Source organism: Bos taurus, chromosome Y (genome assembly GCF_002263795.3).
Source record: "Bos taurus isolate L1 Dominette 01449 registration number 42190680 breed Hereford chromosome Y, ARS-UCD2.0, whole genome shotgun sequence".
NCBI lineage: Eukaryota > Metazoa > Chordata > Mammalia > Artiodactyla > Bovidae > Bos > Bos taurus.
In genome coordinates, this window is record NC_082638.1 from 51,027,328 (window position 1) to 51,171,506 (window position 144,179).

At 42.3% G+C, this 144,179-nt stretch overlaps 1 protein-coding gene across 1 annotated transcript; it reads right to left on the minus strand.

Moving 5' to 3' along the window:
* Positions 1 to 11,756: 11,756 nt before the first annotated feature.
* Positions 11,757 to 67,037, minus strand: LOC132344706 (testis-specific Y-encoded protein 1-like). Its single transcript, XM_059884350.1, has 6 exons — positions 66,914 to 67,037; positions 13,346 to 13,740; positions 12,487 to 12,562; positions 12,190 to 12,303; positions 11,951 to 12,096; positions 11,757 to 11,834 (listed from the first exon to the last, which is right to left on the minus strand). Exons 1-6 carry the CDS (start codon positions 67,035 to 67,037, stop codon positions 11,757 to 11,759), a joined length of 933 nt encoding a protein of 310 aa, XP_059740333.1.
* Positions 67,038 to 144,179: the final 77,142 nt, after the last annotated feature.

A 144,179-nucleotide genomic window follows, 5' to 3' on the forward strand; every position in this document is an offset into this window, starting at 1 on the left:
AATAGCTTTTCAGAGTTATGTTCTCCTTTGATTACCTTCACAAGTTCATTGCAGCATCCAGTAGAAACAGCAGTTATGCAGGAGCTATGGATAAAAGTCCTCATGTATCAAAGTGACTTTCCACTTCTGAAACAAATAGCACAAATCCCAAAAAGCCTAAACTCAGTTATGGAATTATAGGAGAACATTCTTTAGCTTTGTCCCCTCCAGATATTTTTCAAACAGTGACTACTCAGCAAAGCACACCAGACAGTGTTCATACCTCATTAAGCCATGTTCAGAATGGAGAATCTTGTCCAACACATTTTCTAAAGGACAATGTCCATTGCAAACCTATAAGCCCTTTAGGGTCAAATGGACTGACAAAAATTGACTTTCCAAGTGTAGCAAGTCAAAACAAGATTGTTGATCCCACAGAAGGCAATCTGATTGTGTTACTCTGTGACTTCTACTATGGACAGCATATAGGAGATGGGGCAGCCAGAACCGAAAACTCACACAGCCTTTAAATGCCTCAGCTGCTTGAAAGTTCTAAAAAATGTCAAGTTTATGAATCACATGAAGCACCATTTGGGGCTTGAGAGGCAGAGAGGTGACAGCTGGAAATACCACACCACCTGCCAGCACTGCAACTGCCAGTTTCCTACTCCCTTCCAGCTGCAGTGTCACATTGAAAGTGTCCATACTTCCCAGGAGCCCTCTGCAGTCTGTAAAATCTGTGAATTGTCCTTTGAGACAGATCAGGTTCTCTAACAGCACATGAAAGATAATCATAAGCCTGGTGAAATGCCCTATGTATGCCAGGTTTGCAGTTACAGATCATCATTCTTTGCAGATGTGGATGCACATTTCAGAACTTACCATGGTAACATTAAGAGTTTACTTTGCCCCTTTTGTCTCCAAATGTTTAAAACTGCAACACCATACATATGTCATTATAGACAGCACTGGGAAAAGTTTTCATCAGTGTTCCAAATGTAGGCTACAGTTTTTAACTTTTAAAGAGAAAAGACAGCACAAGACCCAGTGTCATCAAATGTTTAAGAAGCCTAAGCATCTAGAAGGATTACCTCCTGAAACAAGAGTTTTTTTTCAGGTATCACTGGAACCCCTTCAACAGGATTGGTGGAAGTAGCATCCATTACTGTGAACACATCTGATTCTGAACCATCATCTCCCAAATCTAAAAGTAGGAGGCAAAAAAAAAAAAAAAACCGTTAATTCTACTTTCAGTAAGTCTGAAGCAAGTATTTCAGTCAAAGTTAAAAACCCCATTAAAAACAAAAAATTCAAATTTTAGAATTTTTCAATAATATCAAATATAGGGCAACCAATGTGTAATTTATGTGTTTTTGTTTTAAATACATGAAGTACAGCTTTGTTTAAATATTGAGATGTTATTTAAAAATATAGTACCTGTTTTTCATATAAGTGTTTTAACATGTAAAAATTGTGTGTGTGTGTGTGAGAGAGAGAGAGAAAGAGAGAGGTGGAGAAAGGAAAAGTAACAACGTATTTTGGTATTTCATGTTATTTGCAAGTTCGAAAGCTCTGCTGCTGCTGCTACTGCTGCTGCTAAGTTGCTTCAGACATGTTCGACTCTGTGCGACCCCATAGACAGCAGCCCACCAGGATACCCTGTCCCTGGGATTCTCCAGGCAAGAACACTGGAGTGGGTTGCCATTTCCTTCTCGAATGTATGAAAATGAAAAGTGAATGTGAAGTCACTCCGTCGTGCCCGACTCTTAGCAACCCCATGGACTTCAGCCCACCAGGCTCCTCCATCCATAGGATTTTTCCCACAAGAGTACTGGAGTGGGGTGCCATTGCCTTCTCCACTATACATATAATCTGTAGAGTGTTTAGCAATGAAATTTTCAACTCTTTTCATGCCTTGAAGATCTCAGTATTAACTATATAGCCAGATTGGAATGGCTTTGTTATGGTATGGTCCTGTGTGCTGCTGAACTCTGTGAAGTGCCTCTGTTGTGCTGTTCTAAGATAAAATGGTTCCGAAAGCCTGATGTGGAGAAGTTGATGGAGAAACTATGATGTGAGTTTGGACCAGATACGGGATTTAGTTAGTGGAGAGCTGTGGCTTCTTGTCCCAGTTGAGGAAGAGGCATGCATGCACTCCAGGCATGGAGCCAAGGCAGAAGGAACACTGTCTCAGAGTGTCTTAACCTAGCCCAGGGACATGTCAAGGAAGCCAACCACTAAAATGCCTGTTAGGTGAGAGGCACCTGCAAGGATCAAGCAGGACCTGTGTATCATTGACTGCAGTTGGAGAAGCAGAGACAGCTAATAGAATGAGGCCTGGTGCCTGTGGACCTCCTGTTGAGTGATCAAAAGGGGAATTTGATTCATTCCATCTCCTTTCCCATTTGGCTGGCCTTTAGTCAAAGTGAAGTAGCCCTATCGGTCTCCATCACAGTAGTAAAGCAACTTAAGATTCCCAAAGAAAAAAGGCTTGACATCCAGTTTGATTTGTACTGGACCCATAGTTTTAACTGAAAAGGATCAAACACAGGGAACCTTTTCAGTTTATGAATTGAGCTAAATTTAGTTCTCTTTCCCTTAAGCTACAAAGGAGTTGTCTGAGAAGAGTAAATGTAGTGGATACAAAGGGTCCAGGGTGATTAAACCCTCTATAGAACTTTTCCTTACCTTTTCCAGTTACATGTGTCTTACCCTAGTTTAACACGTGATGATTTCACTTTTGTATCTTATCTTGCCTTGGGCAGGAATGTATTAAAGTTAACAGCTAATTCTTTGTGTAATTTCCCATTTTATCAAACTAATACTGGGTTTCCATCTTACTTGACACAGTCTGATGTGCAGGAATTTTCTCATTTATTTCAGTAATTATCAGGTCATAGAGTTATCATCCTTCCTCTACTCTACCCAACTACCTAGTCTGTGATTATACTTGTGGAAACCTTTTTTCGTGTGATCTCCAAGGGCTCTTTCACAGACCTGTGGTGTACCCTCTAAGTACTGGTTCCTGTGTTTCAGCACACTTGGCTTCCTCTGTGGGTTCCTGGAGTTGAGTCTCCTCCTGGAGTTGAATGCCATACCTTCTCCACTTCTGGCACAGATATCTAGAATCTCTGTGCACCATTCAAGGAACCTGGAATCTTGGCTGTAGACCTATGTCAAGAGAAATCTCTCCATTTCCTCTTCCTTTCTCCTTCTCTTTGTCTCTCGCCACTCTTTCTGCCCGCCCCCCCCAATTCATTTAAATTGTCTAAACTTTCACAAAATGCTAGAAAGTGATAATCACCAAGGGGTTACCATCCCTCTCAGAACAAAAGAGGAAGGACTACAGATAACTAAGCTGTAGTGAGTCTCTTGTCTCCATTTTAGGTAATTTCCTGAGTGTAAATTCAAACACAAGTAAATTGTATTTATTTACTCAATGCTTGATTGATTGGTTTGCACTTTGAATATTTTACTAGGCCTTTCCAGTTAGTTCGCTTGGGCCAAAGCACTTTGCTAAGTGTCAGCTTCAACTGCTTTTAGTTGTATAACGAGTGTGTGTGTGTGTGTGTGTTTGTCTTCTGGTCTCAGGTGAAAACTCTATGTATAAATGTGCAGACTATTGCATTCTTATCTCCTTTATTCTATTTCTATAGTAAAAATATGAAATGTTTTATTTATATGTTTTTATTGTTGCTTAGGATTATCAATACTGTTACTGTTGTTTGCTCTGTAATATGCTCCTAAAGAGTACAACTTGTATTTATTGCCAAATGAAAAGTTTCCAGTGATATGGTCCCTGACTACTTCCTCTCTTCCATTCTCTGTCATTCTACTCTCCTATTTTCCCCACTGCTGCCCTGTTTTTGACAACACTGGCCTTGCTTTCCCTAAGCAAATTCAATTTCTTCCCAATCCAAAGTCTTTGCAAATGCATTGCTACATCCCTTGTTTGAGCTTCCCCAATGCTGTTCAAATCACACAATGAAATCCTCCTCACACCCCTCCTTTTCCTTCTCCTCCTTTAAGACACTTTAAGTCTCTACACTCGTCTTTCCTGTCCAGCCTAAACTTCCTAGATTTTCACACACACACACACACACACACACACACACACACATACACACACAAAACCTGAAAAGAGATAATAACATCAGGGCTTTGCTTCGTAAAATTAACTTGAGTAAGTTTCTGTGCCTGCCGAACAAAGATAGTTAATACTGAGGTGAGTTCTTTCAGGAGCTTTCTCTATTTTCCTATTGATATCTCTATATTTTTTTCAGGCAATGGCACTTTGTTTTTTTTTACAAATGTATTGAATATCTGTCAAGATGACTATTTTGTTATTGCCTTTGGTGAATTTCCTTGTCTACTTTGCTTGTTCTTTCAGGTAAAATTTATTGTTTTATTAATGTTGCCAAAACATTGTCAGTAAAATTACTATTTATAAAAATAAAATGTTTTTTAAAAACTTATTTCTGCTGTCCATCTTTTTACAAATAACATAGCATTTTTTTTGTTTGTTTCTTTTTTTTAAATAATCTTATTGTGGTGTCCAGAAATTCTAAACAGTGATGTGTAAATGGGTTTTCTGGTTCTTAGTACCATCAAAGGCAATGAGGATATGGCTTAATAAATTTCTGTTTCTGTTTTTAGATTTTAAAGAGAATTGTTTCATTGGATATTTACAACATCTGTTGAGACATTTACTTTTCTTTCTTTCTCCCTTACTTTCCTTTTCTTCCTTTCTTCCCATGACTGTCTTCCTCTTTCTTTCCTTCCCTTTCTTTTCCCAGGTTTTGGCTTGACTTGACCTTTCCTGAAACAAAAGTAATTCCACTCAGGGTTGAATATTACCATCTCAAAATCCCATTCCATGTGTCATTCATTTCTAGTATTGGAATTAACCTCCTCTTCCGTTATTAGATTGGCTACAGTATTATCAATGTTTCTGATTTTTTTTTTTTTTTCGAAGAAGCAGGTCTTGTTTTATTTTCCCAATAAGTTTTATTTTTGTTGTTTTTTATTTTTGTTTCAATTCATATATACCTTCTACTTTCTTTAGGATTTTTTCTTTATAATCATACATTTTAAAAGCTTTCTTTACAAATTTTATGGAAATATATTTGATTTACAATGTTGTGTTTCAGATGTATATCAGAGTGATTTAGTTATGCATATACATGTCTATTTTTTAGGTTATTTTTCATTTTAGGTTATTACATGAGACTATTTCTTTTCTTTCTTTTTTTTTTTTACTAGATGGTTTAGGGCTTGACCTATCTTTACTTAAATAACCTATTTTGTCTGAATTCCAAATGGTTTTATGTATACATTTTTTAAATTAAAATTTCATTCTCTATGATTTTTTGGCACGGTAATTCCAAAGATTTCACTTCTTGCAGGTGAATGTTTTAATTTATAGTTTATTGAGAATTAAGTTTTTCTTGGAGGTCTGAGGGTATGTGTGTATATACACTGGCATGTCTATATACACATCCTTTTCAGATTACTACATTTTTTAAAGATATATAAATATATTTTAAAAGATATTTTCTGTTTGTATGGTAAAAATGTATGAAATGTTTTAATTCTAGAAATTTGTTCCCCTAAGGAATATAGTATAAAAAGTAAAGGTATAGAACTATTCCTTTGAGAATAATCCCTACTAACAGAACCTGGAAATGTTAAACAAATGATTCATAACACTTCCTAAAGGTGGTAAGAAAAATGTTATTCAAGGTAAGAGTACTACAGCGGGGGTCTTACAATACGGGAGAGAGAGTGAGCTTAAGCCTGACTCCAGCAGGGACACAGCTGGGATTTACAGCTAAGGATCAGGGTGGGTCCATGTGATAGCAAAGAGAGACTGGGAGACTGAAAAGCAATGAACAACAACAGAGTGGGTGTCAGTGGATGGAAACTTATTAAGACGACCATAAGGGTGCCGGTGGATTCTGGCTCAACTGAGATGATCATTGCTGAGGCTAGGCAAGACTGATAAGATATTGAGGTGAGTGATAAAGAATTTGATCTGATCTGAGGGTGGTCAGATCAAGGGTGAAGTATGTTTTCTAAACTGAAGTAGCAGAATCTAGCTTAGATTGGACTAAATGGACAGGCGCCCCGGTATAAAGACATGAGCCAAAGTTGGCAGTGCATTAATGAACTACTGCTGCATAACAAATTATCCCAAAGCAACAGCTTAAAACAATATTATCTCATACTGCTGCTGAAAGTTGGGAATCCAGGAGTAATTCAGTTGAGGGTTCTGGCTCAGGGTTTCATGAGATTTTTGTCATCTGAAGCCTTGACATGGGCTGGTGGATTTCCTTCCAAGATGGCTTACTCACATAGCTGTTGAAACCAGTTTCCTTGCTGGCTGTTGGGAGAAAGCCTCAGTTCTTTCCCATGGGCCTCTCTACTGGGCTACCTGAGTGTTCTCAAGATACGACTAAGCTGGCTTCTAGAGTGAGTGATCCAAGAGGATGAGCAAGGAGGCTGCAGTGCCTTTTGTGACTTAAAGGGTCATAGTCAGACACTTCATTTTCATTTCTACAATATTCTAACATTAGAAATGAGCCACTAAGTCCAGCCTACATGTAAAGGGGAGTATAAGGACCACCCTTGAAGGAAAGGATTTGTGGACATACTTTAAAACCACATGGTACACCCATGGCCACAAATTGTTTACATACTTGTATGTCCAAAATGCATGTTCCTGCAAATGCTTTCAAATAATTTATCCATTATAGCATTAACTTGAAGTTCAGGACCTTGTCATCGAATTCAAGTCCAGATATGGACGAGGGTGCACTTGGTGCACTGAACACTCAAGTGTTCAGTCATTCAGTTGTGTCCTACTCTTTGCGACCCGATGGACTGCCACATGCCAGGGTTTCCTGTCCACCATCAACTCCAGAGGCATGCTCAAACTCAAGTCCATTGAGCTGGTGATGCCATCCAACCATCTCATCCTCTGCTGTCCCTTTCCCCGGCCTTCAATCTTTCCTGCATCAGGGTCTTTTCTAATGCGTCAGTTCTTGGAATCAGTTTGCCAAAGTATTGGAGCTGCAGCTTCAGCATCAGTCCTTCCAATGAATATTCAGGACTGCTTTACTTTAGGATTGACTAGTTTGATCTCCTTGCAGTCCAGGAGACTCTCAAGTCATCTCCAACACATCAGATCAAATTATACAAGTGTAGTTCCTCTAGACCTGATGATCTGTGAACAAAAGAGATGAGTTAATCTGCTCACTTTCACAGCCAACATACAGTGCTGGGTCAGGCATAGATAACCTTCATGGACACTCCTGTTCCAGAAAGAGGAGGGGAGATGGGAGTCAACAGTAGCAGTTCTGAAATCCCACGGGTTCTTGTTGGCAGTCCTTTGATTAGGATTTAAGGCCTGGAAACTTCCTAGGCTTCAGTCTCTGAATTTTTAATTCTGCCCTCTGACATGATTCCATTGCAGGAAAGGTGGGTAGTATATGGTTACAGTGAAACAGTCTCCCTAGCCTGCTTCCTGCTTGTCGAAGGTAGAAGTTCAGAGCTCTCTTATTTTGTACTATTGCTGGTCCTTTCAGTCCAAGCTGAACTTAAATATGTTATCTTAAAAACTTGGTGTGTCTCCTGATAATCTTACTGGTTTTCATGGTAAAGCACTCCACTCCAAAGCCACCATCACACATGTCTTCATAATAAGGCCTACTCTGTCTTGGCTTTCTGCTGAGATAGCTGAGGGATAACACCCTGAAACTTGGTACAAGTCTTATTGTGTGACTGAAATGTCTCTGAGTGACACCCCTGAACTCTTTGGAGGGCATTGGCCTGCCTAAATAATGCCATGAAGCATCCCCTTCCAGCTTTCTGAGGCTTAACAAAGAATTTTATACTCACACTCATCTTTAGACCACGTTTATTAAAAATAAATAAATAAATATGAATTGATGTATAGGTGTTATAAAATGTTATATTTAGACCACCTTATCTCAATGCCCTGGATAGAACCTTGCTTGAGAGCCATTAATTTTAGCATCCTCTGTCTTGTTAAAAGACTGGAAAATTTCCAATTCAGCAAGTTCTGTCTTATTTTTTAATAGTTTCTCTTAAATATATTTTTTTAATTTCCCTTTATATTTTACTATAGGCAGCAAGAAGAAACCAGGAAGCACTTTTGGCTGTTTGGCTGGAATTCTCCTTAGCTAGATATCTCAATTAATTAAGTACAGTTTCTCCTTCCTGGTACATTTCTACTTTTCATAAACTGCAGATATAGTGGACTTTTCTCTGCACATTCCCCAGGCTCTTTTTTCCTGCCTCTACTTTCTGCCAGACATCCTGGGTGCACCCCTGTGATCCCACTTAGAACGTGTTTGCTCAGTGAGATAACGGGGATCGAATCCCTGGCTTCAGTGCTTCTGCTGGCCAGAGCATATGTACCTTTCTCTAACACCTTCATGTTTTTGCTATCCAACTTCCATCACCTGGCTAGGTCAATTCCGGAAGCTCATACTCACAAGCACACTGGCAGGGACTTCTATGCCCATGTGTGCACACACATGTGCGTGTACACAGTAACATCCCTGAGAGGAAATGCACACGTGCAGAACTACAAGCTTTCTTCTCTAGGAATATGAATTTTGGTAAGTACCTTTGTGCTCACAAACAAAAAGTAACTTTCTTTTCCTGGTTGTTTCCTTTCGCTTGTTAATTAATCATGTCACCTTGCACTTCTAACTCTGTGCTGCTACTGCTGCTAAGTCACTTCAGTCAAGTCTGAGTCTGTGTGACCCCATAGACAGCAGCCCACCAGGCTCCCCCGTCCTGGGATTCTCCAGGCAAGAACACTGGAGTGGGTTGCCATCTCCTTCTCCAATGGATGAAAGTGAAAATTGAGAGGGAAGTCGCTTAGTCATGTCCGACTCTTCACGACCCCATGGACTGCAGCCTACCAGGGTCCTCTGTCCATGGGAATTGCCAGGCAAGAGTACTGGAGTAGGGTGCCATTGCCTTCTCCATCTAACTTTGTGACTTATCCTCAAAGGTTACAAAATCTTGGCATTTGCCTGTGACACGGACCGACCAGCAGAGCAGCAAGCAGGGTTGGAAGCACTTGCCATGAACAGCTGTATGACATGCGCCTGTGTTCTGCATTCTCCCATCACCTTGGACAGCTTCACAGTACCAGTCACATTGGCCTGATCCATGTGGGGACAGAAAACAAGGACCTTTGGGCTCAGCTGACTTGGAGAACCTCTCTCTCGGTGTGCACCTATCTAGGTCATTCCTTGTCAATGTTGTGCCCCTCTTGCTAGCCTACCACCCTTTATGGACAACAACATTCTGAGTGAGGCCTTCTGTTCTTCCTATCTGTGTAGCTTTATGTGTGCACCTGTCTACATGTGCCCCCAAGGGCTATCTCCATGTAGCAGGAAAAGGCCAAAGAGACGCCTGAGCCTCCAAGAGCCCCAAGAGACTGTGATAGGCCTGGGTCTTATCCAATGTTGTGAGAAAGGTGCACATGGATACAGGGTCTCTTCAGATACAAAGATTGGAACCTGAGGCCATAAAGGTAAGGTGGCATTCCTACACGTCCTCCCTTCTGTTTAACACTACCCATGCACATGGAGTCCCCAAAGAGATGATGCCCTGCAAAACCTTCCCTTTCTGGGCCCACAGCTCATGCCTCCCTTGGGCGGAAAGCAGCTTTTCTATCTCAAAGGCACCAAGACGGCTTGAACCACCAAGGCCTCAGTGATTTGCTAGATGTCAAGACTCTCTTCCAATTGCTCTCATTAGGCCCAGGTAGGACTCCCTACAGTCACACATCTCTGCTTGCCTACACAGCCCACATGCCAAGGAAGCCAGCCTCCATTTGGGCCCAGGAGCATCCAAGACGGTCACCTGGAACGCAGCTTCCCTCTGAGCATCACCTGGTTTCAGATCCCCTATGACAAAATCAGAGATTTTGCTTCAGCGAGACTGCTCGAATTCTCTCAGATGCAGACGGACACTTTTGCCCCTCAGGCCCCCAAAGCCAGTGGCAAGACCCCAGAGGAAAGAAGAACTTCACATCAGGACTTTCAGCACCCACCATGGCGTATCTTTGGCAGGACTGCTATTGCCTAGACCCTGGACCCTGAAAACCAGCAGGCCCCAAACTGCCCCCAGGGGCTTCCCTGTCTCCCACTCTCCTGAGGTCCTTTGAGACATGCAATTACTCCTTGCTCACTCCGTTCCCTCCCTCACAGGCTCATCCGGGCAGAGGGTCAAACACATACAACCACCTGTGCTTTCCTCGCCTTTCTGCACTGCCAGGGAGGCAGGCTGGAAGTGCCTGGAGGCATGCCACACTCACATCCTGTCTCTCCTAGGATGCCTGTGGTTTTGCAGGTACAGCTTACTTTAGCATGTCTCCCGTTTTGTGTCACAGTGTGTGCCACCCTCAGGGAGGGAGTGTGCTGGCTGATGGGCTGCTCCTGGGCAGCACTGGCCCAGGACCTTCCCAGTTCTCCTTCTCACATGTGTGGAACAAGTCTCCAGTGCAGCAGGCAATCTGTGCCTCTTTCTCCTTCACGTCTCTGCCCAACTCGGAAGGACCTTAGCCTCCTCACCATCGTGGGTCTTGCCACAGCCATGTCCACCATTTCAACAGGCCAGCTATGGCCCCCGAGACTCAGGGCTCCACAGGCAGTGGTTTAAAAGCCCCATCCTACCTGATTTTCCCTGAGTGAACCCTCAGACCATGAATCCCTTTTCCTGGTCCAAACACACACAACAACACAGTAGAAATGGTGAGCGTGTTTTGTGTTTTGTCTAATTGCAGATATCTGGAGCCATGGTCAGGAGTTATCACTGGCCATCCTTTCTTCATTCCCATCCTGGACAGGGTCAGTGCACAGATATGGCGACAAACTCCTTCAGACTGGGAACGCCTCGTGCCTCCTCTTCTGGTTACTCAGCACCTCCTCTCCTGTCGCCTTCATCTCTGCATCTGCCCTGGGCCGGATACACACAAACACACAGAAACACAGCCAACACAAGCACATGCGTGTATACACACATGCTTGGCATAGGGACACAAATGCAAACAGGGAACACAGGTATTTCAGGAGCTGAAGACGCCCATGTCCAGCAATGTTGGAGATGGTGTCAGTCGGCACCATGTCCTGCCTTTGGGGCTCCCTGTCCACCTCCTCCCCAGATTCATCCGGATTTTCCCAAGGCAGCCTGAAGCCACTTCGAGTGCAGCATGTGTGGTGGTGGTGGTGAGATCCGAGTGGTGAATGTGGAAATTCACCCAAGATCCCAAAGTCAGCACACAGGTGCACTGGGACCACCGAGAGGATGTACTTTCAATGATAGGTCATCGCAGGGTAAGGGGCGGGAGTGAAGGGCCCAGTTAATCTCAAACTCAGTGAGCAGCAGGAGGCTGGAGGATGGCAGGACCCAGGGACGGATGATTCTGACACAGACACTTAATTCACCCTACCTCTAGGACTCTAGTGGAATAGGGTATCACCTAGGTATCACCTAGGACTCTTGTGCTGCAACCATAGCTGACTTGAGGGAGACTTACTTCACTCACGGACACACTGAGTCCCCCATGCCCCCAGTCTCAGCAAGTCACCTGCTACATGCATAACCCAAATTCTGGCTCTGCAGCCAGCTTGCATGAACCTGAGCATCCCCATTTGGGAAAGGATAGTGTCCCAGCTACGATAAGGCTGTCTCTCAGGGCCTATCTCCTGACCACCTCACCACATGTGTTTCTGTCAGTTATCTCTGATGGAAGAATCATCCTCCCCGAGGTAGTACTTCAGGGGATCGTCCCACATGTCATTGCTGAAGATCTGCTGGCAACACGAGCAAGGTCAACCCAGGGCTGACCAGGCCCTGAACCCTCCCATGAGCAGCCAAGAACTCCAACATTAATCATCACCTGTGTGCAGGCCCAAAGCAACCCCACATCAGCAATCGTGTTCAATTCTGGGCCATTGTGGCCTGACAGCCAGTTGAGAAAATTAAGGCTCCTGGTGTCCAGACTGTGGCTGGGGGATGCCCATTCAAAGTCCCAGAACCAGGGGACTGGAGTGGAATGACATGCCCTGTTCCCTGCGGAAAGACGGGAGACTGGGGTGGACTCCACAGGTGGATCATCTACATGCTTGCACACCCACACTCATCACCCTGGGAGCCACATGTTACCAGTGATGTCACGGTAATACTCCTTAATGATCATGGTGTTCAAGAAGTAGGGGTTGTCCTGAAAGGAAAAGATCAGCTTGCAGCGGGACTGCAGATGGCTCCGCACCTGCACCTGCCAGGGTAGGGAGGAGGGAAAAGGTGCAAACTTCTAGGGGCCTCAGCTTGCCTCCCAGGCAGGCATTAACAGCTTCCACAACTCCTCTCCAAAGTCTCACAGCACAGGAACATGGCTAACAGGATCTTCCCACTCCCTGCCAGGTCCCATACCCATCCTTTCTCAGTCTTCCTCACTGATCTTCAAGTCAATCATGTAGCCGAGAAAGTCTTGATCTTGGTCGCTGATCATGACGGAAACTTGAGGGTGGCTCATAATCTGCTTTAGGTCAAGGAGCCATTCAGGGAGCTACATGCCAGGCCAAGAAGAGCCAGGAGCATCAGTCCTAGTCTGGGGTGGAACAAGGATATTGGAAAAGGCATCTGCAAGGAGCTGGGTACTGCATGTTACCTGGCCACCCCTGATGTCATCAGGCTTTGCCATACCATCAGACACGCTCATGGCTCTCGGCCCCTTGTGGTGGTGTGCATCTGAGGTGGTCTGCATTCTTCAAGCAAGGACTGGTTTCTGACCGCTACTGTTCTCCTCCAGACCTGTGTATGCTGGGTAGTGGCATGTCACTGCTTACATGGTCAGATTTGCAGTCCTGTGACAATCTGTGTTTGAAAGCAAAGGGGTTTTGTGTGTGTGTGTGTGTGTGTGTGTGTGTGTACGTGTGTGTGTGTTGTGTGTGTATGTGAATGACTCCCATGTCTTAGCTATATGCCAGGATCACCCGCATTTACAGCAATAACTGTGTGCAGATGCTGCTCTTGTGTACCATCTCTGGTCATTCCTGACTTGGAGGCCTCAGGTGCTGCTCCTCCTCAGATGCAGGCCTGAAGGAGACACTCAAAGGCATGGCTGCAACACGTACATCTGTAGCCCTGCCCAGGCCCTACTCTGCTGGGCCTTTGGAGCTTGCCAATTGCCCAGGACCACATTTTCTTCAGGGGCCTCCAGCGCCCTTCCTGTGCCCTCGCCCCCTCCCCCTCCTCCTGCTCCTGCCCCTTCTCCTCCTCCTCATGAGCAGTGGACCCAAAGGAGCAGCGGAAAGGATACAGTTTTGGCCCAGAAGCCAGGGATGCCCTGGATGATGGCACTCCCCCAAGCCAAGTGATGCTTCCTCCTCTGATGGTAGGCCCTGTGGTTTTGCTCACACTCAGAGCTCAGTTCCACCTGCAGGGCGGCCAGTGCCTTCAGGACATCTAGCGCCTGGTGCTCACTCGGACCTCCCGGCCTGTCCTGGCCCTGCTCCTCCACCGTCTTCTCCTCCAGCTCCTGGGAGGACCACTGTTTCTGCTCCTCATCTGCCACAACCTCCACCTCTTCCATGATGTCTTCTGCAAGCAGCCGGAACTCCCGCCGGATCCCTGCCACGTCTCCGTCCACCAGGGTCTCGCTGTCTTGCACTGCCTCCACCCTAAAGAGGATGGCCTCTTCACTTGGCGTGACAACTGGTGGTTGCAAGGTTCCAGCTGCGCACAGCATCAGGATGGCAGGTCACGGGATGAGGGGGGGGGGTTCTCGCTGAGTACTGGGGCTCACAGCTAAGGGTCCTGGGACGCTCCCGCCTTCCTTTGATCGCCTCTCATGCTCCTCTTGGCCCAAGCTGGGGCAGATGTGAAGGGACACGATATAACAGCACAGACAATGGTGCATAATGGTGACCAGGCTGCAGTGAACCTGTGGGACCCACTAGCTCTTTGGGGGCGGGGAGTGAGGGGGATGGTCAGGAGGTGGGGAGTGGTGTGTTGGGGGTGGCGTGAGGCCAAGGAAAGGGGTGCCGGACAGCCCAGGCCAGGGTGAACGGGCCCTGGGACATCAGCGGAAAACAGGCAGGAGCCTAGGCTGTGAGCCAAGCACAGGCTCCTTGCCCAAATCTAGACCAAGGGCGGAGAGGGTAGTGGGCGGCACCCTTATGGACATGCCCCTAGACTGGAGGGCATCTTCCGCGGTTCCTGTGTTCCAGTGTCCCGACGTGGCCAGATTCTGCACCAGGATTGTAGAGGGTTTTGCATGTGGCTGGGGTAGCCCCAGGCGCTGTCATTGACCTGGCCCTGGAAATTCCAACCACGGGTTCCTGCTCCACAATCCAAACAATACCCTCCTGTGTCCCCTGGGACCAGCAATAGCTGGGAGCTCTCCCTGACTATCCAAAGGATATGCAGGGGTGCCAAGTGGCTGGATACTTTTCTTCATGGGACAGAGAGCCTGTTGCTGTCCTGATACTAGGGGAGTAGGGAAAAACCCCAACATTTGCTACCGTTGATCTCCACTGTTCAGGGAGACCAGAGGTTTAGGGTGCAGAGCTCGCTCTTTGTCTCTCTATCTTTGCTTCCAGCATAGCACTGTTTTGGACAAACCTTCTGTGTGTGTACCAGGCACTGATGTCTGTGTGTCTCTGTCTCTCTAAGTAGTGCTGTTGCCGTCTGCCACTCTCTGGACAGCAGCTCTCAGAAAAGACGCTTATTCTTTGCAAGCCCTTCTGGTCCTGACTGAGTTGCAGCAATGGGAGATTAGACGGTTTTAGTCCATACGTTCGGAGAGTGCTTTCTCAACCTTGAGAACCAACAGTGGGCGGTCACTGCTGAACTGCAGAATTGGACGTGTGACCCTCCCTCCCTCGCTGGACAGATGTGAACACTGCACAGGCCTGAGGTGGCTTGGCCACACTTTGCACAGAGGGAGAAATGTGGCCCGCTCTGCTGGCATGAGGGAACTCCCTGAACCTTGTTCGAATGCCTGCCAGGGAGACTCTACAGACATTTCTCCATAAGTTCCATGACTCACCGGTGTCGGAGACATGCACGTCTGCCACTTACCCTATTGAGGCCCTTTCAAAGTGGTACTGTTCTCCATGTGAGAACACATCCCAGCCTGCCCTATCACACAAGCCTGTGGGGCCTGAAGCAGCAAGAGGACCAAGCTAAGCCAGCCATCCTATAGTCCTGATATATGATATATGCATTCTACAAAGAGGTTGAACATGGACAGGACCCACCTGATTCAGTGCAAGGACTGAGATGTGGGCTCAGGAGTGTTTGTTGGGGGCTTGAACAAAGGCAGGACCCAGCCTGGTTCATTGGAGCGACTGAGATGTGGCCTCAGGAGTGTCTGTCTGGATGAACAAGCGGTGGATCCAGCCGCGGTCAGTGCAGAGACCGAGATGTGGGCTCAGGAGTGTGTTTTGAGTGCTTGAACAAGGGCAGGACCTGGCCTGGTTCAGAGAAGGGACCCAGATATGGGATCAGGAGTATTTCCCACGGGTTTCAGCAAGTGCTGGACCCAGCCTAGTTCAGTGTAGTGAAGGAGATCAGCCTGAGAGTCAGATGAAGGCCAAGGAGTGTTTGTCAGGGTCTTGAACATGTGTAGGACCCAGCCTAGTTCAGTTCAGGGGCGAGAAATGGGGTCAGGAGTGTTTGTCTGGGCTTAAATATGGCCAGGATCTCAGCCGCTATCAGTGCAGGAACCAAGATGTGGTCTTAGGAGTGTTTGTCATGGTTGATATGGGAAGGAAACAGCCTGGTTTGTTGCAGGGACTGGGATGTTGGCACAACAGTATTTGTCATGGCTTCAACTTTGGAGGGACCCACCCTTGTTCAGGGCAGCGAGTGAGATGCAGGCTCAGTAGTGTTTCCTGGGGGATTGAACAAGGGGAGCACACACCTTAGATCAGGGACAGGGAGCGATTTGTGGGCTCAGGATTGCTTGCTGCGGGCTTAAATAAGACCAGAAACCAGCCTTTGAGTCAGATGCAGGCCCAGAACAGTTGGTCGGGGGCTTGAACATGTGTAGTTTCTGGCCTGGTTCAGTGCAGTTTCTGATGTGTGGGCTCAGGAGTGTTTGTCAGGGGTTTCAAAAAGGGCAGGACCCCGTCTGCTTCAGTGCAGGGACCAGGTAGTTGGCTCAGGAGCATTTGCAGGGGACTTCAGAAAGTGCTGAACCCAGCCTAGTTCACTGCAGGGAACAAGATATTGGCACAGGAGTGTTTGTCAGGGTCTTGAACAAGTGTGTGGATCACAATAAACTGTGGAAAATTCTGAAAGAGATGGGAATACCAGACCACCTGATCTGCCTCTTGAGAAATGTGTATGCAGGTGAGGAAGCAACAGTTAGAACTGCACATGGAACAACAGACTGGTTCCAAATAGGAAAAGGAATATGCGAAGGATGTATATCGTCACACTTTTATTTAACTTACATGCAGAGTACATCATGAGAAACCCTGGACTGGAAGAAACACAAGCTGGAATCAAGATTGCCAGGAGAAATATTAATAACCTCAGATATGCAGATGGCACCAGCCTTGTGGCAGAAAGTGAAGAGAAACTGAAAAGACTCTTGATGAAAGTAAAAGTGGAGAGTGAAAAAGTTGGCTTAAAGCTCAACATTCAGAAAACAAAGATCATGGCCTCCAGCCCCATCACTTCATGGAAAATAGATGAAGAAACAGTGGAAACAGAGGCAAACATTATTTTTCTTGGCTCCAAATCACTGCAGATGGTGACTGCAGCCACGATATTAAAAGACGCTTACTCCTTGGAAGGAAAGTTATGACCAACCTAAATAGCATATTCAAAAGCGGAGACATTATATTGCCAACAAAATTTCGTCTAGTCAAGGCTATGGTTTTTCCTGTAGTCATGTATGGATGTGAGAGTTGGACTGTGAAGAAGCCTGAGCGCCAAAAAATTGACGCTTTTGAACTGTGGTGTTGGAGAAGACTCTTGAGAGTCCCTTGGACTGCAAGGAGATCCAACCAGTCCATTCTGAAGGAAATCAGCCCTGGAATTTCTTTGGAAGAATGATGCTAAAGCTGAAATTCCAGTCCTTTGGCCACCTCATGCGAAGAGTTGACTCATTGGAAAAGACTCTGATGCTTGGAGGGATTGGGAGCAGGAGGAGAAGAGGACCACAGAGGATGAGATGGCTGGATGGCGTCACCGACTGGATGGACGTGAGTCTCAGTGAACTCCGGGTGTTGGTGTTCGACAGGGAGGCCTGGCATACTGAGATTCATGGGTTCGCAAAGAGCCGGACACGACTGAGCGACTGATCTAATCTGAACAAGTGTAGGACTCAGCCCAGTTCAGTGTAGAGAGCGAGATATGGGCTCAGAAGTGTTTGTTAGACCTTCAACGTGGGCAGGACCCACCTGCTTCAGTGTAGGGACCAAAATGTGGTTTCAGGAGCATTTATCAAAGTCCTGAACAAGGGCAGGAACCAGGCGGCTTCAAGGCAGGGCGTGAGATGCGGGTACAGGAGTGTTTCCAGAGGGATTGAAAAAGGGGAGGACACACCTTAGTTCAGGGGCAGGCAGTGAGTTGTCAGCTCAGGATGTTTTTCTGGGGGCTTGAACAAAGTAGAAACCATTCTAGTTCAGTGCAGGGATGGAGATGTTGGCTCAGGAGTGTTTGTCAGGGATTTGAATGAGGGCAGGGACCAGCGAACTCAGTGCAGTGAGTGAGATATGGGATCGTAGTGTTTCCTGGGGTATTGGTCAAGGGGAGGACACATCTTACTTCAGTGGCAGGGAGAGAGTTGTCAGCTCAGGATTGTTTGCCGGGGCTTGAACAAATGCTGGAACTATCCTGGTTCAGTGCAGGAACCAAGATGTTGGCTCAGGAGTGTTTGTCAGAGTCTTGAACAAGTGCAGGACACAGCCTAGTTCAGTGCAGGGACAGTGATGCAGGCTCAAGAGTGTTTGTCGGGGGTTTGAACAAGGGCTTGGCCCAGCCTATTTTAGTGCAGGGACTGAGATGTGGGCTTAGGAGTTTTTGTCGAGGGTTTTGACAAGGTCTGGACCCAGCCTGGTTCAGTGCAGTGCGTGAGATGAGGGCTCAGTAGTGTTTCTGGGGGTTTGAACAAGGGGAGGACTCACCTTCGTTCATGGGCAGGGAGCGAGTTGTTGGCTCAGGATTGTTTGTCGGGGCTTGAACAGAGGCAGAAACCATCCTGATTCAGTGCAGGGATGGAGATGTTGGCTCAGGAGTTTTTGTCGGGGATTTGAACATGGGCAGGACCCAGTGCATGGACCGCGATGCACGCTCAGGAGTGTTTGTTGGGGGTTTGAACAAGGTCAGGACCCAGCCTAGTTCAGTGCTGAGACCGAGATGTGGGCTCAGGAGTATGTGTTGGGGGATCGAACAATGGCAGGACCTAGACTCGTTCAGTCGGAGAAGTCAATGGCACCCCACTCCAGTACTCTTGCCTGGAAAATCCCATGGATGGAGGAGCCTGGTGGGCTACAGTCCACAGGGTCACTAAGAGTTGGACACGACTGACGGACTTCACTTTCATTTTTCACTCTCATGCATTGGAAAAGGAAATGGCAACCCACTCTAGTGTTCTTGTCTTGAGAATCCCAGGGATGGGGGAGCCTGGTGGGCTGCCATGTATGGGGTCGCACAGAGTCGGACACAACTGAAGAGACATAGCAGTGGTAGCAGCAGATTCGTTCAGTGCAGTGACCGAGATGTGGGCTCAGGAGTGTTTGTCAGGGTCTTGAACAAGTGTAGGACCCAGCCTAGTTCATTGTAGTGAGTGATATGTGGGCTCAGGAGTATTTGTTGTGGCTTGAACATGGGCAAGGACTCATCTGCTTCAGTTCAGGGACTGACATGTGGGTTCCAGAGTATTTGTCAGGGTTTTGAACAAGGGTAGGACCCAGGTGGCTTCAGTGCAGGGAGTGAGATGTGGGATCAGGGGTGGTTCCTGGGGGGCAGGGAGTTGAACAAGGGGAGGACACACCTTAGTTCAGGGGCAGGGAGCTAGGTGTCGGCTCAGGATTGTTTGCCGGGGGCTTGAACAAAGGCAGGAACCATCCTGGTTCAGTGCATGGACAGAGATGTTGGCTCTGGAATGTTTGTCGGGGGTTTGAACAAGGGAAGGACCCAGCCTAGTTCAGTGCAGGGACTGAGATGCAGGCTCAGGAGTGTTTGTCAGGGTCTTCAACAAGGGCAGGACCCAGACTGCTTTTGTGCAGGGACCGAGATGTGGGTTGAGGAGTATGTGTTGGGGGATCTAACAAGGGCATGACCTAGACTGGTTCAGGGCCGGGGATGTGATATGGATACAGGAGTGTTTGTTGGGGTCTTAAACAAGGGCAGGACCCAGCCTAGTTTAGTGCAGGGACTGAGATGTGCGCTCAGCAGTATGTGTTGGTGGATCTAACAAGGGCATGACCTAGACTGGTTCAGTGCATGAACCAAGATGTAGGTTCAGGAGTATTTGTCGGGGTCTTGAACAAGGGCAGGACCCTGGCGGGTTCAGGGCAGGGAGTGAGATGTGGGATCAGGAGTGTTTTCTGGGGGATTGAACAAGAGCAAGACAGACCTAATTTCAGGGGCAGGGAGCGAGTTGTGGGCTCACGGTTGTTTGCCGGAGGCTTGAACAAAGGCAGGACTCAGCCTGCTTCAGTGCGGGGACTGAGATGTGGGCTCAGGTGTATGTGTTGGGGGAATCTAACAAGGGCAAGACACAGACTGGATCATGTGCAGGGCAGGAGATTTGGGCGCAGCAGTGTTTGCCGGGGTCATGAACAAGTGTAGGACCGAGCCTAGTTCAGTGCAGTGACCAAGAGTTTGGCTCAGGAGCATTTGTCGGGGCTTGAACATGGGAAGGACCAGCCTGCTTCAGGGCAGAGCCCGAGATGTTGGTTCAGAGGTATGTGTCAGGGGACTAACTAGGGCAGAACCTAGACTGGTTCAGTGCAGTGACCGAGATGTGGACTCATGAGTATTTTCCAGGGGGTTGAGCAAGTGCTGGACCCAGCCTAGTTCAGTGCAGTGACCAAGATGTGGGCTCAGGAATGTTTCTCAGGGCTTGAACATGGGAAGGATACAGCCTGCTTTTGTGCAGGGACCAAGATGTGGGCTCAGGACTGCACTGGAAAAAAACATGATTCCATTACTAATGAGTGTAATGCCTATATATAACAATTAGGTGTAACTAGACCATTGTGCCATTTAGGAGCACCTCAAGATGCAAGGCAAATGCAAGGAAGTAGGAAAGGGGGAATTAACAGTACCACAATTATAATGGGGGTCTTTAATACCTGACTCACACCTATGGATACATCAACTGAAAAGAAAATTAGCAAAGAATCATGAGCTGTAAATGTACTTTTGTGTGTTATCTGTCTTTACACTTACTGTAGTGCCTCTAGTATGGCAGGAGGAGATACTATATAGTTGTCCATATTTCCTACTGTCAGGAAGTTACCTAGAACAATTGGTAGAGTTGGGAAATTGATAGAAAAGTCCTAATACAAAGATGTACCTTCTAAACTAGTGCTATCTTCCTTTTTCATAAGTGGAGAAGTACTCACCAAGAAAGTGAAATCCCAGATATCAGGTTATATGATCTCATAATGGGAATTTTCCGAAGATAGCAGTCTACATGCATATAAGTAAGTCCTGGCTCAAGCCCAGTTAATTATGCTAAATGTTAGAACATGTCTGATAGAACACATCTCCTACAAGTCTCACACACCCTTCCTAAATTAATATCTCTTGAATTTCTAAGCTATGACTCTCTACTTGGTATAGTATCATAGGCTGAGGCTTTAAGGTTGTAAAAGCTCATAGAGGACAGAGACCACATTAATTTATTATTACATTTGGAAATATCTCCGCAAGGCCTGCAGCCAGGTCTGGGGCAGCTGCCATCACCCTAAATGTCCAGAAGCTAGATCTGAAATCTGTCCTCGATTCTCCTCTCCAACTTCCTCCATCTTATCACCAACCTGTGGCGTTGTCTGTCCCTTGCCCTGGAAAGATACTTTGTTCTTACAGTCTTCATCATCTTCCTTGAGTGCCTACCCATTGCCTATATTTCATACTGTCTGCTGATTGAATGAACACAATTTATGAATGGAAAGCAGAGGCTGAAGACAGGCCTGCACAGAAGCTTCTGAAGTTACCTAGTGGGAATCTGCATTGACATGTGGCTACGTTGAGTGTTATTACTGACTTGAATCCTGTTTACTTGGTCATCTGGGAAATGCACATTTTCAGTCTGAAACTGGCACAAAAGGCTTTTTTTTTTTCTTATTTCATTTTTGTGTACACCTTCTCTATAGTGTCCTATATCTGGTACTGTTACCTCCAAATATTCCCAGTTGAATGTGCCTTGGGCCTGATATGCACATATTCCGTCTTTTAGGCTTGGCTAAGATGGGAGGTTCAGACGTCTTGTTGACACAATTTCTCAAATTGGTAGAGGACTTACAATCTACAATCTTTATCCATTACCAGGACATGTCCTTTGAAGGGCTGCAGGTATTAACAATGAACTTGCCTAGACCCATGCTTTTGTGGCCCTAATGGCCCTTCATAGAGCTGAGGACCATTTGATTATCCTTAGGCACTTCAGTTTGGACTGGATTTTATCCTTTTGTTTGTTTTTTTAAGCAGATATATACTTTGCAAGCTAGAATTGGTCTTGTGGGGTTCTCACAAATCCAGAGGACTGGCAGTAAGACTGGTGGCCATAGATGATAATTTTTGCCATGGAAAAGGTGACCTCATCATACCTGCAAACCCTCTGTGGGAAAGGCCCAGGTGGCTCCAACCATTTACGGGAGACCTTGTGATCCTGTAAGCTCCCCAATGGCTAGTGCAGCCTATTGTCTTGGTTAGGGGAGGTTAACGGAGGCATGATTACCATAATGTGCCTGCTTTGTGTCATCACTAAAGTAATAGGCAGAAATTGTTCTAGATAACATCCCTTTGCAATGACCATTCCTCAGGATTGGTGAGGTCCTATCATCAGGTTTCAGAAGGAAATCAGTGTGAAGGATTAAAGGATCATACTATATGTTTTTGACAAGGTCATGCTGACTTGCTGATGTGTGTACTTTCTTCTACAACTTTCTGTAAATTATGCCCCTTCCATTATTTCCTAGGGGATATTTACCCATATAATGGAAAGAATGGCCATCCTTGCTGAATCTCTGAAGAAACAGTTAAAAATCTTAGGGGGCATTAGGAATCTGTGAGGATTATCAATTGATGGGTAAGAGAGTTCTTTACCATTTTCATTTCACTGAGAACCTAAGTAAGTACGATGAGTATCATTAAGTCCAACTCTTCCTGATCCCATGGATTGCAGCATGACAGGCTTCCCTGTCAATCACCAACTCATAGAGCCTGCTCAAACCCATAACCACTGATTCCATGATGCCACCAAGCATTTCATCTTCTGTCGTCACCCTCTCCTCCAGCCTTCAATCTTTCTCAGCATCAGGTTCTTTCCCAATGAGTCAGCCTTTCATTTCAGGTGGCCAAAATATCCAGGATCCAGTTCCAGCATCAGCCCTTCCAATCAATATTCTGAACTGATTTCCTTTAGAATTGACTCCTTTCATTTCCTTGCAGTTCAAGGGACTCTCAAGTGTTTTCTCTAACACCACATATCAATAGCATCGATTCCTTGGAGGTCAAGATTCTTTAGGTCCAATTCTCATCTCTTTACATAGCCTTGACTAGACTGACCTTTGTCTGCTTTATAATGTGCTGTCTAGCCTGGTTGTAACTTTTCTTCTAAGGAGAAAGCATATTTTAATTTCCTGAACAGAGTCACCATCTTCAGTGATTTTGGAACCTGCTCCCCCCAAATAGTTTCTCACTGTTTCCGTTGGTTTCCCATCTTTATGCCAGAAAGTGATGGGACCAGATGCCATGAATCTCATTTTGAATGTTGAGTTTTAAGTCACCGGAATCACTCTCCTCTTTTACTTTCCTCAAGAGACTCCGTAGTTCTTTCCATGTTCTGCCACATGAATCGTGTCATCTGCATATCTGATGTTATTGATATTTCTCCCAGCAAAGTTGATTCCAAACCCTGTTGCATTCAGTCTGGCATTTTGTGTGATGAACTCTTCATGTAAGTTCAATAAAGAGGTTGACAGTACAGCCTTGAAATATTCCTTTCCCAACTCAGAACCTGTCTGTTGTTCCATTTCCTTTTCTGACTGTTGCTTCTTGAGCTGCATACAGATTTATCAGGAGGCATATAACATACTCTAGTAGTCCCATGTTTAGAAGAATTTAAAATGTTTTGTTGTGATCTACACAAACAAGTCTTTGACATAGTCAAAAAGGAGTAGATGTTTTTCTGGTGTTCTCTGGCTCTTTTGATAACCCAATGGGTGTTGGTAATTTGATCTCAGGTTCTTCTGACCTTTCTAAATCGAGCTTGAACATCTGGAAGCTCATGGTTCACATTCTGTTGAAGCCTGGCTTTGGGAATTTTGAGCAGTACTTTGCGAATGTGTGAGATGAGTGAAGTTAAGTAGTAGTTTGCACATTCGATGGATTGCCTTTTATTGCGGTTGGAATGAAAACTGAACTTTTCCAGTGGTCTGGCCACAGCTGTGTCTTCCAAATCTGCTGGCATATAGAGGGCAGCACACTCACAACATCATCTTTTAGAATGTGAAAGAGCTCAACTGAATTCCACCACCTCCACGAGCTTTGTTTGTAGTTATGCTTCTAAGGTCCAACTTGACTTTGCATTCCAGGACGTCTGGCTCTAGGTGAGTGATCACACCATTGTGCTTAACTGGATCATGCAGATCTTTTGTGCATATTTCATCTGTGTATTCTTCCCTCCTCTTCTTAATAGCTTCTGCTTCTGTTACATCCGTACCATTTCTGTCCTTTATTGTGCCCCTCTTTGCATGAAATTTGCCCTTGGTATCTCTGATTTTCTCGAAGAGATCTGTAGGATTTCCCATTCTATTTATTTCCTCTATGAACTGGTATTGATAACTGAGGAAGGTTTTATCTCTCCTTGCTGTTCTTTGGGACTCTGCATTCAAATGGGTATTGTTTTCATTTTCCCGTTTTTGTTCAGCGTCTTTGGTCTTTTCAGATCTTTGTAAGGCCTCATCACTTTGTCATTTTGCATTTCTTTTATATGGGAATGGTCTTTATCCCTGATTCCTGTACAATGTCACACCTCCACCCATAGGTCTTCAGGCACTCTATCTATCAGATAGAATCCCCTGAATCTATTTATCACTTCCACTGTATGATCATAAGCGTTTTGATTTTGCACCTGTAAAATATGCTAATCCCCTATTTCATGCAGAGAAATCTTCACCCAGACTTTTTTCAAAGAAATACAGAGAACTCTTTCTGTTATTCAGGAAATACATGAAATATAGCTGTACCTATTTGATGTTTTAGCTCAGATATAAATTTCTGATTCATTGAAAATTCTCTATTTCATGTGTACAGTTCAGTTCAGTTTAGTTCAGTCACTCAGTCGTGTCTGACTCTTTGCCACCCCATGAATTGCAGTATGCCAGGCCTCCCTATCCATCACCATCTCCCGGACTTCATTCTAACTCACTTCCATCGAGTCAGTGATGCCATCCAACCGTCTCATCCTCTGTCATCCCCTTTTCCTTCTATCCCCAATCTCTCCCATCATCAGAGTCTTTTCCAATGAGTCAACTCTTCGCATGAGGTGGCCAAAGTACTAGAGTTTCAGCTGTAGCATCGGTCCTTCCAAAGAAATCCCAGGGCTGATCTCCTTCCAAATGCACTGGTTGGATCCCCTTGCAGTCCAAGGGACTCTCAAGAGTCTTCTCCAACACCACAGATCAAAAGCATCAATTCTTCAGTGCTCAGCAATCTTCACAGTCCAACTCTCACATCCATATATGAAGACTGGAAAAACCATAGCCTTGACTAGACGAACCTTTCTTGGCAAAGTAATGTCTCTGCTTTTGAATATGCTATCTAGCTTGGTCATAACTTTTCTTCCAAGGGGTAAGCGTCTTTTAATTTCATGGCTGCAGTCATCATCTGCAGTGATTTTGCAGCCCCAAAAAATAAAGTCTGACACTGTTTCCACTGTTTCACCATCTATTTCCCATGAAGTGATGGGACCAGATGTCATGATCTTCGTTTTCTTAATGTTGAGTTTTAAGCCAACTTTTTCACTCTCCTCTTTCACTTTCTTTTAGAGGCTTTTTAGTTCCTCTTCTCTCCCATAAGGGTGGTGTCATCTGTATATCTGAGGTTATTGATATTTCTCCCAGCAATCTTGATTCCAGCTTGCACTTCTTCCAGCCCACTGTTTCACATGACGTACTCTGCATGTAATTTAAATAAGCAGGGTGACAATATATAGGCTTGCGGTCCTCCTTTCCTAATTGGAACCAGTCTGTTGTTCCATGTCCAGTTCTGTTTTTTCCTAACCTGCATATAGGTTTCATGTGTACAAATCTAGAAAAAGTTTCATATGTGAACAGTCGAGATTTCATATTTCATATGAGAACATTTCTCCCCAGATTGTTAAATGTGAAATACACAGAATTCCAAGTCTCATATCAGAAGACGTTCATTCAAGCTTTCTTGATGGAAATATACAGAATTTCAGAGCTCAAGCATGAAAATCTGTGGGAAAATTCTACATTTCTTGTAGGAGAATGAATGCACTTTTTTCAAATGTGAAATAGACAGTATTCAATATTTCATGAAGGAAAGACAGCACAAAGATTTTCAAATGAGAAATATGAAAAAAATCCATATCTCATGTGAGAAATCCTGTGACCATATTTTGATATGTGAAATAGACATTTTCATATTTCCTGTCAAAGAATCTGCATCCTGATTTTCATATCTCTAATGTGAAAAATTCCACATTTTATGCAGAAAATATTGTATGTATACTTTCATGTGAGATGTACAGAGAATTCCACATTTCAAGTTGGAAAAATTGTCCCCAGATTTGTATATGTGACTAATAGAGAATTTTATATTTCACATTCTGGAATATACATCTAGATTTTCAAATGTGAAACTGAGAATTTCATCTTTTATGAAGGACTATGTCATTTCAGATGTCTGTACTTGAAACAGATAATACCTTCATCAAGAGGTGCCTTAATTCCTATTATTCTTCTGTCATTTGGGTGTAGTCATCTGGATAACTAAGTTATCATATCGCCCACATAAATTTTGTGTCTAGCTTGAGATTCATCTAGGATTTTATTTTTTCATGATGTCCTCTGTACAGAAGTCAAATAACCTGGGCAACACTAGATAGCTTTGACTTATCCCTTTCCTGATTTTGAATCACTTCATCGTCCCGTGTCCAGGTCTAACTGTTGCAAATTTAATAGCGTACACATTTCCCAGGAGACAGGTAAGGAATTCTGATGTTCTTTTCTCTAAGAATTTTCCAAAATTACTTTTCTTTTTCAATGGTTTGTGTGTGATTCACAGTGTCCAAGTCATTAGCAGAAACAATTAAGCAGATATAGATGATTGTATAGTCTATACATCAATTTATGTGTACCTGTTATGACTGAATCACTAACTACACATTTCTGTGTTTTTTTGTTTGTTTATTTTTTGGTCATTGTTGTTATTGTTGTTTTCTCTCTTTATCAAGTAGTCAAGTACCAAGTAGTCAAGTCAAGTATGAACTTGCCAACTTATTCTACAGGAATTAAATTATGCCCATGGCAGTCTCTGACCCTTGAGACTCACTGAATGGAATTAAGCTTTGAGATTTGAAATCAGACATCGGTACTCTGGGAAAATGTCAGGAACATTCAAGATATAGCTAGATATATTCAAGTGCTGACTTTTTGAGCCCAGTTATGCTATTATATTTTATGTGGAATGTTCTGCATTTCTTCATGCTGATGACAATTTATCATTAAGAGAAATTTTCTAGGGGGAAAACAACAACAACAACAAATGTGCTTGATAGCATGTTGGAAGTCAAAGTAATACCAGTTACGTGTGTACGTAAGCAACGTCCCGTCAAACAGAGTAATTCATGTCCACTAATGTTTCATGTTTTGCTGTCAAGGAAAAAGAATAATAGAGCTTTCCAGGAAACACTGAGAAGTTCAAAGAAGGCAGAAATGTAGAAGGATATGAAATGCACCTCTCTCAATGTATAGATCAGAAGTAACACTTCTACATGGTCAATAGTTTTCCCAGAGCATCAGATAAATACTAGCAGAAGACCCTAGTCCCCAGAGTGTTCCATATGGGTTTCAGATATACCTGGGTGGGAAGGAATTAAGATGGGAAAAGAAGTATAAGAGGAAGCAAAACAAAACCTGAGCCTTGTGGTGGGAGATGGAGAAGCAGGGAAGAGATTTCCAGAATGAGGCAAGCCCCTTCAGTAAAGGGTAAATTGCTTTGGACTGAAAGGAAGCAAGGTAAGACAGCTGATGAAATATTATTTATATAGAGCAAAAGTTACACAGATAATGTGTGTCGTGGCTCTATATGGCCCAAACTGCAATGCAGCTCAACCAGTGTGCATGGGGTCTGGAAGCTGGACACAGGATTTAGAGTGCCATCCTGGGAGAGGACTGTTGTTGGCTATGTGGAGATGGCCTGAAGGAGAAAGGGTGACAGAGAATGAGATGGCTGGATTGCATCACCAATGCAATGGACACGAACTTGGGCAAACTTCAGGAAATGGTGAGGGACAGGGAGGTCTGGCACACTGTGGTCCATGGGGTTGCAGATACAACTGGGCAAATGAACAACAACAATTTCTTGAGATAAAGCTGTTCCAGGGGGAGTAGAAGAGGAAAACATTTGTGAGAACAATGGAAGCGCCAAGTTCTCCCCTAGAGACGGAGGAAGTGGGAAGAGTCTGGCCACCTGGATTAGTGCTCTCCTGAAAGGTGTGCCTTCTGGCCACCTTGTAGAGTCCACTTCTCACACAGCCCTGATCTGTAGGTCAGCAGGCACCAGCATGTGTCCTGAGGGCCTGACCTCCTACTGGGTACCAGGTTCTCGGTTGGTGTGAGATGCCCAGCCCTATTGGTGGACGCTCAGGCTGACCACATGTCATTCCACAGCCACAAGCCCAAGGGAGCTTCCTCCTTGACCACAGCAATGGACCTGAACTGGACTCAGCCGTGGGGTTGTCTATGGAAGGAAAGGTGGGAAAGGTCATGTCTGTCTTTCTTTTGTTTGTTTGTTTGTTTCTATTGTTGGCCAGGCAGTGCAGCTTGCAGGATCTTAGTTCCCCAACTATGTATAGAATCCATGCCCTCAGCAGTGAAAGTGCAGAGTCCTAACCACTCCAGGACTACCAGAGAGTTCCTAGTAGGTCATTTCTTGAGCCTGGCAGATGGCCCAGAAGTCTGACGTTGGCTGCTGAGAGGCAGCCTTCTATGGGTCAGGCTTGGGTGAAGTCACAAAACATCCCTCTCTCCCTGATCTCTGGGAGCCCTGTGACCATGGCCCATATCATAGAAACTTCTGGAGGTAGAGAGAACTGAAGGATGACATACCCCCTCCCCACTCATATTCCCTTCCTGGCTACAGACCCAAAGGCCTTCCAATAAATTCATCTGCTCTCAACCCATCTACAGAAAGCATGCTGTCCTCCTTCCTGGAAACCTTCCCTGAAGAAAAGGTTGAAATCATGTCCTCTGCTTCTTCCTAACATAACATGTGAAGGCTTTTCTGTACATCCTGTGTTAAGCTTCTGCTAGACAGCTATGGGTTTTCTTCCTTTTTTTTTTTTTTTGTTAAAACACATACTCCCCTTCACAACCAGGATGGTTTGAGCACAGGCTTTGCTCTGTTCTCAAGGTTCTGTCCCTCACAGTCTAGGAGAGAAGTAAAGAAAGTTGGGGCCAGAACGAGAGTTGGGTGGGGACTTTTAGCAGCAGTCGTCTGCAAGAAGGGGTCCACAGGAGCAGGCTGTGTCCTGGAAAATCTGGGTGGGTGGTTATTTGTTGATGTTTAGAAGTCACCTGGGAGCTGAGTCATCACCGGCATACTCCCCACCTGTCCTTGAGGTGAGCCCTCTCCAGGGACTCCTGATCTAAAGAACGCATTAATGTACTAAGGTGGCCACAAGATATACGAGAGAACTAAACAACAGGAAATTGTTTTCTCCCAGTTCTGGAGGCTAGAAATCCAGGATCAAGGTGTTGACAGTGTGGTTTCTCGGGAGATCTCTTTCCCTGATGCACAAACAGCTGCATTCTCGTGTCCTCCTGTCCCTTTATGTCCATGCATCCTTGATGTCTTGTGTGTCCTAATTTCTTTTTTTTTTTTTTTTTCTGGCCATGCTGCTTCACTTCTGGGTCTTAGTTTCCAGTCCAGGGATTGAAATGGGGCCCTTGGCAGTGAAAATTCTGAGCCCTAACCACTGGCCTTGCAGGGAATTCTCTCTCTCTTTTTATGTAGAGAAACATCAGATTGGACTAGGGCTTACCCTAGTGACTTCATTGAGTTTAACTACCTTGTTAAGAATATAATCTACAAATATAGTCACATTCCAAAGTGTAGGGGGTTAGGACTTCTACAGATAATTTTTTAAATGAATTAATTTATTTGATGGCACCAATTGTTAGTTGTGGCATGTGGGGTCTTTGGACTTCCTGGCAGCACGTGGGATCTAGTTCCCTGACCAGGGACCGAAGCCCAGCCCCCTGCACTGGGAGTGGAGAGCTTTAGCCACTGGATCATTGGGAAAGTCCCCTCAACATATGGATTTTGTAGGACACAATGAAGCCCAAAACAGGGTTGATGGTAGGGTGATGTGCCTGGCTACACATTGTGGTGTAGCTTCACGTTGCACCCTACCTGCTCCTTAGAAATATCTGAGACGCTTAGTAACGTTGACTCCCTGGTCCCATTCCTGGAGATACTTATTCTGTGGGTATGGAGTAAGATCGGCAAAATCAACCAGAACTTTTCAAAATCAATCAGTACTTTTCAAAACTCTCTAGTACTCACTGTTTAATATGGACACCTTAAGCAGCCTGGGCAACACCTGGAGTTTGTGAGAAACTCAAGACTCTCAGGCCCCACTCACAACTGTTGGACGAGAATATGTTTTTACACAAGACACGTAGGGAAATCCATAGATTCACTGAGGGTTACAAAGCACAGCCCAGGAGATTTGCAAGTGTGGCCCAAACTGAGAAGTTTGGATCCAGATCTCTGAGCTTTGCTTATACCCTAACTTCCTTTAGTATGAAGGACATCCAGAACCCCCAGGACAGAGTGTGGAGGTCCTAGAATCTCTGAAGAGTGGTGGGGAGGATGAAGCTCCCTGCTCAAGCTACAACATCTGATTGGTTTATTGAATTACCAATAACACGCTTCTCCCAAGGCAGGTTCTCAGTGTGTCACATGAGGAAAAAATTAATTCCTGACCCTCAACCCTCAGGGTCTCCTGAAGGAGTAGATTCTTGGATATTTTAAGCATGTTTTTACTGTTGTTTGGGTTCCCCTTGTGCCTCAGCTGGTAAAGAATCTGCCTGCAATGTGGGAGACCTGGGTTTGATCCCTGGGTTGGGAAAATCCCCTGGAGACAGGAAAGGCTACCCAGTCCAGTATTCTAGCCTGGACGATTCCATGGACTGTATATAGTCCATGGGGTCAGGAAGGGTCAGACACGACTGAGGGACTTTCACTTTCACTGTTGTGGTTTAGTTGCTAAGTTGTGTCTGAGTCTTTTGTGACCCCATAGACTGTAGCCTGCCAGGCCCCTCTGTCCATGGTATTTCCCAGGCAAGAATACTGGACTGGGTTGCCATTTCTTCCTCCAGGAGATCTTTCCAACCCTTTCATTGAAACCAGGTCTCCTGCATTAACAGGTGGATTCTTAACTGCTGAACCACCAGAGATCAATCTTTCCCAAAGTATTGGATGATTTTACACCCTGGGACTCACGTCACATCAGAATCAAGTGAGGCAAACATTGAACTTTCAGATGCCCAGGCCCCCTCCTCAGGCAATTTTAGTTTCTTAGGTATGATATGCAGCCCTGGAATCTCTATGTTTAATAATGTCCCAGGTGATTCTGAGATTTGAACAATCTTTAGAAGCATATGAAAATGAAAGTGTTAGTCACCCAGTTGTGTTTGACTCTTTGCAAACCCATGGATAGTAGTTCCCCAGGCTCCTCTATCCATGGAATTCTCGAGGCAAGCATACTGAAGTGGATAGCCATTCCCTTCTCCAGGAGATCTTCCTGAACCAGGGATCAAACTCCGGTCTCCTCTACTGCAGGCAGACTTTTTACTGTCTGAGCCATTAGGGAAGCCTAGAAGCATAAATATGTAGTCAACATGTTCCTTCCTTTCCCCTAAGTTTTTGCAAACATTTTAAAATTGACATCCAAAATGTTTTTATTGTAAGTGTAAACACAGCAAAGGATGTACCTTTGGGCATACAATAAAAATAAACCCTTTAAGTAAATCAAACTAGGAATTCCCTGGCAAACCAGCATTTACTGCTCAGTGCTATCACTCTGGTGATTTGGGTTCAGTCCCCGGTCAGGAAACTAAGATCCTGCAGGAAGTCTCATGGTGTGTCCATAAATAAATAAAACTGTTAATATCATGCTTACAAATGCATCCAGAAGAATGTAAAGAGCATAGAGTTCAAAAATATATATATTTTTATTCATTTATTTGGCTGCCTCGAGTCTTAGTCATGGCATGCAGGATCCTTTGTCCTTTCTACTGCCCTCTGGCATGTGGGATCTTAACCACCATGTATTAAACGCACATTCCCTACATTGGAAGGCAGATTCTCAACCCATGGACCATGAGGGAAGTCCCTAGCCTTGGGTTTTGATACTCACCAACATTGCAGAAGGCCATGGCAAGGCAATCCAGCATTTTTGCCTGGAGAAGTCCATGGATAGAGGAGCCTGGCTGGCTACAGTCTATGGGGTCGCAAGAAGTCAGACACAACTGAGCAACTAGGCACAGCACTCACCATCAACCGTCTTAAAAGAGTCTAAAACGAGCTCTTTCTAATGGTCAGTTCTGTATTTTTTCCCCTGCTTCATTGAGATGTAATGGACACATATTGTGTAAATTTAAGGTGAACACATGTTGATTTGATAAGAACAGTGTTTTTGATGTTATATCTGGTTACAACACTTGAGATCACGTTCATCAGTGAACTTCATTTTTGTTCTAATTCAGTGACTCTGTTACCTTATAAGGAATGGAAATACACATATTTCTACTCTGAAACCCTCCCTCCTTCTATGTATCTGTGTGCACAGGGCTGTAAAGGCAGTGGGAAGGAAAGCTTGAGATATAATCTTGGTGGTGCAAAGGGGAAGGAGAGAGAAGACAGGGAGTGAGTGAGGAAGGCAGAAGGATGGGGACCAGGGTGTGACCTGACACCCCTGACCTGGTTTAAGAAAGCATGAGCCCCTGCCTAGAAAAAGCTCCTGGGGTTCAGCATGAAGATCCACAGTGAGGACCCCTGAAATCCAGCGGGTGCTGAGTCTTCAAGTGCAGATCATTTGGGAGTAAGCTTGCTTTCTGCTCTCCTCACCATGCCCACCTGCCCCCAACCCACCACCCTTGCTCCCAGAAGAGGACAGGGGTTTGCTGTTTGCAGCTGGAGAATTTTCTGGTATTGGAGGAGAACCCCTGCTTTTTTCCATTCCTGATATCAGCCCAAGCTCTGTTGGAATAGCTGTGTGGACCACTTTCCCCTGCCCTTAAGCTATTGAATCCTAAATAACTAAAGATGCAGATAAACTGGAGATAAGATGGTGGGCCTCTGGATGCCAGAGAGGGAAGTGGGGACTCTCACCACCCTGAGACCTGGAAAACAGCCCCTGGGTGGGGCCCTGCAGCTGCACCCACATTCTTTCCTCTCTTTAACAATTTGGTAGAAAGGTTTCTAGTTGAAAGATCCCATGGGGAAAAACTGGCTCAGAAACCTGATTGGAGCACCATTTGGATACTATGGATTGGATTAGAATGGGCTTTCAAAGGCTTGGAATCTCCTGATCCAGCCTCACTGAGAAAAGGCTTTTGGAGAGCCAGGTAGGAGTTTCACGGACACTGGACACAGGAAACGGTGCTGATATTTCCAGAGAAATCTTTCTGGGGCGTGGAGACAGAGATACTCCAGCTTCATCCTCCAGTGGGACTCAGAATAGGAAGTGTTTAGCTGCACTGAGTCAACTGGACTTCAGGAGCTGGTGAGCCATGGGGTTTGGAATGCTTCATTTTGTTCTCTACAGCCATGAGTGTGCAAAATCGCTCTGTAAAGGCCTAGAGAGTAAACGGGCATTAAGCGCCAATGCAGTCTCTGCCATTAGCAGAGTGAAATAGCCTCGGGTACCCACTCCAGTGTTCTTGCCGGGAGAATCCCAGGGACAGGGGAACCTGGTGGGCTGCTGTCTATGGGGCCACACAGAGTCGGACACGACTGAAGTGACTTAGCAGCAGCAGCAGCAGCAAATGATCACGGCTGTGTTCCAATAAAACTTTATTTGTGACACTGAAATTTAGATATCATATAATTTTCACATATTACAAAATATTCCTTTGTTTGCCCCCAAATTAAAAAAATGTAAAAATATTAAATAGATTTTTAAAAATTAAAAAAAAACCAAAAACCTAAAACCTAAAAATCATTCTTAGCTTGCTGGTTGGGAGAAAAAGCAAACAGGAAGGAAGCCAATTTGTAAATTCCTGTTTAAACCATTTGCCTATATAATGCAGCTAGCATCCCATTAGTGACTTGTGACATGAATTTAGTAGGCTGGATTCTGCTTATGAAAAACAGAAATTTCCATTAAATCTAAGATGACATCAGCTGTAAAATGCAGCATTATTCCTTTTTTTTTTTTTTTTTTTTGCCACACCCAGTGGCATGTGGGATCATAGGTCTCTGACAGGGATTGAAGCCATGACCCTGGCCTGGAAGTGAGGAGTCTTAAATACTGGATCATCCGGGAAGTCCCACAGAATTATTTTTCATACCACTATAAAATATACATGTATATACATATGTATGTGTGTGTGTTCAGTTGCTTCAGTAACGTTTGACTCCTTTCAACACTATGGACTTGGAGAAGGCAATGGTACCCCACTCCAGTACTCTTGCCTGGAAAATCTCATGGATGGAGGACCCTGGTGGGCTGCAGTCCATGGGGTCGCTGGGAGTCAGGCACGACTGAGCTACTTCACTTTCACTTTTCACTTTCCTGCATTGGAGAAGGAAATGGCAACCCACTCGTGTTCTTGCCTGGAGAATCCCAGGGACAGTGGAGCCTGGTGGGCTGCCATCTCTGGGGTCGCACAGAGTCGGACAGGACTGAAGCCACTTAGTAGCAGCAGCAGCAGCAGCAACGCTATGGACTGTAGTCCACCCGGCTCCTCTGTCTATAGGATTCTTCAGGCAGGAATACTGCAGTGGGTTGCCATGCCCTCCTCCAGGGGGTCGTCCTGACCCAGAGATGGAACCTGCATCTCTTACATCTTCTGCATTGTCAGGAGAGACCTTTACCACTAGGGCTATCGTTTATACACAACCAAACAAACTATAATATGCTGCTGATGAAATGTGATCTGGTATCAGAAATGGTCAAATGTAAACTGTAGAATGTCCCTTAATGTCAATGAAACGTGTTAACAGCATGGAAGCTATCAAAAAATGTATTATATGGAGAGAAATTGTGTTACAAACCTTTTATTTCAATGACCACTACTGCCCCTGTCAGCATCCAACTACATACTGGCTGACTTTCTCCCTTGCATGATACTTTTAATTCATTAAGATTTGGAATTCATTAAATGCTTGGAGAAATTGCTTGTCAGCTTCTTTGCTAAGATCAAGTGTAAGAACCTGGGGAGCCAGGAATTAGTGGGTCAAGCCTGTGGTACAGATAAAGATTGTATTCATAACAGCTACTGTTTATTTATGCAGCAGACATGTAGCACTGACAGACACCAGAACTTGTTCTAGAAACAACAATACAGCAACCCAATAGCTCTGGAGTTGAATATGGCATGTGAGTTGGGGGAGGCTGTGATTTCTGACATCAGGGTCAGGGAAGCCTGGCAGAGATTGTGGACTGAAGCAGGTCAGGAGTTGGGTGACAGTACTTGAGACAGTGTCCAAGGCAGGGGGAGTAGCAGAAGTCCTGAGAAGGCCCTGTCCTCTCTCCTTGGTACCCTTGGGAGATTGGGTCTGGGAACCCTGCACCCACAGATACCAAAATCCATGGATGCTCAAGTTCCTTATATAAAATGGTATAGTCTTTGCACGTAACTTAAGGGGATGCTCCCACATGCTTTAAATCATCTCCACATTCCTTGTAATACCTAATACAATGCCAATGCTGTGTAAATAGTTTCATTTACAATGTACATGCTATATATATATACACATATATGTATATGCATATACATATATGTGTATGTATGCATATGTATGTATTTTGTATGTATGTATGTGTGTGTGTGTATGTATATGTATATATAGTTGCCAGCATGAGGCAGGTTCAAGTTTTGCTATGAGAACTTTCTGGAATTTTTTTTTTACATTTTTGATCCATGTATAGAGTGTGGTGCCTTTTGGACTCAGAGAGTGGAGGGAGTGAGGGGCACCCCCAAGGGACAGCTGGGGGCTCTTTTGGACATTTTATGTTGGTCAGCATTTCTGAGTGAGATTAGAGATCTATAAGCAAAGTGGTGCCTACCAGCTCTCCTGTAGAGTTGAACAGGAGCACTGGGGCCACTATGGGGAGACAAGGGAAAAGTAGGGTCTGGAGAAGGAAGTTTAAAATGATCATGTCACTTAACTGAGTTTGAGATGTTTCCTTATGTCTAAGGGTGTTAATAGTTATCTCAATGTTTCAGCTGATGATTAAATCAGGTACTAATTTTGTCTTTTGGAAGAAATATAATCATCACCACTTATCTGCAGAGAATAAGTTCCAAGACCCCCAGTGGACATCTGTAACCACACATAGTATCAAACCCTATATACACAATGGTTTTTCTATACAAACATACCTGTGATGCAGTTTATTTTATAAAAGAACAGTAAGAGATTGGCAACTTCCTAATAATAACAGGAAAGTGAAAGTGAAGTTGCTCAGTCGTGTCCAACTCTTTGCGACCTGATGGACTGCAGCTTACTATGCTCCTCTGTGATGGGATTTCCCAGGCAAGAATTCTGGATTGGGTTGCCATTTCCTTCTCCAGGGATGGAACCCAGGTCTCCTGAATAGTAGCAGACACTTTACCATCTGAGCCACCAGGGAAGGTGTAATAATAACATAGAACAATTATAACAACATATTTTTATAACAGTTTTGTGAATGTAGTCTGTATGTAAAATATATTACTGAACTAATTTCATGATTTTTTTTTTCACCCTAACTATGCACTATGCTCTGTGGCCATACCTTTTGCAGTTTGCAGTTTGACAGCAAAACTAACCCAGATTTCTTTTCTCTGCTTCACATTCACCACAGATATTAGCAACCTCAACATACATTTTTTTTCTTTTTATATCAGATTGAGAACTTTGATCTTTTCACTTAAAGGTAGCACTTAAAGGATTCTCTCTGGCATATCTAAATAACCAACATCACTCCACTTTTGGTTTGGGGCCATTATTGAGTAAAATAAGGGTGACTTGGTCACAAGCTCTGTGACATCTCAACAGTCATTGTGGTAACCGAGTGACAAATGGGTGAGATGTGCAGGACTAAGTTCGATTCACATTTCTGGGCAGGAGGAAGCAGGATGGTGTGAGATTCCAATCCTACTCCTCAGAATGACATGCAATTTAAAACTTATGAGTTATGTATTTCTGGAGTTTTCCATTTAATATTTTCAGTGAACAACTGAGGGTTAACTGAAACCACAGAAAGTGACACCTGAGATCAGACGGGATGACCTTGTTCTGTGGTTGCCTTTAGGTGGAAAATACACTGGAAGGGGCCACTTGAAGCCAAAAGTGATTGTAAAATGGCCCATCTCTTCCTGTGTGAGGAAGCACAAGCACGACCACAACCCGAGACAAAGACCGCAGGGTCCAAACCCAGAGATGAGGATAATGATGATGCTGAGGTCATCTTTGTTGGAGTGCAGCATGTCAATGAGGATGCTGAAACTCTCTTTGTCAGAGTGATTTCAAGTTCAAAGCCAGTCATTTCTAACATTTTGAACAGAGTGACCAGGGATGCATCTTCAAGAAGAAAGAAGGGCCACGTGAGTCCAGATCCCTCCTGCACATTGCAACCTGCAAATCTCAGGACCCCAGCATCAGAACCAGTGGCTGTATCATTAGCTTCTCAGTCTGAATGGGGAGGAAAAAACAGTCCTGTTATTTTCGAGCCTTCATCTAAACCTGATTATAAAACGAGCTCTCTGGAAGCTGTGCTTCACAATTCAGAATTGCTCTCTCTGCGGCCTCATTGTCTATCTGGAGCTAGTCTCTCAATAGCAGGCAAGGATGAAAGTCCTCTTAATTCAAAGCAATGTCCCACTTCAGATGTAAAATGTAACAGTGGGAATCCCAAAAGACCCAAACTCAGCAATGGAATCCCAGGGGGACCTGCCTCCACCATGGCCCCTGTAGGTATTTCTCCTACAAAGGACACGATTATGACCTTGGAAGGTCTCCTGACCTCACTGAGCCATGTTCACTGCGGGGCATCATTTTCACAGACTCACACAAATGACCAGGCATGCTTCAGTCTTATGGATCCAGACAGAACATGTAGTTGGAGGGGCTGGAGAAAACGGACTTTTTGACTCTTGCAAGTCAGAGCAAGACTGTTGATCCCATGAAAGGAAATCTGATCATGTTACTTGATGACTTTTACTATGGACAGCATACAAGAGATGGGCAGTCAGAACAGAAGACTCACACAGTCTTTAAATGCCTCAGTTGCTTGAGAGTTCTAAAAAATGTCAAGTTTATGACCCATGTGAGGAACCATCTGGACCTGGAGAGGCAGAAGGGTGACAGCTGGGAAATCCACACTACCTGCCAGCACTGCCACCACCAGTTTCCCACCCTGTTCCAGTTGCAGTGTCACATTGAAAGTGTCCATGCTTCCCGGGAGCCCTCCACGGTCTGTTATATCTGTGAATTGTCCTTCAAAACAGATCAGGTTCTCTTATAGCACATGAAGGACAGTCACAAACCTGGCAAAATGCCCTATGTGTGCCGTGTTTGCAATTACAGACTGTCAGCCTTGGCCAATGTAGAGGTACGTTTTAGAATATGGCATGGAAACATGAACAATTTGCTTTGTCTGTTTTGCTTCGAAATTTTCAAACTGGTGACATCCTTCATAAATCACACTTGGAGGCACTGAAATAAGAGGGTCTTTCCATATTCCAAGTGCTGGCTACAGTGTTTGAAAATGAAGGAAAAGACAGAGCACCAAACAAAGAATCATCAGTCTTTCAAAAAGCCAGAGCAATTGTGAGGGTTGCCTCCTGAAACAGAGGTCATGATCCAAACTTCAGTTCAGCTGGGACTGAGAGAGACAGCATCCATCATTGTGAGGAACACTGACTCCCAAGTGTCACCCAGAAAAACTACAAAGAAGATTGACTACAAACACAAAATATTCCAGACGTGTTGCAGCAAGGGATCTGGCTAAAAATTAAGTTCTACCCACCTCCAGAAATTCAAAAAAGCCCTATTGAGGTTCAGCCAGCTGTACATAGAGACCCTGCCTGGCTTTTGTTGTTCAGTTTCTCAGTCGTGTCTGACTCCCTGTGACCCTATGAACTTCAGTATGCCAGGCTTCCCTGTCCATCACCATTTCCCCGAAGCTTGCTCAAACTCGTTCCGTTGGGTTGCTGATGCCATCCAACCATCGTGTCCTCTGTCACACCTTCTGCTCCTGCCTTCAATAGTTCCCAGTATCAGGTTTGTTTTTTTTTTTTTTTTTCCCAATGAGTTGACTCTTCCCATCAGGAGGCCAAAGTATTGGACTTTCAGCATCAGTTCTTCCACTGAATATTCAGGGTTGATTTCCCTTAGGATTGACTGGTTGGATCTCCTTCCAGTCCAAGGGACTCTCAAGAGTCTTGTCCAACATCACAGTTCAAAAGTGTCCAGTCTTTTGTGCTCAGGCTTCTTTATGGTCCAACTCTCACATCCATACATGACTACTGGAAGAACCATAGCCTTGACTCCACTGACCTTTGTTGGCAAAGTAATGTCTCTGCTTTTTAATATGCCATCTAGGATTGTCACAGCTTTTATTCCAAGGAGCAAGCATCTTTTAAATTCGTGGCTGCAGTCACCATCTGCAGTGATTTTGGAGCTCAAGAAAATAAAGTCTGTCACTGATTCTTTGTTTCCTCGTCTATTTGCCATGAAGTGATGAGACCTTTGACTGTGTGGACCACAACAAACTCTGGAAAATTCTTAAAGAGATGGGAATACCAGACCATCTGACATGCCTTTTGAGAAATCTGTATGCAGGTCAAGAAGCAACAGTTAGAACTGGACATGGAACAAGAGACTGGTTCTGAATAGGGAAAGGAGTATGTCAAGATTGTGTACTGTTGCCCTACTTATTTAACTTATATGCAGAGTACATCATTAAAAATGCTGGGCTGGATGAAGCACAATCTGGAATCAAGATTTCTAGGAGAAATAGCAACAATCTCAGACATGCAGATGCTGCCACACTAATAACAGAAAATGAAGATCCTCTTGATGACAGGGAAAGAGGAGAGTGAAAAGGCAGGCTTAAAACTCAATATTCAAAAAATGAACATTGTGACATCTGGTCCCATCACTTCATGGCAAACAAATGGAGAAAAAGTGAAAATAACAGCAGATCTTATTTTCTTGAACTCCAAAATCACTGTGGATGGTGAATGTAACCACAAAATTAAAAGTAGCTAGCTTCTTGGAAGAAAAGCTATGACAAACATAGATAGCATTAAAAAAAAAAGCAAAGGCATCACTCTGCTGACCAAAGTTGTTATAGTCAAAGCCACAGTGGCTCAGACAGTAAGGAATTCACTTGTAATGTGGGAGACCTGGGTTTGACCATGGGAAGGACATCTCTGTAGTCCAGTAGTAAGACTCAGTGCTCCCCAATTAGGGAGTCCAAATTCATTCCCTGGTCAGGGCATTAGATCCCACATACTGCTACTAAAAATACTGCATGTGAGAGTTAAAAATCCTGCCTCCCACATGCTACAGTGAAGACTGAAGAGTCCTTGTGCTGGAACTAAAACCAAGCACAGCCAAGTAAATGAATAAATATTTGAAAGAAAGAAAGAAAAAGATATGAGAATTCCCTGGTGGTTCAGTGGTTAGGACTTGATGCTTTCACTGCCAATGGCCAGGGTTCAACACCCTGGTTATGGAACTAAGATCCCACAGGTTCCATGGCATGGCCAAACAAAAACCTAGAAAGATAAATACGGAGGAAATAACTCCCAAAGTTTGAAAATGAAGCAATATAACTTCACCCAGGCTGAGGATAGATTAAGGATTGCCAGGAACCCAAAGTGTGAAAGTGGCACCTCTGTAATTCACTACTGCTTCTAAGTCACTTCAGTCGTGTTTGACTCTGTGCAACCCCATAGGTCGCACAGCCCACCAGGTTCCCCCATCCCTGGGAACACTGGAGTGGGTTGCCATTTCCTTCTCCAATGCATGAAAGAGAAAAGTGAAAGTGAAGTCGCTCAGTCATGTCAGATTCTTAGGGATCCCATGGACTGCAGCCTACCAGGCTCCTCTGTCCATGGGGTTTTCCAGGCAAGAGTACTGGAGTGGGGTGCCATTACCTTCTCCATCTGTAACTCACAAGCTTCTTTAATATTGTGGTTTAGGCTCCTCCTATTCCTGCTTCTGAACCTGAATAACTTACTGGTCCTGAGAGAAATTGTTATGGGAAAAATAAAATATTTAAGCTGAATGATATTGAAAACAGAAAAATTTTGAGATGGATATAAAGCAGTTTCATGTGTTAATGTGCATTACATTTGAAAAGAAGAAAGATTGGCAAAACAATGATCTAAGTCAGTGCTATTCCCAGAAGTTTCTGCAGCAATAGAAAACTTTTAAATAATTGTTACATGTATGCCCTAATAAGGACAACCAGCTTTTCACATATATAAATGTGTATGTTTCTCTTCTCTGAGGTTACCTGTTTATATCCTTTATCTGAATTTTCAGATGGAGTGTTCATCTGGTAGGATTTTTTTTTTTTTGGCTTTGCTGTGAGGATTAAGGGATTTAGATCTTCAACCAGGGATGGAATCTCTGCCCCCTGCAGTGGAAGCACAAAGCCCTAACAACCAGATCACTAGGGAATTCTCAATGAATATGTTTTCTATGTCCTTGTCTAATATGCCACTTTGGAGATGTTAAAATGTAGCTAGTGTGACTGAGGTATTAAATCTTTGTGTGTGTTCAGCAGCTTCAGTCCTGTCTGACTCTTTGTGACCTCATCAGTGCAGCCTGCCAGGCTCCTCTCTCCATGGGATTATCCAGGCAATAATATGGGCAGGGGTCGCCATTTCCCTTTCCAGGGGATCTTCCTGAACCTGGGTGTCTTTTACATCTCCTGCATTGGGAGGCAAGTTCTTTACCACTAGCACCACCTGGGAAACCTCTTAAATCTTTACTTTAATTAAATTAATTTAAAATGAAAAGATATGGCTAGAAGAACCAGATCTTCCTTATAAATGAGTTTCAATTAATTTGTATACTCAGGAACTTGTGTTTCTCTTAGATATTTTCCTCAAGATGAGAGTCCATGCCCCTCCCCAAGTGTAGGCTGGGTTTAGTGACTTGTTTCTAAAGAACAGAATATGTCAGAGGGAAGGAGATAACTTTATAGCAGAGGAACTAGTGGTAAGTCATATTGATAGTATGAATCCTTGATGGGAAGTGATAAGAAAGATATTTTGCCTTGGAGGTATAGTTCTAAAAATATATAAACCCCAGTGCAACCAGGAGAAACATATCAAACCCATATTGAGAGTCATTGTGCAAAATGCCTGTCCCTGAAGGACTCCTGAGAATTGTCAAAAGTCATGTAAAGCAAGGAAAGTTTAGGAAACTGCTATAGACCAGAGTAAACTAAGGGAGGTATCTGTAGCTTTTGGCTATATATCCTCATGCAGTTCAGTATCCTGTATGGGAATATGAAACTGGAAAAGAACATTTTTGGAAAAGCTGGTAAAATTTGCATAAAACCTGGAACTTAGTTAAAGGTACCCTACTGAAAGATGCTGGAATAATTGTGAGGCTTAATGGAGGTCATTTCACAGATATATATTTTAGACATTGCAAGTATTTTGTCTACATCACACCCTCTTCATTTTGACTTCACTGGAATGGAAATCTAAAGTATGGTACACTTAACTGAATTGAAATCTTCAAATACAAAGGATCAATAATATTTATATTGTGTGATCTGACCATATGCAATCATGAGAAATTGACAAAGAAACATCTTTTAAAATGCCATTCATTTGGAAAATATCACTAACTACATTAATCCATAATATATATCTCCATGGAATTTTCAGGCAAGACTACTGGAGCAGATTGCCATTATTTTCTCCAGGGGAATCTTCCTGACCCAGGATCGAACCCAGGCCTCTTGTGTCTCCAGCATTGGCTGGAAAGTTCTTTATCAGTTGAGGTACCAGGGAAGCCCATACAATATATAATCTTTGTCTTAAGAAGAGAATATTAGGATATACTTGAAGTGAATGATAATGAACAAACTATGCAGCAAAAATTGTGAGACACAGTTAAAGTTGTATGGAGAAACGATGGAAACAGTGACAGACTTTATTTTCCTGGGGTCCAAAATGATTGTGGGTGGTGACTGCAGCCACGGAATTAAAAGATATTTGCCCCTTGGAAGAAAAGCTATGACAAACCTGGACAGCATATTAAAACACAGAGACATTACTTTGCTGACAAAGTCCATCTGGTCACAGCTATGGTTTTTCCAGCAGTCATGTATGGATGTGACAGTTGGATCATAAAGAAGGCTGAGTGCCAAAGAATTGATGCTCTTGATCTGTGGTGTTGGCGAAGACTCTTGAGAGTCCCTTGGACAGCAAGATTCAGCAGTCAATCGTAAAGGAAATCAACTCTGAATATTCACTGGAAGGACTGATGCTGAAGCTGAAGATCCAATAGTTTGGCCACCTGATGTGAAAAGCCAACTCATTGGAAAAGACCTTGATGCTGGGAAAGACTGAGGGCAGGAAGAAGTGGGCAGCAAAGGATGAGATGGTTGGATAGTATCACCAACTAAATGGACATGAGTCTGAGCAAACTCCAGGAGATAGTGAAGGACAGCGAAGCCTGGTGTGCTGCGTGCAGTGCATGGGGTTGCAAAGAGTCCTACATGATTGACGGACTGAACAACAACGACAACAAATTAAAGTAAACTTATAGTATTACATATAAGAGAAATGAGAGTTACAAATAACTATCTCAAAAAGTTGTAAAGATGCGCAACAGAACAAACTTATAGCGATAAGAAGGAATGCAATTAATAAAGAATGAAATATGAATATAATAGAGAAGAAAATACTGTAACAAAACCAAGACTTTATTCCCCCATATGACTGCTAGGAGACTTCCAGCAGAACAGAGCATTTTAAAAAGACTCTGTAAAGGGCCCAAAAAGAACTATTTTAGGCTTTGCGAATACGATTTTTGACGATTGATCAAGTTTTCAGTCATAGACAATAACCAAAGGAACTGGCAAGTCCCTGTTTCAACTTTAAGGACACCAAAAATTGAACTTCACACAATTTTCACGTCAGAAAATAATATGCTTTTCGGTTTTCCTCAGCCATTAAAAAGTGTAGGCTCTAAAATTAAAAAAAAAAAAAAAAGAAAAAGAATTAAAGCTCATTCTCAGCTCACTAGGCTGCTGCTAAGTCGCTTCAGTCCCGTCTGACTCTGTGCGACCCCATAGACAGCAGCCCACTAGGCTCCTCTGTCCCTGGGATTCTCTAGGCAGGAATACTGGAGTGGGTTGCCCTTCCCTTCTCCAATGCATGAAAATGAAAAGTGAAAGTGAAATCGCTCAGTCGTGCCCGACTCGTAGCGACCGCATGCGCTGCAGCCTACCAGGCTCCTCCGTCCATGGGATTTTCCAGGCAAGAGTACTGGAGTGGGTTGCCGTTGTCTTCTCGGCTCAGCTCACTCTAGCTGTGCAAAATCGGGGGCAGGCTGCCCTGCATTGAGCAAAATGGAATTCCAAGAGAAGGGGCTTCAAGATCCAGGTGTACGGTCAAGTTTCTTAAGCAAGGGGCAAGTCACCCCTGAGGGCTGTGAGTGCTAGACACCATCATTGAACTCCCCTGGTAGACTCGGAGGTCGTTCTCAGCCCTGTGCCCTGGCGACTGTGCAATCTATTGTTTTTCTTTTTTCCCCTTTGGTGAGCTGCGCAATCTTGACAGACCCAAGACACTTCAGATTCAGGTTCAGCCTGACTACACCCCCAGCAGTTGCCTCCAGAGGGGGCCACCGCGCGCGCATGCGCGTAACTCGGCCTAGCGGCCAATCCGATTGCAGGCGTCAACACCTGGCAACCAATCGTCCTTGGCAGTGGACACGCCGGCAGTTGAAGCGGAGTCCCAGGCCTGAGGAGGCGTTGTTCCCTCGGGCCTGCCTCCTCAGACTTAACCCAGGGACTGTTTAGGTGCAGGTGAGCTGCCGGCAGTTCTGGCATCGCCGCCCACGGGGACCGGTAAGGACTGGGGCCTGGTGCGGCCAAAGCAGTGCCGGAGTGCCCAGGGAAAGGTTTCTCAGATCCCCAATCTGGCGGGGCCTTGCTCGGCGGGACGGCCTCTGAGGGCCCAGGAGGGAGTTTGAGGCCGGGCCTACAGGCCCCAGGCCCCTTTCGCCCTCTCCCCTCTCTAGTCTGGGTGTGAGCAGCTCTCCAGCAGCCTTCCTGTCCTAGGGGTGGGACGAGCCAGCTCGCGGAAAGGGCCTGTCATGCCCCCAGCCCCCCGCCCCTCCCAGGTCTCCTGTGGAACTTAATATATTTAAACACACACACATACACAAATCTTCACGCGGGTTTATGACTCGGGCCCAACCCGGTTCTGCAACCAGACACAGTCAGGCGGGCACAGCAAAAAAAAAAAAAAAAAATCAATCTAGTGGCCTCTCCACTGCCGCGGCGCTTTGGTCGTTTTCCTGTTTGCTCTGCCTCTCCTCGGACTCCAGGGCTGCCCCTGTCCCTGGGGGCCCCGAGATTCAGGCCTTTGGTTTGAAAAGGTGGCAGATGAGGTATTTGTTTGTCTGTTTGTTACTGAGAGAAGGGAGGTGGGAGGAAGAAGCTCAGGTAAGAGGAGTTCAATCACTTGCTCTGGTTGAGTGTGAGACACCTGGTCAGCATCTGTAGGATAGGACCAGGTAGGGCCTGGGGGATAGAATGTTTCAGGAAGACGTGACTCACCCTGACCTTTCCCTCTGCCCAACCCCAGGATGTGACCTTCTCTTGCCTGGGAAGGGCACTCAGGTTTTCAGTGTGCCCCTGAGGTAAGGTGACAGACATTTTTACAATAAGGAACAAAGTTGTGTCTTTCTTGCCTTCCGTTTTTCTCCTTTCATTCATGGGCTGACATGTTGCTGTGGAGAGAGAGTTCTCCTGGGGATTAGCTGACCCTGATTGCGGGTGGTGACTTCAGGGCAATCATGGTTTCAGGTCACTCTGAAGCTCTCTGAGTTGAAACATTAAAAGCAGGCAGGGAGGCTACTGGCTTGCTTTCTCCTGCATTCTTGAAAGAAAAAAAAAGTAAGAGCACCATGGGTTTTAAGCTGTGTAGAGCTGACTCCTACCACTTGGTGAGGCTAAAATGGGGCAATGCACATATCCTAAGGTTTTAGCTACAAAAGCAAAGTAATGAAGGTATGGGAATTCCCTTGTGGCCTGGAGATTAGGATTCTTGGCTTTCACTGCAGTGGTCTGGATTTAATTTCTGGTCAGGGAACTGGGACCCCACAAGCCAAGCAGCGTGGCCAAATGAATAAAGTGGTTCATTCAGAGAAAATGTGTTGTGATTTAACATGTTTACATGGGATTACTTGCTCATTTTTGCACCTGTAAGAGCTTTATTTCATTAAGTAATTGAACTCCACTGGATGGGGGTGGGGGAGCATCTGAGTTCATTTCATGCCAGTAAACAAGATGATAGGTAGCTTTATGCCCAGCAACTTGTGCCTACAGCTCTGTTGCATAGTTATCTATTGCTGGTACAGCTTTGAACTTGACAGCATGTTTGGTTTTGGTCACAACATGTGGCTTCATAGGATATTAGTTCCCCAACCAGGGATCGAACACAGGATCCTGGCAGTGAGAGAGCTGAGTCCTAATCAAACCACTGGACTGCCAGGCAACTCCTGTTTTTAGGTGTTTTGGTTTGTTTTGTGTTTTTTAAGTTTTACCATATTTATAGGAGAACTCTTCTGTGTGTAAGTATGATGTGAATGATATTATACCTCGAACTGTTTGTGTTGTACATATTATCTCAAAATTGAATAGTTTGAAAAAACTTACACTTGATATCTATTGGTCTAGAATCCAGTTGGGTAGTTTAGCCTCAGGGTCCCTCCTGAGGTGGTAGTCAAGCTTTTATCTGGTTTGGCAACCTCTGAAAACTTGGCTTATTGAATGTAAGTTCTCTCACTTGGCTGTACTCATGAGGCCTCAGTTCCTCCTTCTGTGGGCCTCTCCAAGGGGCTGCTCGTGTGGAGGCTGCTGTCTTTTCCCAGAATGAGTGACTCAGGAAAGAACTTGCACCCAGGATAAAGTGCGGTCTTTTTCAGACGTTACACATCTTCACTTCTGTATTTGCTTAGTCTCACAGGTCAACCCTGTGATAGTTTGAGAGAGAACTACATAGGGGTGGGAATATCAGGAGATGTGATTCACAGGGTCATCTTGAAGGCTGGCGACCATACCCATTAATCCACCATGACAGCCTTTCTGCATATGATCTCAGTCTTGTTACTGTGAGCAAATTATTTGGCTTGTGTTCACTTCTTGTGTGCTGCTGCTTCTGCTGCTAAGTCACTTCAGTCATGTCTGACTCTGTGCAATCCCATAGACAGCAGCCCACCAGGGTCCCCCAGCCCTGGGATTCTCCAGGCAAGAACACTGGAGTGGGTTGGCATTTCCTTCTCCAATTCCTGAGAGTGAAAAGTGAAAGTGAAGTCTCTTAGCCCTGTCTGACTCTTCGAAAACCCCAGGACTGTGGCCTACCAGGCTCCTCCGTCCATGGGATTTTCCAGGCAAGAGTACTGGTGTGGGTTGCCATTTTCTACTCAATTCTTGTTTATTCAGTGATATTCTAGCAAGTCTCTTCTTTGTCCTGGATTAAGTTTTCTGTTTCTCTGGACGGTTCCCATCAGCAAACAGACTGACTATAATGTCACCTCTCGTTAAAAATTTGTCTTTTGTGACACATCCTGCTTCTGCTTTTTTTTATTTTATGTTTTTTATTATGGACTTCTGCAGAGTTGTTTGTAGAATTTTTTATCTCCATTTCTCTCATTTTCCTTTAAATCCACTCTTGTCAAGGTCACCAGTGAATTCCAAATGTTTAACTCAGTGGTCAATTTTTATTTTTTTTTTATTTTTAAAAAATTTTATTATTATTATTATTATTTTAAATTTACAATATTGTATTGGTTTTGCCATATCAACATGAACCCACCATGGGTGTACACGTATTCCCCATCCTGAACCCTCCTCCCACCTCCCACCCCATACCATTCCTCTGGGTCATCCCAGTGCAGCAGCCCCAAGCCTCCTGTATCCTGCATTCAACCTGGACTGGCGATTCATTTCGAATATGATATTATACATGCTTTAATGCCATTCTCCCAAATCATTCTCCCCTCCCTCTCCCACAGAATCCAAAACACTACTCTATACATCTGTGTCTCTTTTGCTGTCTTGCATACAGTGTTGTTGTTACCATCATTCTAAATTCCATATATATGTGTTAGTATACTGTATTGGTGTTTTTCTTTTTGGCTTACTTCAGTCTTTATAATAGGCTCCAGTTTAATTCACCTCATTAGAACTGATTCAAATATATTCTTTTAAATGGCTGAGTAATACTCCATTGTTTATACATACCATAGCTTTCTGATCCATTCATCTGCTGATGGTCATCTAGGTTGCTTCCATGTCCTGGCTATTATAAACAGTGCTTTGATGAACATTGGGATACACATGTCTCTTTCAATTCTGGTTTCCTCAGTGTGTGTGCCCAGCAGTGGGATCACTGGGTTGTATGGCAGTTCTATTTCCAGGTTTTTTTTTTTTTTTTCTTATTTTTTTTTAAGGAATCTCCACACTGTTCTCCATAGTGGCTGTATTAATTTGCATTCCCATCAATAGTGTAGGAGGGTTCCCTTTTCTCCACACCCTCTCCAGCATGTATTGCTTGTAGACTTTTGAATTGCAGTCATTCTGACTGGCGTAACATGGTACCTCATTGTGGATTTTGATTTGCATTTGTCTGATAATGAGTGATTGTTGAGCATTTTTTCATGTGTTTGTTAGCCATCTGTATGTCTTCTTTGGAGAAATGTATATTTAGTTCTTTGGCCCATTTTTTGATTGGGTTATTTATTTTTCTGGAATTGAGCTGCAGGAGTTGCTTGTATATTTTTGAGATTAGCTGTTTTTCAGTTGCTACATTTGCTATTATTTTCTCCCATTCTGAAGCCTGTCTTTTCACCTTCCTAATAGTTCCTTTGTGGTGCAGAAGCTTTTACGTTTAATTAGGTCCCATTTGTTTATTTTTGCTGTTATTTCCAATACTCTGGGAGGTGGGTCATAGAGGATCCTGCTATGATGTATGTCGGAGAGTGTTTTGCCTATGTTCTCCTCTAGGAGTTTTATCATTTCTGGTCTTATGTTTAGATCTTTAATCCATTTTGAGTTTATTTTTGTGTATGGTGTTAAAAAGTGTTCTGCTACTGCTGCTAAGTCACTTCAGTCGTGTCCGACTCTGTGCGACCCCATAGACGACAGCCCACCAAGCTCCACAGGCCCTGGGATTCTCCAGGCAAGAACACTGGAGTTGGTTGCCATTTTCTTCTCCAGTGCATGAAAGTGAAAAGTGAAAGTGAAATCACTCAGTCATGGCTGACCCTTAGCGACCCCATGAACTGCAGCCTTCCAGGCTCCTCTGTCCATGGTATTTTCCAGGCAAGAGTACTGGAGTCAGGTGCCATTGCCTTCTCCAAAAAGTGTTCTGCTTTCATTCTTTTACAAGTGATTGACAAGTTTTCCAGCACCACTTGTTAAAGAGATCGTCTTTTCTCCATTGTATATTCTTGCCTCCTTTGTCAAAGATAAGGTGTCCATAGGTGTGTGGGTTTACCTCTGGGCTTTCTTGTTTTTTTTCCATTGATCTATATTTCTGTCTCTGTGCCAGTACCATATTGTCTTGATGATTGTGGCTTTGTAGTAGAGCCTGAGGTTGTTATTTTATTTAATTTATTGGCAGCCTTTATTAGAGCAGTTCATTTCCTCCTCCCTGAAAAAAAAATGTTTCATTTGGATTATAGAATGCTTGTCTTTCCTGCTTCTCTTCTATGTACAGTTCTTCCAGATACAATGTGTGACCTTTGTGTCTGGCTTTATTCAGATGCCATGTTTTCTTTTCAAATATTTATTTATCTAGCTATGTGGCATGTGGGATCTTAGTTCCTAGCCCAGGGATGGAACCTGTGCAGAGTCTTAAACACTGGATCTCCAGGAAAGTCCCCTAGTTTGTGTATTTTCAAGATTCATCCATATCTTGGCTGTATAGCAGCACATTTTTTTTTATGGCTGAATATGGTATATCAATATGGTATGTGGCTTACCTGTAGTCCATTGTGAGCATATACCACCATTTATTTATCCATTCATCAACTAATGGATAATATTTGGATGGTGTATTCTTTGTGGCTATTGTGAATAATGTTGCTGTGAACACTGTTTTTGCATGGACTCAACATTTTCATTTTTTATGGATATATACAAAAGAGTGAAATTTCTGGATCATATGGCTACTCTATATTAATTTTTGAGGTACTGACAAACCACTTTTCCAAAGTGATTGTACTATTTTACAGCAATTACATCAACAATATATGAAGATTCCTTTTCTCCACATCCTCTGCAGCACTTGTTATTATTCCTCTTTTTTATTACAGCCAACCTAATGGTAGGAGAAGGCAATGGCACCCCACTCCAGTACTCTTGCCTGGAAAATCCCATGGATGGAGTAGCCTGGTGGGCTACAGTCCATGGGGTCACTAAGAGTCAGACACGGCTGAGCGACTTCACTTTCACTTTTCACTTTCCTGCATCGGAGAAGGAAATGACAACCCACTCAAGTGTTCTTACCTGGAGAATCCCAGGGACAGGGGAGCCTGGTGGGCTGCCGTCTATGGGGTCGCACAGAGTCAGACAGGACTGAAGCGACTTAGCAGCAGCAGCAACCTAATAGGTGTGAAGTAGTATCTCACTGAGACTGATTTACATTTTGTTACGGGCTTCCTTGGTGGCTCAGAAGGTAAGATGTCTGCCTGCAATGCAGGAGACCTGGGTTCGATTCCTGGGTTGGGAAGATCCTCTGGAGAAGGAAATGACAATCCACTCCAGCATTCTTGCCTGGAAAATCCCATGGATGGAGGAGCGTTATAGGCTACCATCCATGGGGTCGCAAAGAGTCGGACATGACTGAGTGACTTCACTTTCTTTCACTTTCAATCATGTTAAGCAGTATTTTTTGTGATTGTTGGCCATTTGCATATCATATTTGGTGAAAAGTCCATTCAAATTATTTTCCTGGTTGTTAGATTCTTTTTTTTAATTGTTGTAAAAAAACCAAACATCTAACTTAAATTTTTACCAGTTTAACCATTTTTACGTGCTAAGTATTTCACACAATTTCATCAGCCTTTTTGGAGAAAGAAATGGCAGCCCACTCCAGTATTCTTGCCTGGAGAATCCCATCGACAAAGGAGCCTGGTGGGCTACAGTCCATGGGGACACAATGAGTCATACACGACTGAGCAACTCACACAAGTACACACACACACACACACACACACACACAGAGTCACAGTGTTGTTTTGTTTTTGTTGCTGTCATTTTTTTAGCTGTTCTATGCAGCTTAAATGACAGTTTCCTGGTTGAGAATCATACCCAGGCCCCTGATAGGAAAGTTTGGAGTCCTAACCTCTGAAATATCATGGAATTCCTTATCACATTGCTATGAAATAGATCTCTACACCTTTTCATCTTGCAAAATTGAAACTCTGTACCCATCACCTGTCCCATTAAACAACAACTCCTCTTTTCTTCCCTGTTTCCATGGACCCTGGACTCCATCATTCCACTTTGTTCCTTTCTATTGCTTGACTATATTAGATATTTCGTATAAGTGGAAACATACATTTTGTCTTTTTTAATGACTGGCTTATTTCCTTTGGCTTGATGTCTTAAGTGATCATGAAGTTGTAGCTTGGGGCAGAATTTCCTTTATATGGCTTAATAATGTTCCATTATATGTATGATCACATTTGATAGATGTTTAGATGCTTCCACCTCTTAGTTGTTGTGATTAGTGCTGCTTTGAGCATGGCTATGCAAATATCTCAAGACCTCATGTTAACTTCTTTTGAATTTATATTCAGAAGTGGAATTGATGAATCATGTGGTAGTTCTATTTTTAATTTTTTGAGGAGGCTTTAGACTGTTTTCTGTAGCAGTTGCACCATTTTAAAATCTATCCATAACACACAAGGTCCAGTTTCTGTACATACTTGCCAAGAGTTTTCCTTTCCTTTCCTTCCTTTTACCTTTCCTTTCCTTCATATGTAAACACACACACATGCACAAACAATTTTTTTCATATCCTTTCCCATTACTGTTTATCACAAATTATGAATATAGTTCCTTGTGCTACACAGTAGGATCTTTTTTTATCTATTCTATATATTAACATTATAGTTTGCATCTGCTAGTCACCAGCTCCCAATCTATGCCTCCCCCACCCTTCCTCTCTTGGTAATCACATAGTCTGCTCACTATGTCTCTGAGTCTGTTTCTGTTTCACAGATAAGTTCATTTGTGTTATAGTTTATAGTCCACATGTAAGTGATACCATATGATATTTGTCTTTCTCTTTCTGACATCCTAAGTATTATTTTTAATGCTAATGTAGAGTCAAGTGTTTACTTGACTTCATTTTCAGAACATTTGTTGCTACTGTATAGAAATGTGATTGACTTTTAAAATATTTATCTTATATTCTTCAAGCTTTTTATTAATTCTAATACCTGTGGTTTCTTTGGGATTTTCTATATATAAAAGTATGGTATCTCGAATATACTTTGACTTTTTCCTTTCCATTCTGAAGGCTGTTTTTTTGTTTGTTTTAAGCAACAACAACAATTCATTTTTCTTACCTGATTGCTCTGGTTATAGAACTGCCAGTATAATATTGAACCAAAGTGTGGAATAGACTTCCTTATGTTGTTCCCAATCTTATAGGGAAAGCTTTCAGTGTTTCATTATTAAGTATGATTTAGCTGTGGGTCGTTTATAGGTACCCTTTGAGAAAGTTCTCTTCTGTTCTTAGTTATTAAGTGGTTTACTTTAACCCCTATTATGAAAAGGTGCTAGATTCAGGGAAATGCTTTTTCTGCAGGCAGATGTGTTTTTTGTCCTTTATTGTGTTAAAATGGCATAATGTCGATTGACTTTCATATAATGAACCAACTTTGCATACCTCCATAAATCCCACATGATCATGGTATATAATCTTTTTTATATGTTGTTAGGTTTTGTTTGCAAGTATTTTGTTGAGGACTCTTGCATCTGTATTCATACAGAATATCCGTTGTGTGTGTGTGTGTGTGTGTGTGTGTTTGATGTCTCTGTCTGATATTGGTATTAGAGAAATACTGTCATGACTTTGCCTGATATGTGGGGAAGAGAAATGTGGAATGAAGGATGAAGCATTGTTGGATTTAAGTTTAGTCAGGATTAGAGGGAGAAATTTAGGATGTATAAGTGTGGCTTTGGGGGTGAGATTATCAAGAGAGTTCATTCTCAATTTTCTAGGCCTGTGTTAAGTGCTTGACATTGAATTATGCTGTTTGTTAACTGTGTATAGATACTTTATATTTGAATTTGCTACCTATTTTCTGTATTAACATTTATGAAATTAGTATGTGTGAATCAGTTGTAATGTGCATTTAAGATAACTTTTTTTCCAATTTTACTACAAAACAAGATGCCATTAAATAGCTGACGCTTTTTAAAAAGAGCTTAACCTTAAGTCTAAGAAATAAGCATGTTTGTCTTTAAGGTGCGGAAACACATTTAAAAGTTATAAATTTGCCCAAAAAGATGCAGCTGGTGTGTGATTAACTTAGAATTCCAGCTTAATCTTCTTTGACTCCAAAGTCCATGTTTCTAAACACTGTACAATAGTGCAGTTGTAAAAATACTCGTGCTTTACATGTGATTTCTCCTAATGATCAGTGGTGGTATTCTGTTTTTTCTTTTTCTTTCTTTTTTTTTTTTAATTAGAAGAGATTAAAATCAACATGGAACAAAGCTATTATTCTTGAGTCATGTAGACTTGTAGTCATAGGTTATTCATCTTTCATTTAGTCTCTTTGATGCTCAGTATCTTTATTTGTAAGATAAGGGTGTTTATAACTACCATAGAGTTTTGGAGATAACCAAATAGCACATTTTTCTGTACTTAACTAATATGTAGTATATTTATACCTAGGTGGCAGTTTATTTAAAGGAAGCACTGGGACTTGTGGTCACACCCTCCAAGAACAAAAAAGTATTTAAAATATGGAACCACCATGGATGTCATGTGAAGAAGAACAAGAGCCAGAACCACAGAAAAGTGAGGGAGAAACCAAACTAGTAAGTGATGAAGATGCTGAACTCATCTTGGTGGGAGTGGAACATGTACATGAGGATGATGATGTGATCTTTGTTGGGATGACCTCAAATTCAAAACCAGTCATTTCAAACGTACTGAACAGAGTTACCCCAGGTTCTTGTTCAAGGAGAAATAGGTATGGTCACTTCAGGAAAGATAATGCTCAGAAATTACAGCCTGTTAGTCATGTGACTCCTACATCAGAAGCAAAGACTGTCTTGCCACTTTCTGTCTCTGAATCAAGATCAACAGATAGTCCTATTATTATTGAGCCTTTGTCCAAAGTGGATTCTAAAAATATTTCACCACAAATAGTGCCTAATAGCTTTTCAGAGTTATGTTCTCCTTTGATTACCTTCACAAGTTCATTGCAGCATCCAGTAGAAACAGCAGTTTCTGCAGGAGATATGGATAAAAGTCCTCGTGTATCAAAGCGACTTTCCACTTCTGAAACAAATAGCACAAGTCCCAAAAGGCCTACACTCAGTGATGGAATTATAGGAGAACATTCTTTAGCTTTGTCCCTTTCAGGTACTTTTCATACAGTGACTACTCAGCAAAGCACACCAGACAGTGTTCATAACTCATTAAGCCATGTTCAGAGTGGAGAACCTTGTCCAACAGCTTTTCCAAAGGACAATGTTCATTGCAAGCCTGTAAGTCCTTTAGGGGGAAATGTATTGACAAAAACTGACTTTCCAAGTGTATCAAGTCAAAATAAGTTTGCTGATCCCACAGAAGGCAATCTGATTGTGTTACTTCGTGACTTCTACTATGGACAGCATATAGGAGATGGGCAGCCAGAACCGAAAACTCACACAGTCTTTAAATGCCACAGCTGCTTGAAGGTTCTAAAAAATGTTGAGTTTATGAATCACATGAAGCACCATTTGGAACTTGAGAGGCTGAGATGTGACAGCTGGAAATACCACACCACCTGCCAGCACTGCCACCGCCAGTTTCCTACGCCCTTCCAGCTGCAGTGTCACATTGAAAGTGTCCACACTTCCCAGGAGCCCTGCACAGTCTGTAAAATCTGTGAATTGTCCTTTGAGGCAGATCAGATTCTCTTACAGCACATGAAAGATAATCATAAGCCTGGTGAAATGCCCTATGTATGCCAGGTTTGCAGTTACAGATCATCATTCTTTGCAGATGTGGATGCACATTTCAGAGCATACCATGGTAACACTAAGAACTTACTTTGCCCCTTTTGTCTCCAAATTTTTAAAACTGAAGCACTATACATATGTCATTATAGACAGCACTGGGCAAAGCGTTTTCACCAGTGTTCCAAATGTCGGCTACAATTTTTAACTTGTAAAGAGAAAAGGGAGCACAAGACCCAGTGTCATCAAATGTTTAAGAAGCCTAAGCAGCTAGAAGGATTACCTCCTGAAAGAAAAGTTGTTATTCAGGTATCACTGGAACCCCTTCAACCAGGATTGGTGGAAGTAGCATCCATTACTGTGAACGCATCTGATTCTGAACGATCACCCCCCAAATCTAAAAGTAGGAGGTCAAAAAAACCCAGTTAATTCTACTTTAAGTAAGTCTGAAGCAAGTATTTCAAAGTTATAAACTCCATTAAAAACAAAAAAATCAACTATAGCATGATTCAATAATAAATACAGAGAAACCAATGTGTAATTTATGTGTTTTTGTTTTAAATACATGAAACATAGTTTCGTTTGAATATTGAGATGTTATTTAAAAATATATTACCTGTTTTTCATACAGTTGTCTTAGCACTAAAAAGTATGTGTGCGTGTGTGTGTGAGAGAGAGAGAACGAGAGAGGTGGCGAAAGGAAAAGTAACAGCCTATTTTGGTATTTCATGTTATTTGTAAGTTCGAAAGCTCTGCTATACATATAATCTGTAGAGTGTTTTAGCAACATAATTTTCAACTGTTTTCATGCCTTGACTATCTCAATATTAACTATATAGCCAGATTGGAATGGCTTTGTTATTGTATGTTCCCTTGTGCTGCTGAACTCTCCGAAGTGCCTCTGTTGTGCTGATCTACGATAACCTGGCTCCAAAAGCCTGGTGTGGAGAAGTTGATGGAGAAGCTATGATGTGAGTTGGGACCAGACATGGGATTTAGTCAGTGGAGAGCTGTGGCTTCTTGTCCCATTGGAGGAAGAGGTATGCATTCCCTCCAGGCATGGAGCCAAGGCAGAAGGAACACTGTCTCAGAGTATCTTTACCTAGCCCAGGGACATCTCAAGGAAGCCAACCATTTAAATGCCTGTGTTTGGTGAGAGGCCCCTGCAAGCATCAAGCAGGCCCTGTGTTATCATTGACTGCAGTTGGGGAAGCAGAAATAGTTAATAGAATGAGGCATGGTTCCTGTGGACCTCCTGTTGAGTGATCAAAAGGGGAATTTTGATTCATTCCATCCCCTTTCCCATTTGGGTAGCCTTTAGTCACAGTGAAGTAGCCATATCTGTCTCAGTCACAAAAGTAAAAGTACAAAAGTAAAGCAAGTTAAGATTCCCAAGTAAAAAAGCCTTGACATCCAGTTTGATTTGTACTGGACCCATAGTTTTAACTGAAAAGGATCAAACACAGGGAATCTGTTCAGTTTATGAATTGGGCTAAATTTAGTTCTCTTACCCTTAAGCTACAATGGAGTTGTCTGAGAATAGTAAATGTAGTGGATACGAAGGGTCCAGGGTGATTAAACCCTCTATAGAACTTTTCCTTACCTTTTCCAGTTACATGTATCTTACCCTAGTTGAACATGTGAAGATTTCAGTTTTGTATCTTATCTTGCCTTGAATATGAATGTATTGCAGTTAACAGCTAATTCTTTGTGTGGGTAATTTCCCATTTTATCAAACTAATACTGATTTTCAGTCTTACTTGGCACCGTCTAATGTGCAGGAATTGTCTCATTTATTTCAGTAATTATCAGGTCATAGAATAATTATCCTTCCTCTACTCTATCCAGCTATCTAGTCTGTGATTATACTTGTGGAAACCTTTTTTCTTGCAGTCTCCAAGAGCTCTTTCACAGACCTGCAGGGTACCCTCTAAATATTGGTTCCTGAACATCAGCACACTTGGCTTCCTCTGTGTGTTCCTGGAGTTGAGTCTCCTCCTGGAGTTGAATGCCATACTTTCTCCACTTCTGGCACAGTTACCTAGCAATCTCTGTGCACCATTCAAGGAACCTGGGATCCTGGCTGTATACCTATGCCAGGAGAAATCTCTCCATTTCCTCTTCCTTTCTCCTCCTCTTTGTCTCTCCCCACTATTTTTTCCCCTTCCACAATTTATTTAAATGCTCTAAGCTTTCACAAAACCCTGGGAAGTGGTAATCACCAAGGTATTAGCATCCATCTCAGAACGGAAGAGGAAGGAGTACAGATGACTAAGCTATAGTAAGCCTATTATCTCCATTTTAGATAATTTCTTGAGTGTAAATTCAAATACAAGTAGGTTGTATTTATTTATTCAATGCTTGATTGATTGGTTTGCACTTTGAATATATTACTAGGCCTTTCCAGTTAATTTTCTTGGGCCAAAGCACTTTGCAAAGTGTCAGCTTAAACCACTTTTAGTTGTATAAAATGTGTGTGTGTGTGTGTGTTCTGATCTTATGTGAGAAATCTATGTATAAATAAATGTACAGACTATTGCATTCTTATCTCCTTTATTCTATTTCTGTAGTAAAAATACGAAATGTTTTATTTATATGTTTTTATTGTTGCTTAGTATTTTGAACACAGTTACTGTTGTTTGCTCTGAAGTATGCTCATCAGGAGTACAAGTTGTATTTATTGCTAAATAAAAAGGTCCCAGGGATATGGTCCTTGACTACTTCCTCTCTTCCATTCTCTGTCATTCTACTCTACTATTTTCCCCACTGGTGCCCTGTTTTTTGACAACACTGGCCTTGCTTTTCCTTAAGCAAATACATTTCTTCCCAATCCAAAAACTTTGCAACTGCTGTTCTTCTGGAAATGCTCTTCCCCTAGGCCTGCATGGCTTGCTACCTCCCTTGTTTGAGCTTCACCAGTGCTGTTCAAATCACACAATGAAATCCTCAACCCCCTCCATTTCCTCCTCCTCCTTAAAGGCACTTTAAGTCTCTACCCTCTTCTTACCTCTCCAGCCTAAATTTCCTACTTTACACACACACACACACACACACACACACACACACAAACTGAGAAGAGATAATAACATCAGGGCTTTGCGTCTTAGAATTAGCTTGAGTCAGTTTCTGTGCCTGCAAATAAAATATAGTTAATAGTGAGTTGAGTTATTTCAGGAGCTTCCTCTGTTTTTCTGTTGATACCTCTGTATTTTTTTCAGGCAATGACACTTTGTTTTGTTTACAAATGTATTGAATATCTGTCAAGATCACTATTTTGTTATTGCTCTTTGTGAATTCCTTGTCTACTTTGCTTGTTCTTTCAGGTAAAATTTATTGTTTTATTAATGTTGCCAAAACATTCTAAGTAAAATTACTATTTATAGAAATAAAATGTTTTTTACAAAAATATTTCTGCTGTCCATATTTTTACAAATAACGGCATATTTCTATTTTTTTTCATAATCTTATTGTGTTTGCCACAAATTCTAAACACTGATGTGTAAATGGGTTTTCTTGTTCTTAGTACCATCAAAGGCAATGAGGATATGGCTTAATGAATTTCTATTTCTGTTTTTAGATTTTAAAGAGAATTGTTTTATTGGAAAGTTTACAATATCTGTTGAGACATTTCCTTTTCTATCTTTCTCCCTTCCTTTCCTTTTTTTCCTTTCTTCCCCTGACTCTCTTCCTCTTTCTTTCCTTCCCTTTCTTTCCCCAGGGTTTTGCTTGACTGGATCTTTCCTGAAACAAAAGTAGTTCCACTCAGATTTGAACATTATCGTTTCAGAACCACATTCCATTTCTCATTTCTAGTACTGGAATTAACCTCCTCTTCCCCTTATTAGATTGCCACAGTTGTATCAGTGTTTCTGATTTTGTTTTTCCAAGAAGCAGCTCTTGTTTTCTTATCCCAACAAGTTTTATTTTTGTTGTTTTCTATTTTTGTTTCAATTCATATATACCTTCTACTTTCCTTAAGACTTTTTCCTTATAACCTTGTCTTTTAAAGGCTTTCTTTACAAATTTTAATGGAAATATATTTGATTTACAATGTTGTGTTTCAGATGTATACCACCGTGATTTAATTATACAGATACATATCTATTCTTTTTTAGGTTCTTTTCCAATATAGGTTATTACGTGATGCAGAGTCTTTCTTTCTTTCTTTTTTTAAATAGATTGTTTAGGGCTTGACCTAACTTTATTTAAATAGCAAATTTTGTCTAAATCCCAAATATTTTTATGTATACATTTTTTAACTAATATTTCATTCTCTACAATTTTTTGGCAAGTTAATTCCAAAGATTTCACTCTTTGCAGGCTGAATGTTTTAATTTATAGTTTACTGAGAATTAAGTTTTCCTTGGAGCTCTGAGGGTATGTGTTTATATACACTGACATGTCTATATACACATCCTTTTCAGATTACTACATTTTTTTTAGTATATATAAATGTATTTTAAAGCTATTTTCTGTTTGTATGGTAAAAACATGAAATGTTTTAATTCTAAAAATTTGTTTCCCCAAATGAATACAGTATAAAAAGTAAAGGTATAAAACTATTCCTTTGAGAATAATCCCTACTAACAGAACTTGGAAATGTTAAAAAATTATGCATAACACTTACTAAAAGTGGTAAGAAAAACTTTATTCAAAGTAAGAGTACTAGAGCTGGGTCTTATAATACGGGAGAGATTGAGCTTTAAGTCTGACTCCAGTAGGGACACAACTAGGATTTATAGCTATGGAACAGGATGGGTCCATGGGATTGCAAATAGAGACTAGGAGACTGCAATGAACAACAACAACAGAGTGGGTGTCAGTGAATGGAAACTTATTAAGAGGGCCATAAGGGTGAGGGTGGATTCTGGCTCAACTGAGAGGATCATTGCTGAGGCTAGGCAAGGCTGATAAGATATTGAGGCAAGTGATAAGGAATTTGATCTGATACTGAGGGTGGTCAGATCAAGGGTGAGGTATGTTTTCTAAACTGAACTAGCAGATTCTGGCTTAGATTGGACTAAATGGGCAGGCGCCCCGGGATAAATACATGGCCCAAAGTTGGCAGTGCATTAATGAACTACTGCTGCATAACAAATTACCCCAAACTAACAGCTTAGATTGGACTAAATGGGCAGGCGCCCCGGGATAAAGACATGGCACAAAGTTGGCAGTGCATTAATGAACTACTGGTACATGACAAATTACCCAAACTAACAGCTTAAAACAATATTATCTCATACTGCTGCTGAAAGGAATCCAGGAGTAATTCAGTTGAGTGTTCTGGTTCAGGGTTTCATGAGATTGTCGTCATCTGAAGCCTTGACACGGGCTGGTGGATTTCCTTCCAAGATGGCTTACTCACATAGCTGTTGAAACCAGTTTCTTTGCTGGCTGTTGGGAGGAAGCCTCAGTTCTTTCCCATGGGCCCCTCTACTGGGTTACATGAGTGTTGTCAAGATACTACTAAGCTGGCTTCTAGAGTGATCCAAGAGGATGAGCAAGGAGGCTGCAGTGTCTTTTATGACCTAGTCTCAGACACTTCATTTTCATTTCTACAATATTCTAACATTAGAAGTGAGCCACTAAGTCCAGCCCACATGTGAAGGGGAGTATAAACATCCACCCTTGAAAGAAAGGACTTGTGGACATCCTTTAAAACCACATGGTACACACATGGCCACAAAATTGTTTACATACTTGTATGTCCAAAATGCATTTTCCTGCCAATGCTTTCAAATAATTTATCCATTATAGCATTAACTTGTAGTTCAGGGCCTTGTCATCTAAGTCAGTTTCAGATATGGATCAGGGTCTACTTGTGCAATATCTCAAGTGTTCAGTCGTTCAGTTGTTTTCTAATCTTTGCGACCCGATGGACTGCAGCACGCCAGGCTTCCCTGTCCACCATTAACTCCAGGAGCTTGCTCAAACTCAAGTCCATTGAGTTGGTGATGCCATCCAACCATCTCATCCTCTGCCGTCCCCTTCTCCTGCCTTCAATATTTCCCCCATTAGGCTCTTTTCCAATGGGTCAGTTCTTCACATCAGGTAGCCAAAGTATTGGAACTGCAGCTTCAGCATCAGTCCTTCCAATGAATATGCAGGACTGATTTACTTTAGGATTGCCTGGTTTCATCTCCTTGTAGTCCACTAGACTCTCAAGTCTTCTCCAACACATCAGATCAAATTATACAAGTGTAGTTCCTCTAGACCTGATGATCTGTAAACAAAAGAGATGAATTATTCTGCTCACTTTCACAGCCAACATACAGTGCTGGGTCAGGCATAGATAACCTTTATAGACACTCCTGTTCCAGAAAGGGGAGGGGAGTGGGAGTCAATAGTAGCAGTTCTGAAATCCCACGGGTTCTTTTTGGCAGTCCTTTGATTAGCATTTAAGGCCTGGAAACTTCCTAGGCTTCAGTTTCTGAATTTTTAATTCTGCCCTCTGACATGATTCCATTGCAGGAAAGGTGGGTAGTATATGGTTACAGTGAAACAGTCTCCCTAGCCTGCTTCCTGCTTGTCAAAGGTAGAAGTCCAGAGCTCTCTTATTTTGTACTATTGCTGGTCCTTTCAGTCCAAGCTGAACTTAAATATGTTATCTTAAAATCTTGGTATGTCTCCTGATAATCTTACTGGTTTTCATGGTAAAGCACTCCACCCGAAAGCCACAATCACACATGTTTTCATAAAAAGTCCTTCTCTGTCTTGGTTTTCTGCTGAGATAGCTGAGGGATAACACCCTGAAACTTGGTAGAAATCTTATTGTTTGACTGAAATGATCTCTGAGTGACACCCCTAAACTCTTTGGAGGGCATTGGCCTGCCTAAATAATGCCATGAAGCATCCCCTTCCAGCTTTCTGAGGCTTAACAAAGAATTTTACAGTCACACTCATCTTTAGACAACCTTTATTTAAAAAAAATAATAAGAAGAATGACCTATACATGATGTAAATGTTATATTTAGACCATCTTATATCAATGCCTTGTATATGACCTTGCTTCAGAGCCATTAATTTTCGCATCTTCTGACATCTTAAAAGACTGGAAAATTTCCAAATCAGCAAGTTCTGTCTTATTTTTAAATAGTCTTTCTCATATTTATTTATTTATTCATTTAATTTCCCTTCATATTTTACTATAGGCAGCAAGAAGAAACCAGGAAGCACTTTTGGCTGTTTGGCTGGAATTCTCCTTGGCTAGATATCTCAATAAATAAGATACAGTTTCTCCTTCCAGGTCATTAGGTACATTTTCTACTTTTCATAAACTGCAGGTGTAGTGGCCTTTCCTCTGCCCACTCTCCAGGCTCTTTCCCCTGCCTCTCTTTTCTGCCAGGCATCCAGGGTGCACCACTGTGATTCCACTTAGAACTTGTTTGCTCAATGAGATAACGGGGATTGATTCCCTGGCTTCAGTCCTTCTGCTGGCCAGAGTCTATGTACCTTCCCCTAAGACCTTCATGTTTTCGCTATCCAACTTCCATCACCTGGCTAGATCAATTCCGACAGCTCATACTCACAAATGTACTGGCAGGGAACTCTATGTGCACACATGTGTGTGTACACAGTAACATCCCTGAGAGGAAACTTGCACATATGCAGAAATACAAGCTTTCTTCTCCAGGAACATGAATTTTGGTAAGCACCCAACTTTCTTTGTCCTCGTTGTTTTCTTTCACTTGCTCATTAATCATGTCACTTTGCACTTCTAACTGTGTGCTGCTACTGCTGGTAAGTCACTTCAGTCATGTCCAACTCTGTGTGACCCCATAGATGGCAGCCCACCAGGCTCCCCAGTTCCTGGGATTCTCCAGGCAAGAACACTAGAGTGGGTTGCCATTTCCTTCTCCAATGCATGAAAATGAAAATTGAAAGAGAAGTTGCTCAGTCATGTCCGACTCTTCTCGACCCCAAGGACTTCAGCCTAACAGGCTCCTGCGTCCATGGGAATTCCCAGCCAAGAGTACTGGAGTAGGGTGCCATTGCCTTCTCCATCTAACTCTGTGACTTATCCTCAAAGGTTTCAAAATCTTGACATTTGCTTATGACAGGGATCGACCTGCAGCGCTCGCCATGAACAGCTGTATGACATGAGTGTGTGTTCTGCATTCTCCCATCACCTTGAACAGCTTCACAGTACCAGTCTCTACGTTGGCCTGATCCATTGCCTATGCATTCCTTCAGGGGACCAGAAAACAAGGACCTCTGGGCTCAGCTGACTTGGAGAATCGCTTTCTCGGTGTGCACCTACCTAGGTCATTCCTTGTCAATGTTGTGGCCCTCTTGCTAGCTTACCACCCGCTATGGCCCACAACATTGTGAGTGAGGCTCTCTGTTCTTCCTATCAGTGTAACTTTCTATGTGCACCTATATACCTGTGCCACCAAGTGCTATGTCCATATAGCAGAAAAAGGCCAAAGAGACGCCTGAGCCTCCAAGAGCCCCAAGAGACTGTGATAGGCCTGGGTCTGAGCCAATGTTGTGAAGATGCTCATGGATACAGGGTCTCTTCCAATACAAAGAATGGAACCTGAGGCCATAAAGGTAAGGTGGTCTCGCTACACGTCTTCCCTTCTGTTTAACACTTCCCATGCACACGGAGTCCCCGAACAGATGATGCCCTGGAAAACCTTCCCTTTCTGGGACCACAGCTAATGCCTCCCTTGGGAAGAAAGAAGCTTTCTATCTCAAATGCACCAAGAGGGCTTGAAACACCCAAGCCACAGTGATTTGCTAAATGCCAAAACTCTCAGTTGCTCTCAGGCCCAGGTAGGACTCCCTACAGGCATGCATCTCTGATTGCCTACACAGCCCACGTGCCAAGGAAGCCAGTCCCCAGTTAGGCCCGGGGGCATCCAAGATGGTCACCTGGAAGGCAGCTTCCTTCTGAGTGTCACCGGGTGCAGATCCCCTACGACAAAATCAGAGCTTTTGCTCCAGCAAGACTTCCAGAATCCTCTCTCAGATGCAGACACACACTATTGCCTCTCAGGCCCCCAGAGTCAGAGGCAAGACCCCAGAGGAAAGAAGGAGTTCACGTCAGGACTTATAGTACACACCATGGTGTATCTTTGGTAGGACAGCTATTGCCTAGACCCTGGACCCTGGAGGGCAGCAGGCCTCTAACTGCCCCCAGGGGCTTCCCTGTATCCCACTCTCCTGAGGTCCCTTGGGACATGCAATTAGCTCACCTTCCTTGCTCCCTCCCCGTTTCCTCCCTCACAGGCTCATCCGGGCAGAGGGTCAGACACTTACACCCCCTTTCGCTTTCCTTGCCTTTCTGCACTGCCAGGGAGGCAGGCTAGAAGTGCCTGTAGGCATGCCACACACACACCCTGTCTCTCCTAGGATGCCTGTGGTTTTGCAGGTACAGCTTACTTTAGCATGTCTCGCGTTTTGTGTCGCAGTTTGTGCCACTCTCAGGGAGGGAGTGTGCTGGCTGATGGGCTGCTCCTGGGCAGCACTGGCCCAGGACCTTCCCAGTTCTCCTTCTCACATGTGTGGAACAAGTCTCCAGTGCAGCAGGCAATCTATGCCCTTCTTCTTCAGGTATCTGCTCAACTCGGCAGGACCTTAGCCTCCTCGCCATCCTGGGTCTTGCCATAACCACGTCCACCATTTCAATAGGCCGGCCATGGCCCCCTAGACTGAAGGCCCCACAGGCAGGGGTTTCAAAGCCCCACCCCACCTGATTGGCCCTTTGTGAATCCTCAGACCATGCACCCCCTCTTCCTAGTCCAAACACACCCAACAACATAGTAGTAATGGTGAGTGTGTTTTGTAATTGGCCTAATTGCAGATATCTGGAGCCACGGTCTGGAGTTATCACTAGCCATCCTTTTCTTGTTCCCACCCTGGACAGGGTCACTGCAGAGATCCAGTGACAAACCACCTTCAGACTGGGGACGCTCCTGCCTCCTCTTATGGTTGTTCAGCACCTTGTCTCCTGTAGCCTTCATCTCTGCATCTGCTCTGGGCCACACATACACACACACACACACACACACACACACATACACACACATATAAACACAGCCGACACAAGCACATGCATGTGTACACACACATGCTCAGCATGGGACACAAACACAAACAAGGTACACAGGTGTTTCAGAAGGTTAACACAACTGAGTCCTGCAATGTCGAAGATGGTGACAGTAGGCACCATGTCCTGCCCTTGGAGCTCCCTGTCCACCTTCCCCGAACTCTTCTGTATTTTCCCAAGGCAGCTTGAAGCTGCTTCCAGCGCAGCATGTGTGGTGGTGGTGAGATGCCGAGTGGTGAATGTGGAAATTCACAGAAGATCCCAAAGTCAGCACACAGGTGCACTGGGACCCTGGAGTAACAGGAGTAACAGTAACAGGAGCCAGGGGATGGCAGGACCCATGGAAGAATGATTCTGAAAAAAAAAAAAACAAAAACCCTTAATTCACCCTCCCTCTAATAGTATCACCTGGACTTTGGCACTGCAACCACAGCTGATTTGAGGTACACTTGCTTCACTCATGGACACACCGAATCCCCAAATCCACAGTCTCAGGGGGTCACTTGCACATGCACGACTCAAATTCAGGCTCCAAAGCCAGCTTGCATGAGTCTGAGCATCCCCATTTGGGAAAGGACAGTGTCCTAGATACTACACGACTGTCCCTTCAGGGCCCACCTCCACACTTCCTCTCCACATATGTTTCTGTCACTTACGCTCATGGAAGAACCTTCCTCCCCAGGGTACTACTTCAGGGGATCATCCCACACATCTTTGCTGATGATCTGCTGGCAAAATGAGTAAGGTGAGCCAGCAACCAAGAATTCCATAATCAATCGTTAACTGTGCAGGTCTCAAACCACCACACCTCAGCAATCCTGTTCGATTCTAAGCAGTTTTGGCCTGACAACCAGCTCAGAAAATTAAGGCTCCTGGTGTCCAGCCTGTGGCTGGGTGCTCCCCATTCGAAGCACCAGAATCAGTCGACAGGAGTGGAATGATGTGCCCTATACCCTGCAGAAGACAGGGGAGATGGGTGCGGATCTCACACCCTTGCATACCCACACTCTTCACCCTGGGAGCCATGTTTTACCAACGATGTCAAGGTAACTATACTTAGTGATCACTGTGCTCAAGAAGTAGGGTTGGTCCTGAATGGAGAAGATCACCTTGCAGGGGGAACATGGATGGCTCTGCAACTGCACCTGCCAGGGTAGGGAGGAGGGAAAAGTTTTCTGCACCTCCTCCTCCTCCTGAGCAGCGGACTCCAAGGGCAGCAGAAAGGATAAAGCTATGGCCCACAAGCAAGGGATGCCCTGGATGATGGCACTCCTCCGAGCCAAGTCAGGCTTCCTCCTCTGATGGTTCTTGCGCATGAACTGAAAGTAGGCCCTGCAGTTTTTCTCATGCTCAGACCTCAGTTCCACCTTCATGGCGGCCAGTTCCTGCAGTGCATCTTGCCCCAGAAGCTCAGTTGATCTCCTGGGCCTTTCCTGGCCCTGCTCCTCCATCATCTTCTCTTCAGCTCCTGGGAGGACCCCTATTGCTGCTCTTCATCTGCCACAACCTCCACCTCCTCCATGATGTCTTCTGCAGGCAGCTGGAACCCCCGCCCGATCCCTGCCGCATCTCCGTCCACCAGGGGCTCACTGTCGTCCACTGCCTCCAACCTGAAGAGGGTGGTCTCTTTGCCTGGCATTACAACTAGTGGCTCCAAGGTCCCAGCCGCGCAAAGCATCAGGATGGCAGGCCACAGGCCCCAGCAACCCGAACACCAGGGCTTACAACTAAGATGGTCTGGGGTCCCAGGACACTCCTGCATTCTTCTGACCGCCTCCCACACTCCTCTTGGCCCTGGTCGCAAGCCCAGGCTGGGGCAGATACGAAGGGATGGGTCATAATAGCACAACAAGTGGTGCACAAATGTGGCTCAGGCTGCAGTAATCCTGTGGGACCCACTAGCTCTTTGGGGGCAGGGAGTGAGGGGGATGGTAGGGAGATGGGAGCTCGTGTGTGTGGGGTGGCCTTAGGCTGAAGAATGGGTTGGAAGACAGCACAGGACATGGTGGACAGGCTCTGGGGATATCAGCCAAATAGGCGGGGCCCTAGGTGGTGAGCCACTCTCGAGCTGCTGGCCAAAAATTAGTGCAAAGCCTGAGAGCGTGGTGGGTGGCACCCTTACGGACACATCCCTAGACCAGATGGCATCTTCGACGGTTCCTGGTCTGCAGCCCACCCACGAGGCATATTCTGCTCCAGGGAGGTAGTGGGTTTTGCATCTGCTGCTAGCCCAGGCACAGTCATTGACCAGGCTCTGGAAATTCCAACCACAGGTTCCTGCTTCACAGTCCAAACACCAAACTCCTGTGTCCCTCGGGCCCGTCAATAACTGGGAACTCTCCCTGAGTATCAAAGGATAAGCAGGGGCACCACGTGCCTGGATACTTTAATCCATGGGATAGAGAACCTGTTCCTGTCTGGATGCTAGGGAAGTAGGGAAAAACCCCACTGTTTGCTACAGTTGATCTCCACTGTTCAGGGACACCAGAGCCTTAGGGTACAGAGCTTAATCTGTGTCTCTTTATCTCTGCTTCTGGCATAGCACTATTTTGGGCAATCCTTCTATGTGTGTACCAAGGGCTGGTGTCTGTGTGTCTGCATCTCTCCACGTGGCGCTGTTGCTGTCTGGCACACTCTGGATACCAGTGCTCATATGAGAAGCTTATCCATGGCGTGAAGGCAAGCCCTTCTCCTCCTTAGTGAGTTGCACCAATGGGAGATCCGATTTTTTTAGTCCACGCGTTCAGATAGTTCTTTCTCAAACTTGAAAGCTAACAGTGGGTGGTCACTGCTGAACTGCAGAAGGGGCCTGGCGACCCTCCTTCCATTGCTGGACAGATATGAATGCTGCACAGGCCTGAAGTGGCTTGGCCACACTTTGCACAGATGGAGAAATGAGGCATGCCCTCCTGGCATAAGGGAACTCCCTGAACATTACTCGAATACCTGCCAGGGAGACAGTAAGGACAGCTCCCCTATGACTTCCACGACCCACCGGTGCCAGAGACATGCACGTCTGCCCATGTACGCTATTGAGGCCCTTTCAACGTGTGCCAGGGTCCAGCCCCAGCACCATCCAGGGATACCCTCAGGAAAAACGGTGCCAGCAAGAGAAAAGTAAAGGAGAGAAAAAGAGGCTGATATTCCCTGGTTTACGCAGAAAGCCAATGAAGCCCCTGACACGGGACTTGCTCTGTTCACAGAGGCCACAGGCGCCCTCTGAATGGAGCGAAGATGCAAAGTGCCTTATCGATTGGGTTTTAGAAGCCCTGGCAAAAAAAGTGAACTCAGAGAGCCTCTGGGCTCAAGTGAATCTGCCTGAGAAAAAGAGAGAAATAGAAAGAAACAATGTCACCGGGAGACCCAGCTTAGGTGAAACGGGTCTGCAGCTTTATTTTGAAAAGGGGCTTTTATACCCTGAGTTACACATTTCCAGGAGTGAAAGATACAAAGTCATGCAGAATCAGCTCAACACTCCATCAGTTTTACCTTTATCGAAACCAGGACATTTTCTGCATAACTTTCCCCCAAAGAGGGTCTTATGTTATGTACATTATCTTCTGGCCCTGTGACCTGTTAACATTTTGTGACTCTTTCTTGATAAAGGTTGGTCAACCTGAAAACCTGCTTTCCCTTTATCTTTCCAGTCTGCAGTCCCCCTCAGGAAACAGAGTTACATTCTCATGGAGCAAAGGTGCAGTGGATTACAACAAAGAAAGTACTTATTAACTCAAGAGGCTTATGTTGCTAATACCAAGTCTACTGCTTGTTTTTCTTGCATACCAACTATACTAGCTAATGCACTTACAGGTGCACATTGGGTAAAGGACAAGGAAACTCGATAGCAAACATTGCCTCAACAATGCAGTGTTATTCTAATAAAGCTTTTCTTTTTTATCACTCGATGGTTATGCTTGGGGTGTTGTGAACAATCATGTGCATTAGTTACAAGAGTGTGGATAAAACTGCCAAGCAAGCTAAAATAGTAACAGAGGGGTTAGATTTAAAATGTTCCTTTCAATCCCAGGAGACTTATTAACTAGAGCCCTAAGTTGGTTTTCTTCAGAGAAAGGTGGTTGGAGAGAACCCCCTGTTAATGTCAAAAGAATTGGTGAAAGGCATAATATAGTAAACAGTAGAGAGACAGATTTTGGTTTTGGAGCAGATGCTCGAGCAGGTCCAGGGAATCCCTTGACTTCTGATCCGCCTTTGCCTGTCAGATCTTCTCCTGGATCCTGGCATCTTTCCTTTTTTTATTTTTTTAAAACAGCCAGATGTAATTCAGTCACGAGCTTCTGAGTGCTCTGTCCAAGAGTTCTGACAATACAAGGAAGAATAATTATGAGAAGCAGAATTAGAGTGGCCACGGCAGCATAGCTAAAAATAGTAGACAGAATGTTTTTTTCCTGAAATAAGGTTCAAAAATATAAGAAAAAAGGTCATTTGCTGCTCCTGAGGTGGAAAAATCCAATGGGAATGTTCCATGGTCTTTATCTGAGTGTGAAGTTTGCCTAAATCTAAACTAATGCTGGAGCTATTCCATACCCCCGAAATATGATTTCTAATTTTCTCCCAGTTATAATCTGTCTCGTTTACTTTCATGGGTGTTACACAAATCCACCAGTAGTTGGCATGACAGGACAGTGACAGGTTTACTTTTAATGCCTGTAATTCAGTCCCAATATGCATTACTGCTTCCTCCAGGGCATCTACCTCCATTTCTAGTTTCCTATCTATAACTTCCTGCCAAAGCTAAAGAGCCATTTTTAGACATGAACGTGAACGAGAACGTGAACGTGAAGTCACACAGTCGTGTCCGACTCTTTGCGACCCCATGGACTGTAGCCTACCGGGCTCCTCTGTCCATGGGATTTTCCAGGCAATTTTAGACATAGTATTAACATATTGAGCAGTATGCACTTTTTGAGTCAATGATATTGCCGCCACAGTGACAGAGGTAATTGCAGTTATTAAAGCTGATATTCTCAAGAAAGGCAAGCTCACAAACAGTCATGATCACATCAAATCTTGTAATTGTTGCAGCAAAGCAAGACCACAGTTATCATACCAATAAGTGAGTGCAGTCACAGGCACCATAAGATAGGGTGGACTTCGCAACACTGCAAAGGAACAAACGTTATATTGAGGGTTCACACAAGATGAGAGAGTACATTGTTCACAAGATACTATGTTAGGTCCACCTGAATAATTTATTTGTATATTAAGTCCTTTGGAGTCATTAGTGAAGAGAAAAACATAGGGAGAGGGTAGGCAAGCTAAAATAAAATAAGTAGACTCATTTTTTGGTCGGGATAGGGTTACGTCAATTTGCCAGAGAGCATTAGGCTTAAGGCCTCGGAGATTTACTCCTAACAGTGGAGATGGATTAAATATTGGGAAATTTGGACATAACTTTACCATTTGTCTAGCTGTTTCTTTTAGGGATATGAAATTCATACCTTAAACCAGTTGCATTTTGATGGTGACTTTTGTGAGAAGTTTTGGCTTTGTCCATCTTTTTCTGTAAGTTTAAAGCAATTACTTTAGTCAATGCATCTGCCAAAGCATTTCCTTCAAGTAAAGGGCCAGACAAGCCAGAATGGGCTCTAATATGTCCCACAAAGTATTTCTTATCTCTGTGTTTAATCTCTTTCTGTAAACCAGATAACAAGGAGAATATAGTAGTTTTATTTTGGGGGGATATTAGCGGTCTCTATATGAGGAATCAACCCTACAGTATATCGGGAGTCAGTCAAAAAATTGAAGGTGTGGTCTCTTAAATGTTGAAGAGCCCAAATAACTGTTCATAACTCAGCTCTCTGGGCAGATGTCACTTCAGTTACCTGAACATGGGATATTTTATCAATAATTGTGACTGCTTTAACATTAGAGGAATCATCTGTGAAAACTAAAATTGTCCCTTCTAAAGGTGGAAGTCCAGCAATGCAAGAGACGTCTGCTCCAGTATCTAACAGCCCTATTTCATTTCCTTGAATTAAAAGGTCTTTTGAAGGCCGAGAAGCTGTAATTTCCTGAACCCAAAAAGCTAGATTACTAGATCCAAATACTCTGTGGCCCCTAGCTTGAGAAGTCAAGTTTTTTTTTTTTTTTTTCCTTTCTGATAATAACTTAAAAGCAAAAGCTGTGCTATTCTTTGACCTTTATTAATTTGCACAGTTTTGGCAAGTGGCAAGATCAAAACTTAAATTTCCCCAATATAATCAGAATCTACTACAACAGGCACCAGTGAAATTCCTCGAAAAGAAAGCGAGCTACGCCCAAACACTAATCCTATAATACCCTCAGGTAGGGGGACAGCCACTCCCATTGGAATTGGAGTAACAGGCATGTCCGGAGTTAATATTGTTGTTAAATCCCCTTACCATTCCACTTCTCTCCTAGCCTGCGTGAGGCCCCCCTGAGGGTTTTCTCCAAGGAGCATGCTCTGCATATTGTGTATGTGTCTGCTTTAAAAGTTCTGTTGTGCAAAAAACTTTTTATCTTCTTCAGCCTTAGGCAACACCTTCGGAGGCTTTGGGAGGCACAAATGGAAGTGGCGGCAGTCACCTTAAATCAGAAAGTGGTGGATAAGTTTTTAAAGGTTTGTGCAGAGGGGGAGGGGGCTCACCAGGGCGCCTGACCATAGGATCCTGTAAGCCCCCTCCTTCCTCGGGAGGTAGAGCACAGTCTGTCTCCTTTTTGTTCTTCAACGGCAGAAAATATGATCTGCACAAAAGTGGAGACCCACCACCGACCACTATAGCCTCGCCCATAGGCTGTCTAACAGCTTCATGACAAGGGTTCAGGACATTTCTAATCATATTTCACAGAGCAAAGCATCTACAGGAACATTTTCTGGCCCATGAAAAGTATAAAACAATGTAGAAATTTAGACAGTTTTCCTGTGCTTTTATTAATGTCTCTATGGGCTAACATGTGAAGTAGTACTTCAATAAACATTTGTCTATTCTTAGATGCAGAGAAACCTATTTTTCTAGAGAATATTCTTATTCATTCTGTACCCTCTTCACCCTGCTGGCAGTTAGGCAGGTACAATCCTAACCGCCCCACATTACGGTCTCAAATTATTTACCCTTCAGATTTATGAGCAGGATCTAAAGCATCCTTAATCATATTCCAAAGAGAAAGGGTGTCAGTGGTTACTTTTTCTGGGTAATGCAAAAGTGTAATAAGATTTTACCTGTTTCCCTACATTTTCCCAAGTATCTAGGTTACCAGTGCCCTCTTCTGGAAACCAAACACATTGCTCTTGTACAAACGTAAAAAATGATTGAATACTAACCTTAACTTTAATTCCTCTTTTATTTAACAATTGCAAGATTACTCCTATAAAGAGCTGTCGTTCTTTTGATTCGTTGTTCCCCGTGTCAGTGATTTCTGTCTTCAAGGAAAGATTCAACACTACCCACTCTTCCTCACACTACCTATCGTATGCAAGGGGGTTTGCAGCACCCTAAGTGGGACCCTGGCCGTTCCAAAAACTGGACAATGGGGAGACTTACCTTCAGGTTCCTGTTCTGGGTGCCATTTGCCAGGGTCCAGCCCCAGCAGGATTTAGGGATACTCTCAGGATGAACGGCATTGGCAAGAGGGAAAGTAAAGGAGAGCAAAAGAGGCTGATATTCCTTAGTTTACACAGAAAGCCAATAAAGCCCCTAACACAGCACTCGCTCTGTTCATGGAGGCCACAGGCGCACTCCCGATGGAGCGAAGACGCAGAGCACCTTCTAGATTGGGTCTTAGAAGCCCGGGCAAAAAAGTTAACACAGAGAGCCGTTGTGCTCTAGGGAATCTGGCTGATAGAGAGAAAGAGAGAGAGAGAGAGAGAGAGAGAGAGAGAGAGAATGACACCGGGAGACCCAGCTTAGGTGAAACGGGTCTGCAGCTTTATTTTCAAAAGGGGCTTTTATACCCTGAGTTACACATTTCCAGAAGTGAAAGATACAAAGTCATGCAGAATAAGCTCAACATTCCATCAGTTTTACCTTTATCGAAACCAGGACATTTTTTGCAAAGCTTTTCACAAACAAGGGTCTTATGTTATGTACACTATCTTCTGGCTCTGTGGCCTGTTAACATTTTGCAACTCTTTCTTGATAAATGTTGGTCAACCTCAAAACCTGCTTTCCCTTTATCTTTCCAGTCTGCAGTCCCCCTCAGGAAACAGAGTTACATTCTTTCCCCGTCAGGAAACAGAGTTACATTCTTATGGAGCAAAGGTGCAGTGGATTACAAGAAAGAACAAACTTATTAACTCAAGAGTCTTATGTTGCTAATACCAAGGCTACCGCTTGTTTTTCTTGCATTCCAATATACTAGCTAATGCACTCCCAGGTGCAAATTGGGTAAAGGACAAGGAAACTCAGAAGGAAACATTGGCTCAACAATGCAGTATTATTCTAATAATGCTGTTTTATCACTCAAAGGTTATACTTGGGTTTTGTTGTGAACAATCATGTGCGTTAAATACAAGAGTATGAATAGACCTGCCAAGCAAGCTAAAATAGTAACAGAGGGGTTAGAATTAAAATGCTCCTTTCAAGCCCAGGAGACTTATTAACTAGAGCCTTAAGTTGAATTTCTTCAGAGAATGATTGTCAGGGAGAGCACCCTGTTAATGTCAGAAGAACTGATGAAAGGCATACTATAGTAAACAGTAGACAGACAGATTTTGGTTTGGGGGCAGATGCTTGAGCAGGTCCAGGGAATCCCTCGAGTCCTGATCCGCCTTTGCCTGTCAGATATTCTCTGCATGACTTTTGTCATGCATGGGGTCTCCCGTGGTGGCTCCCAGCAAATGCGATTCTGTTCTCCATGTGAGAACACACCCAAGCCTGCCTTGTCGCCCAAGGCTGTGGGGAGGGAAGCAATAAGAGGATCAAGCTAAGCCATCCATCCTATAGTCCTGATACCCAATATATGTGTTCTGCAAAGAGTACAATTAGTAATATTTCAAACTGGAAGACTCTGCAGGTAGCAGGTCCTTATGCTACAGTTCTGGTCCATCACTGAAAACACAGGAAAAAGGCAAACCTTGCCCATGCTCTTGGCAAGGTCAGGGAAAGTATGCCTGGCACTTCAGAAGGACAGAAAGACCCTTGTAGCCGGGTGGTCAAGGGGTTGTGTGGTCACCCACTTTGGTTTCTGTGTCTGGGGTTGCTGCCTGTTCTGTGTCTTGGAACCTCTGAACTCTCACTGGTCGCCCACAGGCACTTTCCTCCTGCCTCTCCTTTCTGACGGGCATCCTTGGTGCACCATTCTGACTCCACTTAGAACTTGCTATCTCGGTGAGATAACAGGAACTGTTATCAGTGCTTCTGCTGGCTGGAGTCTAGGTGGAGTCTTTCCCCATGACGTTCATGCTTTGCTATTCAACTCCCATTACCTGGTTAGGTCACTTCCGACAGCTCATACTCATAAGCGTACTGGCAGGTGGTTCTTTGTGTGCATGTGCATGTACACAGTAACATCCCTGAGAGGAAACTTGCACATATGCAGAAGTACACGCTTTCTTCTCCAGGAACATGAACTTTGGTAAGCACCCAACTTTCTTTGTCCTGGTTATTTTCTTTCACTTGCTCATCTCAGGTTGCACTTCTGACTCTGTAACTTAGCACCAACTGTGTTAGAACCACCCAGACATCACTGATTGACTAAATGCCAAGACTCCCTTTCAGTTGCTCTCATTAGGCCCAGGTAGGTCTTCATACAATCAGGTATATCTGCTTTCCTAACAGCCAAAGTGCCAAAGAAGCCTGTCCCTGGTTGGGCCCAAAGACATCCAAGACAGTCACCTGGAAGGCAGGGTCCCACTGAGTGTCACCTGGTGCAAATCCCCTATGACAAAATCAGAGAATCTGCTCCAGAGAGAGAGAGCCACAATCTTCTCTCAGATGCAGATGCACACCTTTACCCCTCTAGACCCCAGGGCCAGGGGCATGACCCCAGAGGAAAGAAGGAATTCACGTCAGGACTTTCAGCACACACCATGAGGTATCTTTGGCAGGACCGCTATTGCCTAGACCCTGGACCCTGAAAACCAGCAGGCTTCAAATTACCCCCAGGGGCTTCCCCATCTCCCCTCCCCCGAGTTCCCTTGGGACATGCAATAAGCCCACCACCCTTGCTTCCTCCCTGTTCCCTCCCTCACAGGCACAACCCAGAGGAGGGCCACACACGTACACTAGGCCCTGCACTTTCTTTGCCTACCTGCACTGCCAGGGAGGCTGGAAGTGCCTGGAGGCATGCCACGCTCACATCCTGTCTCTCCTAGGAGGCCTGTCATTTTGCACAGACAGCCTGCCTTACCTTATCTTCCATTTTGTGTCACATTGTGTCAGTGTGTGCCACTCTCATGGACATAGCATGCTGGCTTTTGGGCTGATCCTGGGCAGTACAGCCCAGGACCTTTCCAGTTCTCCTTACGTGTGTGGAACAAGTCTCCAGTGCAGCAGACAATCTGTGGCTCTTTCTCCTTCAGGTCTCCGCCCTTTTCTGCAGGACCTTAGCCTCCTCACCATCCCAGTCCTGCCATAGCCACATCCACCATTTCCAAAGGCCGGCCCATGTGACCACAGGCTGAGGGCTCCAAAGCCAGTGGTCTCAAAGCCCTACCCCACCTGATTTGTCCTGGGTGAATCCTCAGGCCATGCATCCCCTCTTCCCGGTCCAAACACACACAACAACACAGTAGAAATGGTGAGCTTGTCTTATATTTGGTCTAATTGCAGATTTCTGGAGCCACGGTCTGGAGTTATCACTGGCCATCCTTTCCCCGTTCCCATCCTGTACAGGGTACTGCAGAGATACGGCGACCAACCACCCTTAGACTGGGGACGCCTCGTGCCTCCTCTTTTGGTTGCTTGGCACCTCCTCTCCTGTCTCCTTCATCTCTGTGTCTGCCCTGGGCCAGACACACACACACACACACACACACACATAAACACAGCCGACACAAGCACACACATGTATACACACATATGCTCGGCACAGGAACACAAATGCAAACAGGAAACTCATGTGTTTCAGAAGCCCGTGTTCCCTGATTGTGTTTGTGTCTCCGTGCCGAGCATGTGTGTGTATACACGCATGTGCCTATGTCGGCTGTGTTTGTGAGTGTGTGTGTTTGTGTGTGTAGCCCAGGGAAGACACAGAGATGAAAGTGACAGGAGAGGAGGAGCCTAGTTACCATAAGTGGAGGCATGAGGTGTCCCCAGTCTAAGGGTGGGTGGTCTCTGCAATGTCAGAGATGTAGTCGGTATGCACCATGCCCTGCCCTTGTGTCTCCCTGTTCACCTCCTCCACGAGCTCTTCCCTGTTTACCTCCTCCACGAGCTCTTCCCTGTTCACCTCCTCCACGAGCTCTTCCATATTTTCCCAAGGTAGCCTGAAGCTACTTCCAGCGCAGCATGTGTGATGCTTGTGAGCCACCAAGTGGTGCATGTGGAAATTCACAGAAGATCCCAAAGTCAGCACACAGGTGCACTGGGATCCCAGAGAGGATGCCCTTTCAATGATAGACCTTCCCAAGTTAAGGGGCGGGAATGAAGGCCCCAGGCAATGTCAAACTCAGTGAGCAACAGGAGGCCGGGTGATGGCAGGACCCACAGCAGGATTATTCTGAAAAAGATACTTAATTCACCCTGCCTCTAGTAGTACCACCTAGGAGTCTCATGCTGCAACCACAGCTGATTTGAGGGAGACTTGTTTCACTCACGGACACATTGAATGCCCAGACCCAAGTCTCAGCAGGCCACCTGCTACATGCATAGCTCAAATCCATGCTCCTCAGCCAGCTTGCATGAGCCTGATCATCCCCATTTGCGAAAGGACAGTGTCACGGCTCCAACACAGTTGTCCCTTCACAGCCCACCTCCAGACCCTTTACCACATGTGTTTCTGTCAGTTACCACTCATGGAAGAATCTTCCCTCCTGGGGTAGCACTTCAGGGGATCGTCCCACTCGTCTTAGCTGATGATCTGGTGGCAACACGAGGAATGTCACCTCTGGGCTGACCAGGACCCGAACCTTCCCATGAGCAGCCAAGAACTCCAACATCAATCATCAACTGTATGCAGGACCAAAACAACTCCACCTGAGCAATCCTGTTGATTCTGGGCAGTTGTGGCCTGACAACCAGTTGAGAAAGTTTAGGCTCCTGGTGACCAGCCTGTGGCTGGCTCCTCCCTGTTCAAAGTCCCAGAACCAATGGACTGGTGTGGAACAATGTGCCCTTTACCCTGCAGAAAGATAGGGGAGAAGGGTGCGAATCCCGCAGGTGAATCATCCACACCCTTTCATACTGACAGTCATCACCCAAGGAGCCACGTTTTACCAGTGATGTCAAGATAATACTCTTTAATGATCACTGTTGTTCAAGAAGTAAGGGTGGTCCCAAAAAGGAAATATCAGCTTGCTGTGGGACCAGAGATGGCTCGCACCTGTACCTGCTAGGATAGGGAGAAGGGAAAAGGTGCAAGCTTCTAGGGGCCTCAGCTTGCCTCCCATTAACAGCTTCCATGAAGCCTCTCCAAACTCTCCCAGTGTAGGAACATGGAAAACATGATCCTCCCACTCTCCACCAAGTCCCATACCCACCTGTCCTCAGTCTCCCTCATTGACCTTCAAGTCGATCATGTAGCTGAGAAAGTCTTTATCTTGGTCGCTGATGATGACAGAAACTTGAGGGTGGTTCATAATCTGCTTTAGGTCAAGGAGCCATTTAGGCCACATACTAGGCCAAGAAGATCCAGGAACAACAGTCCTAGTCTGGGGTGGAAGAAGGACACTGGAACAGGCATCGTCAAGGATGCTGGGCACTTCTGCTTGCCCAGCCACTACTGATGTCCTCAGGCCCTGCCATACCATCAGACACGCTCATGGCTCTGGGTTCCTTTTGGTGTACTGCATCTGAGGTGGTCTGCATTCCCCAAGCAGAGACTGTTTCTGATTGTTACTCTTCTCTAGACCTGTGTATGCTGGGTAGTGGTATGTCACTGCTTACATGGTTAGACATGCAGTCGTTGTAACACATCGTGTCTGAAAGCAAAGGTGTTGGTGTGTGTTTGCGTATGTGTATGTGTGTCTGTGTGTGTGTATGTGTGACTCCCATGTCTCAGTTATTTTCAGGATCATCCACATTTACAACAATAACTGTCTGCTGAGACTGCTCTGGTGTACTGTCTCTGGTCATTCCTGACTTAGAGGCCTCGGAGCTGTTCCTCCTCAGATGCAGGCCTGAAGTAGACACACAATGTCATGGCTTCGACACTCACAGGTGTGGCCCTGCCAGGACTCTATTCAGCTGTGCCTTTGAAGCCTGCGAATTGCCCAGTACCACACTTCCTTCAGGGTCCACCAGCACTCGCCCCCACCCCTCCTCCTGCTCCTGCCTCTGCACCTCCTTCTCCTCCTCCTAAGTAGACCCCAAGGAGCAGCAGAAAGGATACCACTTTGTCCCAGAAGCCAGGGATGCCCTGGATGGTGGCGCTCCTCTGAGCCAAGTCCTCCTCTGATGGCTCTTCACATGAAACAAACATAGGCCCTGCGGTTTTTCTCATGCTAAGACGTCAGTTCCACTTGCAGGGCGGCCAGCGCCTGTAGCACATATAGCACCAGAAGCTCATTCAGGCCTTTCCTGGCCCTGCTTCTCCAACATCTTCTCCTCCAGCTCCTGGGAGGATCCCTGTTGCTGCTCCTCATCAGCTGAAACCTCTACCTCCTCCATGATGTCTTCCACAGGCAGCTGGAACACCCGCCTGATTCCCACCACATCTCCATCCACCAGGGCCCTGCCATCCTCTGCCATCTCCACCCTGAAGAGGGTGGCATCTTCGCCTGGTGTGACAACTGGTGGCTGCTAGGTCCCAGCTGTGCATAGCATCACAAGGGCAGGCTGCGGGGCCCCATCCCCCTGAACACCTGGGCTCACAACTAAGAAGGTCCAGGGTCCCAGGACGCTCCCGTCTTCCTATGACCACCTCTCACGCTCCTCTTGGCCCTGGCCATGACCCCTGGCTGTCAGAAGCGAAAGGACAGACATAATAGCACCAAAGCAAGTGGTGTGCAATGGAGGCCCAGTCTGCAGTAAACCTGTGGGGCCCGCTTGCTTTTTCGGGGTGGGGAGTGAGAGGCATGGTTGGGAGGCAGGGGCTGGTGTGTCTGGGGTCGCCTGAGGCTGAAGAAAGGGGTAGTGGACATCCCAGGACAGGCTGAACGGGCCCTGGGACATCACCCAAACAGGCAGGGCCCTAGGTTGTGAGCCACGCACAGGCTGCTGGCCCAAATCTAGACCAATGGCCAAAAGGGTAGTGGACGGCACCCTTATGGACATGCCCCTAGACTGGAGGGCATCTTTCCTGGTTCCTGGGCTCCAGCTCCACCACGTGGCCAGATTCTGCTCCAAGGAGCTAGCAGGTTTTGCATCTGCCGCTTCCCCGGGGGCTGTCATTGACCTGGATCTGGAAATTCCAACCACGGGTTCCTGCTCCGCAATCCGAAAAACACACTCCTGGGTCCCACAAGACCTTTAATAACCTTTAATAACTGGGCGTTCGCTCTGAGTATCCAAAAGATCCAGTGGCTGGATACTTTTCTCCATGGGACAGAGTACCTGTTGCTGTCCGGATGCTACGGGAGTAGGAGTACCATTTGCGTGTGTACACATTAACATCCCTGAGAGGAAACAGTTGATCTGCATTGTTCGGGGACACCAGAACCTTAGGGTACAGAGCTCGCTCTGTGTCTCTTTATCTCTGCTTCTGGCATAGCACTGTTTTGGGCTATCCTTCTGTGTGTGTACCAGGGCTGGTGTCTATGTAGTTCCATCTCTTTAAGTGATGCTGTTACCCTTTGCCACTGTCTGGACACCAGCACTCATACGAGAAGCTTATCCTTGGCATGAAGGCAAGCCCTTCTCCTCCTGAGTGAGTTTCACTAACGGGAGATCAGACTCTTTTTTAATTTAAATTTATTTATTTTAAGTAGAGGCTAATTACTTTACAATATTATATTGGTTTTGCCATACATCAACATGAGTCCACCACGGGTGTACAAAATCAGACATTTTTAGTCCACACTTTCAGACAGTACTTTCTCAAACTTGAAAGCCAACAGTGGGCGGTCACTGCTGAACCTCAGAAGGGGCCGGTTTATCCTCCCTCCCTCACTGGACAGATGTGAACACTGCACAGGTCTGCAGCGTCTTGGCCACACTTTGCACAGAGGGAGAAATGGGGGCATGCTCTGCTGGCATGAGGAAACTCCCTGAACCTTGTTCAAACGCCTACCAGTGAGATGCTAAGGACAACTCCCTGTTAAGTTCCAGGACTTCCTGGTGCCCGAGACATGCACGTCTGCCCATTTACCCTACCAAGGTCGTTTCAAAATGGTTCTGTTCTCCATGTAAGAACACGTACCAGCCTGCCCAATAGGCCAATCCTGTGGGGCCAGGAGCAGCAAGAGGATCAAGCTAATCCATCCATCCTATAGTCCTTACTCCCGATATATACCTTCTTCAAAGAGTACAAAGAGTGATTTTTCAAACTGGAAGACTATGCAGGTAGCAGGTGCTTATGCTGCAGTGCTGGTCCATTTCTGAAACCTCAAAAAAAGGCACGGGGTGCTCATGCTCATGGCAAGGACAGGGAAAGAAAGCCCAGTGTTCTAGAAGGATAGAACGCCCTGGTAGCTACATGTCCAAGGGGCTGTGGGGTCACCCACTATGACCTCTGTGTATTGGAATTGCAGCCTGTTCTGTGTCTCGGATCCTCTGCACTCTCATTGGTCACCCCCAGGCACTTTCTTCCTGCCTCTCCTTTCTGCCAGGCATCCTGGGTGCACCACTGTGATTCCACTTAGAAGTTGCTCACTCAGTGAGATAACAGGGATTGACAACCCGGCTCCAGTGCTTCTGATGGCCAGAGCATGTACCTTTCCCTATGGCTTTTATGTTTTCCCTATTCAACTTCTATCACCTGGTTAGGTCAGTTTCTACACCTCATACTCACAAGCATACTGTCAGGCGCTTTTCATGCATATATGCACACACATGCGTGTGCACACATTAACATCCCTGAGAGGAAACTTGCACATATACAGACATACAAACTTTCTTCTCCAGGAACATCAATTTTGGTAAGCACCTGACTTTCTTTGTCCTGATTATTTTCTTTCACTTTCTCATCGATCCTGTCAGGTTACACTTCTAACCCTTTGACTTAGCCTCAAAGGTTACAAAATTTTGGCATTTGCTCCTGACAAGGACCGATCTGCAGAGCTTCAGGCAGGGTTGGAAATGCTCGCCCTGGACAGCTGAATGAGTTCTGCCTGCATTCTACATTCTCCCATTACCTTGGACAGCTTCACAGTACCAGTCACACTGGCCTGATCCATTGCCTGTGCATTCTTTCAGGGGACCAGAAAACAAGGACGTCTGGGCTCAGCTGACTTGGAGAACTGCTTTCTCAGTGTGCCCCTTCTAAGTCATTCCTGGTCAAAACTGTGTCCCTATTGCTAGCCTACCACATCAACATTCTGAGTGAGGTCCCCTGTTCTTTCTACCTGTGTAGTTTTCTGTGTGCACCTGTCTACCTGTGCCTCCAAGCACTATCTCCCTTTAGCAGGAAAAGACCTGTGCCTCCAAGCACTATCTCCCTTTAGCAGGAAAAGGCCAAAGAGATGCCTGAGCCTCCAAGGTCCCCCAGAGTCTGTGAGAGACCTGGGTGTGATCCAATGTTGTGAAGAAGGTGCCCATAGATAGAGGGTCTCTTCTGAAACAAGGCATGAAGCCCGAGACCATAATGGTAAGGTGGCATTCCTACAGGTGGTCCCTTCTGTTTATTCCTACCCAGACCCATGGAGTCCCCAAACAGATGATGATCTGGGAATCCTGCCCTTTCTGGGCCCACAGCTCATGCCTCCCTTGGACAGAAAGCAGCTTTTCTATCTCAAAAACACCAAGAGGGCTTGATTCCACCCAGGCCTCATTGATTTGCTAAATCAAATACTCTCTTTCATTGGGTTCATTAAGCCCAGGTAGGACTCCCTGGAGTCAGGCATCCCTGCTTACCTACACAGCCCACGTGCCAAGTTAGCCAGTCCTTGGTTGGCCACAGGGGCATCCAAGACGGTCACCTGGAATGCAGCTTCCTTCTGAGTGTCAGCTGGTGCAGATCCCCTACGACAAAATCAGAGATTATGCTCCAGAGAAACTGCCAAAATCCTCCCCCAGGTGCAAACACACACCTTTGCCCTCAGGTCCCCAAAGCCAGGGGAAAGACCCAGAGGAAAGAAGGAATTTATATCAGGACTTTCAGCACAAGCCATGGGGTATCTTTGGCAGGAGCGTTATTGCCTTTCCCCTGGACCCTGAAAACCAGCAAGCCCTACACTGCACCCAGGGGCTTCCCTGTCTCCCACTCTCATGAGGTCCTTCGGACACGCAATAAGCCCACCATCCTTGCTTCCTCCCTGTTCCCTCCCTTATAGGCACACCTCGGCAGAAGAGCACACACGTAAAACACCTGCACTTTCTACGCCTTTCTGCACTGCCAGGGAGACTGGAAGTGCCTGGAGGCATGCCACACTCACATGTTGTCTCTCCTAGGATGCCTGTGGTTTTGCACGACAGCCTACCTTAGCATGTCTCACATTTTGTGTCACATCGTTCCAGTGTGTGAAACCCTCATGGAGAGAGGGTGCTGGCTGATGGGCTGATCCTGGGAAGCACTGGCCCAGGACCTTCCCAGGTCTCCTTCTCACATGTGTAGAGCAAGTCTCCAGTACACAAGTCAATCTGTGCCTCTTTCTCCTTCGGGTCTCTGTCCTTCTCAGCAAGACCTTAGCCTCCTCACCCATCCCAGGTCCTCTGTATCCACATCCACCATTTCCACCTGCCAGCCCATGTCCCCACAGGCTGTGGGCTCCACAGGCGGTGGTTTTAAAGCCCCACTCCACCTGATTTGCCCTGGGTGAATCCACAGACCATGCACTCACTCTTCCTGGTCCAAACACATACAAGAACACGGTAGAAATGGTGAGTGTGTTTTTGTATTTCATCTCATGGCAGATTTCTGAAGCCAAGGTCCTGAGTTATCAGTGGCCATCCTTTCCTCATTCCCATCCTGGACAGGGTCACTGCAGAGATAGGGCGACCAACCACCCTCAAACTGGGGGTGCCTTGTGTCTCGTCTTCTGATTGCTTGGCATTTCCTCTCCTGTAGCCTTTTTCTCTGATATTTCCCTGGGCCACACACACACACACACACACACACACACACACACACACACGCAAACACAGGTGACACAAGCACACACGTGTATACACACACAGGCTCGATACAGGGACACAAACACAAACAGGGAACACAGGTGTTTCAGGAGCTGAAGACGCCCATGTGTCCAGCAGTATCAGAGATGGCATCAGTAGGCACCACGTCCTGCACTTGGAGCTCTCTGTCCACCTCCTCCCTGAGCACTTCCGTATTTTCCGAAGGCAGCCTGAAGCCTCTTCCAATGCAGCAAGTGTGGTAATGGTGAGACGCTGATCGGTGGATGTGCAAAATCAGAAGATCCCAAAGTCAGCACACAGGTGCACTGGGACCCTGGAGAGGACGTCCTTTCAATGATAGGCCTTCCCAAGGTAAGGTGCCTGAGTGTAGGGCCCAGGCAATCATAAACTCTGTGAGCAAAAGGAGGCCAGGGGATGGCAGGACCCACAAAAGGATGATTCTGACAAAGATACTTAATTCACGCTGCCTTTAGTAGTATCATCCAGGACTCTCGCACTGCAACCACAGCTAAATTGAGGGAGACTTGCTGCACTCAAGTACACACTGAGTCCCTAAGCCCCGGTCTCAGCAGATCATCTGCTACATGCATGACCCAAAATCTGGCTCCAGAGACAGCTTGCATGCGACTGAGCATCCTCATTTGAGAAAAGACAGTGTCCCGGCCACTACACGGCTGTCCCTACAGGGCCCACCTCCAGACCCCTTCATCACATGTGTTTCTGTGGTCCGCTAATGGCAGGACCTTCCTTCCTATGGTACTACTTCACAGGATCATCCCCCACATCTTTCCCAATGATCTGCTGGCAGCACAAGAAAGATTAGCCCAGGACTGACCAGGCCCCCAACCCTCCTGTGAGCATCCAAGAACTCCAACATCAATTGCCAACTGTATGCAGCCCCAAAGCAACCCCACCTCAGCAATCCTGTTCGATTCTGTGGCCTGACAACCAGTTGAGAAAGTTAAGGCACATGATGTCCAGCCTGCAGCCTGTGCTCCTCATTCAAAGTCCCAGAGCCAGTGGACTGGAGTGGAATAACTTGCCTTATAACATGCAGAAAGACAGGGGACACAGGGGCGGATTCCACAGGTGGATCATCCACCTCCTTACACACCTACACTCACCACCCTGGAGCCACGTTTTACCAGTGATGTCAAGGTAATACTCCTTAATGATCACCATGTTCCAGAAGTAGGAGTTGTCCCAAAAGGAAAAGATCAGCTTGCAGCGGGACGTTGGATGTCTCTGCACCTGCACCTGCCAGGATAGGGAAAAGGGTAAAGGTACAAGCTTCTAGGTGCCTCAGATTGCCTCCGAGTCAGGCATTAACAGCTTCCATGATGCCTCTCCAAAGTCTCACAGCACAGGAACATGGCTAACATGATCCTCCCACTCCCCACCAGGTCCCATACCCAGCCATCCTCAACCTCCCTCACTGACATTCAAGTTGATCTTGTAGCTAAGAAAGTCTTTAGCTTGGTTGCTGATCATGATGGAAAGTTGAGAGTGGTTCATAATCTGCTTTAGGTCAAGGAGCCATTCAGCCCACATGCTGGGCCAGAAGATCCAATAGCAACAGCCCTAGTCTTGGGTGGAAGAAGCACACTGGAACAGGAGTTTCCAAGGACTGGGTTCTTCAACTCCCAGCACTATGTGCTCAGGCCCTGCCATATCATCAGACACGCTCATGGCTCCATGTCCCTGTGGTGTTCTGCATCTGAGGTATTCTGCATTCCCCAACCAGGGGCTGTTTCTCACAGCTACTGTACTCCTCCTGACTTGTGTGTGCTGGGTAGTGTCATGTCACTGCTTACCTGGTCAGGATTTGCAGTCCCCGTTGCACACTGTGTCTTCCAAAAAGGGGGTGGTATGCATGGGTATGTATGTGTGTATGTGTGTGTGTCTTCAGCAAGAAAGTCCTGGGTCTTTGACCTGCTCCCTGTCTTCACAGCGGATGGCAAGCATGTATCTGAATTTGTCTGGCACTCAGAGCAGATGAGAACAGCAGCCTCTTCCAGTTCCACCTTGCATGTGGACCACCTGGTGCCTTTGCACTGCAATAATGAGTGCAACTACAGGGGCTCTGATTGACGGTCATGGGTCTTAGGACACCCCCACTCTCACCTATTTCCCAGGATTATCCACATTTATAACAATAACTGTCTCTGATGGCTGCTCTGGTGTACTGTCTCTGGTCATTCTTGACCTAGAGGTCTCGGGTGCTGCTTCTTCTCAAATGCAGGCCTGAGGGAGACACCCAAAGTCATGGCTGTGACACTTACAGGTGTGGCCCTGCAAGACCCCTCTCAGCTGTGCCTTTGGAACCTGCCTTTCCCCCGGACCACACTTCATTCAAAGGTCTCCCACACCTTCCCTTTTCCCTTGCCCTGTGGCCTCATCTGTTTTAGCAGGATGCTTAGCACAACCCTCTTGAAGGTGTTTTTGCCATTCTTTAATTTGGCTATAAAGCTCACAAATATTAACAACACAGTAACACAATTTTTCTAATGTGCACTGTTAGAGTTTGGGGAGCTCTTGATGAGTTTCTTGGTTTCAGTTAGAAAGCCCTGCATTACTCTTAGGGCCATAGAATCTTCTGAAACTGAAGGAAAGACTACAAATATTCCGGACTAATTTGAGTATGATACATTTTTCTAAAGACTTAAACAGTTTCTTCTTCCCCACCACCCAAAATATGACCCCGAACTCCTGATGATCTTCATGATTTTATTGTGGGAATCTGGTAGGATTGAGATTTTTCAGTGCTTTGTAATTTCATCATTAAGCTTTTCTGAGGTGAAAAACACATTGGAATTAGTTTTTAAATTAGTCCTAGACACAGCAATCAGGGGGAAAGGAAATAAAAGGAATACAGATTGGCAACAAACTATTACTGTTAGAAGATGGCATGACCCTCCACACAGTGAACACTAAGGATGCCAGCAGAAAATTACTCGAGCTAATCAATGAATAGAGTATAGCTGAAGAATACAAAATTAATACTCAGGAATCACTTTCATTCTGATACACCAGCAATGAAAAATGAGAAATAGAACTTAAGGAAAGTATCTCATTCACCATCCAATGAAGAGACTCAAAGATTTAGGAATATGTTCCCCCAAAGAAAGCAAGGACGTGGTACAGAAACCTATAAAACCATGTTGAAAGAAATCAAAGATGGCACAAATAGATCAAGAAGTATAGCATATTCTTGGATCAGAAGAATCAATACAGTGACCATGAGTATACAACCCAAGACAATCTATTGGTACATTCATTCACCATTGATATTCTTGGATTCAACTGTGGAATCCCCATAAAAAACACCAACGGGGATTTTCACTGAACTAGAGCAAATAATTTCACAATTTGTGTGGAAACACAAAAGACCTCAATGAGCAAATCAATCTTGAGAAACAACGGAAATGGAGGAATCAGCCTTCCTGACTTCAGACTATACTACAAAGCTACAATCATCAAGATAGTAAGGTACTGGGCCAAAGATAGAAATACAGATCAACGGAACAAAATAGGAAGTCCAGAGATGAAGCCACACACCCACGGCCACCTCATTTTTGACAGAGGGGGCATAAATATGCAACGGAGAAAAGACAACCTCTTGAACAAGCAGTTCTGGGAAAACAGGTCAACCACATCAAAAGAATGAAATGTTTTCTAATGGCACACACAAAAATAAATGCAAAGTGGATTATACACGTAAGTGGAAGACCAGAAACTATAAAGTTCTTAGAGAAAAACATAGGCAGAACACTCTCTGACAGAAATCACAGCAAGACCTTCTCCTCCATGTCCCACCTCCAAGAGTAATGGAAATAATAGAAGGAAACAAAAGTGACTGATTGAAACTTCTAAGCTTCTGTGGAGTGAAGGAAACTATTAGCAAGGTGAAAAGACAGCCTTCAGAACTGGAGCAAATTACAACAAATCAAACAACTGCCCAAGAGTTAATCTCCCACATATACAAGCAGCTCATGCAACTCAATACCAGAAAAACAAACAACCCGATCAAAAAGTGGGCAAAAGAACTAAATAGGACATTTCTCCTGAGAAGATATACAGATGGCTAATGAACACAGGACAGATGCTCAATATCACTCATTATCAGAGAGATGAAAGTCAATACCATAATGAGATGTCATCTCACACTGGTCACAAGGACCATCACCCAAAGTCTCAAACAAGAAACCCTGGAGAGGGAGTGGAAAGGTAACCAGCTTACACTGTTGGTAGGAATGAAAACTGGTATAGCCACAATAAACCATATGATTTCTTAAAAACCTGGAAATAGAACTGTCATATGACGCAGCAGGGGGAAGGCAATGGCACCTCACTCCAGTACTGTTGCCTTGAAAATTCCAAGGATGGAAGACCCTGGTAGGCTGCAGTCCATGGGGTCGCTAAAAGTCAGACATGACTGAGGGACCTCACTTTCACTTTCCACTTTCATGCATTGGAGAAGGAAATGGCAACCCACTCCAGTGTTCTTGCCTGGAGAATCCCATAGATGGAGAAGCCTAGTAGGCTGCAGTCCATGGGGTCTCACAGAGTTGGATATGACTGAAGCGACTTAGCAGGAGCAGCATGACAAAGCAATCCCACTGCTTGCATACACCCCAAGGAAAGCAGAACTGAAAGAGACACATGTACACCAATATTCATCTCACGACTATTTACAATAGCTAGAACATGGAAGAAATCTAGATATCCACTGCAGATGAATGGATAAGAAAGTGGTGGTATATAAACACGATGGACTATTACTCAACTGTGAAAAAGAATGCATTTGAGTCCATTCTAGAGAGGTGAGTGAAACAGGAGCCTGTTCTACAGAATGAAGAAAAGTCAGAAAGAGAAATACAAATACTGTGTAGGAATGCATATGTATGCAATTTGGAGAGATGGTCACGATGATCCTACATACAGGGCAGCAAAAGAGACAGAGATGGAAAGAACAGACTTTTGGAGTCTGTGGAGAGGGCAATGGTGGGATGATTTGAGAGAATAGCACTGAGACATGTACATGACCATACGTAAACAGATGACCGGTGCAAGTTCAGTGCATGATGCAGGACACTCAAAGCCAGTGCTCTGGAACAACAAAGAACAATAGTCTGGGGAGTGAGGTGGGAGGAAGGTTCTGGATGTGGGAACACATGTGTACTGGTGACTGACTGGAGGCAAAACCGGAGAGAAATCTTTTCTCTTCTTTCTTTCTTCCCAGTGTTTTCACAGCAGATATTTTGGGTTTACCCCTAAGTTCCATTATATTGAAAGAACCAAGAGTTGACATTTTCCTCAAAATAATTCAGCCTCATTCGTTTTTAAAAGAAATATGATACTTTAAAACAATGAAAACACACCGTTGTTTATTTAAGGTACAGTGTGCTTTAAACAACATTCATATTGAAGTTTTACTCTTTTTCACAGGTGATGACCAAAATTCAAACTGTAGCACGATGCTCAGACCTCTGAGTTCAATTCAGATCTGTAAGTAACAAGAACACCTGATCTACATAAAAATTAATTCTTTTAATAATACATATGGGATCTTCTTTACACTACTTAGAAAATCAGTCCTTTTGAACTAAAGTTAAGGACACCAACCAGATTGTTTTCTCAATTCCTGTTTTCACCAAATCTCTATGATTGACATGAGAACATCACATGTTATACACGCTATTCTTTTTTTTTTAATGTTTTAAATAAACATTCATTTTAATGGGAGAAGAAAATGGTAACCCACTTCAGTATTCTTGCCTGAAGAACCCTGTGATCAGAGGAGCCTGGAGGGCTGCTCTCCATAGGATTGTACAAAGTCAGACACGAGTGAAGCGACTTAGGATGCATGCATGCATGCACTGGAGAAGGAAATGGCAACCCACTCCATTATTCTTGCCAGGAGAATTCCAAGCACAGAGGAGCCTGGTGGGCTGCCATCTATGGGGTCACACAGAGTCAGACACTACTGAATCGTCTTACAAGCAGCAGCAGCAACAGCATTCATTTTAATTGGAGTTTGGCATCTTATTTCCTCATAAAGAGAGAAGGTGGTAATCAATCAAATTCTTCTGACTCAATTCATCACAAGAGTGGCACTCTAGTAAATCACCGGGATAACTGACTTTGGCAAGAACTGGGATTCTGACATAAAACTTATAAAGATAAACAAAATCTCCAAACTAACGCAGACTTTTTTCATTACTATTGTCTTTAGTCTTTTCCCCAACTGAGCTGCTTAGTCACAGCTCCAGAAAGCTATTCTCTTTTCCTTCTTCTGTGGGGCTTGGTATTCACGTGTTCCCTTTGGTTAGATCCCTTGCTTTCAACTCCAGCTCAGTGGTGACAACCTTCAGGTCTCAAATAACATACTATGCCACTGGTGCATTTTACATTCTTACCACAGAAAATAACTGTCAGTTGTACCTCCACAGTATTAACTTAGCCACAAGGAATCTCTGGAAAAACTGAACAAAATGTTAGAGAGAGAGGAGAGCACTTCTATGAAATCCATTGTCAGTATTACAAATGACATATAAACTACAAAGTCATCACTAAATAGACATCTTAATACGCATTTCATTACTGGATTCTTTCTTTGTATATAATCGTTTTATACTTTCTGATGTGCAACTGATTCATAAAACCTGGGGTCCACTTTTTCAAATAAAAGTGCCTTTTTTTTAAAGCCAAGATTTAACTGACGTCTTTAAGATGTTCATTTTAACATTTACATAATTCATAACTCCAAATACATAAAAGATGATGACAAAAACATCATAAATTCATAAAATAAAAAGGTATGTTACATTTTTAGAGCCTCTGATAAATGATAGCAAAAGTGGAACAGGGAAATTTTCAAAACATTTAATGATATTTCAACAATATTTTTCTAATCTTTTTTCATTTCATAGTTCTCATGTGCTTTAGAATGCATTATAACATCAGTAGAGTATTAGGCTTCCCTGGTGGCTCAGAAGGTAAAATGTCTGCCTGCAATCCAGACCCGAGTTCCATTCCTGGGTTAGGAAGATCTCCTGGAGAAGGAAATGGCAACCCATTCCAGTATTCCTGCCTGGAGAATCCTACAGACGGAGGAGCCTGGGAGGCTACAGTCTGCGGGGTCACAAACAGTCAGACACGACTGAGCAACTTCACTTTCACTTCAGTAGAATATTATGATATTTTTAAAAATCTGTAAAATATGGTTAAAAAAATTCTGGTAACAGTTTCACTATTAAAGATACATATTCAGCTGTTCTAATTCATGTTGTGAGTAATCTGAAACAACTAGGGTTTTCATTGTTATTTGTGACCATGACACCGCAGGATGCGAACCATTCTTTTCCAACCATGAATTGAACTCATGAACCCTGCAGTGAGAATCTTAAAACACTAGACCACCAGGGTAGTGTCTTGGTTTTATTTCTTAAATGATTTGGAAATCCATCAACGAATAATATGGACTGATATGAACAGGATAGATGGGACACACTGAGTAGAAGATTGTAAACTGTATAATCTTGGTGAATATGTGATTGCTCACTTCAAATTAAAATTCACTTTGAGTGTCTGAAAATGCTCTTCATAAGAATGTTGGTGACTGAAAGATCTTGAAATCAGTGTTCTAGGTCAGTGATACAATTTAGACTTCGTAAAATCTGCTCCTGGAATTTTAAACTTCTGCTTTTTCAATCAAACACTCATTGATTCTTTTGCGTGTTTGGTTTCTACAGTGCATTTTTACTACAGAAGTACCAAAAGAATAAGAAGAAGTCTAACAGGGCTTACAAGAGTATAAGCCATACTGTCATTCCAATTACTTGATATGCCTGTCTAATCAAGAGATACAAATCAATAAAATGTTTACTTAAATACGTCCATAGCAGAAAAGTGAGGCATTTAAACTCCTACCATCACTATTTCCTTACCAAGATAAACAACCATTTCCCACAAATTCCAAACCAAACGTTTGTCCTAGAGTGATACCAGACAATTAATGTAACCTCTAAATCCATGGGCAACAAAACAGGCCTTCATTTTAAGAATGCTTTGGAGTACACTGGAATTCCAATACTTCAGCAAGATGGCTGCAGTTTGCTTTTCCTCTTTTAATATACCAGCCTTGGGAGATGATACATTTTAAAACTGCCTGTTAAACTTCTTACTACTATCACTGTAGACCCCCTTGTCTAATAAAGTGTCATTATGGAGTACCCAGTGTCAGACCTAACTGATTAAAAAAAAAAAAAAAAAAAAAGAGGATCCAAAGAATTATAAAGTTTTAGAAAATTTAGGAAGGTTGCCAAGCTGGTTTCTGAATATTAATGAATATTCAAATTCATGGATTATTACTGCTGCTCAGTCGTGTCCGACTATGTGTGACCCCATAGATGGTGGCTCACCAGGCGCCCCCGTCCCTGGGATTCTCCAGGCAAGAACACTGGAGTGGGTTGCCATTTCCTTCTCCAATGCATGAAAGAGAAGAGTGAAAGTGAAGTCGCTCAGTCGTGTCCGACTCTTAGCGACCCCATTGACTACTGTCTACCAGGCTCCTCTGTCCATGGGATTTTCCAGGCAATAGTACTGGAGTGGGTTGCCATTGCCTTCTCCATCATGGATACATAATCCTCAATATATATTCAATTCAATGTTCAACCTTCTGAGACCAAAGACGGTGAGAGAATTGACTACTTTCATATATAAAACAGTAAAAAGCACACATACACATGGTCCAGCCTGGAGTTAATGTCTTCATCCTCACCTTCGGGGTCCTTAAACTAGATTTCATCATCATCTTCAGGATCAAAGGTGTCTGTTTCATCAAGTTCAGCTAAAAAGAGTAAGAGCATACTCTTAAAGATATAAAATCAAGATGTTATTAGATTGTCTATTTAAGGAAATAATACTGGATTAATACTAAAACACTGAACTGTACAAGAAACTACTTGTAATAAATCTTCGATTCAACAGTTTTATTCCAGAAAAATCTTCCTAACTACACAAATATCACAGAGAACAAACTCACAATGAAACCGCTAAAAGAAGTTCACTGCCAAGTAAGTATTTATCTGATTCCCAATTACCTTAGTATTTCTTAAACGACCTATACATCATCAGAATCTTCACTCTTACTCAAAAACTCATGTTAATGTGTTAGTCACTCAGTAGTGCCCAACGCTTTGCGACCCCATGGACTGCAGCCCACCAGGCTTCTCTGTCCATGAGATTTTCCAGGCAAGAATACTGGAGTGGGTTGTCACTTTCTTCTCCAGGGGATCTTCCTAACCCAGGGATCGAACCCTGGTCTCCTGCACTGCAGGCAGAGTCTTTACCAACTGAGCTACAAGGGAAGCAAAAAAACAAAACAAAAACAAAACAAAACAAACAAAACACCTCAAAATTTATATAATAAAATGCACTGTAACAGAATAAAAAAATGCTATCATGTTCAAAATGTGAGTTTAGTACACTTCCTCTTTTTTGTCTACTAAAAACTTATTTTAATTTTCCCAAACTTACTAGAGGAAGAATAAAATATTTTTGTCTCTAAGAAATAAAAGGGATTTAAAAACACTGTCCACAAAGCTCCACAACAGTACTCTATACACTAAGAAAAACTGAATACTCTTTTCCAAAAAAAAATCAATACCAGTACCATAAATGTTGTCCTTGATTAGCTGAAAACAGGTATGATCTCTTAAGAGTTGTTTTTAAGAGTGTAAAAGAGGCATTCCTTTAACAATTATTATGTACAAGTCTAGGACTTGTAAGCTTTTTAATTCCCCACCAAAAGAACATATATTAGGGAGAGAATCCATTACTAAGTTGTTAATATTCTGAAGTATTTAATACCTACTTAAAGCAAATTTAAGCATCTTTGCAAAAATACAGAAAAGAGAATTCTGAAACGACCATTTCACCTAAATACTAAGTAGCAAATACTATGAAAAGGCAGGGAAATGTAATAACTTTGATATTAACTACCATATTTCTGAAGCTCTCCATAAGCTTTCATATTTCTAGCTTCATCTGCATTGTATTTTAAAATTACATCAGCTTTGTGGTCCTTGGAGAAAAACAAGGAAGCATCAAAACTGGTTATGCAAAGAATCATCGTTTGTCTCATAAATTCCTTTCAAATTAAACACACTTAGACCTCCTCTGTCATCTGCACACACACACAATCCTCGTGATGAAGTTTGCATGCATGACCAAATAAAGTATAGACTAGGAAAGTTATGTATACAATGCACTGAATCAAAGAAAGAAAAGAAAACAGGTGGGGTGGCAATGCAGTCCTTGTCCACACTCTAACACTGTAGTTCAAACTGAAAGTGGTATTATTACCCAAGAGATATCTTTCTATAACCCATAGTTCTTAGAGTATCTTACCAATTTGAATTATCTGTGGTGCTTTTAACAAAGATACCATATCTTCCTAAAACCTGAGAGGCCTGAAGTGAAGTTTTTGTGTGTTTATGATGCAAATATGCTTGAGAATTACTGCATTTTAGGGAGTTCACTGTTCTCCATTTTAAAGAAGCTGAGTCACTGACAGAGGAAAACATTCTGAATGCTTACAATTAAGCTAGAAAAGGCCTAAAGAAAGACAACTGAAAATATCAGTCATAAAACTGCAGTGTAATACAAACCAACACTTCTCACACTACAATGTGTGCCAAAAACACATAGGTATGTTGTTAAAACTCTGAGTGTAACTCAGTAGTGAAGAGATAAGCTAATAACCTGCTCATACAATTCCATAGAGTAGTGATGCTGCTATTATCTTTAGATTATGATGTGAGTACCAAGGGTTTGTAATTATCCACAACTGATTAAAAATCAGAAGAGCTATTTGTGGCTATCACTTTACAGTTATATTTTAATCCCTTAAGGGATTAATATAATTGTGGTTACACCACCCATCAAACAGAGGATTTAACTGGGAATTAACTATCATTTGATCCATTTGTGGGGTTATATGAAGTTAAACTAAAATAAATGGACATGAAAATGATACAGTTTTATGGACAGATTCTATGTTTTTAGTCAGCAAATACAAAAAATGGAAAGGTTTTGCCTATGCTCTCCTCTAGGAGTTTTATAGTTTCTGGTTTAGATCTTTAATCCATTTTGAGTTTATTTTTGTGTATGGTGTTAGAAAGTGTTCTAGATTCATTCTTTCATAAGTCGTTGACCAGTGCTAGAGAGGGTGTGGAGAAAAGGGAACCCTCTTACACTCTTGATGGGAATGCAAACTAGTACAGCCACTATGGAGAACAGTGTGGAGATTCCTTTAAAAACTGGAACTAGAACTGCGATACGACACAGCAATCCCACTGCTGGACATACACACCAAGGAAACCAGAATTCAAAGAGACATGTGTACCCCAATGTTCATCGCAGCACTGTTTTTAATAGCCAGGACATGGAAGCAACGTAGATGTCCATCAGAAGATGAATGGATAAGAAAGTGGTGGTACATATCAAAATGCAATATTACTCAGCCATTAAAAATAATACATTTGAATCAGTTCTAATGAGTGGATGGAACTGGAGCCTATTATACAGAGTGAAGTAAGCCAGAAAGAAAAACACTAATACAATATAATAACACATATATATGGAATTTAGAAAGATGGTAATGACAACCCTGTTTGCAAGACAGCAAAAGAGACACAGATGTATAGAACAGTCTTTTGGACCCTGTGGGAGATGGAGGGGGTATGATTTGGGAGAATGGCATTAAAACATGTATAATATCATATAAGAAATTAATCGCCAGTGCAGGTTTGATGCAGGATACAGGAAGCTTGGGGCTGGTGCACTGGGATGACCCAGAGGGATGGTATGGGGAGGGAAGTGGGAGCGGGTTTCAGGATGGGGAACCCGTGTATATCCGTGGCAGATGCATGTTGATGTATGGCAAAACCAATACAATATTGTAAATTAAAAACATAATAACAATAATAATAAAATAAATAAAAAAGAATAAAGCTCAAGGACACACACTTCCTGCTTTTGAAACACAACTGTTCAAACAATATGGCACTGACATTCCAGCAGTAATGCAGATCCTGGAACAAAACTGAACACTCAGAAATACAATTTTTCAAAACCACCCAACTAACACTTATGAAAGGAACCAAGATCACAGTGTAGAAAACACATCCTCTCCAAGAGACAGGACTGGAAACAGAATACTTAACATAAAAGTAGACCCCCTTTGTTACACTAGAATCTACCTAAAATTACCCTGAAATAGATCAGAGATTTAAACACAGAGCTGAACCCATAAAACTACTACAAGAGAACACAGTGTACAACTACCAAATTCCACCCTGCTCTTTGCTTTTGGTATAGGACACCAAACCCATAATCAACACAAGCAAAACCTAGTAAGTGAAACTATATCACACTAAATAGATTTTTCACGGAAAAGGACACTGTCAACAACAACAAAAGACAGTGTACTAGGTCGGTAAAAATATTTGCAAATGATATGACCGATAAGGGATTAACATCCAAGGTAGATAAATCCTGCCATTTGCAACAACATGGATGAACCTGGAAAGTAGTGTGCTAAGAAAAACAAGTCACACAGAGAAAGCAAACACTGCAGGACCTCATTTATATGTGGAATCAGGACTGAACACAAACTCATCAAAGTTCAGGGATGCTCCTAATTGCTCAGCTTTGAGTGACCTGGATTTTCTGCACAAGCCTGAAATGAAGAGAAGGATTATCAGTTGCCTGGCTGAGTATATAAGGTATGCCTCACCATGCACAGAGCCTAAAAACAGAGGTTGAGAGGTCTGCTGGTTTTTAATGAAACCTCAAACATGGGCTTTCTGCTAGGTTATAAACAAGCATTCAGTGGCCACACACAAGGAAAAAATACATACCATACAGAATCTGTTTCAGAAATCATCCAACAAATGATGACAAGAAAAAGCTCAGGGAGAAGAAATCTGATGTTCCATCTCACCATGTTATATCTGCATTTTCTAGTTTTCAACAACAACAAAACACGAGATGCACAAAGAAATAGGAGAAGGTGTCTGGTCACATATAAGGAAATAAGTACTTAATACAAAGCATGGCTCAGAAAGCCTAGAAGCTGGACTTAACGGAGACTTTACATCAGGTAGTATAGATAAAAAGAATACGAGAAACAATATGCGTGTGTGTGTGTGTGTTCATGTGTGTGTATTTAAATTGTCAAGAATATTTCACTAGAGAACCGGGACATACAGATTCTTTAAAAGAAAACCTGTGGAGATGAAAAGTGGAGTGGCTGACTTCAAACTGTCTCTGTGGATCACTAATAGAACAACCACACCAAAAAATCAACTAGGAAAGAGAAGACTGAAATTTTACAAATCAGAAAGTCTTAGGTATTTACAGAAAACATGACCTGATAACAAAATAGAGAGAAACAGTAATTATTTCACTCAAAATTTACTTAAGCACAAGTGATGGGTTTGACCCAGAAATCAGAAGGATTTCTGTCTCACAAGTCATATTTCAAACATTGAGATAATAGTGGGCAACTACCAAGTAGTTCTCTAAGTATCCATCTCAGATTTATAACTTACACTTTAAAAGCTCTAGTCTATGTCTTACCTTTCTCCTATAAGCCCCAAAAAACCTTTTTGGAGATAGAGGTTTTGCCTTATTTAATTGAATCATCTACAGCAGTGGTTTCTCAAACTTGGAAATGAGACCTTTAAATTTTAAAATCATAACTGAGAACCCAATATAAACTTACTAATACTTTTTTCTTTTGATGAATGAGAATACTAATGAAAATCATTGTCATATGCTACTGTTCTTATTTCAGCAAAAGTCATTTTTCAAAAATATTTAAAATGTAAAACTGGAGGGAGTCCTCTGGTGGTCCAAACATTAGGATTCAGGGCTTTCACAGCAGTATTCTGGATTCAATCCCTGACTGGGGAACTAAGATCCCACAAGCTTGCAGTGCTGTCAAAAATTAAAGAAAAAAAATTGAAAGGAAAATGAATAATCTAGCTCTGTGAAATATATTTCATAAAATACAATGATATCTTCTTGTTTTACTACAGAAACCTGAAAAAGTCAGCCTGCAGCATAAACCCTGAAAATCTAGCACGAAGCTTTGAATACACTTGGACTTTAAATGAATACAGAATGATGAGCTGTAGTATTTATCCAAAATGATAAGAGAATATGTATTGCATATTATATTTAAAATAAGAAAAGAAACAACCAGTCTTCCCAGAGAACACATATACCGTAAGTCAGCCAGAATCCTATCATCTTAAACATAAGTGAATCGTAACAAATTTTGATGCCAGAAGGATGAGAATCATAACTGGCTAGGACAGGTCAAATGCATTTTATCACATCAGAGAAATAATGATATTAATGATTCCTAAATTCAAGAACAATATAAATTTAAGTGTAGTTGTTACCTGATAGTCTCAAAGACCAATCAATATAATATCTGAAGTATTTATCCAAATCTATAAAATAAAACTCACAGTATATTACATTTAAAATACAAACAAAAAATAGTGTTTGGTGTTAAGCCATACTTAACATGATACAAAAAGTACAGTTCACAGACTGTGTGAAAACTGTCTGCTAAGGTTTAGGGGAAAACTACAGATGTGTGGGGTGTGTATGGGGGTGTGTATGTGTCTTGTGTGCCTGTGCAGGTATGTGTATATGATGTGTGTGTGTGTGTTCATGCCTATGAGACAAAGTCTAGTTATAGATAGAGACAATATATTAAGCAAAAACTAAAGTTAGGCAGTTCAGTTTGGGTCAAATTTTCTAATTTAGTCTATTAATAAATACAATAATTTTACTTCAACTAAAGTCTTTTAAAATTACAAAAGCATAGTTCTTTGTCACATAAATTACTTTTATTCTCAAATCGCTCTGCGAATTTTTAGTTATTTTAAACAAATGAAAATAACCCATTGACACAAATATAGCCATCCATTACCAATCTACATCAGTTCAGGCCCCAAATCACTAACTGGAAAAGAATGACTCAAGAGAACAAAAGGATTTTTTAATCCAAAAAATTAGGGTTGAAAGAATTTTTAAACAAAGTGATCAATAAATATGCCAAAGTTACTAAATAAGATGGTCTATCATGTTTCAATTTCAAATGTTCCTAACAGGACCTACAGCTGTTGTTACAAATCCAAGTCTTACACTGGACCATACACTATCAGTTCAGTTCAGTTCAGTTCAGTTCAGTCACTCAGTCATGTCCGACTCTTTGGGACCCCATGAATAGCAGCACACCAGGCCTCCCTGTCCATCACCAACTCCCGGAGTTCACTCAGACTCACGTGCATCGATTCAGTGATACCATCCAGCCATCTCATCCTCCCTAGTCCCCTTCTCTCTTGCCCCCAATCCCTCCCAGCGTCAGAGTCTTTTCCAATGAGTCAACTCTTTGCATGAGATGGCCAAAGGACTGGAGTTTCAGCTTTAGCATCATTCCTTCCAAAGAATTTCCAGGGCTGATCTCTTTCAGAATGGACTAGATGGATCTCCTTGCAGTCCAAGGGACTCTCAAGAGTCTTTTCAAACACCACAGTTCAAAAGCATTAATTATTTGGCACTCAGCTTTCTTCACAGTCCAACTCTCACCTCCATACATGACCACTGGAAAAACCATAGACTAGACTAGACGGACCTTTGTTGGCAAAGTAATGTCTCTGCTTTTTAATATGCTGTCTAGGTTGGTCATAACTTTCCTTCGAAGGAGTCAGTATCTTTTAACTTCATGGCTGCAGTCACCATCTGCAGTGATTTTGGAGCCCAAAAAATAAAGTCGGACACTCTTTCCACTGTTTCCCCCTCTATTTCCCCTGAAGCAATGGGACCGGATGCCATGAATTTCATTTTCTGAATGGTGAGCTTTAAGCCAACATTTTCAGTCTCCTCTTTAACTTTCCTCAAAAGTTTTTTAGCTCATCTTTCCTTTCTGCCATAAGGGTGGTGTCATCTGCATATCTGAGGTTATTGATATTTCTCCTGGCAATCTTGATTTCAGCTTGTGTTTCTTCCAGTCCAGTGTTTCTCATGATGTACTCTGCATAGAAGTTCAATAAGCAGGGTGACAATATACAGCCTTGATGTACTCCTTTTCCTATTTGGAACCAGTCTGTTGTTCCATGTCCAGTTCTAACTGTTGCTTCCTGACCTGCATACAGATTTCTCAAGAGGCAGGTCAGGTGGTCTGGTATTCCTATCTCTTTCATAATTTTCCACAGTTTATTGTGATCCACACAGTCAAAGGCTTGGCAGTGTCAATAAAGCAGAAATAATTTTTTTTTTCTGAAACTCTCTTGCTTTGTCCATGATCCAGCAGATGTTGGCTATTTGATCTCTGGTTCCTCTGCCTTTTCTATATAGTTAATTAGCAATTAGAGTCATTTTGTCTTAAAAATAATTTTCTTTTTTTCTTTCATGGGTTAATATTTTTGTTAAGAGTCTAGGACATTTGTTTCATACACAGAATTTGTCTGTTTCCTCAAGTGCAAACATATCTGGCATAAATCCAGCCTAGGTGTCACAAATCATTCTTTCTAAATATAAATCCTATTATGAAAGTTATCGAGGATTTTCTAATTTTATGGATTTATATTGTCACATAAATCACTATTTTTGAAGTCTTCAAGAATTCACAAAGGTAAGTTTTGTATTAAAGTAAAATATATACCCACATTGACTTTTTGTCTCAAGCTTCCTCAGATAAGAAATAGAGGAAAACAATAGAATGGAAAAGACTAGATATCACTTCAAGAAAATTAGAGATACTAAGGAAATATTTCATGCAAAGATGTGCACAATAAAGGATAGAAATGGTATGGACCTAAGAGAAGCAGAAGATATTAAGAAGAGGTGGCAATAATACATACAAGAACTGTACAAAAAAGATCTTCATAACACAGATAATCATGATAGAATGTCCACTCACCTAGAGCCAGACATCCTGGAATGTGATGAACCTTAGGAAGCATGACTATGAACAAAGGTAGTGGAGGTGATGGAATTCCCCTTAATCTATTTCAAAACCTAAAAGATGATGCTATGAAAGTGCTGCACTCATTATGCCAGCAAATTTGGGAAACTGAGCAGTGGCCAGGGGACTGGAAAATGTCAGTTTTCATTCCAAACCCAAAGAAGGGTAATGCCAAAGAATGTTCATACTACCGCACACATGCACTCTTCTCACACACTAGAAAAGTAATGCTCAAAATTCTCCAAGTCAGGATTCAGTAATACTTCAACTGTGAACTATCTGATGTTCAAGCTGGTTTTCAAGAAGACAGAAAAACAAGAGATCAAGTTGCCAACATCTGCAGCATGATCAAAAAAGCAAGCAAGTTCCAGAAAACCATCTACTTCAGCTTTATTGACTATGGCCAAGCCTTTGACTTGTGTATTGTGTATCACAATAAACTGTGGAAAATTCTCAAAGAGATGGGATTACCAGACCACTTGACCTGCCTCTTGAGAAATCTGTATGCAGGCCAGGAAGAAAGTTAGAACTGGAAATTTGATTGTTGTATGCTTGTTTTGTTGTTGTTGTTTGTTTTTATCTTCCTAAAAATTGTATACTGATGCCCTAACCCCAGAAGATGATAGTATTGGGAAGCAGATCCTCTGGGATGTCCTTATGCCACCATAGAGGAACTGTTGGGAAAGGAATCTCTCCACGTATGAAGGAGACCTCAGAGGGCCCGCCATGAGCAGAGGCAGCAAGGACTCAGCAGTTTGCAAATCAGAGGAGGATCTACACCAGAACCCTAACCCTACCAGCACACTGATCCTAGACTTCCCATGACTGTAAATGAAACTTTCCATTGTTGAGAAGCCAGTTTGTAGTATTTTGTCGTAAGAACTTGAATGAAGTGACACACTGGTGACAACATGTTTCATTCTCACTGTCTAGTAACTATGAGGCAGTGTTCCTCTTGAGTTGCTTATGTGTAATTTTCTATGGAAGAATTATTTTGATGCATGTCATGTAGAAATTGTATAGGTACATTTTTGTTAGGCCTAGAAACTTTATTCCAATTGAATGTCCCACATTAATTGGTGTTAAAAAGTGAGTAATCTCTTTTGTTTCCTCTCCAGTCACTTGAAACATTCTGTAAGATGTCCTGAAGGGGAGCACAAAGTACTATTTTAATGGAAACCTAACAGTTCTGTTTTGTAGGATTTGAGAATATTGGAACACAGTCCTTGGCATCAAAATCTGATACTTCCCTCATTCAAATCAGACATTGTTATATAGGTTCAGAAGATATGCTGTACCATGTACTCCCAACACTGAAACCTCAGAAAGCAACCTTTTCATTTTTTCAAATTATTTTAGTGGAAGATATTAAATTTACAGTATCAGGTTAGTTTTTGCCTTACATCAACAAGAGTCAGTCAGCAGTACACATGTGTTCCCGCATCCAGAACCTTCCTCCCACCTCACTCCCCAGACTATTGTCCTTTGTTGTTCCAGAGCACTGGCTTTGGGTGCCCTGCATCATCCACTGAACTTGCACCAGTTATCTGTTTACGTATGGTCATGTACATGTCTCAGTGCTATTCTCTCAAATCATCCCACCATTGCCCTCTCCACAGAGCCCCAAAGTCTGTTCTTTCCATTTCTGTCTCTTTTGCTGCCCAGCATGTAGGATCATTGTGACCATCTCTTCAAATTACACACATATGCATTGCTACACAGTATTTGTATTTCTCTTTCTGACTTTATTTCATTCTGTAGAACAGGCTCCTGTTTCACCCACCTCTTTAGAATGGACACAAATGCATTCCTTTTCACAGCTGAGTAATAGTCCATCGTACAGATATACCACCACTTTCTTGTCCATTCATCTGCATTGACTATCTAGATTGCTTCCATGTCCTAGCTATCATAAATAGTCGTGGGATGAATGTTGGTGTACAAGCGTCTCTTTCAGTTCTGCTTTCCTTGGGGTGTATGTAAGCGGTGGGATTGCTGGGTCATACAACGGTTCTATTTCCAAGTTTTTTAGACATCATACGATTTATTGTGGCTATACCAGTTTTCATTCCTACCAATAGTGTAAGCTGGTTACCTTTCCACTCCCTCTCGAGAGTTTCTTATTTGAGACTTTGGGTGATGGTCATTATGACCAGTGTAAGATGACATCTCATTGTGGTATTGACTTTCATCTCCCTGATAATGAGTGATGTTTAGCATTTGTCCTGTGTTCATTAGCCATCTGCATATCTTCTGTGGAGAAATGTCTATTTATTTCTACAGCCCACTTTTTAATCGGGTTCTTTGTTTTTCTGGTATTGAGTTGCATGAGCTGCTTGTATATGTGGGAGATTAACTCTTGGGCAGTTGTTTGATGTGTTGTAATTTGCTCCAGTTCTGAAGGCTGTCTTTTCACCTTGCTTATAGTTTCCTTCACTCTGGAGAAGCTTAGAAGTTTCAATCAGTCACTTTTGTTTCCTTCTGTTTTTATTACCATTACTCTAGAAGGTGGGACATAGAGGAGAAGATCTTGCTGTGATTTCTGTCAGAGAGTTTTCTGCCTATGTTTTTCTCTAAGAACTTTATAGTTTCTGGTCTTCCACTTAGGTCTTTAATCCATTTTGCCTTTATTTGTGTGTACGCCATTAGAAAACATTTCATTCTTTTAATGTGGTTGACCTGTTTTCCCAGAACTGCTTGTTCAAGAGGCTGTCTTTTCTCCATTGCATATTTATGCCCCCTCTGTCAAAGACAAGATGACCGTGGGTGTGTGGCTTCATCTCTGGACTTCCTATTTTGTTCCGTTGATCTGTATTTCTGTCTTTGGCCCAGTACCGTACTATCTTGATGACTGTAGCTTTGTAGTATAGTCTGAAATCAGGAAGGCTGATTCCTCCATTTCCATTGTTTCTCAAGAGTGATTTGCTCATTGGAGATCTTTTGCATTTCCACACAAATTGTGAAATTATTTGTTCTAGTTCAGTGAAATACACCGTTGGTGTTTTTATAGGGATTCCACAGTTGAATCCAAGAATATCAATGGTGAATGAATGTACCAATAGCTTGCCTTGGGTTGTATACTGATGGTCACTATATTGATTCTTCAGATCCAAGAATACGGTATACTTCTTCATCAATTTGTGCCATCTTTGATTTCTTTCAACTTGGTTTTATAGTTTTCTGTACCAGGTCCTTACTTTCTTTGGGGGAATATATTCCTAAATATTTGAGTCTCTTAATTGGATGGTGAATGAGATACTTTCCTTAAGTTCTCTTTTTCATTTTTCATTGCTGGTGTATCAGAATGAAAGCAATTCCTGAGGATTAATTTTGTATTCTTCAGCTATATTCTATTCATTGATTAGCTCGAGTAATTTTCTGCTGGCATCCTTAGTATTCGCTGTGTGAAGGGTCATGCCATCTTTTAACAGGAATAGTTTTTTTTGTTGTTGTTGTTTGTTTTTTTGTTTTTTTCCAATCTGTATTCCTTTTATTTCCTTCTCCTCTGATTGCTGTGTCTAGGACTAATTTAAAAACTAATTCCAATGTGTTTTTTACCTCAGAAAAGCTTACTGATGAAATTACAAAGCACTGAGAAATCTCAATTCTACCAGATTCCCACAATAAAATCATGAAGATCTTAAGGAGTTAGGGGTAATTTTTTGGGAGGTGGGGAAGCAGAAACTGTTTAAGTCTTTAGAAAAATGTATCATAATCAATTTAGCCTGGAATATTTGTAGTCTTTCCTTCAGTTTCAGAAGATTCTACAGCCCTAAGAGTAATGCAGGGCTTTCTAACTGAAACCAAGAAACTCACCAAGAGCTCACCAAACTGTAACAGAGCACATTAGAAAAATTGTGTTTCTGTGCTGTTAAAATTTGTGAGCTTTATAGCCAAATTAAAGAATGGCAAAAACACCTTCAAGATGGTTGTGCTAAAGATCCTGCTAAAACAGGTGAGGCCACAGGGCAAGGGAAGAGGGAAGGTGTGGGAGACCCTTGAATGAAGTGTGGTCCGGGGGAGAGGCAGGCTCCAAAGACACAGCTGAGAAGAATCTGGCAGGGCCACACCTGTAAGTGTCACAGCCATGAGTTTGGGGGTCTCCCTCAGGCTTGCATCTGAGAAGGAGCAGCACCCGAAGCCTGTATGTCAGGAATGACCAGAGACAGTACACCAGAGCAGCCACCAGAGACAGTTATGGTTGTAAATATGAATGATCCCAGGAAATAGCTGAGAGAGCGGGAGTCCCAAGACCCATACCCATCAGTCAGACCCACTGTAGTTGCACTCACTAGAGCAGTGCAAAGGCATGAGGTGGCCCACAAGCAAGGTGGAACTGGAAGGGGCTGCTGTTCTCATCTGCTCTGAGTGCCAGACGAATTCAGACACATGTCTGCCATCCATTGTGAAGACAGGGAGCAGGTCAGAGACCCAGGGTTTTCTTGCTGAAGACACACACAGACACACACACACACATATACACATGCACACCACCCCCTTGCTTGAAGACACAGTGTGCAACAGGGACTGCTAAATCCTGACCAGGTAAGCAGTGACATGACAATTGCCAGCACACACAAGTCAGGAGTACAGTAGCTGTGAGAAACAGCCCCTGGTTAGGGGATACAGACCACCTCAGATGCAGAACACCACAGGGAACATGGAGCCATGAGCTTGTCTGATGGTATGGCAGGACCTGAGCACATCACTGCTGGCTGGGCATGTGGAAGTACCCAGCATCCTTGGAAACTCAGTTCCAGTGTGCTTCTTCCAACCAAGACTAGGGCTGTTGCTATTGGATATTCTGGACCAGCATGTGGCCTGAATGGCTCCTTGACCTAAAGCACCCTCAATTCCATCATGATCAGCAACCAAGATAAAGACTTTCTTAGCTACAAGATCGACTTGAAGGTCATTGAGGGAGACTGATTATGGGTGGGTATGGGACCTGGTGGGGAGTGGGAGGATCGTGTTAGCCATGTTCCTGCACTGTGAGACTTTGGAGAGGCATCATGGAAGTTTTTAATGCTTGCCTGGGAGGCAACCTGAGGCACCTAGAAGCTTGCACTTTTATCCTTGTCCCTATCCTGGCAGGTGCAGGTGCAGAGAAGGTCGCACTGCAAGCCAATCTTTTCCTTTTGGGACAACTCCTACTTCTGGAACACGATGATCATTAAGGAGTATTACCTTGGCATCACTGGTAAAATGTGGCTCCAGGGTGGTGAGTGTAGGTGTGTAAGGAGGTGGATGATCCACCTGTGGAATCCGCCCCTGTGTCCCCTGTCTTTCTGCAGGTTATAGGGCACGTTATTCCACTCCAGTCCACTGGTTCTGGGACTTTGAATGAGGAGCACAAGCCGCAGGCTGGACATCAGGTGCCTTAACTTTCTCAACTGGTTGTCTGGCCGCTACTGCCCAGAGTCAAACAGGATTGCTGAGGTGGGTTTGCTTTGGGCCTGCATACAGGTGTCGATTGATGTTGGAGTTCTTGGATGCTCACGGGAGGGTTGGGGCCCTGGACAGCCCCGGGCTGATCTTGCTTGTGCTGCCAGCAGATCATTGGTGGAGATGTGGGGGACGATCATGTGAAATATTATAATAGGAAGGAAGGTTCTGGAATGAGTGGTAACTGACAGAAACACATGTGATGAAAGGGGTCTGGAGGTATGCCCTGTAGTGTAGTGCTGGGCCACTGTCCTTTCCCAAGTGAGGATGCTCAGGCACATGCAAGCTATCTGTGGAGCCAGATTTTGGGTCATGCATGTAGCAGATGACCTGCTGAGACCTGGGGCTTTGGGACTCAGTGTGTCGATGAGTGAAGCAAGACTCCCTCAATTTAGCTGTGGTTGCAGTGTGAGAGTCCTAGGTGATACTACTAGAGGCAGGGTGAATTAAGTGTCTTTGTCAGAATCATCCTTCCGTGGGTCCTGCCATCCCCCGGCCTCTTGTTTCTCACTGAGTTTAACCTTACCATGGGAAGGCCTATCATTGAAAGGGCGTCCTCTCAAGGGTCCCAGCGGACCTATGTGCTGACTTTGGGATCTTCTGTGATTTTGCACATTCACCAATCAGTGTCTCACCATGACCACACTTGCTGCACTGGAAGAGGCTTCTGGCTGCCTTCAGAAAATATGGAAATGCTTGGGGAGGAGGTGGACAGAGAGCTCTAAGTGCAGAACATGGTGCCTACTCATGTCATCTCTGACATTGCTGGACACGGGAGTCTTCAGCTCCTGAAACACCTGTGTTCCCTGTTTGCGTTTGTGTCCCCATATCAAGCCTGTGTATGTATACATGTGTGTGTTTGTGTCGCCTGTGTTTGCGCGCGCGCGTGTGTGTGTGTGTGTGTGTGTGTGTGTGTGTGTCCGGCCCAGGGAAAAAGCAGAGATAAAGACGACAAGAGAGGAAGAGCCAAGCAGTCAGAAGAGGCAGCACAAGGTGTCCCCAGTCTGAGGGTGGTAGGTCGCCCTATCTCCGCAGTGACCCTGTCCAGGATGGGAATGAGGAAAGGATGGCCAGAGATAACTCAGGACCTTGGCTCCAAAAATCTGCAATGAGATGAAATACAAAAACACACTCACCATTTCTACCATGTTCTTGTATGTGTTTGGACGAGAAGAGCAGATGCATGGTCTGCAGATTCACCCAGGGCAAATCAGGTGGGGTGGGGCTTTAAAACCCCCACCTGTGGAGCCCACAGTCTGTGTGGATATGGGCTGGCCTGTGGAAGTGGTGGATGTGGATACCGAGGGCCTGGGATGGTTGAGGAGGCTATGGTCTTGCTGAGAAGGACAGAGACTCAAAGGAGAAAGAGGCACAGATTGACTGCTGTCCTGGAGACTTGTCCTACACACGTGAGAAGGAGACCCGGGAAGGTCCTGGGCCAGTGCTTGCTAGGATCAGCCCATCAGCCGGCACCCTCTCCATGAAGGTGGCAAACATTGGCACGATGTGACACAAAATGTGAGACATGCTAAGGTAGGCTGTCCATGCAAAACCACAGGCATCCTAGGAGAGACAAGGTGTGAGCGTGGCATGCCTCTGGGCACTTCCAGCCTCCCTGGCAGTGCAAAAAGGCGAAGAAAGTGCAGGTGTTGGTGTATGTGTGTGCTCCTCTGCTGGGGTGTGCCTATGAGGGAGGGAACAGGGAGGAAGCAAGGATGGTGGGCTTATTGCATGTCCCATGGGAACTCAAGAGAGTGGGAGACAGGGAAGCCCCTGGGGGCAGTTCAGGGCCTGCTGGTTTTCAGGGTCCAGGGGAAAGGCAATAGCAGTCCTGCCAAAGATACCCCATGGCTCGTGCAGAAAGCCCTGACATAAATTCCCTCTTTCTTCTGGGGCTTTCCCTTGGCTTTGGGGGCCTGAGGGGCAAAGGTGAGTGTCTGCACCTAGGGGAGGATTTTGTCAGTCTCTCTGGACCACAATCTCTGATTTTGTTGTAGGCAATCTGCACCAGGTGACACTCAGAGGGAAGCTGCATTCCAGGTGACCGTCTTGGATGTCCATGTACACAACCAAGGACTGGCTTCCTTGGCACTTGGGCTGTGTAGGTAAGCAGAGATGCCTGGTTGTAGGGAGTCCTACCTGGGCTTAATGAACCCAATGAAAGAGAGTATTTGCATTTAGCAAATCAATGAGGCCTGGGTGGAATCAAGCCCTCTTGGTGTTTTTGAGATAGAAGAGCTGCTTTCTGCCCAAGGGAGGGATGAGCTGTGGGCCCAGAAAGGGCAGGATTCCCAGATCATCATCTGTTTGGGGACTCCATGGGTCTGGGTAGGAATAAACAGAAGGGACCACCTGTAGGAATGCCACCTTACCATTATGGCTCGGGTTTCATGCCTTGTATCAGAAGAGACCATCTATCTATGTGCACCTTCTTCACAACATTGGATCACACCCAGGCCTGTCAAAGACTCTGGGGGCCCTTGGAGGCTCGGGCATCTCTTTGGCCTTTTCCTGCTAAAGGGAGGTAGCTCTTGGAGGCACAGTTAGACAGGTGAACACAGAAAGCTACACAGGTAGAAAGAAAACATAGTTGCAATCTCAAGCTTATCTTCTTTGACTTTCAGCCTCTATACCAGCACACATGGTCTGCCCCTCCTACGTCCACTTTCTTTATTGTTTTGTTTTTTGGTTTATGCAACTTTAATGAAGAAAAATAAATCAATTACTAGCAGAGCTATTAGTTGGTCATTCATCCATTGACAACTTGCATCATTTATTCAGTGCTGTATTAAACAGTGTATTGGAAGATAGATTAACTAATAGCTCCAAGCCTCCTAACAATTTAAATGAAAATTACAAAATGTTTTGAGACCCTATTTTGGAATACAAAGGGTGTTTGACTTCCAATTTCCATTCTCTGTAGAACAAGAACAGGTCATTCCTTTATTGACATGTATAAAATACATCACATTTTCTGTTCTGCTGATGCTATAAATTCAATACCAATTCTCCAGCCATATCAGTTATGAGCATAAAGTATATCATGTAACCTCAAATCTCTAACAGTGGAAGGCTTAAACAAGAATGGATGCTGTTAGAATAATGCTGCTTCCTTTGATGTGACAACTCAGCATCCATCTCCCTCCCTCTCAGATGATTCTTCAGCATGTTAGAGCAGTGAGGAATGGTTTTAGTCTCATAAGCAAGTTAGAGTGAAGACATTGGCCACATAATACACATGCTCCATTTTTTTTTTTTTCAATTCTGAATCTTGCGCAACTGTTCTCTTGTAACTACTTTACACTTTCTAAAAGCAGTTATTGTCCAAAGCTGGAAGAACTTAAGTCTTCTCAGATGAGCATGTGAATGAATGGAGGGAGGTAAACAAAAAATAAAATTAAAAAAGATGAGGTCTGATAGGGGAGCAGCCAGATAAGAAGAAAAAAAAAAAAAACAGTAATTTAAATTTTATTCCAGCTATAATGCAGGTTAGTCTGACTTTAAGCATCACATGGCATACTTCTGAGTCCATTCCCGAGATACTCTGTTGTACTTATCTCTGTCTGTTTTATACATCCGTGCAATCTCTGGTACTAGGGGGTCATCTGGGTTTGGATCACATAGCAGTGAACAAATGGATAAAAGAACTTTAGAAATAATTAAAGCAGGAGACCACTGTGATCTTAGAATATCGAGACAAATGCTGCCATTACTGTTAATATTTGGATGATAAATTCTTGTTGTAAATGCAACCTTAGGTAGTTTGAAGGGGTAGTCTGTAGGAAAATGAATTGTCAAAAAGAATACACCGCCTTGATAAGGGCTGTCATTAGGTCCCATAATTGTGGCTTGCCAATGAAACATATCATCCCCAACTGGACCTGCAGAACATTGTGCTGGAGGGTCACGGGCCAAATCACTAAGTTCCTTATTAATCCATTTCAGCGCCATAGTCTGTGCTTTTCATCTGGCTCCTCACTATCTCGGTGTGTGCTTGAAGGTCCCGCCAAACTCTTGATTATCCCGGTGGCTGGGAAGGATTGACTCTTCGTCTCACACCAGCTCTGCCAGATACAGGCGCCTTCTTATTAAACAGATTGGAGGTTGGACTTGGAGGGCGGGGGCCGGAGGCGGGTCATGGGCTGGGGGGAAGGGCCCTAAGTCCACTTTCTTTTTTTTTTTTAATTTTATTTTATTTTTAAACTTTACATAATTGTATTAGTTTTGCCAAATATCAAAATGAATCCACTACAGGTATACATGTGTTCCCCATCCTGAACCCTCCTCCCTCCTCCCTCCCCATACCATCCCTCTGGGTCGTCCCAGTGCACTAGCCCCAAGCATCCAGTATCGTGCATCGAACCTGGACTGGCATCTCATTTCTTACAGGATATTTTACATGTTTCAATGCCATTCTCCCAAATCTTCCCACCCTCTCCCTCTCCCACAAAGTCCATAAGACTCTTCTATACATCAGTGTCTCTTTTGCTGTCTCGTACACAGGGTTATTGTTATCATCTTTCTAAATTCCATATATATGCATTAGTATACTGTATTGGTGTTTTTCCTTCTGGCTTACTTCACTCTGTATAATAGGCTCCAGTTTCATCCACCTCATTAGAACTGATTGAAATTTATTCTTTCTAATGGCTGAGTAATACTCCATTGTGTATATGTACCACAGCTTTCTTATCCATTCATCTGCTGATGGACACCTAGGTTGCTTCCATGTCCTGGCTATTATAAACAGTGCTGCCCCAATGTTCATCACAGCACTTTCTTGAGTAGGTATAAAACAACTGTTGAGGTTGTATTCTGGATCATGTCCATGCTATTTCTAAATGCATTTTTAAAAATTTCTTCTAATTTCTTTTTACAAAAATGATTTATTTAATTGGAATAGAATTACTATGTATTACTGTGATGGTTTTTGACATATAGATCAACATGAACCAGCCACATGAAAATATGTATCTCCCTATCCTGAACACAACTCAAACCTTCTTATTACCCCATGATTCTGGGTTCTTCCACAGCACAAGAGTTGGGTGCATCTTTCATATGCTGAACTTGCACTGATCATCTCTTTTATATATGGTAATATACCTGTTTCAATGCTATGTTCTCAAATCATCCCAGTCTAAGAGTCTGTTATTTATATGTGGATCTTCTTTACTAGCCTCCACGTGGGTAGGGTTATTGTTACTGTCTTCCTAAATCCAATTTATATGCATTAATGAGCAATATTTGCCTCTCTCTAACTTTTTTCCCTCTGAATAATAGGCTGTAGGTTGAACTGCCTCATTAAAAGTGACACAAATATATGCCTTTCTGTAGCTGAGTAATATTTCATTTGTATATATACCACAACTTCCTTATATATTCATCTGCTGATGTGCATCTAGATTACTTCCATGTCATAGCTATTGTAAAGGCAATTTCAATAAACATTGGGGTACATGTGTTATGTTCCATCCTAATTCCCTCTGGGTATATGCAAAGAAGTGGGGTTTCTGGGTCATATGACAGGTCTAGTCCAAGTTTCTCAAGGAATCTCCAAACTGTTCTGAATACAGGTTGTACCAGTTTGTGTTACGGGCAACAGTGTATTAGGGTTAACTTTTCTCCACAGCCTTTCCAGGATTTCTTGCTTGTAGAATTTCTGGTGATGGCCACTCTGAACAGTGTGAGATGACTGCTCATTACAATTTTAATTTTCATTTATCTAATAATGAATGATGTTAAGCATATTTCATGTGTTTATTAGACATCCATATGTCTTCTTTAAAGAAATGTCTATTTAGAGCTATTGGCCCCTTTTAATGATGCTGTGAAAGTGCTGCACTCAATATGGCAGCATATTTGGAAAACTCAGCAGTGGCCAAAGGACTCGAAAAGGTCAGTTTTCATTCCAATCCCAAAGAAAGGCAATGCCAAAGAATTCTCACATCACCATGCAATTGCACTCATCTCACATGCTAGTAAAGAAATGCTCAAAATTCTCCAAGCCAGGCTTCAGCAATATGTGAATTGTGAACTTCCAGATGTTCAAGCTGGTTTTACAAAAGGCAGAGGAACCAGAGATCAAGTTGCCAACATCCGCTGGATCATTGAAAAAGCAAGAGAGTTCCAGAAATTCATCTCTTTCTGCTTTATTGTCTATGTGGAAGCCTTTGAGTGTGTGGATCACAATAAACTGTGGAAAATTCTGAAAGAGATGGGAATACCAGACCACCTGACCTGACTCTTGAGAAACCTATATGCAGGTCAGGAAGCAACAGTTAGAACTGTACATGGAACACATACTGGTTCCAAATAGGAAAAGGAGTATGTCTAGGCTGTATATTGTCACCCTGCTTGTTTAACTTATATGCAGAGTACATCATGAGAAACACAGGGCTGGAGGAAGCACAAGGTGGAATCAAGATTGCCAAGAGAAATATCAATAACCTCAGATATGCAGATGATACCATCCTTCTGGCAGAAAGTGAAGAGGAACTAAAATGACTCTTGATCAAAGTGAAAGAGGAGAGTGAAAAAGATGGCTTCAAGCTCAACATTCAGAAAATGAAAATTGTGGCAACTGGTCCCATCATTTCATGGAAAATGGATGGGGAAACAGTGTCAAACTTTATTTTTTGGGGCTCCAAAATCACTGCAGTTGGTGTCTGCAGCCATGAAATTAAAAGACACTCCTTGGAAGGAACGTTGTGACCCACCTTGATAGCATATTCAAAAGCAGAGACATTAGTTTGCCAACAATGGTCCATCTAGTCAGGGCTATGGTTTTTCCTGTAGTCATGTATGGATGTGAGAGTAGGACTGTGAAGAAAGCTGAGCATGGAAGAATTGATGCTTTTGAACTGTAGTGCTGGAAAAGACTCTTGATGTAAGAGATCCATCCAGTCCATTCTACAGGAGTTTAGTCCTGGGTGTTCCTTGGAAGGAATGATGCTAAAGCTGAAATTCCAGTACTTTGGCCACCTCCTGTGACGATTTGACTCACTGGTAAAGACTCTGATGCTGGGAGGGATTGAGGTCAGGAGGAGAAGAGGACGAGAGAGGATGAGATGGTGGTTGGCATCACCGAGTCGATGGACGTGAGTTTGTTGAACTCCAGGAGTTGGAGATGGATAGGGAGGCCTGTCGTGCTGCAATTCATGGGGTCGCAAAGAGTCGGACATGACTGAACAACTGAACTGAACTGAACTGAAGCAACTGACAAAGAATTAATGTCAAAAATATACAAGCAACTCCTGAAGCTCAATTCCAGGAAAATAAACGACTCAATGAAAAAATTGGCCAAAGAACTAAACAGACATTTCTTCAAAGAAGACATACAGATAGCTAACAAACACATGAAAAGATGCTCAACATCATTCATTATCAGAGAAATAAAAATCAAAACCACAATGAGGTACCTTTTCATGCCAGTCAGATTGGTTGTGCTCCAAAAGTCTACAAGCAATAAATGCTGGATAAGGTGTGGAGAAAAAGGAACCCTCTTACACTGTTGGTGGGAATGCAAACTAGTACAGCCACTATGGAGAACACTGTTTAGATTCTTAAAAAACAAACAAACAAACAAACAACCTTCAAATAGAACTGCCATAAGACCCAACAATCCCACTGCTGTGCATACACACCAAGGAAACCAGAATTGAAAGAGACATGTGTACCCCGATGTTCATCACAGCACTGTTTCTAATAGCCAGGACATGGAAGCAACCTAGATGTCCATTAGTGGATGAATGGATAAGAAAGCTGTGGATATATACATAATGGAGTATTACTCAGCCATTAAAAGGAATACATTTCAGTCAGTTCTAATGGGGTGGATGAAACTGGAGCCTATTATACAGAATGAAGTTAGCCAGAAAGAAAAACACCAATAGAATAAACTAACACATATATGTGGAATTTAGAAAGATGATAATGATAACCATGTATGCGAGAATGCAAAAAAGACACAGATGTATAAAACAGTCTTTTGAGCTCTGGGAGATGGCTAGGGTGGTATGATTTGGGAGAATGGCACTGACACATGTATAATAACATAGGTCACCAAACTGGCAGTCCAGGTTCAATGCATGATACAGGATGCTTGGGGCTGGTGCACTGGGATAACCAGGAGGGATGATATGAGGAGGGAGGTGGCACACATGTATACCTGTGGCAGATTCATATTTATGTATGGCAAAACCAGTACAATATTGTAAAGCAATTAGACTCCAATTAAAATACATATATTTATATTGAAAATAAATAAAATAAAATTGTGTCCAATGTGAGGAGAGCAACAGCGTTCTTTGAACAATATATCTAAGTAAATGAGAGTTGTGATTTTATGCGTTCAAGGTGTCCCCATAAGTATGAGCCCTACCTCTTATTACAGAAAGAATTGTGGAAGATGAGCGAGATTAAAGGAGAGCTTTTCAGCAACAGGATCTGAATTGTTCAGCCAGAAAATTATTAAGTAATGTAAGGCTTCCCAAACAGTTTATTTAAGATCTTGGGAGCAAGCAATGAGTTTGGCCACCTAAATAGTGTTGCATAAAATTATATTTTGACATATATACACCTGTGTGTATGAGTGTGTGTATAAAAAAGGTGCAATGGCTTTTAACTCCTGTTAGATTTAATAGAAATGGAAAAAAATTAAAACCCAAATGAAGAATGATTAAAAAGTCGACTCGGTTGTTGAATATATGTAAGCGGAAATACTTCAAAATATGTTTTCTTGGCTGAATGTAAAATATGAGGACTCTTTTATATCACTCACCTCTCTGCTTTTAATAAAGATCTACCAATTTTCAAATTTTTGTCCAGTTTTGACAAAAATAGACAGATATAGACTTATATATACATATATATCATATATAAAATATAGAAGTATATTTTCATAAGAGAAAATATTGATGCCAAGCTTAGATTTCAGAATTATTTCCAACTCCAGGCTCCATCTCAACAGGAAATAGCCAAAGTTGTTGCTGATTGAAACACTCCAAGAGCTGGAAAACCTGAAAAAGACATCGAACCTGCAACTGAGATTTTCTGTCACATTTATGATTGAGTTCTAAGTCCAACACTTTATTTCCTTTCGTGTTCTAAGCAGTCCCTTCTTAAGACTGAAAAGTATGAAAACCGAGAGAAAGAGGTAGGAGATTGTAGACCTCCTGGTGTTCAATTTCACACCAGTCAGAATGGGTGCGATCCAAAAGTCCACAAGCAATCAATGTTGGAGAGGATGTGGAGAAAAGGGAACCCTCTTACACTGTTGCTGGGAATGCAAAGTAGTACAGCCACTATGGAGAACAGTGTGGAGATTCCTTAAAAAACTGGAAATAGAACTGCCTTATAATCCAGCAATCCCACTGCTGGGCATACACACTGAGAAAACCAGAATTGAAAGAGACACGTGTACCCCAATGTTCATCGCAGCACTGTTTCTAGTAGCCAGGACATGGAAGCAACCTAGATGTCCATCAGCAGATGAATGAATGAGAAAGCTGTGGTGCATATATACAATGGAGTGTTACTCAGCCATTAAAAAGAATAAATTTCAATCAGTTCTAATGAGGTGGATGAAACCGGAACCTATTATACAGAGTGAAGTAAGCCAGAAAGAAAAACACCAATACAGTATACTAACACATATATATGGAATTTAAAAGATGGTAACAATAACTCTGTATATGAGACAGCAAAAGAGACACTGATGTATAGAACAGTCTTTTGGACTCTTGGGAGAGGTAGAGGGTGAGATGATTTGGTAGAATGACATTGAAGCATGTATAATATCATGTATGAACGAGTCACCAGTTCAGGTTCGATGCGCGATACTGGATGTTTGGGGCTGGTGTGCTGGGACGACCCAGAGGGATGGTATGGGGAGGGAGGAGGGAGGAGGTTTCAGGATGGGGAACACATGTATACTTGTGGCGGATTCATGTTGATGTATGGCAAAACCAGTACAATATTGTAAACTTAAAAAATCAAATAAAAAATAATAAAATAAAATACACACAAAACAATAAAAAAAAGTAATTTTAAACAGTGAGGCTAGAAAAGACAGAATCTAAGGATAATAATCAAGTGATAGAGAATAATAATGATTTAGCCATTAGTCAAATTCAAGGGTCTTTAGTTCCTCCTCAAGGGCCATCAATAACATCCTGAGCATTATCCTATGAACAGTTTTAGAGATGCCAAAGCCCCAGCCAGGCTGAAAGTTAAGTACAGAGACCACAGAGTAGTTGAAACCAGACAGTTAAAAGATTTTATTGCAGAGGCCAGTAGACCAATTTTGCTTGGGTAACAGTACTGAATATGAAAAATGTGTGTATAGAAGGGTGATAAATCACTTTTATTTCAGAAACCAAGTAGATTTATTGATGTGATTTTTCTGTGTAAAAATTCTTTAGGAATGAGATTTTGCATGCTTCATGGTTTTGGTTACTATTTCTGTAAGCAGGCTGTATTTTTAAGTTGATGCTGAAGTAAACCCTAGCTGAACATCACCTTTCAATGGCTAGGAGACCAGTGATTTTGTGATGTCACAGCTACCCTTTGATTGCTAGGAGACAAGTGATTTTGTGATGTCACAGCCTTTTGACTTTGAGGACCTCTGCGATGGTCTAGAGAGTTTCTCTCTGTTGGCCAGCCAAGCAATTTTTGAAGTAGTGGTCAGTAAAATCAGACAAATGAGAAAAGGATCTGAAGAAAGATTTCTCTGAGATGGCACATATACCTTCAGAAATTCAAGATGGGCCTCCTAAGGATGAATCAACTGATTCAGAAACCTCCATTAGATCTTTGTATGATTATACACTTACTAGGGACTCAGTTTTGAGATCTATGATTGAAGAATATGCTTTTCAGGCTTTGTCTGAGGATCTTGTGATAAAAAGGCCATGCTACAAATATTCTGTATCTGAAACAGATGAGGTGACTAATTTTCTTTCACTCACCTTTCCACAAAAACTTTGGAATATAGTTGAAAGTGATCAGTTTGAATCTATTTGGTGGGATGAGAGAGGCACATGTAGTGGTCCACGAAGAACCCTTTTTTTTTTTTTTTAACATCCAAGATATGTTTTTTTTTCCAATTTTGTACATAACTAATATAAAAATAGTAAACAAATTATTTTAAGAAAAATAATAGATCTCTGTTGATTTACCTGTGGCAGATTCATGTTGATATATGGCAAAACCAATACAATATTTTAAAGTTAAAAAGTAAAATAAATAAAAAAAGAAATGCAAAAAAAAAAATAATCATCACCATGGACAATTTTTAAAATGAGACATCTTCACTCATATGATCTATATACATAGAAAAATTCCCAAAGCAAGTATGTTTTTATCCTTGCAATTATTCTCTGGTCTTCATTTGATAGTGAAAAATGCATAATAATAAATATTTAGAAACCACTACCTTTACAAATACTAGTACCATATAGTTTAGGGAATACAAAGCAATCATTGATTTTATTTCTGTGACCTTTAATGTACTAAAAAAAATCTTAAATAAATAAAATAAACATAATTCAGAAAAGAGTACACTATTTAGACAATGTGATGAAGTCACAAAATCAGTGAAATGTCCTTGGATGATATGTGGCTGGAGAATGGGAAAAAGCTGATATTTGGTAATGAGGGCTGTCTTGAAAGGGATTGACAGGAATGTTTATAGTGTCATTAGTCATATCAGCTGAAAAGTAGAAACAAGCCAGTGTTCATCCTTCTGAAAAATGGATCGCCAAAGTGTATTATATCCATAACATGAAATGCTATTCCGCCACATAATGAAACAAAATTCTAACACATGTAACAACATGGATGAAACTTGAAAATATTTTACTGAAGAAAATAAACCTAACAGGAAGCACACACACACACAGAGCATGATTCTCTTTATATGCAAGGCCAATAATAGGAAACCACATAGAATCAAAAAGAATATTAGCAGTTGCCAGGCTTGAGAGGAAGGAAAGGAGAGTGAGAGCTAGAAGGTGTAGATTTCTTCGTGGGCTGATGAAGACGTTCTGGAAGTAGATAGTAGTAAAAAGTGAACAAACTTGAAAGTGCACTAAAAATCAAAGAACTGTATACATTAGAAGGATGATTTTATGACACAGGATTACACTTCAAGATACAAGAAAATATGACCAAAGTGTAATATTCCAACATGAGGCAGTGAAGGGGAATATTTCAGAAACAATGAACAATCAAAAAGAGTTGGATGAAGGGGGATCTTGAAGAAAGAAGTCTTGGAAAGAAAGGCACCTTTCAGAATATTTGAAACCAAGAGTATGAAGAGTTTAATTCGACAGCTTAACCTTTATGGATTTAGTAAAAAGCGACAAACTTTTCAAAGATCTGCTTCACTACCTGTCTTTCTGGAAGAAGAAAACAACATCTCTCTTTTGAGTAAGGTATTCCAACATTTTCACTTATTGGCAATATGTAAGATGAAATCATGTGACCTAGAAAGCACATTTACATATGTAGCTAAAACCGAATTTAAACTTGAGCTAACAAATCGTTAAAAAGTTTTATTTTTTGAAGTTGAGAACAGCTGGATATGTTAAAATATTGGATGTTTGACAAACTTTCCTAGCACTGTGAAACCAGATATAAGTCCTGAAGCAACTTAAAGTGGTATTTACTGTATATATAAAATATATTTTTCATTGAGGATCATATTCTTTCTAACATGTTACCTGTTAAACTACTAATGGAGGTGTTTTATTTGATGCTATTTAGTTGGTTTCATTAAAGGAATACATTTTTATAACTTAGCTTTGCTTGTCAGTTTTACCTTGGTTTATAAAGAAACTAAATAATGTAATCCTTTGATTTTAGTTACAGACCTACTATAATCCAAATTTCAAAAGAGGTCATCCTCAACTTTTATTAAGAGTGCAAAGAAGAGTTGGGATTAATAATGTGTCTCAAATATCTTCATTAGTGCAAGATAACAAGAAGCATGTTAAAGCAAGTGTCAACGAAGATGATCGTAACTCTGAATTTATTCCAGAAATTAGTAGAGAGAGCGCATTTTCAGCCTCCACACGTTTACCTGTGCCTTTCATACAAAAGCCTCATACCATCCAGATTGTCACTAATACAAATGCCCTATCTCCATGTGACTTACCTAACCACCCATCACCAATATCGGTTAGACAAACAGAACAGATTTTGGTAAATCAACCTGCTGTTTTAAAAAAGTTGAGCATTTTTAATTGGCATTCACATAGCAGCTACACTCAAGTAAATGGCCCCATTGAGGACTTTGCTACTACAACTACATCTACTTCTCAGAACCACATTGTATCCCCATTACAGAGCACTTATTCTGGACTGATGGTGGAGCCTTCTAAATTTCCAGTCAGGCATAGCGATATGTCAGGCCATGACAATCCCTTTCCTAACCTGCAAGAGACAGGCAACTCGTGGTTCTCAGTGCCAACAAGCACTTACACATCTGCTTCCTCTCTTTCAAGTCAACTCATCAACAATCATCATTATATGGAAACCATGCTAATTAAAACTGACCTATCAAATACGTGTCAGATTATGGAGCCTAAGGAAGATTGAACGTTACTTTGGGAGATGTCAACAAATACCTACCATTCCTGTATTTGAACAATAAATTTACATGTTCATCTTCATAGTTTCATTTTCAATTTTTAAACAAAGAAGAGAAAATGAGGCTTTAGTTCATTGGTTTACTATTTTACTGCATGGTATTCCAAACTCTTCAGTTCAAGAAAGCATTCGTTATGCATCCTAGGTAAATGACACCTGATATAATATTTGTAAGCAAGAAAATGAGAAGCAAGGGAAAAGAGGTAATGGATGTAAAGTGATTTCTGAAATCATCCCTGCTGAAATGAAGGGGTGTCTAAATTAGGATGGTATGGGTGAAGAAAGAGATGCAAATAAAATTAGATAAATAAAAATACACAGTATGATCTTCAGCACATTCACATATTATATTCTATTAGTTACTGGTAGAGTCTTAAAGATTAGACAGCAGATTGTTTTCATTATAGAAATTAATTTTGTCCCTGAAAATATAGATATTGTAGTACACCCAAAATCATGATCACAATTATACCATCACTGTGATAGAAAAGATAGCATGATATAATCAGTGACTGGCCCATGGTCAGCACAAGTTATGTACTTTACAAGTGGTATTCTATAGGGTCATTTTTGCACTGCTGTCCTTAAGCCATGTCTCTATTTCCTGACACCAAGATTCCACCCTATAATTTCAAATGCATGTTTAGATGTTGCTTATCTGTCCCCATAGAGACAGAATAAATTCCTGGTCATTACTGCAGCACATCAGCATGGTTACAAAGTTCTTGGAAGACATGATATCTGTTTTCCTTAGTCATTTCATTATCTTTCTCTTCTGAAGCTACAATCACAAATTATTTTCAGTCATGCTAAGCCCTCGGAGAGGGCAATGACACCACGCTCCAGTACTCTTGCCTGGAAAATCCTATGGTCAGAGGAGCCAGGTAGGCTGCAGTCCATGGGGTCGCTAAGAGTCGGACACGACTCAGCGACTTCACTTTCACTTTTCACTTTCATGCATTGGAGAAGAAAATGGCAACCCACTCCAGTGTTCTTGCCTGGAGAATCCCAGGGATGTGGGGGCCTGTTGGGCTGCCGTCTATGGGGTCGCCTAGAGTCAAACACAACTGAAGTGACTTACCTAACCTTACCTTACCTTATGCTAAGCCCCTTCTAACAACTTTGTCTCAACTATTTCTTGCGGTTGGAAGGAACTACTGTTTGCCCTCCTACGAAGGAGAGTACAGATATCTTCAATGTGTTTTGGGTCTACCCTCTTTATGTATCTTTCACAACAGCTGAAACATAGAGCCTGAAAATGACACATTTTAAGTGCTTACTGAATTATCAATAAAGAAATGTAATAACCAATCAAATGCTCTACACATTACTCAACAACATTCTATAACCTGCACTACTATCATAATTCACCTTTCCTATTGACTGAGAAAATTTTCCAAGTTGATAAATATTTATTTTATTTACATGGATGTAAGAATTCTCAGGAGGCATGTATTCCGATGTTTGGAAGAATATTCCACGTTTTGATGTGACTTTGTGTGTGTGTGTCGTTTTGTTGTGTCAGTCAAAGTCTTTGGCATAGTCAAATAAGAGTAGCTGCTTTCCTGGAGTTCTCTTGCCTTTTGGAGGACCCAACGGGTGTTGACAATTGAATCTCGGGTTCCTCTGCCCTTTATAAATCCAGCTTGAACATCTGGGAGCTCATGGTTCACATTCTGTTGAAGCCTGGCTTGGGGAATTCTGAGCAGTTCTGGGCAAGTGTGTCAGACATGTGCAATTAAGTGGTAGTTTGGACATTCTTTGGATTGCCTTTCTTTGTGGTTGGAATGAAAACTGACCATTTCCAGTCCTCTGGCCACTGCTGAGTCTCCCAAATTTGCTGGCATATGGAGGGCAGCACATTCATATCATCATCTTTTAGAATTTGAAATATCTCAACTGAATTCCATCACCTCCACAAGCTTTGTTTGTCGTTATGCTTCCTAAGTCCCACTAGACTTCACATTCCAGGACATCGGGTCCTCAGGTGAGCGATCACACCATCGTGCTTAACTGGGTCATGAAGATCTTTTGTGCACATTTCATCCATGTATTCTTCCCACCTCTTCTTAATAGTTTCTGTTTTGGCTACATCCATACCATTTCTGTCCTTTATTGTGCCCATGATTGCATGACATTTTCCCTTGGTATCTGTGATTTTCTTGAAGAGATCAGTAGACTTTCCAATTCTATTGATTCGCTTTATTTATTGACATTGATAACTGAGGGTGGTTTTACCTCTCCTTGCAATTCTTTGGGGATCTTCATCCAAATGTGTATAATTTTCTTTTCTTTTCATGTGCTATCCAGATTTATTATTATATAAATACAGATTGAGAGGAAGCAGTTAACATTTATTTTCTATTTGAACACATGTTCCAAATTGATTAAAACAATGAATCAAAATATTTTGCATTTTAAAATAAAATAAAAACATTTATAGGTGTTGCAAAATTGTCCTTTAACATGGCTGGCAGGAAGAATGATGAAAACATTCCAGAAATAGTGTCAATAGTTACACAACACTGTGAATGTTCATTTTTCCCTCTAAGGTTTGCTTTATTTTATTTTATTTTTTAATTTTACAATATCATATTAGTTTTGCCATATATCAAAATGAATCTTCCACAGGTATACATGTGTTCCCCATCCTGAAACCTCCTCCCTCCTCCATCCCCATACCATCCCTCTGGGTCATCCCAGTGCACCAGCCCCAAGCATCCAGTATTGTGCATGGAACCTGGACTGATGACTCATTTCATATATGATATTATACATGTTTCAATGCCATTCTCCCAAATCATCGCACCCTCTCCCTCTCCTACAGAGTCCAAAAGACAGTTATATACATCTGTGTCTCTTTTGCTGTCTCCTCTCAGTGAACTCCGGGAATTGGTGATGGACAGAGAGGCCTGCCATGCTGCAATTCATGGGGTCACAAAGAGTCGGACACGACTGAGTGACTGATCTGATCTGATCTGATACAGGGTTATTGTTTTCTTTTTCCCCTTTTTGTTTAGCTTCGCTCCTCTTCTAAGCTCTTTGTGAGGCCTCGTAACTTTACCATTTTTCATTTCTTTTTCATGTGGATGGTCTTGATCACTTTTTCCTATACGATATCACTAACCACCATCCATAGGTCTTCAGGCACTCATCTGTCAGATAGAATCCCCTGCATCTATTTATCAATTCCACTGTCTAATCATAAGGGTTTTGATTTTACATGTGTAAAATATATTATTCCCTATTTCTTATAGGGAAATCTTCACCCAGATTTTTATCAAAGAAATACAGAAAACTCTATATGGTATTCAGGATATACATGAAATATAGCTGTTTGATGTTTGCGGTTTAGCTCAGATCTTAATTTCTGAATGACGGGAAATTCTCTTTCATGTGTACAAATCTGGAAAATGTTTCACATGTGAACAATTGAGAATTCATATTTCATATGAGAACATTTCTCCCCAGATTGTCAAATGGGAAATACACAGAATTCCGAATCTCATATCAGAATACCTTCCAAACATTCTTGATGAAAAGATAGAGAATTTCAGAGCCCAAGCATGAAAATCTGTGGGAAAATTCTATATTTCTTGTAGGAAAATTAACACAGGTTTTTCAAATGTGAAATAGACAGTATTCAATATTTCATGAAGGAAAGACCTCACAAATATTTTCAAATGACAAATATGAAAAAATTCATGTTTCATGTGACCATGTGTGGATATGTGAAACAGACATTTTTGTATTTCCTGTCAAAGAATCTGCATCCATATTTTCATAACTCTAATGTAAAAAAATTCCACATTTTCTGCAGAATATTTCGTGTCCGTACATTCATGTATGATGTACAGAGAATTCGTACTTTACGTTGGAAAATCTTTCTCCAGATTTGTATATGTGAATAATGGAGAATTTCATGTTTCACACCCTGAAATCTTTATCTAGGTTTTCATATGTGAAACTGAGAATTTCATCTTTTATGTAGGACTATCTCATTTCAGATGTCTATATTTGAAACAGATAATACTTTCATCAAGAGGCGCCTTAATTATTATATTTCTTCTGTCATTTTGGTGTTGTCACTGGGATAACTAAGGTTATTCATATCTCCCACATAAATTCGGTTTCTAACTTGAGATTCATCTAGATTTTTATTTTTTCATGGTGTTCTCTGCACAGAAGTTAAATAATCAGGACAACAATATATAGCTTTGACTTGTTCCTTTCCCAATTTTGAATTAGTTCATTGTCCCCTGTCCAATTCTAACTGCTGCACCTTTACTAGCATACACGATTCCCAGGAGACATATAAGGTATTCTTGTATTCTTATCTCTAAGAATTTTACAAAATTATGTTTCTCTCTTTCTTTCTTTTTTTGGTTTGTGTGTGATCCACAGTGTCCAAGTCATTAGCAGAGACAGTTAAGCAGATATAGATGATTGTATGCTATCTCCTTGCTTATTCTGTGATACAAACATCAATTCATGTGTACCTCTTATAATTAAATAATTAACTACACATTCCTGTTTTGTTTTTTTTTTTTCAATTTTATTTTTTGGTCATTGCTGTCGTTTTCTCTCTTTTTTCAAGTAGTCAAGTACCAACTGGTAATTTCCTATGAACTTGCCATCTTATTATACAATAATTAAATTATGCCCATGGAAGTCTCACCTTTGATATCTACTGAATGGAATTGCGCTTTGAGATCTGAAGTTAGACATTTGTACGCTGGGAAAATGTCAGGAACGTTCAAAAAATAGCTAGAGATATTCAAGTGCTGCCTTTTTGAGCCCAATTTTGCTATTATATTTTATGTGGAAAGTTCTGCATTTCTTCATGCTGATGACAATTCCTCATTAAGAGAAATTTCCAAGGGGGAAAGAAAAAAAGACAACACAATATGCTTGATTGCATATTGAAAGTCAAAGTAGTACCAGTTACGTGTGTACGTAAGCAATGTCCCATCAAACAGATTGATTCATGGCAACTAATGTTTCATGTTTTTCTGTCAAGGAAAAAATAATAATTGAGCTTTCCAGGAAAAACTGTGAAGTTCCAAGAAGGCAGAAATGTAGGCAGATGTGAAATGCAACTCTCTCAATAAATGGTTCACAAATAATACTTCTGCAAGGACAATAGTTCTCCCACAGCATCAAATAGCAGAAGACCCTGCTCACCAGAGTGTCCCATGTGGGTTCCAGACATACCTGAGTGAAAAGGAATTAAGAAGGGATTTAGAGGGATCCTGGGAGAGGACTGCTGTTGACTATGTGGAAGTGGCCTGATGGAGCAGGTACGAGTCATTGTGTAGCAGGGAATACCTTTTGAGAATTCCCAAACTGCCAAAGCAACTGTACTGTGTCACACTCAGGAGGCAGAGATACCTTGGTAGTGCCTCACCTTCCCACCTGTTAACACCTACTATAAGGCAATAGAGAAAGACCAGCAGAAGTACCACTCATGCTCCTGCAAACACAGGCTAGAAAAGGATCCCATTCAGGCAAAACCTCTTCTGCCTATGGCTGCTGGCTCCTATTCATAACTAGCACCACCATGTTTCCAGAATTCCAAGCAGCTGTACCTTAACCTTCTGTGCTCATCATGGCAGACCCCAGTGCACCACAAGTGTCTCAAGTCAGACACATTTGGTGACCACATGTGAGCAAGGATGAAATTTACACCTGAGGCCCAGGGACAGAGCCATTAAGAAAGAGGATTATGAATCTTCCATCCAGTTGTGCATGCTGCAGATTAAATACACAGGATTAATGATGCAGACCCTGTGTCTACGGATTACATCCAAAGCTGAGAAGAGGTCAAAAAAAAAAAAAAAAAATGCCCAGGCTCAGGCAGCTATAAGAACGCACAGGAATTATAGCAGTTTTGAGTCTGAGGTGCCCTTAGAGATATCCAGAATCCAGTTCTCTCCATCTTTGGAGAACTTCCCAAAGAGGTGTAATTGTCCTCTGGCCCATGTTGAGCACTAGGACACTCACAGATGAGACACAAGGAAATATGTATTATTCTTTTGATGCATTGAATTGTTGTGTTGTTTGTGCACTATTTTTCTCAGTTGTATGCTTCTTTGTTACTACACATTGATTTGATCTTGAAGATTATTTCAACTATATTTTTATTTTTTGTATAGCTATTTCTACTTTTACTTTGGTTTCCTATTTTCTGTGCCTTTAGTTGCTGTTGCATCACTTCATTCTTTAACATGGGTATGCATTTCTATATTAACTGTGGTTTTCTGTTATTCTGTGGGGGCTGTCCTGCTCTTCTTGTCAGATTTGCTTTCTTTATTTTTCAGTTGGCACTCTACTCTGGTGGTGTTTTTTGCCTTGAGATTTACTTGATTGGCTCTCATTATGAATCTGTTGTCTTCTCTGTAGTGTTTATTGCTTGTGGCACCTTTTACTTATTTATTTACCATTTATCTATGTTACTTTTTTAATCTCCTCAATCTATCACTATGGTATTGTAGTTCTCTGGGCATAAGTTGGGCCTGATATTTTCTGCTGTCATCATCTGAGAGGGTAACAGGCAGGAAGGCTGGGGTCTCCAAATGAAGGATTTGGCCTGAAAGTATCAGACATTTTTATCTCTCTTAAGTAGCAGGAGGAAACAAACTAGCAATATTTTTTTTTTTCTGTCTTTATACAAATTTAAAAGGAGGTTTCTCTTAAAATGTTATATTGCCAGAATGACACCTGGTTTCATCTGAAGTTAACTATTCTCAAACCTTGAGATAACCAATGCATTTTTCTTATGGAAATGTTTGTCTTAAACTATGCTAATGTACTATGCTTTTACCCCAAACTCTGTTCTTAAGTCAGTTCCTCCTAATGGCTCAGAACCTACTTGACAAACCAGTATGTCATACTCAGATAGTATTTCCCTAATCTATGTAAATGAATCATTTGTATGGTAATCTATCCTTCTTCAAGACAATCATTTTATGGCCCGGGATGAATCATCTGACGCCAAGATTATCCCAAAATGCATCTTATGTGTGAGGGGGCCTGGTACCACTCTGAGTTTTAAAACATTCCTTTCTTTCATTAACAGACTACTAGTGACTATATAATATCCAGCTGAAGACTAGCAGGAGGGTACTCTTTCTGCCCCATTCTGATGCCTATATGAGAAGTTTTCTCTATCTCATTGATATTTTAATAAAATTTTATTATACAAAGCTCTGAGTGATCCAGCCTTATCTCTGGCCCCAGATTGAATTCCTCTCCTCTGGAGGCCAAGAATCCCAGCTCTTTGCATTCCATTACAACCTTTCACACTGAGACCAGGATCATGGGACACTAGAGAATTCCTGTCTACACTGATTATTAACTGGTGACAGTCTCGTTGAAGGCCTCTTTCTTAATCTCAGATGTACTGCACCCAACTGCCTACACAACCCAGGGCTGATGCCTCACACTACACAACAAGCAAGACAGAAAAACGCAACCAATCTTCAGCAAATAGACTGCCTAATGTCAGACTAATTCTATAGACATCTACAAATGACATGAACAGATATGGTATCACCATTAGAGACGGAAGACTCAACTGCAGATTCAAGAACATAGTTGTCAGTCTCTCCAACTGCAAAGCCCACACTAGACACTCAACTAATTTTATCAACTTGGAGTGGAGACGAGGAGCAATAACTATTACGCAGAAGTTTGGGAAGAAATGATGAGGAACGCAGTAGGGAAATGTGAAGTCAGAGAAATATGTTGTAGGCAAAGGAATGTGGTAAAAACTCAAAACATAATGAAAGAAAAAGTAGGCAAGCTCCTTGAAAATAACTTGGATGTTGTGGTAGTAAAGGTGATAAAACATTCTAGAAATGGAATGGGGAAAAGACGATAAACATTTCTATAGGGACTAGAAAAATGAATAAGTAACAGACAATCAACAACACACACACAAAAAAAGACTTTGGCCTCCTATATGCTAATACACACTGTTGTACAGAGGAAGCCAACACAACACTGGAAAGAAACTATCCTCCAATTTAGAAATAAAGTTTAAAATGAAACACAAGTGTTCAAAGGCACACGAGACCAGACAAAGTTAATTGATACGTATAGTACATTTCACTGAAGCAGAGCAGAATACACATTTTTTCTTAAGTGAAAATAAAATATCTTCAAGATATATCACAAAATGGATCTCAAATCAAGCCTTGATAAATTTGAGATAGTGGTAATGGTATTAATCTTTTTTTTTTAACCACAACGTTATGATTTACATAGCAGAATTTGCAGGTGAGGACTGTGAGAAACATGAATCCATGTAGATGAATAAATACAACTGTACATGGCCAAGAGATCACTCATGAAATGTGAGAGAAAATGAAAGAAAAATCTTAGAAGAAAATAATATTAAAAACATGATTATCCAAAAGTTATGGAGCATGCTAAAGCAGTAAAAGAGTGAAGTTGATAAATTCTACACATCTCAAGTAATCAACATAACCTACAATCTAAAGCATTTAGAGAAAGAAGAAAAATCAGGCAAAATTCCCCAAAGTGAATAGAAGGGGAAAAAATGATAAAAATCAAAGCAGAAATTAAAAAAAAAAGAAATGATAAAAAAAATAGCCAAAATCAGTATCACTAAAAAGGGTCTCTTGGAGAGGAGAAGTAAAATAGACAAATCATGATACAGACTTATCAAGACAAAGAGGACAACAAATCCATCAATTTGACATGACAAATGATGACATTATGACTGATATAACAGAAATAACAAAGAGTCATAAGGGACTACAGCAAACAATTATAAGTCAATAAAATTTAGAATTTGAGCCATGGACAAATACTAAGAAATTCAGCTAAATTTTTTTTAGCTGAAAAAAACAAAACAAAACAGAAAATATGAACAGAGCAATTACAAGCACTAAGATTGAAACTGTGATGAAAAAATTTCTAGTTGGCAAACTTAAACTCCAGAAAGCTTCACAGGGAAATTTTATGAATCAGTCAGAGAACTGCTGGCACATGCACTTCTGAAACGCTTCCAAAACTCTAGAGTGGACGGAAAACCCAGAAGTCATCTTACAAGTTCACCATCACCCTGATACCAACTCCGAAATAACACAGAAAAAGAAAGTTAGAGACTAATATCTCATAGATGAACAGAGGCAAACATCCTTACCAAAATATGAGCAAAAAATTCCACCAATACCGTAAAAGGATTGGACACCATAATTAAGTGTGGGGTTTATTCAAGATATGGAAACATTCTTCAATAGTTGCATATCAATGTATAGTCAAGGTTTAAAACCATATGATTACCTCAATAGCTGGTGAAAGTTTTTGAAATAATTCAACAAGTGCTTGTGATAGAAGCTCTTCAAAAACTGAACATAGAAAAAACAACCTCAACTTAACAAAGGCACACAGATCAAAAGTACAACAACGTATCACCTCACACCATTACAAATGGCCATCATTTAAAAAAAAACAACAACAGGGGAATGCCCTGTTGGTCCAGTGGCTAAGACACCATGATCCCTATGCAGGGGTCCCAGGTTTGATCCCTGGTCATGGAATTGAATTCCACACAGAGCGATTGAGGTTTGTGGCAACCAAATAAAGAAGTAATAAATATATGTGTGTGCATATTAATGCATTTAAGTGGAATCCAGAAAACAGATGCTGAGTAAACCATTTGGAGTGTAGGAAGAGATGCAGTCATGGAAAACAGACTTGTGGACACAGTGCAGGAAGGACATACCAAGTATGTAGTAGATAGCTATTGCTATGCAGTGCTCTAGTGGAATTGGTTTTGGAGTAGGAGAGGAGCCCCAAGTGGGAGATTGGAGGACTGCTCAAAAGGGAGGCTCACCTGTATTTACTAATAACTGATTTGTTTTGCTGGGCAGCAGACACCAACACAACATTGTAAGGAAAGAAAATCAGTCTTTGTCTAATTTGTGCTAGTGACAAGTAAAGCATCACTGCATGTCAATTAAAATGTGTACCCAGGATGGCTTTAGTATGTATAGGCAAAGAAAAAGCAAAAAAAAAAAAAAAAGACAAACTTAAATGCAGAGCTATGTTGGGCAGAATAAATTCAGACTCTATACTTGTGTCCCTTCACTTCCCTAATTTTCCATTGTTTCTAAAAGTAAAGAACGGCTTTCTAAAAGTAAAGTAAACATATATGGTTATATATTTTCATAAACTGATGTCACCGGTTTATGAAACCATGAATCCCCTCAAGTTTAATTTTATTTTTTAAATTTAATTTTATTTTTTAAGTTTACAATATTGTATTGGCTTTGCCATATATCAAAATGAATCCGCCACAGGTATACATGTATTCCCCATCCTGAACCCTCCTCCCACCTCCCTCCTCATACCATCCCTCTGGGTCATTCCAGTGCACCAGCCCCAAGTAATAGCTGACCTTTGACTTTCAAAACTTTGGGAAGTAGGAATTAGTAAACATAGGTTAACAGTGAGGTGCTGCACAAGAATCCCTTATATTGCAGTTCTAGAATGTGTGCTACCTAATGGGAAAAATGCATAGTTCAAAAGTGGAGAATTATGTTTTCTTCATCAAGCCTTTCATTCTAAGAAGGATTTAATCATGAGAAGCGACTTCTCAAGTATCGCAAAAAGACTGCTCTAACGAAGGATAGGAGGATCCAAGTTTTACAGAAATTTTGGTACAATGATCAGGTATGGAGAATGTCTGAATATTATGGTTAACGAAAGAAAAACTGGACACCTCAAGTGAATGGATTTAAATATTTTCTACCTATGGTAGATGCAAGAATCTGGGCTCCTTGAAATAATTCCTTTGACAATCACCTTAACTAGGGCTAGTATCTATTCTTTCTGTCTCAAGTCAGTTCTTCAGGCCACACTAGCTTCAAGTGCAGTAACTAAGGACTTGATAGTGGGCAAACTCATTTCATCAAGAGTTCCCCCAGGTTTTACGTTTATGGATAGATTCAAGGGCTTATGACTTGATGCCTGCAGCATCATTTGTTTACTGATATGGCTGGCAAATTTCTTGGTTCACAGTGTGCTCTATTCTCTACAACCTCAGAAAGATACTGTCTCTAGAAAGATTCTTACACTCTCAAAGAAGTTGGCTGTGGGCTTCTGCCTGAATAGGACATCAGTTCAATTCAGTTCAATTCAGTCGCTCAGTCATGTCCAACTCTTTGCGACCCCATGAATCGCAGCACGCCAGGCCTCTCTGTCCATCACCATCTCTCACGTTCATCGAGTCAGTGATGCCATCCAGCCATCTTATCATTTGTCACCCCATTCTCCTCCTGCCTCCAATCCCTCCCAGCATCAGAGTCAGAGGACCTAAAGTAATGTGAAAATACCTAATACAGGTTTAGTATAAATCCCAAAAAGACAGGAGACTGAAAGCAAACTATAAATCTGAGGAACATGACCCAAAACACTTCAAGATCAAAGAAGGGTAAAAATATATATATATATTTAAAATTATGTACCTACACTGATATGTTCAAATAGGCATATAAACACATACTGTGTGTGTGTGTGTGTGTGTGTGTGTGTGTGTGTGTGTGTGTGTGTGTGTGATATTTTCAATTGTACCTGAACTTTCTTTGGAATATTCTCAAAAATATGCTTCACATTAAGGCATAAAACAAGTCTTAGTATTTTACATAATACCAAGTATATTCTCTGAAAACCAAGATGTGAAGCTAAAATTGAAAAATGGGATATGTGTTTGCAAATTTGTCAGTGTATGAAAAATTATACAAGATATTCTTAAAGAACCAATATTTCAAAGGGTAAGTCACAAGGGAAATTATATAATTCTCTGACATGAATGTAAGTGAAACCACTTTTAGCAAACCATTAGATCCTGCAAAAGGACATACCTGCAGTTATATACCTCCTGCAAAATATATACTGCTACCTGTAGACAGCAAAATTATATACCCAAACTTTCAACATATACATATGCATGTATATGTGTAGCCATATATAAGCTAATGGTTGCCCAGGTAGTATTAGTACTAAGGAATCTGTCTTCTAACATAGAGGTCATAAGACAGGCAGGTTCGATCTGAGTTGGGAAGATCTCCTGGAACTAAGGATGGCAACCCATTCCTACTTTTTCACCTTGAGAATCCCATGCATTGAGGATACATTATGGTGACAGTCTGTGTGATACAGAGTGTCAGACAGGAATGTAGTGACGTAACACATGAAATATCACTTGAACGGGTATGTATGTATGTATTACACTTGTTCCTTTCATATATTACCAATGACATGTTCAACAACAACAACAACAACAAAACAGTTAATTTACTCATTTCATTTCAGTCACAGGCCCGTGTCCGAATCTTTGTCACCCCATGAATCACACCACACCAGGCCTCCCTGTCCATTACTAACTCCTGGAGTTCAGGCAAACATAAGTTCATCGAGACGATGATGCCATCCAGCCATCTCATCCTCTGTCGTTCCCTTCTCCTCCTGATCCAAATCCCTCCCATCATCAGAGATTTTTATGTGTCAACTCTACACGTGAGGTGGCCAAAATACTGGAATTTCAGCTTTAGCATCAGTCTTTCCAAAGAACACCCAAGACTGGTCTCCTTAAGGATGGACTGGTGGGATCTGCTTGCAGTCCAAGGGACTCTCAAGAGTCTCCTCCAACACCACAGTTCAAAAGCATCAATTTTTTGGTACTCAGCTTTCTTCACAGTCCAACTCTCATATCAATATATGACCACTGGAAAAAACATAGCCTTGACTAGATGGACTTTCATTGGCAAAGTAATGTCTCTGCTTTTTAAAATGAGATCTAAGTTGGACATAACTTTCCCTCCAAGGAGTAAATGTCTTTTAATTTCATGGCTACAATCACCATCTGCAGTGATTCTGGAGCTCCAAAAATAAAGCCTGACATAGTTTCCACTGTTTCCCCATCTATTTCCCATGATGTGATGGGACCAGATGCCATGATCTTCGTTGGAGAATGTTGTGCTTTAAGCCCAGTTTTTCACTTTCCTGTTTCACTTTCATCAAGAGGCTTGACACTTCCTCTTCATTTTCTGCCATAAGTGTGGTGTTATCTGCATATCTGAGGTTATTGACATTTCTCCTGGCAATCTGGATTCCAGCTTCTGCTTCTTCCAGCCTAGAGTTTCTCATGATGTACTCTGCATTCATGTCAAATAAGCAGGGTGGCAATATACAACCTTGACGTCCTCCTCTTTCTATTTGGAACCCACCTGTTGTTCCATGTCCATTTCTAATTGTTGCTTCCTGACTTGCATATAGGTTTCTCCAGAGGCAGGCCAGGTGGTCTGGTATTTCCATCTCTTTCAGAATCTTCCACAGTTTATAGTGATCCACACAATCCAAGCTTTGGCATAGTCAATAAAGCAGAAATAGGTGTTTTTTGGTTTGTTTGTTTTTAATTTTCTGGAACCTTCTTGCTTTTTCAATGATCCAAGATTGTTGGCATTTGGATCTCTGGTTCCTCTGCATTTTCTAAAACTAGTTTGAACATCTGGAAGTTCACGGTTCATGTATTAATGAAACCTGGCTTGGAGAACTTTGAGCATTACTTCACTAGAACGTGAGATGAGTGTAATTGTGTGGTAATCTGAGCATTATTGGGCACTGTGTTTCTTTGGGGTTGGAATGAAAACCGATCTTTTTCAGTCCCATGGCCACTGCTATGTTTTCCAATTTGCTGGCATATTGAGTTCAGCACTTTCACAGCATCATCTTTCAGGATGTGTAATAGCTCAGCTAGAATTCCATAACCTCCACTAGCTTTATTCGGAGTGATTCTTTCTATGGCCCATTTGACTTGACATTCCAGGATGTCTGGCTCTAGGTGAGCGATCACACCATCGTGAATATCTGGGTCTTGAAGATCTATTTTGTACAGTTCTAGTCTGTATTCCTGCCACTTGTCTTAATATTTTCTGAGTCTTTTAGGTCCGTAAAATTTCTGTCCTCTATAGAACCCATCTTTGCATGAAATGTTCCTTCAGTATTGCTAATTTTCTTGAGGGGATGGTCTTTCCCATTCTTTTGCTTTCCTCTATTTCTTTGCATTGATCGCTGAGGAAGGCTTTCTTATCTCTCCTTGCTACTCTTGAGAACACTGCATTCAGATGCTTATATCACTCCTTTTCTCCTTTCTTTTTCACTTCTCTTCTTTTCACAGCTATTTTTAAGGCCTCCACAGACACCTATTGTGCTGTTTTGCATTTCTTTTCCATGAGGATAGTCGTGATACCTGTCTCCTGTACAATGTCACAAACCTCTGTCCATAGTTCATCATGCACTCTATCCGATCTAGTCCCTTAAATTTATTTCTCACTTCTACTATATAATCATAAAGGATTGGATTTAGGTCATACCTCAAAAAGTTGACTTAAAGGCCAACATTCAGAAAACTAAGATCATGGCATCGGTTTTCATCACTTCATGGGAAATAGATGGGAAAACAGTGGAAACAGAGTCATACTTCATTTGGGGCGGGGGGGGGGGAGGGTGCTGCAAAATCACCGCAGATGGTGATTGCAGCCATGAAATTAAAAGACGCTTACTCCTTGGAAGGAAAGTTATGGCCATCCTCGATAGCATATTCAAAAGCAGAAACATTACTTTGCCAACAAAGGACCGTCTAGTCAAAACTGTGGTTTTTCCAGTAGTTATGTATGGATGTGAGAGCTGTGCTGTGAAGAAAGCTTAGCGCCAAAGAATTGACACTTTTGAACTGTGGCATTGGAGAAGACTCCTGAGAGTCCCATAGACTGCAAGGAGTCCAATCAGTCCATTTTAAAGGAGATCAGACCTTGGTGTTCTTTGGAAGGAATGATGCTAAAGCTGAAACTCCAGTAATTTGGCCATCTCATTCGAGAGTTGACTCTGGAAACTACTGAAGCTGAGATAAATTGGGGGCACAAAGAAAAGGGGACGACAGAGGATGAGATGGCTGGATGGCATCACTGACTCAATGGATGTGAGTTTGAGTGAACTCTGGGAGTTTTTGATGGACAGGGAGGCCTGGTGTGCTGCAATCCATGGGGTCACAAAGAGTCGGACATGACTGAGCGACTGAACTGAATGCATGGAAAATTAAACAACACATTCTGAAGGGCTCGATGAGGCGAAGAATAACTCACACGGGAAATGGGAACATATTCTAAGGTGATTTAAAATGAAAACCCAATGTAGAAAGTCATCAGATACAGCAGAAGAAGAACCCACATATATTTAAGGTTACATAAAAAGAAAGCTCTTCAATTCTGGGGAGAAGGTAATGCCTTCTTTAAAAGCTGGGAAAAAAATCTAATTTCACAGAAAGAAGAAAGAGGAAATGAACAAATATTAGTATGGTTTTAAGTTAATAGAAAAAGAATACAGAAAATTGAACATGAAACAAAGATAGTAAAAAGAATATTAGGTAAACTAAAAAACGAAAAGAGCAGATTTAGTTACTGAAATGAGAATGAATAAGATGCCATTGCTACTAAACATACTAAAAAAGGAGGAATTTGGGTATTTACAACAGGAATATCTGTTAATAAGAGTCTCAAACTATGTGAAGCAGTCAAATTGCTGGAATAACAGAGTGACTAAACCAATTTTATATACTGGGGGAAGAAAAAAAGAACAGATTAATAAAAAAAAAGAAGAAGAAGAAGTTGAATTGGTTATCCCATTGTTTGTAAATAAGCCCTTAGGACCAGTTTCTTTTAAACCTGTACTATTCAGGTAGGTAGGTGCCCAATATGCTATTGGAGATGAGTGGAGAAAGAACTCCAGAAAGAATGAAGACATGGAGCCAATGCAAAAACAATACCCAGTTGTGCATGTGACTGGTGACAGAAGCAAGGTCCGATGCATCAAAGAGCAATATTGCATAGAAACCTGGAATATGGGTCCATGAATGAAGGCAAATTGGAAGTTGTTAAACAGGAGATGGCAAGAGTAATCATCGACATTCTAGGAATCAGCAAATTAAAATGGACTGGAATGGGTGAATGTAACTCAGATGACCATGATATCTACTACTGTGGGCAGGAATCCCTTAGAAGAAATGGAGTAGCCATCATGGTCAACAAAAGAGTCCAAAATGCAGTACTTGGATGCAATCTCAAAAACGACAGAATGATTTCTGTTTGTCCAAGGCAAACCATTCAAAATCACAGTAACCCAAGCCTATGCACCAGCCAGAAATGCTGAAGACGCTGAAGTTGAATGGTTCTATGAAGAACCACAAGACCTTTTAGAACTAACAACCGAAAAGAAATTCTTTTCATTATAAGGGACTGGAATGCAAAAGTAGGAAGTCAAGAAACACCTGTGATAACAGGCAAATTTAGCCTTCAATACAGAATAAAGCAGGGAAAAGGCTATCAGAGTTTGGTTTTCCCTACTTTCTTGAATTTAAGTCTGAATTAGGTAATAAGGAGTTCATGATCTGAGCCACAGTCAGCTCCTGATCTTGTTTTTGCTGACTGTATAGAGCTTCTGCATCTCTGACTGGGAAGAATAGAATCAATTTGATTTTGGTGTTGACCATCTGGTGATGTTCATGTTAGAGTCTTCACTTGTGTTGTTGAAAGAGGGTGTTTGCTATGACCAGTGCATTCTCCTGGCCAAACTCTGTTAGCCTAGAAGTAGTTCTAGATATTTTAATTGCTGTTGTTCATTCATTGAGTCATGTCCAACCCTTTGTGACTGTATCACAGCAGGCCTCCCTCTCTTTCAGTGTTTCCCATAGTTTGCTCAAACACATGTCCATTGAATTGGTGATGCCGTCCAAACATCTCATCCTCTATCAGCACCTTCTCCTCCTGTCCTCAGTCTTTCCCAGTGTCATGGTGTTTTCCAGAGTTGGTTCTTTGAATTAGTTTAGCAAAATCCTCGACTTTCAGCTTCAGTATGAGTGCTTCAGATGTATATCCAGGGTTGGTTTCCTTGTGGATTGATTGGCGGGATCTGTTGGCAGTTCAAGGGACCCCTAAGAGTTTTCTCCAACATCACTGTTTGAAGGCATCAGTTCTCGAGCTCTCAGCCTTCTTTAGATTCCAATTCTCACACCTTTACATGACTAATGGATAAACGATAGGAGTTTGTGACTGAGGAGACCTTTGTTAATAAGCTCATCTTTCTTCTTTTTAATACAAGGTCAAGGTTTTTCCATAGTTTTTTCTCCAGGAAGAAAATATCTCTTCATTTCATGCCTGCAGTCACCATTCGCAGTGATTTTGGAGCCCAAGAAAATTAAGTTTATCACTTATTCCATGTTTTCCCCTTCTATTTGCCAAGTCGTGATGGGACCAGACACCTTGTGTTGTTCATTTGACTATTGAGTTCTCAGCGAGGTTTCTACACTCCTCACTCATCCTTATCAAGACCCTCTTTAGCTCCTCTTCACTTTCTCTTTTTACAGTGTTTCTATCTGTCTATCTAAGGTTGTTGAAGTTTATCCCAGAAACATTGATTCTAGTTTATTATCCACCCAGCCTGGCCTTTTGAATAGTATAGTCTGCATATATTTCACATAAGAAGACTGATAATATGCAGTCTTGTCACTCACCTTTCCCAGGTTTATACTGATCAATTTTTCCATGTCTTGTTCCAACTCTTACATCTTGAACGGCATACACATTTCTCATGTGACAGGTTAGAAGGTCCATGATTCCTGTCTCTTTCAAACTGTTCACAGTTTACTGTGATATACACAGTCAATGTCTTTAGTGGAGTCACTGAAGCAGAAGTAAATGATTTTCTGAAATTCCTGGTTCCCTCTAGGATCCAATGAATGTTTCCAAATTGTTCTCTGGTTCATGTATTGTTTCCAAGTCGAGCTTTCCCCTTGAAAGTTCTTAGTTTATGTACTGCTGTAGAATTTTGAGTTTTACCCAGCTAACATGTGAAAGGAGCAACCACGCATGCTTGTTTAAACATTCTTTGGCCTTACCTACCTTTGGTGTGAATGAAAACTGTCTTTTTCCAAACTCATGTCCACTGATGAGTTTTGCAAATCTGATGACATATGAACTCAGTGTCCCAGTTTCACCACATCATTAAGAGTTTAGCAGTTTCATGTTAATGAGTGCTTAAAACTTTTGCTTAAACCATTTGATTTCTCCTTCATATCTGAATAAGATCCGTGTTGGTGTTGGTTTTGGCTTGTTCATAATTTTGAGAATGTTCTACCATGCTCTACTGGCCTGAAGAGTTTCTATTGAAAGTTCAGCTGCTGTCTTTATGGGAATCTGACAGTATATTTATGTCTTTACTCTCGCTGCTCTTAATGTTTGTTTTTTTTGTGTTTAAATTTTCAGTGTTTGGTTAAAATATTGTTGTGGGATATTTCACTTTGGGTTCATCCTGTTTGTTGGGACATGCTGTGTTGGGACTCAAGGAGCTATTTCCTTGCCCATTTAATGGAGGTTTTCAACTTTTATCTCTTGAAGAATTTTCTCAAGCACCCCAACACCTTTTTTTTTTTTCTTTTTTCCTTTCCTTTCTTTCTTTCTTTTTTTCTTTTTTTGTGGTCTTTCCCATGTGGATATCCTCACAGTATGGCATTTAATACTGTCTAAGAATTATCAGAGCTTTTAATTTTTCCTTCTTTAAAAAAATATATATTTACACATGCCACTGTGTTTTCTTTATTCCCTCCTTTCTCAGTTCGGTTCAGTTCAGTCAGTTGTGTCTGACCCCATGAATCACAGCATTTCAGGCCTCCCTATCCATCACCAACTCCTGGAGTTCACTCAAACTCATGTCCATCGAGTCAGTGATGCCATCCAGCCATGTCATCCTCTGTTATCACCTACTCCTCCTGCCCCTAATCCCTCCCAGCATCAGAGTCTTTTCCAACGAGTCAACTCTTCGCACGAGGTGGCCAAAGTATTGGAATTTCAGCTTTAGCATCAGTCCTTTCAATGAACACCCAAGACTGATCTCCTTTAGAATGAACTGGTTGGATCTCATTGCAGTCCAAGGGAGTCTCAAGAGTCATTTGAACACCACAGTTGAAAAACATCGATTTTTTGGTGCTCAGCTTTGTTCACAGCCCAACTCTCACATCCATACATGACCACTTTAAAAACCATAGCCTTGACTAGTCGGACATTTGTTGGCAAAGTAATGTCTCTGCTTTTGAATATGTTATCTAGGTGGTGCACAATTTTCCTTCCAAGGAGTAAGCGTCTTTTAATTTCATGGCTGCAAATCACCAACTGTATTGATTTTGCAGCCCTCCAAAAAATAAAGTCTGACACTGTTTCCACTGTTTCCCCATGTATTTTCCATCTCATTAGAACTGATTATGGGTGAAACTGGAACCTATTATACAGAGTGAAGTAAGCCAGAAAGAAAAACACCAATAGAGTATACTAACACATATATATGGAATTTAGAAAGATGGTAACAATAACCCTGTGTACGAGACAGCAAAAGAGACACAGATGTATAGAACAGTCTTTTGGACTCTGTGGGAGAGGGAGTGGGTGGGATGATTTGGGAGAATGGCATTGAAACCTGTATAATATCATGTATGAAACGAGTCGCCAGTCCAGGTTCGATGCATGGTACTGGATGCTTGGGGCTGGTGCACTGGGACGACCCAGAGGGAGGGTAGGGGAGGAAGGAGGGAGGAGGGTTCAGGATGGGGAAGTCAGGTATACCTGTGGTGGATTCATTTTGATATTTGGCAAAACTAATACAATATTGTAAAGTTTAAAAAAAATAAATAAAGCTCAACATTCAGAAAACTGAGAAAAAAAATGTACTTTTTAATGGCTGAGTAATACTCCATTGTGTATATGTACCACAGCTTGCTTATCCATTCATCTGCTGATGGGCATCTAGGTTGCTTCTGTGTCCTGGCTATTATAAACAGTGTTGCTATGAACATTGGGGTACACGTGTCTCTTTCAATTCTGGTTTCCTGGGTGTGTATGCCTAGCAGTGGGATTGCTGGATCATAAGGCAGTTCTATTTCCAGCTTTTTAAGGAATCTCCACACTGTTCTCCACAGTGGCTGTACTAGTTTGCATTCCCACCAACAGTGTAAGGGGGTTCCCTTTTCTCTACACCCTCTCCAGCATTTATTGCTTGTAGACTTTTGGATCACAGCCATTCTGACTGGCATGAAATGGTACCTCATTATGGTTTTGATTTGCATTTTTCGGATAATGAGTGATGTTGAGCATCTTTTCATGTGTTTGTTAGCCATTTGTATGTCTTCTTTGGAGAAATGTCTATTTAGTTCTTTGGGCCATTTTTTGATTGGGCCGTTTATTTTTCTGGAATTAGCTGTAGGAGTTGCTTGTATATTTTTGAGATTAGTTGTTTGTCAGTTGCTTCATTTGCTATTATTTTCTCCCATTCTGAAGGCTGTCTTTTCACCTTGCTTATAGTTTCCTTTGTTGTGCAGAATATTTTAAGTTTAATTAGGCCCCTCAAAATGGATTAAAGATCTAAACGTAAGACCAGAAACTATAAAACTCCTAGAGGAGAACATAGGCAAAACATTCTCCGACATACATCACGGCAGGATCCTCTATGACCCACCTCCCGGAATATTGGAAATAAAAGCAAAAATAAGCAAATGGGACCTTATTAAACTTAAAAGCTTCATTTGGTTTAGATTGCAGTGGTTTTGGTCCCCTTTCTGCAGGCCACAGCATTTTGGATCCAGTTTGTGGTGGAATCTGATCTTTGTGGGTGGGACTGAACCTGTAAGTTTTCAAGCTTTAATGTTTGGGATATTGTGTGCCTGTGGTCTGTCAGGTGGTGCTGGATCACTTCTCTATGAAATGCAATGAATTGTCCTGTAATGTGCATTGTGGTGTCTGTGGGTTTGGTACAGCTTCAGGTAGTACCTTTTATAATGTTCATTTTTGTGTTGCTGCTTTGCTGGAGAATAGGTGTGAGTTGTCTTGCACTGAAATTGCTGGTTTCAGCTTGGGGCTTCATTTCCATGTAGGCATGGAACCTTTTGACTTTGCTTCTTTTTTAAAGTTCATTGGTGTCAGGAGTTCAACAATGATCTAAAGCTCTGGATTAACTTCATGGCCTCTGCGTTTTGGTGCTGAGTTACAGTCACATTAAGAATTCTGCATCCTCAGAACAGAGGAGAAAACCCAAGGTTGATGGTGAAGCAATTTTCCATAATCAAAAACAGTTAAAGGAATTGACAGAGTTATATGGATCAGAGCAAACTGAGGAGGGAGATAAAGGTTTCTAGGAGGAGTAAAGGGAGAGTAAAAAGGCAAGAGTGCAATCAACTGGGAATTAAATTAATAAGTGAAAATAGATTCCAAATACAGAATTCCTAAAGGATAAACATTTATTAATAAAAAGTTTCAAAATCAAAGATTAAGAACCTAGAATAGGATTTAAACTCCTATGATTACTGGAGAAAATTTAGAAGTCAAAATAATTATCAAACATTTATATTGTGGTATATAGAAATGAGATTAAAGGGAATGATAAGGAACAAAAGAGTGTTTAATTAAAAAACATGAAAACAGTAAAGAATAATCTACCAATTTCTCTAGAGAAATTGTTGTGAGTTTAGTGGTGCCAGATCAGTGTCAGACAATCTCTTTTTCCTGCTTCTACTTGTTGTCCAATACTATTGCTGTCCTTGAATTGCACAGTTTCTACATTAGCTTCAGAGTTTCAATCTGTAGCTTCTGTCACTTCTGGGCTAGTTCACCCTTCTTTGCTTATTTTTACTTCCTCATTTTGCAATTCTCTTCTGTGACATGCTTACACAAGACTAGTTTGCACCATAACACAAGGGGACAGCAGGCCCTTATTTGTATCAGTGGTACAATGATGAGGAGGAGCACACTGAAAAAAAAAAAAAAAAAACCACCTGTAGAATATGTGGGTGAGGGTGCTTAAGGTGGATGGAGCACAGTGGGCTTGCCACTGTCATAGGTGACATGTACTTCCTCAGTCCACCCAGCTCAGGTTCCTGGGTAATCTGCGATGGCACTGCCCAAAGTGTTCCCTGTGTTTCATGCACATCCCAAGTCTAAGCCACTCAGGCTCCTAGGTGATCTTCAAGGGCACTGAACTCAATTGGCTATGTGCATTGTTTCCTTCCCTGTTCCAAACTGCTCAGGCATCTGGATGGCAGGAAAGGCACCTCCAGGGTAGGTCATGCATCTTATGTACCTGTCAACCATTCAGTTTGTCTGTAGCATAAGGGAGTCAGAGAAGGCAAGGTTCAGAAAAAGAATGAGACCAGCACTTTACAGGAACAGATCACCTTTAATAAGGTGAGAAAGGGCAGCAGTCAGATTAGTGAGCTGCTGCACTAACCCAAGACAAGAGTAAATATATATATAGGCATATATTTGGAAAGCCACTGTCTTAAGTGGGCCTGTTCTTCTCCGAGGTTGTTTGGAATAGTTATCTCATAAATGGCTGGGGCAAGGAAATGTGGAGATCAGCCAAAGGCTGATAGGATGATATGGGAGAAGGAACAATACAAATCCCATTTAGAGAAAGCAAATGAACAGTATATACTTTAGTGCTTTTTCAGTTTTATTATTTTATGTCCATTATTGGGAAGAAAGCTAAGAGTTTAAACAGCAGGTTTTATTCATTGAAAATATATATAAATATATGTTTCATACTTGACAGTATAGATGCAGCCTACTCAGAAATCACGATCACTATCATAACATGACTGATATATTCAAAGATTACACCAAAGTCAGCAAAAGTTAGGCATTTTACAAGTAGTATTATAAAAGGTCATTCTTGCTCTACTCTCTTTATATTATGCCTTTATTTTCTCCCACCAAGACACCACCTATATTTCTTAGTGGATATTTTGATGTTGCTTTCCTGCTCCTCCAAAGACAGACTTAAATCCTTGTGGCGAATGCAGCATCTCAGCACGGTAATCAGTTCTTGGAAGACATGTTGTGTTTCCCTTCGTAGCTTCATTATCTATGTTTTTATTGAATTTCTAGAGATACATTAGGCAAAATATTTTCAGTCATAATATGCCACTTTTCACAATTTTTCCTAAGCATTGTTTGGGATTGGAAAGAAACTGTCTTCCTTCCTACCAAGTTAATCACAGATATTCAATTCTTCTATGTGTTTCATGTCTACACAAGTTTCCTTATGTATCTTGCACATCAGCTAAGACATAGTGCCTGCCAAATGATGTATTTTAAGTACTTACTGAATTAACAATGAAAAGATGCTAAATAAATTAGCAATCAAAAGCCATATAAGTTACTCAAAAACATCCGAGAGTCTCCACTCTTACCATAATTGACATTTTTTATTTACTGACAATTTAGTAAAGTGGTGTATTTTCTTTATAATGCAATGCTTAGGTTTGTCATAACTTTTACATCCAAAAGCAAGTGACATTTAATTTGATAACTGCAGTCACCATTCCTAGTAATTTTGAAGCTCAAGAAAATTAAGCTTGTCACTGTTTCCACATGTTTACCCCTTCTATTTTGCAAGTAGTGATTGTACCAGATGCCCTTATCTTTGTTTTTATGAATGTAGAGTTTTCAGCACAGTTTTTCACTCTAATCATTCACCCTCATGAAAAGGCTCTTTATTTCCTCTTCACTTTCTCTTTGTTTTTGCGTTAACATCTATATATGTGAGTGTTTTGCTGTTTCTCCCAGCCACTTTGATGCCAGCTTTTGATTCACTCAACTGGTATTTAAATAGTATATTCTGCATATGATTCACGTAAGCAAGTGACAGTAAAGAGATTTGTCACTCTTCTTTCACTTTTGAAGTGGTCAATTTGTCCATGCCCGATCCAATTCTTGCGTCTTGACTCATTTAAGGGTGATTCCAACTTTTATTTCCTCAAGATTTTCCATGTACCCCAACCCTTTTAGTTTTGGTGTTCTCCATCTAGACACCTACATTTCTCATTGTGGGGCATCTATCATTGCTACATCAGACCTTTTCCTGCTTTCCTTCTTTCTTTCATTTTTTTTCCCCGCACCACACTCTGTTTCATTTATATCCTCCTTTCTCAGTTAAGTTCAGTTGGTCCTTCATCACCGACTCTTTGCAACCCCATGAATCGCAGCACACCAGGGCTACCTGTTCACTGAGTTCACTCACGCTCATGTCTATTGATTTGGTGATGCCATCCAGCCTTCCATCCTCTGTAGTCCCATTCTCGTCTTGACCCCATTCCCTCCGAGCATCTGGGTCTTTCTCAATGAGTCAACACTTTGCATGAGTGAGCAAAGTATTGGAATTTCAGCTTTAGCATCAGTCCTTCCAATGAACACCCAGGACTGATCTCCTTTAGGATGGACAGGCTGGATTTCCTTGCAGTACAAGGGACTCTCAAAAATTTTATCCATCACCGCAGTTCAAAAGCATCAATTCTTCAGCACTCAGCTTTCTTCACAGTCCAACTCTCACATTCATACATGATCACTAGAAAAACCAGATCCTTGACTAGACAAACTTTGTTGGCAATGTAATGCC

What these genes read in the sequence shown, in the direction of transcription:
- LOC132344706 (XM_059884350.1), bottom strand. Translation starts at nt 67,037, where the DNA reads ATGACCCATCCCTTCGTATCTGCCCCAGCCTGGGCTTGCGACCAGGGC. An exon ending in CTGGCTTCTGGGCCAAAACT is followed by an intron (nt 12,563 to 13,345) that starts GTATCCTTTCCG and finishes GACCTAAAGCAG; the next exon opens with ATTATGAGCCACCCTCAAGT. An exon ending in CGGCTACATGATTGACTTGA is followed by an intron (nt 12,304 to 12,486) that starts AGATCAGTGAGG and finishes CCCTACCCTGGC; the next exon opens with AGGTGCAGGTGCGGAGCCAT.